Genomic DNA, 144,179 nt, shown 5'->3' on the forward strand with positions numbered 1-144,179 from the left:
GCAAAAGAGGAGCATCTACTGAATTAAATTGAGGAAGAAAAAATAAATTAGATGAATGAATGACAGTTAGAGAGCAAGAGAGAGGGCAAACATAAATGTCACATAAATCTCAAACCTTTTTACAGAATAGGCAGAGGTGGAAGTGTGGAAATGAAAAGAGCCAACACGTTTCACTGAACCCCCTCTGTTAATGTGTCCACCGGGGGATAAAAAGGATGGATTGCCATCACTTTTTTCCTTGCTTCTGTATAATTATTTTTCTTTATTTGGGCTACCCCTCTCAAACACAACCAAACATTATTTTACACTTTTGGTTATTGAGAAACAGCTCCTAAAACATTATTTGACACTTTTGGTTATTATTATTTGTGATTATTATTATTTTGGGAGGCAAATTATTTTGGGAGGCAAATTATTTTGGGAGGAAAATTATTTTGGGAGGCAAATTATTTTGGGAGGAAATTTATTTTGGGAGGCATTTTATTTTGGGAGGCAAATTATTTTGGGAGGCAAATTATTTTGGCAAATTATTTTGGGAGGCAAATTATTTTGGCAAATTATTTTGGGAGGCAAATTATTTTGGCAAATTATTTTGGGAGGCAAATTATTTTGGGAGGCAAATTATTTTGGCAAATTATTTTGGGAGGCAAATTATTTTGGCAAATTATTTTGGGAGGCAAATTATTTTGGCAAATTATTTTGGGAGGCAAATTATTTTGGGAGGCAAATTATTTTGGGAGGCAAATTATTTTGGGAGGCAAATTATTTTGGGAGGCAAATTATTTTGGCAAATTATTTTGGGAGGCAAATTATTTTGGCAAATTATTTTGGGAGGCAAATTATTTTGGGAGGCAAATTATTTTGGCAAATTATTTTGGGAGGCAAATTATTTTGGCAAATTATTTTGGGAGGCAAATTATTTTGGCAAATTATTTTGGGAGGCAAATTATTTTGGGAGGCAAATTATTTTGGCAAATTATTTTGGGAGGCAAATTATTTTGGCAAATTATTTTGGGAGGCAAATTATTTTGGCAAATTATTTTGGGAGGCAAATTATTTTGGCAAATTATTTTGGGAGGCAAATTATTTTGGCAGGCAAATTATTTTGGGAGGCAAATTATTTTGGCAAATTATTTTGGGAGGCAAATTATTTTGGCAAATTATTTTGGGAGGCAAATTATTTTGGGAGGCAAATTATTTTGGCAAATTATTTTGGGAGGCAAATTATTTTGGCAAATTATTTTGGGAGGCAAATTATTTTGGGAGGCAAATTATTTTGGCAAATTATTTTGGGGGGGAAATTATTTTGGCAAATTATTTTGGGAGGCAAATTATTTTGGCAAATTATTTTGGGAGGCAAATTATTTTGGCAAATTATTTTGGGAGGCAAATTATTTTGGCAAATTATTTTGGGAGGCAAATTATTTTGGCAAATTATTTTGGGAGGCAAATTATTTTGGCAAATTATTTTGGGAGGCAAATTATTTTGGGAGGCAAATTATTTTGGCAAATTATTTTGGGAGGCAAATTATTTTGGCAAATTATTTTGGGAGGCAAATTATTTTGGAAAATTATTTTACACTTTTGGTTATTGAGAAACAGCTCATAAAACATTATTTGACACTTTTGGTTGTTGAAAAACAGCTTCTAACCATTATTTGACACTTTGGTTGTTGAGAAACAGCTCCTAAAACATTATTTTACACTTTTGGTTACTGAGAAACAGCTCCTAAAACATTATTTTACACTTTTGGTTGTTGAAAAACAGCTTCTAACCATTATTTGACACTTTGGTTGTTGAGAAACAGCTCCTAAAACATTATTTTACACTTTTGGTTATTGAGAAACAGCTCCTAAAACATTATTTGACACTTTTGGTTGTTGAAAAACAGCTTCTAACCATTATTTGACACTTTGGTTGTTGAGAAACAGCTCCTAAAACATTATTTTACACTTTTGGTTATTGAGAAACAGCTCCTAAAACATTATTTGACACTTTTGGTTGTTGAAAAACAGCTTCTAACCATTATTTGACACTTTGGTTGTTGAGAAACAGCTCCTAAAACATTATTTTACACTTTTGGTTATTGAGAAACAGCTCCTAAAACATTATTTGACACTTTTGGTTGTTGAAAAACAGCTTCTAACCATTATTTGACACTTTGGTTGTTGAGAAACAGCTCCTAAAACATTATTTTACACTTTTGGTTATTGAGAAACAGCTCCTAAAACATTATTTGACACTTTTGGTTGTTGAAAAACAGCTTCTAACCATTATTTGACACTTTGGTTGTTGAGAAACAGCTCCTAAAACATTATTTTACACTTTTGGTTATTGAGAAACAGCTCCTAAAACATTATTTGACACTTTTGGTTGTTGAAAAACAGCTTCTAACCATTATTTGACACTTTGGTTGTTGAGAAACAGCTCCTAAAACATTATTTTACACTTTTGGTTATTGAGAAACAGCTCCTAAAACATTATTTGACACTTTTGGTTGTTGAAAAACAGCTTCTAACCATTATTTGACACTTTGGTTGTTGAGAAACAGCTCCTAAAACATTATTTTACACTTTTGGTTATTGAGAAACAGGTCCTAAAACATTATTTGACACTTTTGGTTGTTGAAAAACAGCTTCTAACCATTATTTGACACTTTTGGTTGTTGAAAAACAGCTTCTAACCATTATTTGACACTTTGGTTGTTGAGAAACAGCTCCTAAAACATTATTTCACACTTTTGGTTATTGAGAAACAGCTCCTAAAACATTATTTGACACTTTTGGTTGTTGAAAAACAGCTTCTAACCATTATTTGACACTTTGGTTGTTGAGAAACAGCTCCTAAAACATTATTTTACGCTTTTGGTTGTTGAGAAACAGCTCCTAAAACATTATTTGACACTTTTTGTTGTTGAAAAACAGCTTCTAACCATTATTTGACACTTTGGTTGTTGAGAAACAGCTCCTAAAACATTATTTTACACTTTTGGTTATTGAGAAACAGCTCCTAAAACATTATTTGACACTTTTGGTTGTTGAAAAACAGCTTCTAACAATTATTTGACACTTTGGTTGTTGAGAAACAGCTCCTAAAACATTATTTTACACTTTTGGTTATTGAGAAACGGCTCCTAAAACATTATTTGACACTTTTGGTTGTTGAAAAACAGCTTCTAACCATTATTTGACACTTTGGTTGTTGAGAAACAGCTCCTAAAACATTATTTTACACTTTTGGTTATTGAGAAACAGCTCCTAAAACATTATTTGACACTTTTGGTTGTTGAAAAACAGCTCCTAAAACATTAGTTTACACTTTTGGTTATTGAGAAACAGCTCCTAAAACATTATTTGACACTTTTGGTTGTTGAAAAACAGCTTCTAACCATTATTTGACACTTTGGTTGTTGAGAAACAGCTCCTAAAACATTATTTTACACTTTTGGTTATTGAGAAACAGCTCATAAAACATTATTTGACACTTTTGGTTGTTGAAAAACAGCTTCTAACCATTATTTGACACTTTGGTTGTTGAGAAACAGCTCCTAAAACATTATTTTACACTTTTGGTTATTGAGAAACAGCTCCTAAAACATTATTTGACACTTTTGGTTGTTGAAAAACAGCTTCTAACCATTATTTGACACTTTTGGTTGTTGAAAAACAGCTTCTAACCATTATTTGACACTTTGGTTGTTGAGAAACAGCTCCTAAAACATTATTTTACACTTTTGGTTATTGAGAAACAGCTCCTAAAACATTATTTGACACTTTTGGTTGTTGAAAAACAGCTTCTAACCATTATTTGACACTTTGGTTGTTGAGAAACAGCTCCTAAAACATTATTTTACACTTTTGGTTATTGAGAAACAGCTCCTAAAACATTATTTGACACTTTTGGTTGTTGAAAAACAGCTCCTAAAACATTAGTTTACACTTTTGGTTATTGAGAAACAGCTCCTAAAACATTATTTGACACTTTTGGTTGTTGAAAAACAGCTTCTAACCATTATTTGACACTTTGGTTGTTGAGAAACAGCTCCTAAAACATTATTTTACACTTTTGGTTATTGAGAAACAGCTCATAAAACATTATTTGACACTTTTGGTTGTTGAAAAACAGCTTCTAACCATTATTTGACACTTTGGTTGTTGAGAAACAGCTCCTAAAACATTATTTTACACTTTTGGTTATTGAGAAACAGCTCCTAAAACATTATTTGACACTTTTGGTTGTTGAAAAACAGCTTCTAACCATTATTTGACACTTTGGTTGTTGAGAAACAGCTCCTAAAACATTATTTTACACTTTTGGTTATTGAGAAACAGCTCCTAAAACATTATTTGACACTTTTGGTTGTTGAAAAACAGCTCCTAAAACATTAGTTTACACTTTTGGTTATTGAGAAACAGCTCCTAAAACATTATTTGACACTTTTGGTTGTTGAAAAACAGCTTCTAACCATTATTTGACACTTTGGTTGTTGAGAAACAGCTCCTAAAACATTATTTTACACTTTTGGTTATTGAGAAACAGCTCATAAAACATTATTTGACACTTTTGGTTGTTGAAAAACAGCTTCTAACCATTATTTGACACTTTGGTTGTTGAGAAACAGCTCCTAAAACATTATTTTACACTTTTGGTTACTGAGAAACAGCTCCTAAAACATTATTTTACACTTTTGGTTGTTGAAAAACAGCTTCTAACCATTATTTGACACTTTGGTTGTTGAGAAACAGCTCCTAAAACATTATTTTACACTTTTGGTTATTGAGAAACAGCTCCTAAAACATTATTTGACACTTTTGGTTGTTGAAAAACAGCTTCTAACCATTATTTGACACTTTGGTTGTTGAGAAACAGCTCCTAAAACATTATTTTACACTTTTGGTTATTGAGAAACAGCTCCTAAAACATTATTTGACACTTTTGGTTGTTGAAAAACAGCTTCTAACCATTATTTGACACTTTGGTTGTTGAGAAACAGCTCCTAAAACATTATTTTACACTTTTGGTTATTGAGAAACAGCTCCTAAAACATTATTTGACACTTTTGGTTGTTGAAAAACAGCTTCTAACCATTATTTGACACTTTGGTTGTTGAGAAACAGCTCCTAAAACATTATTTTACACTTTTGGTTATTGAGAAACAGCTCCTAAAACATTATTTGACACTTTTGGTTGTTGAAAAACAGCTTCTAACCATTATTTGACACTTTGGTTGTTGAGAAACAGCTCCTAAAACATTATTTTACACTTTTGGTTATTGAGAAACAGCTCCTAAAACATTATTTGACACTTTTGGTTGTTGAAAAACAGCTTCTAACCATTATTTGACACTTTGGTTGTTGAGAAACAGCTCCTAAAACATTATTTTACACTTTTGGTTATTGAGAAACAGCTCCTAAAACATTATTTGACACTTTTGGTTGTTGAAAAACAGCTTCTAACCATTATTTGACACTTTGGTTGTTGAGAAACAGCTCCTAAAACATTATTTTACACTTTTGGTTATTGAGAAACAGCTCCTAAAACATTATTTGACACTTTTGGTTGTTGAAAAACAGCTTCTAACCATTATTTGACACTTTTGGTTGTTGAAAAACAGCTTCTAACCATTATTTGACACTTTGGTTGTTGAGAAACAGCTCCTAAAACATTATTTCACACTTTTGGTTATTGAGAAACAGCTCCTAAAACATTATTTGACACTTTTGGTTGTTGAAAAACAGCTTCTAACCATTATTTGACACTTTGGTTGTTGAGAAACAGCTCCTAAAACATTATTTTACGCTTTTGGTTGTTGAGAAACAGCTCCTAAAACATTATTTGACACTTTTTGTTGTTGAAAAACAGCTTCTAACCATTATTTGACACTTTGGTTGTTGAGAAACAGCTCCTAAAACATTATTTTACACTTTTGGTTATTGAGAAACAGCTCCTAAAACATTATTTGACACTTTTGGTTGTTGAAAAACAGCTTCTAACCATTATTTGACACTTTGGTTGTTGAGAAACAGCTCCTAAAACATTATTTTACACTTTTGGTTATTGAGAAACGGCTCCTAAAACATTATTTGACACTTTTGGTTGTTGAAAAACAGCTTCTAACCATTATTTGACACTTTGGTTGTTGAGAAACAGCTCCTAAAACATTATTTTACACTTTTGGTTATTGAGAAACAGCTCCTAAAACATTATTTGACACTTTTGGTTGTTGAAAAACAGCTCCTAAAACATTAGTTTACACTTTTGGTTATTGAGAAACAGCTCCTAAAACATTATTTGACACTTTTGGTTGTTGAAAAACAGCTTCTAACCATTATTTGACACTTTGGTTGTTGAGAAACAGCTCCTAAAACATTATTTTACACTTTTGGTTATTGAGAAACAGCTCATAAAACATTATTTGACACTTTTGGTTGTTGAAAAACAGCTTCTAACCATTATTTGACACTTTGGTTGTTGAGAAACAGCTCCTAAAACATTATTTTACACTTTTGGTTATTGAGAAACAGCTCCTAAAACATTATTTGACACTTTTGGTTGTTGAAAAACAGCTTCTAACCATTATTTGACACTTTTGGTTGTTGAAAAACAGCTTCTAACCATTATTTGACACTTTGGTTGTTGAGAAACAGCTCCTAAAACATTATTTTACACTTTTGGTTATTGAGAAACAGCTCCTAAAACATTATTTGACACTTTTGGTTGTTGAAAAACAGCTTCTAACCATTATTTGACACTTTGGTTGTTGAGAAACAGCTCCTAAAACATTATTTTACAATTTTGGTTATTGAGAAACAGCTCCTAAAACATTATTTGACACTTTTGGTTGTTGAAAAACAGCTCCTAAAACATTAGTTTACACTTTTGGTTATTGAGAAACAGCTCCTAAAACATTATTTGACACTTTTGGTTGTTGAAAAACAGCTTCTAACCATTATTTGACACTTTGGTTGTTGAGAAACAGCTCCTAAAACATTATTTTACACTTTTGGTTATTGAGAAACAGCTCATAAAACATTATTTGACACTTTTGGTTGTTGAAAAACAGCTTCTAACCATTATTTGACACTTTGGTTGTTGAGAAACAGCTCCTAAAACATTATTTTACACTTTTGGTTATTGAGAAACAGCTCCTAAAACATTATTTGACACTTTTGGTTGTTGAAAAACAGCTTCTAACCATTATTTGACACTTTGGTTGTTGAGAAACAGCTCCTAAAACATTATTTTACACTTTTGGTTATTGAGAAACGGCTCCTAAAACATTATTTGACACTTTTGGTTGTTGAAAAACAGCTTCTAACCATTATTTGACACTTTGGTTGTTGAGAAACAGCTCCTAAAACATTATTTTACACTTTTGGTTATTGAGAAACAGCTCCTAAAACATTATTTGACACTTTTGGTTGTTGAAAAACAGCTCCTAAAACATTAGTTTACACTTTTGGTTATTGAGAAACAGCTCCTAAAACATTATTTGACACTTTTGGTTGTTGAAAAACAGCTTCTAACCATTATTTGACACTTTGGTTGTTGAGAAACAGCTCCTAAAACATTATTTTACACTTTTGGTTATTGAGAAACAGCTCATAAAACATTATTTGACACTTTTGGTTGTTGAAAAACAGCTTCTAAACATTATTTGACACTTTGGTTGTTGAGAAACAGCTCCTAAAACATTATTTTACACTTTTGGTTATTGAGAAACAGCTCCTAAAACATTATTTGACACTTTTTGTGATTATTATTATTTTGGGAGGCAAATTATTTTGGGAGGCAAATTATTTTGGGAGGAAAATTATTTTGGGAGGCAAATTATTTTGGGAGGCAAATTATTTTGGCAAATTATTTTGGCAAATTATTTTGGGAGGCAAATTATTTTGGCAAATTATTTTGGGAGGCAAATTATTTTGTGAGGCAAATTATTTTGGCAAATTATTTTGGGAGGCAAATTATTTTGGCAAATTATTTTGGGAGGCAAATTATTTTGGCAAATTATTTTGGGAGGCAAATTATTTTGGGAGGCAAATTATTTTGGCAGGCAAATTATTTTGGGAGGCAAATTATTTTGGCAGGCAAATTATTTTGGGAGGCAAATTATTTTGGCAGGCAAATTATTTTGGGAGGCAAATTATTTTGGCAAATTATTTTGGGAGGCAAATTATTTTGGCAAATTATTTTGGGAGGCAAATTATTTTGGCAAATTATTTTGGGAGGCAAATTATTTTGGCAAATTATTTTGGGAGGCAAATTATTTTGGCAAATTATTTTACACTTTTGGTTATTGAGAAACAGCTCATAAAACATTATTTGACACTTTTGGTTGTTGAAAAACAGCTTCTAACCATTATTTGACACTTTTGGTTGTTGAAAAACAGCTTCTAACCATTATTTGACACTTTGGTTGTTGAGAAACAGCTCCTAAAACATTATTTTACACTTTTGGTTATTGAGAAACAGCTCCTAAAACATTATTTGACACTTTTGGTTGTTGAAAAACAGCTTCTAACCATTATTTGACACTTTGGTTGTTGAGAAACAGCTCCTAAAACATTATTTTACACTTTTGGTTATTGAGAAACAGCTCCTAAAACATTATTTTACACTTTTGGTTGTTGAAAAACAGCTTCTAACCATTATTTGACACTTTGGTTGTTGAGAAACAGCTCCTAAAACATTATTTTACACTTTTGGTTGTTGAGAAACAGCTCCTAAAACATTATTTGACACTTTTGGTTGTTGAAAAACAGCTTCTAAACATTATTTGACACTTTGGTTGTTGAGAAACAGCTCCTAAAACATTATTTTACACTTTTGGTTATTGAGAAACAGCTCCTAAAACATTATTTGACACTTTTGGTTATTATTATTTGTGATTATTATTATTTTGGGAGGCAAATTATTTTGGGAGGCAAATTATTTTGGGAGGAAAATTATTTTGGGAGGCAAATTATTTTGGGAGGAAAATTATTTTGGGAGGCATTTTATTTTGGGAGGCAAATTATTTTGGCAAATTATTTTGGGAGGCAAATTATTTTGGCAAATTATTTTGGGAGGCAAATTATTTTGGCAAATTATTTTGGGAGGCAAATTATTTTGGGAGGCAAATTATTTTGGCAAATTATTTTGGGAGGCAAATTATTTTGGCAAATTATTTTGGGAGGCAAATTATTTTGGCAAATTATTTTGGGAGGCAAATTATTTTGGCAAATTATTTTGGGAGGCAAATTATTTTGGGAGGCAAATTATTTTGGCAAATTATTTTGGGAGGCAAATTATTTTGGGAGGCAAATTATTTTGGCAAATTATTTTGGGAGGCAAATTATTTTGGCAAATTATTTTGGGAGGCAAATTATTTTGGCAGGCAAATTATTTTGGGAGGCAAATTATTTTGGCAAATTATTTTGGGAGGCAAATTATTTTGGCAAATTATTTTGGGAGGCAAATTATTTTGGAGAAATTATTTTGGGAGGCAAACACTTTTGGTTGTTGAAAAACAGCTTCTAACCATTATTTGACACTTTGGTTGTTGAGAAACAGCTCCTAAAACATTATTTTACACTTTTGGTTATTATTATTTGTGATTATTATTATTTTGGGAGGCAAATTATTTTGGGAGGCAAATTATTTTGGGAGGAAAATTATTTTGCGAGGCAAATTATTTTGGGAGGCAAATTATTTTGGGAGGCAAATTATTTTGGCAAATTATTTTGGGAGGCAAATTATTTTGGCAAATTATTTTGGGAGGCAAATTATTTTGGCAAATTATTTTGGGAGGCAAATTATTTTGGCAAATTATTTTGGGAGGCAAATTATTTTGGGAGGCAAATTATTTTGGCAAATTATTTTGGGAGGCAAATTATTTTGGCAAATTATTTTGGGAGGCAAATTATTTTGGCAAATTATTTTGGGAGGCAAATTATTTTGGCAGGCAAATTATTTTGGGAGGCAAATTATTTTGGCAAATTATTTTGGGAGGCAAATTATTTTGGCAAATTATTTTGGGAGGCAAATTATTTTGGAGAAATTATTTTGGGAGGCAAACACTTTTGGTTGTTGAAAAAAAGCTTCTAACCATTATTTGACACTTTGGTTGTTGAGAAACAGCTCCTAAAACATTATTTTACACTTTTGGTTGTTGAGAAACAGCTCCTAAAACATTATTTGACACTTTTGGTTGTTGAAAAACAGCTTCTAACCATTATTTGACACTTTGGTTGTTGAGAAACAGCTCCTAAAACATTATTTTACACTTTTGGTTATTCAGAAACAGCTCCTAAAACATTATTTGACACTTTTGGTTGTTGAAAAACAGCTTCTAACCATTATTTGACACTTTTGGTTGTTGAAAAACAGCTTCTAACCATTATTTGACACTTTGGTTGTTGAGAAACAGCTCCTAAAACATTATTTGACACTTTTGGTTATTGAGAAACAGCTCCTAAAACATTATTTGACACTTTTGGTTGTTGAAAAACAGCTTCTAACCATTATTTGACACTTTGGTTGTTGAGAAACAGCTCCTAAAACATTATTTTACACTTTTGGTTGTTGAGAAACAGCTCCTAAAACATTATTTGACACTTTTGGTTGTTGAAAAACAGCTTCTAACCATTATTTGACACTTTGGTTGTTGAGAAACAGCTCCTAAAACATTATTTTACACTTTTGGTTATTGAGAAACAGCTCCTAAAACATTATTTGACACTTTTGGTTGTTGAAAAACAGCTTCTAACCATTATTTGACACTTTGGTTGTTGAGAAACAGCTCCTAAAACATTATTTTACACTTTTGGTTGTTGAGAAACAGCTCCTAAAACATTATTTGACACTTTTGGTTGTTGAAAAACAGCTTCTAAACATTATTTGACACTTTGGTTGTTGAGAAACAGCTCCTAAAACATTATTTTACACTTTTGGTTATTGAGAAACAGCTCCTAAAACATTATTTGACACTTTTGGTTATTATTATTTGTGATTATTATTATTTTGGGAGGCAAATTATTTTGGGAGGAAAATTATTTTGGGAGGCAAATTATTTTGGGAGGAAAATTATTTTGGGAGGCATTTTATTTTGGGAGGCAAATTATTTTGTGAGGCAAATTATTTTGGCAAATTATTTTGGGAGGCAAATTATTTTGGGAGGCAAATTATTTTGGCAAATTATTTTGGGAGGCAAATTATTTTGGGAGGCAAATTATTTTGGCAAATTATTTTGGGAGGCAAATTATTTTGGCAAATTATTTTGGGAGGCAAATTATTTTGGCAAATTATTTTGGGAGGCAAATTATTTTGGGAGGCAAATTATTTTGGCAAATTATTTTGGGAGGCAAATTATTTTGGGAGGCAAATTATTTTGGCAAATTATTTTGGGAGGCAAATTATTTTGGCAAATTATTTTGGGAGGCAAATTATTTTGGCAAATTATTTTGGGAGGCAAATTATTTTGGCAGGCAAATTATTTTGGGAGGCAAATTATTTTGGCAAATTATTTTGGGAGGCAAATTATTTTGGCAAATTATTTTGGGAGGCAAATTATTTTGGGAGGCAAATTATTTTGGCAAATTATTTTGGGAGGCAAATTATTTTGGCAAATTATTTTGGGAGGCAAATTATTTTGGCAAATTATTTTGGGAGGCAAATTATTTTGGCAAATTATTTTGGGAGGCAAATTATTTTGGCAAATTATTTTGGGGGGGAAATTATTTTGGCAAATTATTTTGGGAGGCAAATTATTTTGGCAAATTATTTTGGGAGGCAAATTATTTTGGCAAATTATTTTGGGAGGCAAATTATTTTGGCAAATTATTTTGGGAGGCAAATTATTTTGGCAAATTATTTTGGGAGGCAAATTATTTTGGCAAATTATTTTGGGAGGCAAATTATTTTGGGAGGCAAATTATTTTGGCAAATTATTTTGGGAGGCAAATTATTTTGGCAAATTATTTTGGGAGGCAAATTATTTTGGAAAATTATTTTACACTTTTGGTTATTGAGAAACAGCTCATAAAACATTATTTGACACTTTTGGTTGTTGAAAAACAGCTTCTAACCATTATTTGACACTTTGGTTGTTGAGAAACAGCTCCTAAAACATTATTTTACACTTTTGGTTACTGAGAAACAGCTCCTAAAACATTATTTTACACTTTTGGTTGTTGAAAAACAGCTTCTAACCATTATTTGACACTTTGGTTGTTGAGAAACAGCTCCTAAAACATTATTTTACACTTTTGGTTATTGAGAAACAGCTCCTAAAACATTATTTGACACTTTTGGTTGTTGAAAAACAGCTTCTAACCATTATTTGACACTTTGGTTGTTGAGAAACAGCTCCTAAAACATTATTTTACACTTTTGGTTATTGAGAAACAGCTCCTAAAACATTATTTGACACTTTTGGTTGTTGAAAAACAGCTTCTAACCATTATTTGACACTTTGGTTGTTGAGAAACAGCTCCTAAAACATTATTTTACACTTTTGGTTATTGAGAAACAGCTCCTAAAACATTATTTGACACTTTTGGTTGTTGAAAAACAGCTTCTAACCATTATTTGACACTTTGGTTGTTGAGAAACAGCTCCTAAAACATTAGTTTACACTTTTGGTTATTGAGAAACAGCTCCTAAAACATTATTTGACACTTTTGGTTGTTGAAAAACAGCTTCTAACCATTATTTGACACTTTGGTTGTTGAGAAACAGCTCCTAAAACATTATTTTACACTTTTGGTTATTGAGAAACAGCTCCTAAAACATTATTTGACACTTTTGGTTGTTGAAAAACAGCTTCTAACCATTATTTGACACTTTGGTTGTTGAGAAACAGCTCCTAAAACATTATTTTACACTTTTGGTTATTGAGAAACAGCTCCTAAAACATTATTTGACACTTTTGGTTGTTGAAAAACAGCTTCTAACCATTATTTGACACTTTGGTTGTTGAGAAACAGCTCCTAAAACATTATTTTACACTTTTGGTTATTGAGAAACAGCTCCTAAAACATTATTTGACACTTTTGGTTGTTGAAAAACAGCTTCTAACCATTATTTGACACTTTGGTTGTTGAGAAACAGCTCCTAAAACATTAGTTTACACTTTTGGTTATTGAGAAACAGCTCCTAAAACATTATTTGACACTTTTGGTTGTTGAAAAACAGCTTCTAACCATTATTTGACACTTTGGTTGTTGAGAAACAGCTCCTAAAACATTATTTTACACTTTTGGTTATTGAGAAACAGCTCCTAAAACATTATTTGACACTTTTGGTTGTTGAAAAACAGCTTCTAACCATTATTTGACACTTTGGTTGTTGAGAAACAGCTCCTAAAACATTATTTGACACTTTTGGTTGTTGAAAAACAGCTTCTAACCATTATTTGACACTTTGGTTGTTGAGAAACAGCTCCTAAAACATTATTTTACACTTTTGGTTATTGAGAAACAGCTCCTAAAACATTATTTGACACTTTTGGTTGTTGAAAAACAGCTTCTAACCATTATTTGACACTTTTGGTTGTTGAAAAACAGCGTCTAACCATTATTTGACACTTTGGTTGTTGAGAAACAGCTCCTAAAACATTATTTTACACTTTTGGTTATTGAGAAACAGCTCCTAAAACATTATTTGACACTTTTGGTTGTTGAAAAACAGCTTCTAACCATTATTTGACACTTTGGTTGTTGAGAAACAGCTCCTAAAACATTATTTTACACTTTTGGTTGTTGAGAAACAGCTCCTAAAACATTATTTGACACTTTTTGTTGTTGAAAAACAGCTTCTAACCATTATTTGACACTTTGGTTGTTGAGAAACAGCTCCTAAAACATTATTTTACACTTTTGGTTATTGAGAAACAGCTCCTAAAACATTATTTGACACTTTTGGTTGTTGAAAAACAGCTTCTAACCATTATTTGACACTTTGGTTGTTGAGAAACAGCTCCTAAAACATTATTTTACACTTTTGGTTATTGAGAAACGGCTCCTAAAACATTATTTGACACTTTTGGTTGTTGAAAAACAGCTTCTAACCATTATTTGACACTTTGGTTGTTGAGAAACAGCTCCTAAAACATTATTTTACACTTTTGGTTATTGAGAAACAGCTCCTAAAACATTATTTGACACTTTTGGTTGTTGAAAAACAGCTCCTAAAACATTAGTTTACACTTTTGGTTATTGAGAAACAGCTCCTAAAACATTATTTGACACTTTTGGTTGTTGAAAAACAGCTTCTAACCATTATTTGACACTTTGGTTGTTGAGAAACAGCTCCTAAAACATTATTTTACACTTTTGGTTATTGAGAAACAGCTCATAAAACATTATTTGACACTTTTGGTTGTTGAAAAACAGCTTCTAACCATTATTTGACACTTTGGTTGTTGAGAAACAGCTCCTAAAACATTATTTTACACTTTTGGTTATTGAGAAACAGCTCCTAAAACATTATTTGACACTTTTGGTTGTTGAAAAACAGCTTCTAACCATTATTTGACACTTTTGGTTGTTGAAAAACAGCTTCTAACCATTATTTGACACTTTGGTTGTTGAGAAACAGCTCCTAAAACATTATTTTACACTTTTGGTTATTGAGAAACAGCTCCTAAAACATTATTTGACACTTTTGGTTGTTGAAAAACAGCTTCTAACCATTATTTGACACTTTGGTTGTTGAGAAACAGCTCCTAAAACATTATTTTACACTTTTGGTTATTGAGAAACAGCTCCTAAAACATTATTTTACACTTTTGGTTGTTGAAAAACAGCTTCTAACCATTATTTGACACTTTGGTTGTTGAGAAACAGCTCCTAAAACATTATTTTACACTTTTGGTTGTTGAGAAACAGCTCCTAAAACATTATTTGACACTTTTGGTTGTTGAAAAACAGCTTCTAAACATTATTTGACACTTTGGTTGTTGAGAAACAGCTCCTAAAACATTATTTTACACTTTTGGTTATTGAGAAACAGCTCCTAAAACATTATTTGACACTTTTTGTGATTATTATTATTTTGGGAGGCAAATTATTTTGGGAGGAAAATTATTTTGGGAGGCAAATTATTTTGGGAGGAAAATTATTTTGGGAGGCATTTTATTTTGGGAGGCAAATTATTTTGGGAGGCAAATTATTTTGGCAAATTATTTTGGGAGGCAAATTATTTTGGCAAATTATTTTGGGAGGCAAATTATTTTGGGAGGCAAATTATTTTGGGAGGCAAATTATTTTGGCAAATTATTTTGGGAGGCAAATTATTTTGGCAAATTATTTTGGGAGGCAAATTATTTTGGCAAATTATTTTGGGAGGCAAATTATTTTGGGAGGCAAATTATTTTGGCAAATTATTTTGGGAGGCAAATTATTTTGGGAGGCAAATTATTTTGGCAAATTATTTTGGGAGGCAAATTATTTTGGCAAATTATTTTGGGAGGCAAATTATTTTGGCAAATTATTTTGGGAGGCAAATTATTTTGGCAGGCAAATTATTTTGGGAGGCAAATTATTTTGGCAAATTATTTTGGGAGGCAAATTATTTTGGCAAATTATTTTGGGAGGCAAATTATTTTGGAGAAATTATTTTGGGAGGCAAACACTTTTGGTTGTTGAAAAAAAGCTTCTAACCATTATTTGACACTTTGGTTGTTGAGAAACAGCTCCTAAAACATTATTTTACACTTTTGGTTGTTGAGAAACAGCTCCTAAAACATTATTTGACACTTTTGGTTGTTGAAAAACAGCTTCTAACCATTATTTGACACTTTGGTTGTTGAGAAACAGCTCCTAAAACATTATTTTACACTTTTGGTTATTGAGAAACAGCTCCTAAAACATTATTTGACACTTTTGGTTGTTGAAAAACAGCTTCTAACCATTATTTGACACTTTTGGTTGTTGAAAAACAGCTTCTAACCATTATTTGACACTTTGGTTGTTGAGAAACAGCTCCTAAAACATTATTTGACACTTTTGGTTATTGAGAAACAGCTCCTAAAACATTATTTGACACTTTTGGTTGTTGAAAAACAGCTTCTAACCATTATTTGACACTTTGGTTGTTGAGAAACAGCTCCTAAAACATTATTTTACACTTTTGGTTGTTGAGAAACAGCTCCTAAAACATTATTTGACACTTTTGGTTGTTGAAAAACAGCTTCTAACCATTATTTGACACTTTGGTTGTGGAGAAACAGCTCCTAAAACATTATTTTACACTTTTGGTTATTGAGAAACAGCTCCTAAAACATTATTTGACACTTTTGGTTGTTGAAAAACAGCTTCTAACCATTATTTGACACTTTGGTTGTTGAGAAACAGCTCCTAAAACATTATTTTACACTTTTGGTTGTTGAGAAACAGCTCCTAAAACATTATTTGACACTTTTGGTTGTTGAAAAACAGCTTCTAAACATTATTTGACACTTTGGTTGTTGAGAAACAGCTCCTAAAACATTATTTTACACTTTTGGTTATTGAGAAACAGCTCCTAAAACATTATTTGACACTTTTGGTTATTATTATTTGTGATTATTATTATTTTGGGAGGCAAATTATTTTGGGAGGCAAATTATTTTGGGAGGAAAATTATTTTGGGAGGCAAATTATTTTGGGAGGAAAATTATTTTGGGAGGCATTTTATTTTGGGAGGCAAATTATTTTGGGAGGCAAATTATTTTGGCAAATTATTTTGGGAGGCAAATTATTTTGGCAAATTATTTTGGGAGGCAAATTATTTTGGCAAATTATTTTGGGAGGCAAATTATTTTGGGAGGCAAATTATTTTGGGAGGCAAATTATTTTGGCAAATTATTTTGGGAGGCAAATTATTTTGGCAAATTATTTTGGGAGGCAAATTATTTTGGGAGGCAAATTATTTTGGCAAATTATTTTGGGAGGCAAATTATTTTGGGAGGCAAATTATTTTGGCAAATTATTTTGGGAGGCAAATTATTTTGGCAAATTATTTTGGGAGGCAAATTATTTTGGCAAATTATTTTGGGAGGCAAATTATTTTGGCAGGCAAATTATTTTGGGAGGCAAATTATTTTGGCAGGCAAATTATTTTGGCAAATTATTTTGGGAGGCAAATTATTTTGGGAGGCAAATTATTTTGGCAAATTATTTTGGGAGGCAAATTATTTTGGCAAATTATTTTGGGAGGCAAATTATTTTGGAAAATTATTTTACACTTTTGGTTATTGAGAAACAGCTCATAAAACATTATTTGACACTTTTGGTTGTTGAAAAACAGCTTCTAACCATTATTTGACACTTTGGTTGTTGAGAAACAGCTCCTAAAACATTATTTTACACTTTTGGTTACTGAGAAACAGCTCCTAAAACATTATTTTACACTTTTGGTTGTTGAAAAACAGCTTCTAACCATTATTTGACACTTTGGTTGTTGAGAAACAGCTCCTAAAACATTATTTTACACTTTTGGTTATTGAGAAACAGCTCCTAAAACATTATTTGACACTTTTGGTTGTTGAAAAACAGCTTCTAACCATTATTTGACACTTTGGTTGTTGAGAAACAGCTCCTAAAACATTATTTTACACTTTTGGTTATTGAGAAACAGCTCCTAAAACATTATTTGACACTTTTGGTTGTTGAAAAACAGCTTCTAACCATTATTTGACACTTTGGTTGTTGAGAAACAGCTCCTAAAACATTATTTTACACTTTTGGTTATTGAGAAACAGCTCCTAAAACATTATTTGACACTTTTGGTTGTTGAAAAACAGCTTCTAACCATTATTTGACACTTTGGTTGTTGAGAAACAGCTCCTAAAACATTAGTTTACACTTTTGGTTATTGAGAAACAGCTCCTAAAACATTATTTGACACTTTTGGTTGTTGAAAAACAGCTTCTAACCATTATTTGACACTTTGGTTGTTGAGAAACAGCTCCTAAAACATTATTTTACACTTTTGGTTATTGAGAAACAGCTCCTAAAACATTATTTGACACTTTTGGTTGTTGAAAAACAGCTTCTAACCATTATTTGACACTTTGGTTGTTGAGAAACAGCTCCTAAAACATTATTTGACACTTTTGGTTGTTGAAAAACAGCTTCTAACCATTATTTGACACTTTGGTTGTTGAGAAACAGCTCCTAAAACATTATTTTACACTTTTGGTTATTGAGAAACAGCTCCTAAAACATTATTTGACACTTTTGGTTGTTGAAAAACAGCTTCTAACCATTATTTGACACTTTTGGTTGTTGAAAAACAGCGTCTAACCATTATTTGACACTTTGGTTGTTGAGAAACAGCTCCTAAAACATTATTTTACACTTTTGGTTATTGAGAAACAGCTCCTAAAACATTATTTGACACTTTTGGTTGTTGAAAAACAGCTTCTAACCATTATTTGACACTTTGGTTGTTGAGAAACAGCTCCTAAAACATTATTTTACACTTTTGGTTGTTGAGAAACAGCTCCTAAAACATTATTTGACACTTTTTGTTGTTGAAAAACAGCTTCTAACCATTATTTGACACTTTGGTTGTTGAGAAACAGCTCCTAAAACATTATTTTACACTTTTGGTTATTGAGAAACAGCTCCTAAAACATTATTTGACACTTTTGGTTGTTGAAAAACAGCTTCTAACCATTATTTGACACTTTGGTTGTTGAGAAACAGCTCCTAAAACATTATTTTACACTTTTGGTTATTGAGAAACGGCTCCTAAAACATTATTTGACACTTTTGGTTGTTGAAAAACAGCTTCTAACCATTATTTGACACTTTGGTTGTTGAGAAACAGCTCCTAAAACATTATTTTACACTTTTGGTTATTGAGAAACAGCTCCTAAAACATTATTTGACACTTTTGGTTGTTGAAAAACAGCTCCTAAAACATTAGTTTACACTTTTGGTTATTGAGAAACAGCTCCTAAAACATTATTTGACACTTTTGGTTGTTGAAAAACAGCTTCTAACCATTATTTGACACTTTGGTTGTTGAGAAACAGCTCCTAAAACATTATTTTACACTTTTGGTTATTGAGAAACAGCTCATAAAACATTATTTGACACTTTTGGTTGTTGAAAAACAGCTTCTAACCATTATTTGACACTTTGGTTGTTGAGAAACAGCTCCTAAAACATTATTTTACACTTTTGGTTATTGAGAAACAGCTCCTAAAACATTATTTGACACTTTTGGTTGTTGAAAAACAGCTTCTAACCATTATTTGACACTTTTGGTTGTTGAAAAACAGCTTCTAACCATTATTTGACACTTTGGTTGTTGAGAAACAGCTCCTAAAACATTATTTTACACTTTTGGTTATTGAGAAACAGCTCCTAAAACATTATTTGACACTTTTGGTTGTTGAAAAACAGCTTCTAACCATTATTTGACACTTTGGTTGTTGAGAAACAGCTCCTAAAACATTATTTTACACTTTTGGTTATTGAGAAACAGCTCCTAAAACATTATTTTACACTTTTGGTTGTTGAAAAACAGCTTCTAACCATTATTTGACACTTTGGTTGTTGAGAAACAGCTCCTAAAACATTATTTTACACTTTTGGTTGTTGAGAAACAGCTCCTAAAACATTATTTGACACTTTTGGTTGTTGAAAAACAGCTTCTAAACATTATTTGACACTTTGGTTGTTGAGAAACAGCTCCTAAAACATTATTTTACACTTTTGGTTATTGAGAAACAGCTCCTAAAACATTATTTGACACTTTTTGTGATTATTATTATTTTGGGAGGCAAATTATTTTGGGAGGCAAATTATTTTGGGAGGAAAATTATTTTGGGAGGCAAATTATTTTGGGAGGCAAATTATTTTGGCAAATTATTTTGGGAGGCAAATTATTTTGGCAAATTATTTTGGGAGGCAAATTATTTTGGCAAATTATTTTGGGAGGCAAATTATTTTGGCAAATTATTTTGGGAGGCAAATTATTTTGGCAAATTATTTTGGGAGGCAAATTATTTTGGCAAATTATTTTGGGAGGCAAATTATTTTGGGAGGCAAATTATTTTGGCAGGCAAATTATTTTGGGAGGCAAATTATTTTGGCAGGCAAATTATTTTGGGAGGCAAATTATTTTGGCAAATTATTTTGGGAGGCAAATTATTTTGGCAAATTATTTTGGGAGGCAAATTATTTTGGCAAATTATTTTGGGAGGCAAATTATTTTGGCAAATTATTTTGGGAGGCAAATTATTTTGGCAAATTATTTTACACTTTTGGTTATTGAGAAACAGCTCATAAAACATTATTTGACACTTTTGGTTGTTGAAAAACAGCTTCTAACCATTATTTGACACTTTTGGTTGTTGAAAAACAGCTTCTAACCATTATTTGACACTTTGGTTGTTGAGAAACAGCTCCTAAAACATTATTTTACACTTTTGGTTATTGAGAAACAGCTCCTAAAACATTATTTGACACTTTTGGTTGTTGAAAAACAGCTTCTAACCATTATTTGACACTTTGGTTGTTGAGAAACAGCTCCTAAAACATTATTTTACACTTTTGGTTATTGAGAAACAGCTCCTAAAACATTATTTTACACTTTTGGTTGTTGAAAAACAGCTTCTAACCATTATTTGACACTTTGGTTGTTGAGAAACAGCTCCTAAAACATTATTTTACACTTTTGGTTGTTGAGAAACAGCTCCTAAAACATTATTTGACACTTTTGGTTGTTGAAAAACAGCTTCTAAACATTATTTGACACTTTGGTTGTTGAGAAACAGCTCCTAAAACATTATTTTACACTTTTGGTTATTGAGAAACAGCTCCTAAAACATTATTTGACACTTTTTGTGATTATTATTATTTTGGGAGGCAAATTATTTTGGGAGGCAAATTATTTTGGGAGGCAAATTATTTTGGGAGGAAAATTATTTTGGGAGGCAAATTATTTTGGGAGGCAAATTATTTTGGCAAATTATTTTGGGAGGCAAATTATTTTGGCAAATTATTTTGCGAGGCAAATTATTTTGGCAAATTATTTTGGGAGGCAAATTATTTTGGGAGGCAAATTATTTTGGCAAATTATTTTGGGAGGCAAATTATTTTGGCAAATTATTTTGGGAGGCAAATTATTTTGGCAAATTATTTTGGGAGGCAAATTATTTTGGGAGGCAAATTATTTTGGCAGGCAAATTATTTTGGGAGGCAAATTATTTTGGCAGGCAAATTATTTTGGCAAATTATTTTGGGAGGCAAATTATTTTGGCAAATTATTTTGGGAGGCAAATTATTTTGGCAAATTATTTTGGGAGGCAAATTATTTTGGCAAATTATTTTGGGAGGCAAATTATTTTACACTTTTGGTTATTGAGAAACAGCTCCTAAAACATTATTTGACACTTTTGGTTGTTGAAAAACAGCTTCTAACCATTATTTGACACTTTGGTTGTTGAGAAACAGCTCCTAAAACATTATTTTACACTTTTGGTTGTTGAGAAACAGCTCCTAAAACATTATTTGACACTTTTGGTTGTTGAAAAACAGCTTCTAACCATTATTTGACACTTTGGTTGTTGAGAAACAGCTCCTAAAACATTATTTTACACTTTTGGTTATTGAGAAACAGCTCCTAAAACATTATTTGACACTTTTGGTTGTTGAAAAACAGCTTCTAACCATTATTTGACACTTTGGTTGTGGAGAAACAGCTCCTAAAACATTATTTTACACTTTTGGTTATTGAGAAACAGCTCCTAAAACATTATTTGACACTTTTGGTTGTTGAAAAACAGCTTCTAACCATTATTTGACACTTTGGTTGTTGAGAAACAGCTCCTAAAACATTATTTTACACTTTTGGTTGTTGAGAAACAGCTCCTAAAACATTATTTGACACTTTTGGTTGTTGAAAAACAGCTTCTAAACATTATTTGACACTTTGGTTGTTGAGAAACAGCTCCTAAAACATTATTTTACACTTTTGGTTATTGAGAAACAGCTCCTAAAACATTATTTGACACTTTTGGTTATTATTATTTGTGATTATTATTATTTTGGGAGGCAAATTATTTTGGGAGGCAAATTATTTTGGGAGGAAAATTATTTTGGGAGGCAAATTATTTTGGGAGGAAAATTATTTTGGGAGGCATTTTATTTTGGGAGGCAAATTATTTTGGGAGGCAAATTATTTTGGCAAATTATTTTGGGAGGCAAATTATTTTGGCAAATTATTTTGGGAGGCAAATTATTTTGGCAAATTATTTTGGGAGGCAAATTATTTTGGGAGGCAAATTATTTTGGCAAATTATTTTGGGAGGCAAATTATTTTGGCAAATTATTTTGGGAGGCAAATTATTTTGGCAAATTATTTTGGGAGGCAAATTATTTTGGGAGGCAAATTATTTTGGCAAATTATTTTGGGAGGCAAATTATTTTGGGAGGCAAATTATTTTGGCAAATTATTTTGGGAGGCAAATTATTTTGGCAAATTATTTTGGGAGGCAAATTATTTTGGCAAATTATTTTGGGAGGCAAATTATTTTGGCAGGCAAATTATTTTGGGAGGCAAATTATTTTGGCAGGCAAATTATTTTGGCAAATTATTTTGGGAGGCAAATTATTTTGGGAGGCAAATTATTTTGGCAAATTATTTTGGGAGGCAAATTATTTTGGCAAATTATTTTGGGAGGCAAATTATTTTGGAAAATTATTTTACACTTTTGGTTATTGAGAAACAGCTCATAAAACATTATTTGACACTTTTGGTTGTTGAAAAACAGCTTCTAACCATTATTTGACACTTTGGTTGTTGAGAAACAGCTCCTAAAACATTATTTTACACTTTTGGTTACTGAGAAACAGCTCCTAAAACATTATTTTACACTTTTGGTTGTTGAAAAACAGCTTCTAACCATTATTTGACACTTTGGTTGTTGAGAAACAGCTCCTAAAACATTATTTTACACTTTTGGTTATTGAGAAACAGCTCCTAAAACATTATTTGACACTTTTGGTTGTTGAAAAACAGCTTCTAACCATTATTTGACACTTTGGTTGTTGAGAAACAGCTCCTAAAACATTATTTTACACTTTTGGTTATTGAGAAACAGCTCCTAAAACATTATTTGACACTTTTGGTTGTTGAAAAACAGCTTCTAACCATTATTTGACACTTTGGTTGTTGAGAAACAGCTCCTAAAACATTATTTTACACTTTTGGTTATTGAGAAACAGCTCCTAAAACATTATTTGACACTTTTGGTTGTTGAAAAACAGCTTCTAACCATTATTTGACACTTTGGTTGTTGAGAAACAGCTCCTAAAACATTAGTTTACACTTTTGGTTATTGAGAAACAGCTCCTAAAACATTATTTGACACTTTTGGTTGTTGAAAAACAGCTTCTAACCATTATTTGACACTTTGGTTGTTGAGAAACAGCTCCTAAAACATTATTTTACACTTTTGGTTATTGAGAAACAGCTCCTAAAACATTATTTGACACTTTTGGTTGTTGAAAAACAGCTTCTAACCATTATTTGACACTTTGGTTGTTGAGAAACAGCTCCTAAAACATTATTTGACACTTTTGGTTGTTGAAAAACAGCTTCTAACCATTATTTGACACTTTGGTTGTTGAGAAACAGCTCCTAAAACATTATTTTACACTTTTGGTTATTGAGAAACAGCTCCTAAAACATTATTTGACACTTTTGGTTGTTGAAAAACAGCTTCTAACCATTATTTGACACTTTTGGTTGTTGAAAAACAGCGTCTAACCATTATTTGACACTTTGGTTGTTGAGAAACAGCTCCTAAAACATTATTTTACACTTTTGGTTATTGAGAAACAGCTCCTAAAACATTATTTGACACTTTTGGTTGTTGAAAAACAGCTTCTAACCATTATTTGACACTTTGGTTGTTGAGAAACAGCTCCTAAAACATTATTTTACACTTTTGGTTGTTGAGAAACAGCTCCTAAAACATTATTTGACACTTTTTGTTGTTGAAAAACAGCTTCTAACCATTATTTGACACTTTGGTTGTTGAGAAACAGCTCCTAAAACATTATTTTACACTTTTGGTTATTGAGAAACAGCTCCTAAAACATTATTTGACACTTTTGGTTGTTGAAAAACAGCTTCTAACCATTATTTGACACTTTGGTTGTTGAGAAACAGCTCCTAAAACATTATTTTACACTTTTGGTTATTGAGAAACGGCTCCTAAAACATTATTTGACACTTTTGGTTGTTGAAAAACAGCTTCTAACCATTATTTGACACTTTGGTTGTTGAGAAACAGCTCCTAAAACATTATTTTACACTTTTGGTTATTGAGAAACAGCTCCTAAAACATTATTTGACACTTTTGGTTGTTGAAAAACAGCTCCTAAAACATTAGTTTACACTTTTGGTTATTGAGAAACAGCTCCTAAAACATTATTTGACACTTTTGGTTGTTGAAAAACAGCTTCTAACCATTATTTGACACTTTGGTTGTTGAGAAACAGCTCCTAAAACATTATTTTACACTTTTGGTTATTGAGAAACAGCTCATAAAACATTATTTGACACTTTTGGTTGTTGAAAAACAGCTTCTAACCATTATTTGACACTTTGGTTGTTGAGAAACAGCTCCTAAAACATTATTTTACACTTTTGGTTATTGAGAAACAGCTCCTAAAACATTATTTGACACTTTTGGTTGTTGAAAAACAGCTTCTAACCATTATTTGACACTTTTGGTTGTTGAAAAACAGCTTCTAACCATTATTTGACACTTTGGTTGTTGAGAAACAGCTCCTAAAACATTATTTTACACTTTTGGTTATTGAGAAACAGCTCCTAAAACATTATTTGACACTTTTGGTTGTTGAAAAACAGCTTCTAACCATTATTTGACACTTTGGTTGTTGAGAAACAGCTCCTAAAACATTATTTTACACTTTTGGTTATTGAGAAACAGCTCCTAAAACATTATTTTACACTTTTGGTTGTTGAAAAACAGCTTCTAACCATTATTTGACACTTTGGTTGTTGAGAAACAGCTCCTAAAACATTATTTTACACTTTTGGTTGTTGAGAAACAGCTCCTAAAACATTATTTGACACTTTTGGTTGTTGAAAAACAGCTTCTAAACATTATTTGACACTTTGGTTGTTGAGAAACAGCTCCTAAAACATTATTTTACACTTTTGGTTATTGAGAAACAGCTCCTAAAACATTATTTGACACTTTTTGTGATTATTATTATTTTGGGAGGCAAATTATTTTGGGAGGCAAATTATTTTGGGAGGAAAATTATTTTGGGAGGCAAATTATTTTGGGAGGCAAATTATTTTGGCAAATTATTTTGGGAGGCAAATTATTTTGGCAAATTATTTTGGGAGGCAAATTATTTTGGCAAATTATTTTGGCAAATTATTTTGGGAGGCAAATTATTTTGGCAAATTATTTTGGGAGGCAAATTATTTTGGCAAATTATTTTGGGAGGCAAATTATTTTGGCAAATTATTTTGGGAGGCAAATTATTTTGGGAGGCAAATTATTTTGGCAGGCAAATTATTTTGGGAGGCAAATTATTTTGGCAGGCAAATTATTTTGGGAGGCAAATTATTTTGGCAAATTATTTTGGGAGGCAAATTATTTTGGCAAATTATTTTGGGAGGCAAATTATTTTGGCAAATTATTTTGGGAGGCAAATTATTTTGGCAAATTATTTTACACTTTTGGTTATTGAGAAACAGCTCATAAAACATTATTTGACACTTTTGGTTGTTGAAAAACAGCTTCTAACCATTATTTGACACTTTTGGTTGTTGAAAAACAGCTTCTAACCATTATTTGACACTTTGGTTGTTGAGAAACAGCTCCTAAAACATTATTTTACACTTTTGGTTATTGAGAAACAGCTCCTAAAACATTATTTGACACTTTTGGTTGTTGAAAAACAGCTTCTAACCATTATTTGACACTTTGGTTGTTGAGAAACAGCTCCTAAAACATTATTTTACACTTTTGGTTATTGAGAAACAGCTCCTAAAACATTATTTTACACTTTTGGTTGTTGAAAAACAGCTTCTAACCATTATTTGACACTTTGGTTGTTGAGAAACAGCTCCTAAAACATTATTTTACACTTTTGGTTGTTGAGAAACAGCTCCTAAAACATTATTTGACACTTTTGGTTGTTGAAAAACAGCTTCTAAACATTATTTGACACTTTGGTTGTTGAGAAACAGCTCCTAAAACATTATTTTACACTTTTGGTTATTGAGAAACAGCTCCTAAAACATTATTTGACACTTTTTGTGATTATTATTATTTTGGGAGGCAAATTATTTTGGGAGGCAAATTATTTTGGGAGGCAAATTATTTTGGGAGGAAAATTATTTTGGGAGGCAAATTATTTTGGGAGGCAAATTATTTTGGCAAATTATTTTGGGAGGCAAATTATTTTGGCAAATTATTTTGCGAGGCAAATTATTTTGGCAAATTATTTTGGGAGGCAAATTATTTTGGGAGGCAAATTATTTTGGCAAATTATTTTGGGAGGCAAATTATTTTGGCAAATTATTTTGGGAGGCAAATTATTTTGGCAAATTATTTTGGGAGGCAAATTATTTTGGGAGGCAAATTATTTTGGCAGGCAAATTATTTTGGGAGGCAAATTATTTTGGCAGGCAAATTATTTTGGCAAATTATTTTGGGAGGCAAATTATTTTGGCAAATTATTTTGGGAGGCAAATTATTTTGGCAAATTATTTTGGGAGGCAAATTATTTTGGCAAATTATTTTGGGAGGCAAATTATTTTACACTTTTGGTTATTGAGAAACAGCTCCTAAAACATTATTTGACACTTTTGGTTGTTGAAAAACAGCTTCTAACCATTATTTGACACTTTGGTTGTTGAGAAACAGCTCCTAAAACATTATTTTACACTTTTGGTTGTTGAGAAACAGCTCCTAAAACATTATTTGACACTTTTGGTTGTTGAAAAACAGCTTCTAACCATTATTTGACACTTTGGTTGTTGAGAAACAGCTCCTAAAACATTATTTTACACTTTTGGTTATTGAGAAACAGCTCCTAAAACATTATTTGACACTTTTGGTTGTTGAAAAACAGCTTCTAACCATTATTTGACACTTTGGTTGTTGAGAAACAGCTCCTAAAACATTATTTTACACTTTTGGTTGTTGAGAAACAGCTCCTAAAACATTATTTGACACTTTTGGTTGTTGAAAAACAGCTTCTAAACATTATTTGACACTTTGGTTGTTGAGAAACAGCTCCTAAAACATTATTTTACACTTTTGGTTATTGAGAAACAGCTCCTAAAACATTATTTGACACTTTTGGTTATTATTATTTGTGATTATTATTATTTTGGGAGGCAAATTATTTTGGGAGGCAAATTATTTTGGGAGGAAAATTATTTTGGGAGGCAAATTATTTTGGGAGGAAAATTATTTTGGGAGGCATTTTATTTTGGGAGGCAAATTATTTTGGGAGGCAAATTATTTTGGCAAATTATTTTGGGAGGCAAATTATTTTGGCAAATTATTTTGGGAGGCAAATTATTTTGGCAAATTATTTTGGGAGGCAAATTATTTTGGCAAATTATTTTGGGAGGCAAATTATTTTGGCAAATTATTTTGGGAGGCAAATTATTTTGGGAGGCAAATTATTTTGGGAGGCAAATTATTTTGGCAAATTATTTTGGGAGGCAAATTATTTTGGGAGGCAAATTATTTTGGCAAATTATTTTGGGAGGCAAATTATTTTGGCAAATTATTTTGGGAGGCAAATTATTTTGGCAAATTATTTTGGGAGGCAAATTATTTTGGCAGGCAAATTATTTTGGGAGGCAAATTATTTTGGCAAATTATTTTGGGAGGCAAATTATTTTGGCAAATTATTTTGGGAGGCAAATTATTTTGGAGAAATTATTTTGGGAGGCAAACACTTTTGGTTGTTGAAAAACAGCTTCTAACCATTATTTGACACTTTGGTTGTTGAGAAACAGCTCCTAAAACATTATTTTACACTTTTGGTTGTTGAGAAACAGCTCCTAAAACATTATTTGACACTTTTGGTTGTTGAAAAACAGCTTCTAACCATTATTTGACACTTTGGTTGTTGAGAAACAGCTCCTAAAACATTATTTTACACTTTTGGTTATTGAGAAACAGCTCCTAAAACATTATTTGACACTTTTGGTTGTTGAAAAACAGCTTCTAACCATTATTTGACACTTTTGGTTGTTGAAAAACAGCTTCTAACCATTATTTGACACTTTGGTTGTTGAGAAACAGCTCCTAAAACATTATTTGACACTTTTGGTTATTGAGAAACAGCTCCTAAAACATTATTTGACACTTTTGGTTGTTGAAAAACAGCTTCTAACCATTATTTGACACTTTGGTTGTTGAGAAACAGCTCCTAAAACATTATTTTACACTTTTGGTTGTTGAGAAACAGCTCCTAAAACATTATTTGACACTTTTGGTTGTTGAAAAACAGCTTCTAACCATTATTTGACACTTTGGTTGTTGAGAAACAGCTCCTAAAACATTATTTTACACTTTTGGTTGTTGAGAAACAGCTCCTAAAACATTATTTGACACTTTTGGTTGTTGAAAAACAGCTTCTAAACATTATTTGACACTTTGGTTGTTGAGAAACAGCTCCTAAAACATTATTTTACACTTTTGGTTATTGAGAAACAGCTCCTAAAACATTATTTGACACTTTTGGTTATTATTATTTGTGATTATTATTATTTTGGGAGGCAAATTATTTTGGGAGGCAAATTATTTTGGGAGGAAAATTATTTTGGGAGGCAAATTATTTTGGGAGGAAAATTATTTTGGGAGGCATTTTATTTTGGGAGGCAAATTATTTTGGGAGGCAAATTATTTTGGCAAATTATTTTGGGAGGCAAATTATTTTGGCAAATTATTTTGGGAGGCAAATTATTTTGGCAAATTATTTTGGGAGGCAAATTATTTTGGGAGGCAAATTATTTTGGCAAATTATTTTGGGAGGCAAATTATTTTGGCAAATTATTTTGGGAGGCAAATTATTTTGGCAAATTATTTTGGGAGGCAAATTATTTTGGGAGGCAAATTATTTTGGCAAATTATTTTGGCAAATTATTTTGGGAGGCAAATTATTTTGGCAAATTATTTTGGGAGGCAAATTATTTTGGCAGGCAAATTATTTTGGGAGGCAAATTATTTTGGCAAATTATTTTGGGAGGCAAATTATTTTGGCAAATTATTTTGGGAGGCAAATTATTTTGGGAGGCAAATTATTTTGGCAAATTATTTTGGGAGGCAAATTATTTTGGCAAATTATTTTGGGAGGCAAATTATTTTGGCAAATTATTTTGGGAGGCAAATTATTTTGGCAAATTATTTTGGGAGGCAAATTATTTTGGCAAATTATTTTGGGGGGGAAATTATTTTGGCAAATTATTTTGGGAGGCAAATTATTTTGGCAAATTATTTTGGGAGGCAAATTATTTTGGCAAATTATTTTGGGAGGCAAATTATTTTGGGAGGCAAATTATTTTGGCAAATTATTTTGGGAGGCAAATTATTTTGGCAAATTATTTTGGGAGGCAAATTATTTTGGAAAATTATTTTACACTTTTGGTTATTGAGAAACAGCTCATAAAACATTATTTGACACTTTTGGTTGTTGAAAAACAGCTTCTAACCATTATTTGACACTTTGGTTGTTGAGAAACAGCTCCTAAAACATTATTTTACACTTTTGGTTACTGAGAAACAGCTCCTAAAACATTATTTTACACTTTTGGTTGTTGAAAAACAGCTTCTAACCATTATTTGACACTTTGGTTGTTGAGAAACAGCTCCTAAAATATTATTTTACACTTTTGGTTATTGAGAAACAGCTCCTAAAACATTATTTGACACTTTTGGTTGTTGAAAAACAGCTTCTAACCATTATTTGACACTTTGGTTGTTGAGAAACAGCTCCTAAAACATTATTTTACACTTTTGGTTATTGAGAAACAGCTCCTAAAACATTATTTGACACTTTTGGTTGTTGAAAAACAGCTTCTAACCATTATTTGACACTTTGGTTGTTGAGAAACAGCTCCTAAAACATTATTTTACACTTTTGGTTATTGAGAAACAGCTCCTAAAACATTATTTGACACTTTTGGTTGTTGAAAAACAGCTTCTAACCATTATTTGACACTTTGGTTGTTGAGAAACAGCTCCTAAAACATTAGTTTACACTTTAGGTTATTGAGAAACAGCTCCTAAAACATTATTTGACACTTTTGGTTGTTGAAAAACAGCTTCTAACCATTATTTGACACTTTGGTTGTTGAGAAACAGCTCCTAAAACATTATTTTACACTTTTGGTTATTGAGAAACAGCTCCTAAAACATTATTTGACACTTTTGGTTGTTGAAAAACAGCTTCTAACCATTATTTGACACTTTGGTTGTTGAGAAACAGCTCCTAAAACATTATTTTACACTTTTGGTTATTGAGAAACAGCTCCTAAAACATTATTTGACACTTTTGGTTGTTGAAAAACAGCTTCTAACCATTATTTGACACTTTGGTTGTTGAGAAACAGCTCCTAAAACATTATTTTACACTTTTGGTTATTGAGAAACAGCTCCTAAAACATTATTTGACACTTTTGGTTGTTGAAAAACAGCTTCTAACCATTATTTGACACTTTTGGTTGTTGAAAAACAGCTTCTAACCATTATTTGACACTTTGGTTGTTGAGAAACAGCTCCTAAAACATTATTTTACACTTTTGGTTATTGAGAAACAGCTCCTAAAACATTATTTGACACTTTTGGTTGTTGAAAAACAGCTTCTAACCATTATTTGACACTTTGGTTGTTGAGAAACAGCTCCTAAAACATTATTTTACACTTTTGGTTGTTGAGAAACAGCTCCTAAAACATTATTTGACACTTTTTGTTGTTGAAAAACAGCTTCTAACCATTATTTGACACTTTGGTTGTTGAGAAACAGCTCCTAAAACATTATTTTACACTTTTGGTTATTGAGAAACAGCTCCTAAAACATTATTTGACACTTTTGGTTGTTGAAAAACAGCTTCTAACCATTATTTGACACTTTGGTTGTTGAGAAACAGCTCCTAAAACATTATTTTACACTTTTGGTTATTGAGAAACGGCTCCTAAAACATTATTTGACACTTTTGGTTGTTGAAAAACAGCTTCTAACCATTATTTGACACTTTGGTTGTTGAGAAACAGCTCCTAAAACATTATTTTACACTTTTGGTTATTGAGAAACAGCTCCTAAAACATTATTTGACACTTTTGGTTGTTGAAAAACAGCTCCTAAAACATTAGTTTACACTTTTGGTTATTGAGAAACAGCTCCTAAAACATTATTTGACACTTTTGGTTGTTGAAAAACAGCTTCTAACCATTATTTGACACTTTGGTTGTTGAGAAACAGCTCCTAAAACATTATTTTACACTTTTGGTTATTGAGAAACAGCTCCTAAAACATTATTTTACACTTTTGGTTATTGAGAAACAGCTCCTAAAACATTATTTGACACTTTTGGTTGTTGAAAAACAGCTTCTAACCATTATTTGACACTTTGGTTGTTGAGAAACAGCTCCTAAAACATTATTTTACACTTTTGGTTATTGAGAAACAGCTCCTAAAACATTATTTGACACTTTTGGTTGTTGAAAAACAGCTTCTAACCATTATTTGACACTTTTGGTTGTTGAAAAACAGCTTCTAACCATTATTTGACACTTTGGTTGTTGAGAAACAGCTCCTAAAACATTATTTTACACTTTTGGTTATTGAGAAACAGCTCCTAAAACATTATTTGACACTTTTGGTTGTTGAAAAACAGCTTCTAACCATTATTTGACACTTTGGTTGTTGAGAAACAGCTCCTAAAACATTATTTTACACTTTTGGTTATTGAGAAACAGCTCCTAAAACATTATTTGACACTTTTGGTTGTTGAAAAACAGCTTCTAACCATTATTTGACACTTTGGTTGTTGAGAAACAGCTCCTAAAACATTATTTTACACTTTTGGTTATTGAGAAACAGCTCCTAAAACATTATTTGACACTTTTGGTTGTTGAAAAACAGCTTCTAACCATTATTTGACACTTTGGTTGTTGAGAAACAGCTCCTAAAACATTATTTTACACTTTTGGTTATTGAGAAACAGCTCCTAAAACATTATTTGACACTTTTGGTTGTTGAAAAACAGCTTCTAACCATTATTTGACACTTTGGTTGTTGAGAAACAGCTCCTAAAACATTAGTTTACACTTTAGGTTATTGAGAAACAGCTCCTAAAACATTATTTGACACTTTTGGTTGTTGAAAAACAGCTTCTAACCATTATTTGACACTTTGGTTGTTGAGAAACAGCTCCTAAAACATTATTTTACACTTTTGGTTATTGAGAAACAGCTCCTAAAACATTATTTGACACTTTTGGTTGTTGAAAAACAGCTTCTAACCATTATTTGACACTTTGGTTGTTGAGAAACAGCTCCTAAAACATTATTTTACACTTTTGGTTATTGAGAAACAGCTCCTAAAACATTATTTGACACTTTTGGTTGTTGAAAAACAGCTTCTAACCATTATTTGACACTTTGGTTGTTGAGAAACAGCTCCTAAAACATTATTTTACACTTTTGGTTATTGAGAAACAGCTCCTAAAACATTATTTGACACTTTTGGTTGTTGAAAAACAGCTTCTAACCATTATTTGACACTTTGGTTGTTGAGAAACAGCTCCTAAAACATTAGTTTACACTTTAGGTTATTGAGAAACAGCTCCTAAAACATTATTTGACACTTTTGGTTGTTGAAAAACAGCTTCTAACCATTATTTGACACTTTGGTTGTTGAGAAACAGCTCCTAAAACATTATTTTACACTTTTGGTTATTGAGAAACAGCTCCTAAAACATTATTTGACACTTTTGGTTGTTGAAAAACAGCTTCTAACCATTATTTGACACTTTTGGTTGTTGAAAAACAGCTTCTAACCATTATTTGACACTTTTGGTTGTTGAAAAACAGCTTCTAACCATTATTTGACACTTTGGTTGTTGAGAAACAGCTCCTAAAACATTATTTTACACTTTTGGTTATTGAGAAACAGCTCCTAAAACATTATTTGACACTTTTGGTTGTTGAAAAACAGCTTCTAACCATTATTTGACACTTTGGTTGTTGAGAAACAGCTCCTAAAACATTATTTTACACTTTTGGTTGTTGAGAAACAGCTCCTAAAACATTATTTGACACTTTTTGTTGTTGAAAAACAGCTTCTAACCATTATTTGACACTTTGGTTGTTGAGAAACAGCTCCTAAAACATTATTTTACACTTTTGGTTATTGAGAAACAGCTCCTAAAACATTATTTGACACTTTTGGTTGTTGAAAAACAGCTTCTAACCATTATTTGACACTTTTGTTGTTGAGAAACAGCTCCTAAAACATTATTTTACACTTTTGGTTATTGAGAAACGGCTCCTAAAACATTATTTGACACTTTTGGTTGTTGAAAAACAGCTTCTAACCATTATTTGACACTTTGGTTGTTGAGAAACAGCTCCTAAAACATTATTTTACACTTTTGGTTATTGAGAAACAGCTCCTAAAACATTATTTGACACTTTTGGTTGTTGAAAAACAGCTCCTAAAACATTAGTTTACACTTTTGGTTATTGAGAAACAGCTCCTAAAACATTATTTGACACTTTTGGTTGTTGAAAAACAGCTTCTAACCATTATTTGACACTTTGGTTGTTGAGAAACAGCTCCTAAAACATTATTTTACACTTTTGGTTATTGAGAAACAGCTCATAAAACATTATTTGACACTTTTGGTTGTTGAAAAACAGCTTCTAACCATTATTTGACACTTTGGTTGTTGAGAAACAGCTCCTAAAACATTATTTTACACTTTTGGTTATTGAGAAACGGCTCCTAAAACATTATTTGACACTTTTGGTTGTTGAAAAACAGCTTCTAACCATTATTTGACACTTTGGTTGTTGAGAAACAGCTCCTAAAACATTATTTTACACTTTTGGTTATTGAGAAACAGCTCCTAAAACATTATTTGACACTTTTGGTTGTTGAAAAACAGCTCCTAAAACATTAGTTTACACTTTTGGTTATTGAGAAACAGCTCCTAAAACATTATTTGACACTTTTGGTTGTTGAAAAACAGCTTCTAACCATTATTTGACACTTTGGTTGTTGAGAAACAGCTCCTAAAACATTATTTTACACTTTTGGTTATTGAGAAACAGCTCATAAAACATTATTTGACACTTTTGGTTGTTGAAAAACAGCTTCTAACCATTATTTGACACTTTGGTTGTTGAGAAACAGCTCCTAAAACATTATTTTACACTTTTGGTTATTGAGAAACAGCTCCTAAAACATTATTTGACACTTTTGGTTGTTGAAAAACAGCTTCTAACCATTATTTGACACTTTTGGTTGTTGAAAAACAGCTTCTAACCATTATTTGACACTTTGGTTGTTGAGAAACAGCTCCTAAAACATTATTTTACACTTTTGGTTATTGAGAAACAGCTCCTAAAACATTATTTGACACTTTTGGTTGTTGAAAAACAGCTTCTAACCATTATTTGACACTTTGGTTGTTGAGAAACAGCTCCTAAAACATTATTTTACACTTTTGGTTATTGAGAAACAGCTCCTAAAACATTATTTTACACTTTTGGTTGTTGAAAAACAGCTTCTAACCATTATTTGACACTTTGGTTGTTGAGAAACAGCTCCTAAAACATTATTTTACACTTTTGGTTGTTGAGAAACAGCTCCTAAAACATTATTTGACACTTTTGGTTGTTGAAAAACAGCTTCTAAACATTATTTGACACTTTGGTTGTTGAGAAACAGCTCCTAAAACATTATTTTACACTTTTGGTTATTGAGAAACAGCTCCTAAAACATTATTTGACACTTTTTGTGATTATTATTATTTTGGGAGGCAAATTATTTTGGGAGGCAAATTATTTTGGGAGGAAAATTATTTTGGGAGGCAAATTATTTTGGGAGGAAAATTATTTTGGGAGGCATTTTATTTTGGGAGGCAAATTATTTTGGGAGGCAAATTATTTTGGCAAATTATTTTGGGAGGCAAATTATTTTGGCAAATTATTTTGGGAGGCAAATTATTTTGGCAAATTATTTTGGGAGGCAAATTATTTTGGGAGGCAAATTATTTTGGCAAATTATTTTGGGAGGCAAATTATTTTGGCAAATTATTTTGGGAGGCAAATTATTTTGGCAAATTATTTTGGGAGGCAAATTATTTTGGGAGGCAAATTATTTTGGCAAATTATTTTGGGAGGCAAATTATTTTGGGAGGCAAATTATTTTGGCAAATTATTTTGGGAGGCAAATTATTTTGGCAAATTATTTTGGGAGGCAAATTATTTTGGCAGGCAAATTATTTTGGGAGGCAAATTATTTTGGCAAATTATTTTGGGAGGCAAATTATTTTGGCAAATTATTTTGGGAGGCAAATTATTTTGGCAAATTATTTTGGGAGGCAAATTATTTTGGCAAATTATTTTACACTTTTGGTTATTGAGAAACAGCTCATAAAACATTATTTTACACTTTTGGTTGTTGAAAAACAGCTTCTAACCATTATTTGACACTTTTGGTTGTTGAAAAACAGCTTCTAACCATTATTTGACACTTTGGTTGTTGAGAAACAGCTCCTAAAACATTATTTTACACTTTTGGTTATTGAGAAACAGCTCCTAAAACATTATTTGACACTTTTGGTTGTTGAAAAACAGCTTCTAACCATTATTTGACACTTTGGTTGTTGAGAAACAGCTCCTAAAACATTATTTTACACTTTTGGTTATTGAGAAACAGCTCCTAAAACATTATTTTACACTTTTGGTTGTTGAAAAACAGCTTCTAACCATTATTTGACACTTTGGTTGTTGAGAAACAGCTCCTAAAACATTATTTTACACTTTTGGTTATTGAGAAACAGCTCATAAAACATTATTTGACACTTTTGGTTGTTGAAAAACAGCTTCTAACCATTATTTGACACTTTGGTTGTTGAGAAACAGCTCCTAAAACATTATTTTACACTTTTGGTTATTGAGAAACAGCTCCTAAAACATTATTTGACACTTTTGGTTGTTGAAAAACAGCTTCTAACCATTATTTGACACTTTTGGTTGTTGAAAAACAGCTTCTAACCATTATTTGACACTTTGGTTGTTGAGAAACAGCTCCTAAAACATTATTTTACACTTTTGGTTATTGAGAAACAGCTCCTAAAACATTATTTGACACTTTTGGTTGTTGAAAAACAGCTTCTAACCATTATTTGACACTTTGGTTGTTGAGAAACAGCTCCTAAAACATTATTTTACACTTTTGGTTATTGAGAAACAGCTCCTAAAACATTATTTGACACTTTTGGTTGTTGAAAAACAGCTTCTAACCATTATTTGACACTTTGGTTGTTGAGAAACAGCTCCTAAAACATTAGTTTACACTTTAGGTTATTGAGAAACAGCTCCTAAAACATTATTTGACACTTTTGGTTGTTGAAAAACAGCTTCTAACCATTATTTGACACTTTGGTTGTTGAGAAACAGCTCCTAAAACATTATTTTACACTTTTGGTTATTGAGAAACAGCTCCTAAAACATTATTTGACACTTTTGGTTGTTGAAAAACAGCTTCTAACCATTATTTGACACTTTTGGTTGTTGAAAAACAGCTTCTAACCATTATTTGACACTTTTGGTTGTTGAAAAACAGCTTCTAACCATTATTTGACACTTTGGTTGTTGAGAAACAGCTCCTAAAACATTATTTTACACTTTTGGTTATTGAGAAACAGCTCCTAAAACATTATTTGACACTTTTGGTTGTTGAAAAACAGCTTCTAACCATTATTTGACACTTTGGTTGTTGAGAAACAGCTCCTAAAACATTATTTTACACTTTTGGTTGTTGAGAAACAGCTCCTAAAACATTATTTGACACTTTTTGTTGTTGAAAAACAGCTTCTAACCATTATTTGACACTTTGGTTGTTGAGAAACAGCTCCTAAAACATTATTTTACACTTTTGGTTATTGAGAAACAGCTCCTAAAACATTATTTGACACTTTTGGTTGTTGAAAAACAGCTTCTAACCATTATTTGACACTTTTGTTGTTGAGAAACAGCTCCTAAAACATTATTTTACACTTTTGGTTATTGAGAAACGGCTCCTAAAACATTATTTGACACTTTTGGTTGTTGAAAAACAGCTTCTAACCATTATTTGACACTTTGGTTGTTGAGAAACAGCTCCTAAAACATTATTTTACACTTTTGGTTATTGAGAAACAGCTCCTAAAACATTATTTGACACTTTTGGTTGTTGAAAAACAGCTCCTAAAACATTAGTTTACACTTTTGGTTATTGAGAAACAGCTCCTAAAACATTATTTGACACTTTTGGTTGTTGAAAAACAGCTTCTAACCATTATTTGACACTTTGGTTGTTGAGAAACAGCTCCTAAAACATTATTTTACACTTTTGGTTATTGAGAAACAGCTCATAAAACATTATTTGACACTTTTGGTTGTTGAAAAACAGCTTCTAACCATTATTTGACACTTTGGTTGTTGAGAAACAGCTCCTAAAACATTATTTTACACTTTTGGTTATTGAGAAACGGCTCCTAAAACATTATTTGACACTTTTGGTTGTTGAAAAACAGCTTCTAACCATTATTTGACACTTTGGTTGTTGAGAAACAGCTCCTAAAACATTATTTTACACTTTTGGTTATTGAGAAACAGCTCCTAAAACATTATTTGACACTTTTGGTTGTTGAAAAACAGCTCCTAAAACATTAGTTTACACTTTTGGTTATTGAGAAACAGCTCCTAAAACATTATTTGACACTTTTGGTTGTTGAAAAACAGCTTCTAACCATTATTTGACACTTTGGTTGTTGAGAAACAGCTCCTAAAACATTATTTTACACTTTTGGTTATTGAGAAACAGCTCATAAAACATTATTTGACACTTTTGGTTGTTGAAAAACAGCTTCTAACCATTATTTGACACTTTGGTTGTTGAGAAACAGCTCCTAAAACATTATTTTACACTTTTGGTTATTGAGAAACAGCTCCTAAAACATTATTTGACACTTTTGGTTGTTGAAAAACAGCTTCTAACCATTATTTGACACTTTTGGTTGTTGAAAAACAGCTTCTAACCATTATTTGACACTTTGGTTGTTGAGAAACAGCTCCTAAAACATTATTTTACACTTTTGGTTATTGAGAAACAGCTCCTAAAACATTATTTGACACTTTTGGTTGTTGAAAAACAGCTTCTAACCATTATTTGACACTTTGGTTGTTGAGAAACAGCTCCTAAAACATTATTTTACACTTTTGGTTATTGAGAAACAGCTCCTAAAACATTATTTTACACTTTTGGTTGTTGAAAAACAGCTTCTAACCATTATTTGACACTTTGGTTGTTGAGAAACAGCTCCTAAAACATTATTTTACACTTTTGGTTGTTGAGAAACAGCTCCTAAAACATTATTTGACACTTTTGGTTGTTGAAAAACAGCTTCTAAACATTATTTGACACTTTGGTTGTTGAGAAACAGCTCCTAAAACATTATTTTACACTTTTGGTTATTGAGAAACAGCTCCTAAAACATTATTTGACACTTTTTGTGATTATTATTATTTTGGGAGGCAAATTATTTTGGGAGGCAAATTATTTTGGGAGGAAAATTATTTTGGGAGGCAAATTATTTTGGGAGGAAAATTATTTTGGGAGGCATTTTATTTTGGGAGGCAAATTATTTTGGGAGGCAAATTATTTTGGCAAATTATTTTGGGAGGCAAATTATTTTGGCAAATTATTTTGGGAGGCAAATTATTTTGGCAAATTATTTTGGGAGGCAAATTATTTTGGGAGGCAAATTATTTTGGCAAATTATTTTGGGAGGCAAATTATTTTGGCAAATTATTTTGGGAGGCAAATTATTTTGGCAAATTATTTTGGGAGGCAAATTATTTTGGGAGGCAAATTATTTTGGCAAATTATTTTGGGAGGCAAATTATTTTGGGAGGCAAATTATTTTGGCAAATTATTTTGGGAGGCAAATTATTTTGGCAAATTATTTTGGGAGGCAAATTATTTTGGCAGGCAAATTATTTTGGGAGGCAAATTATTTTGGCAAATTATTTTGGGAGGCAAATTATTTTGGCAAATTATTTTGGGAGGCAAATTATTTTGGCAAATTATTTTGGGAGGCAAATTATTTTGGCAAATTATTTTGGGAGGCAAATTATTTTGGCAAATTATTTTGGGAGGCAAATTATTTTGGCAAATTATTTTGGGAGGCAAATTATTTTGGCAAATTATTTTGGGGGGGAAATTATTTTGGCAAATTATTTTGGGAGGCAAATTATTTTGGCAAATTATTTTGGGAGGCAAATTATTTTGGCAAATTATTTTGGGAGGCAAATTATTTTGGCAAATTATTTTGGGAGGCAAATTATTTTGGCAAATTATTTTGGGAGGCAAATTATTTTGGGAGGCAAATTATTTTGGCAAATTATTTTGGGAGGCAAATTATTTTGGCAAATTATTTTGGGAGGCAAATTATTTTGGAAAATTATTTTACACTTTTGGTTATTGAGAAACAGCTCATAAAACATTATTTGACACTTTTGGTTGTTGAAAAACAGCTTCTAACCATTATTTGACACTTTGGTTGTTGAGAAACAGCTCCTAAAACATTATTTTACACTTTTGGTTACTGAGAAACAGCTCCTAAAACATTATTTTACACTTTTGGTTGTTGAAAAACAGCTTCTAACCATTATTTGACACTTTGGTTGTTGAGAAACAGCTCCTAAAACATTATTTTACACTTTTGGTTATTGAGAAACAGCTCCTAAAACATTATTTGACACTTTTGGTTGTTGAAAAACAGCTTCTAACCATTATTTGACACTTTGGTTGTTGAGAAACAGCTCCTAAAACATTATTTTACACTTTTGGTTATTGAGAAACAGCTCCTAAAACATTATTTGACACTTTTGGTTGTTGAAAAACAGCTTCTAACCATTATTTGACACTTTGGTTGTTGAGAAACAGCTCCTAAAACATTATTTTACACTTTTGGTTATTGAGAAACAGCTCCTAAAACATTATTTGACACTTTTGGTTGTTGAAAAACAGCTTCTAACCATTATTTGACACTTTGGTTGTTGAGAAACAGCTCCTAAAACATTAGTTTACACTTTAGGTTATTGAGAAACAGCTCCTAAAACATTATTTGACACTTTTGGTTGTTGAAAAACAGCTTCTAACCATTATTTGACACTTTGGTTGTTGAGAAACAGCTCCTAAAACATTATTTTACACTTTTGGTTATTGAGAAACAGCTCCTAAAACATTATTTGACACTTTTGGTTGTTGAAAAACAGCTTCTAACCATTATTTGACACTTTGGTTGTTGAGAAACAGCTCCTAAAACATTATTTTACACTTTTGGTTATTGAGAAACAGCTCCTAAAACATTATTTGACACTTTTGGTTGTTGAAAAACAGCTTCTAACCATTATTTGACACTTTGGTTGTTGAGAAACAGCTCCTAAAACATTATTTTACACTTTTGGTTATTGAGAAACAGCTCCTAAAACATTATTTGACACTTTTGGTTGTTGAAAAACAGCTTCTAACCATTATTTGACACTTTTGGTTGTTGAAAAACAGCTTCTAACCATTATTTGACACTTTGGTTGTTGAGAAACAGCTCCTAAAACATTATTTTACACTTTTGGTTATTGAGAAACAGCTCCTAAAACATTATTTGACACTTTTGGTTGTTGAAAAACAGCTTCTAACCATTATTTGACACTTTGGTTGTTGAGAAACAGCTCCTAAAACATTATTTTACACTTTTGGTTGTTGAGAAACAGCTCCTAAAACATTATTTGACACTTTTTGTTGTTGAAAAACAGCTTCTAACCATTATTTGACACTTTGGTTGTTGAGAAACAGCTCCTAAAACATTATTTTACACTTTTGGTTATTGAGAAACAGCTCCTAAAACATTATTTGACACTTTTGGTTGTTGAAAAACAGCTTCTAACCATTATTTGACACTTTGGTTGTTGAGAAACAGCTCCTAAAACATTATTTTACACTTTTGGTTATTGAGAAACGGCTCCTAAAACATTATTTGACACTTTTGGTTGTTGAAAAACAGCTTCTAACCATTATTTGACACTTTGGTTGTTGAGAAACAGCTCCTAAAACATTATTTTACACTTTTGGTTATTGAGAAACAGCTCCTAAAACATTATTTGACACTTTTGGTTGTTGAAAAACAGCTCCTAAAACATTAGTTTACACTTTTGGTTATTGAGAAACAGCTCCTAAAACATTATTTGACACTTTTGGTTGTTGAAAAACAGCTTCTAACCATTATTTGACACTTTGGTTGTTGAGAAACAGCTCCTAAAACATTATTTTACACTTTTGGTTATTGAGAAACAGCTCATAAAACATTATTTGACACTTTTGGTTGTTGAAAAACAGCTTCTAACCATTATTTGACACTTTGGTTGTTGAGAAACAGCTCCTAAAACATTATTTTACACTTTTGGTTATTGAGAAACAGCTCCTAAAACATTATTTGACACTTTTGGTTGTTGAAAAACAGCTTCTAACCATTATTTGACACTTTTGGTTGTTGAAAAACAGCTTCTAACCATTATTTGACACTTTGGTTGTTGAGAAACAGCTCCTAAAACATTATTTTACACTTTTGGTTATTGAGAAACAGCTCCTAAAACATTATTTGACACTTTTGGTTGTTGAAAAACTGCTTCTAACCATTATTTGACACTTTGGTTGTTGAGAAACAGCTCCTAAAACATTATTTTACACTTTTGGTTATTGAGAAACAGCTCCTAAAACATTATTTTACACTTTTGGTTGTTGAAAAACAGCTTCTAACCATTATTTGACACTTTGGTTGTTGAGAAACAGCTCCTAAAACATTATTTTACACTTTTGGTTGTTGAGAAACAGCTCCTAAAACATTATTTGACACTTTTGGTTGTTGAAAAACAGCTTCTAAACATTATTTGACACTTTGGTTGTTGAGAAACAGCTCCTAAAACATTATTTTACACTTTTGGTTATTGAGAAACAGCTCCTAAAACATTATTTGACACTTTTGGTTGTTGAAAAACAGCTTCTAACCATTATTTGACACTTTGGTTGTTGAGAAACAGCTCCTAAAACATTATTTTACACTTTTGGTTATTGAGAAACAGCTCCTAAAACATTATTTGACACTTTTGGTTGTTGAAAAACAGCTTCTAACCATTATTTGACACTTTGGTTGTTGAGAAACAGCTCCTAAAACATTATTTTACACTTTTGGTTATTGAGAAACAGCTCCTAAAACATTATTTGACACTTTTGGTTGTTGAAAAACAGCTTCTAACCATTATTTGACACTTTTGGTTGTTGAAAAACAGCTTCTAACCATTATTTGACACTTTGGTTGTTGAGAAACAGCTCCTAAAACATTATTTTACACTTTTGGTTATTGAGAAACAGCTCCTAAAACATTATTTGACACTTTTGGTTGTTGAAAAACAGCTTCTAACCATTATTTGACACTTTGGTTGTTGAGAAACAGCTCCTAAAACATTATTTTACACTTTTGGTTGTTGAGAAACAGCTCCTAAAACATTATTTGACACTTTTTGTTGTTGAAAAACAGCTTCTAACCATTATTTGACACTTTGGTTGTTGAGAAACAGCTCCTAAAACATTATTTTACACTTTTGGTTATTGAGAAACAGCTCCTAAAACATTATTTGACACTTTTGGTTGTTGAAAAACAGCTTCTAACCATTATTTGACACTTTGGTTGTTGAGAAACAGCTCCTAAAACATTATTTTACACTTTTGGTTATTGAGAAACGGCTCCTAAAACATTATTTGACACTTTTGGTTGTTGAAAAACAGCTTCTAACCATTATTTGACACTTTGGTTGTTGAGAAACAGCTCCTAAAACATTATTTTACACTTTTGGTTATTGAGAAACAGCTCCTAAAACATTATTTGACACTTTTGGTTGTTGAAAAACAGCTCCTAAAACATTAGTTTACACTTTTGGTTATTGAGAAACAGCTCCTAAAACATTATTTGACACTTTTGGTTGTTGAAAAACAGCTTCTAACCATTATTTGACACTTTGGTTGTTGAGAAACAGCTCCTAAAACATTATTTTACACTTTTGGTTATTGAGAAACAGCTCATAAAACATTATTTGACACTTTTGGTTGTTGAAAAACAGCTTCTAACCATTATTTGACACTTTGGTTGTTGAGAAACAGCTCCTAAAACATTATTTTACACTTTTGGTTATTGAGAAACAGCTCCTAAAACATTATTTGACACTTTTGGTTGTTGAAAAACAGCTTCTAACCATTATTTGACACTTTTGGTTGTTGAAAAACAGCTTCTAACCATTATTTGACACTTTGGTTGTTGAGAAACAGCTCCTAAAACATTATTTTACACTTTTGGTTATTGAGAAACAGCTCCTAAAACATTATTTGACACTTTTGGTTGTTGAAAAACAGCTTCTAACCATTATTTGACACTTTGGTTGTTGAGAAACAGCTCCTAAAACATTATTTTACACTTTTGGTTATTGAGAAACAGCTCCTAAAACATTATTTTACACTTTTGGTTGTTGAAAAACAGCTTCTAACCATTATTTGACACTTTGGTTGTTGAGAAACAGCTCCTAAAACATTATTTTACACTTTTGGTTGTTGAGAAACAGCTCCTAAAACATTATTTGACACTTTTGGTTGTTGAAAAACAGCTTCTAAACATTATTTGACACTTTGGTTGTTGAGAAACAGCTCCTAAAACATTATTTTACACTTTTGGTTATTGAGAAACAGCTCCTAAAACATTATTTGACACTTTTTGTGATTATTATTATTTTGGGAGGCAAATTATTTTGGGAGGCAAATTATTTTGGGAGGAAAATTATTTTGGGAGGCAAATTATTTTGGGAGGCAAATTATTTTGGCAAATTATTTTGGGAGGCAAATTATTTTGGCAAATTATTTTGGGAGGCAAATTATTTTGGCAAATTATTTTGGGAGGCAAATTATTTTGGGAGGCAAATTATTTTGGCAAATTATTTTGGGAGGCAAATTATTTTGGCAAATTATTTTGGGAGGCAAATTATTTTGGCAAATTATTTTGGGAGGCAAATTATTTTGGGAGGCAAATTATTTTGGCAGGCAAATTATTTTGGGAGGCAAATTATTTTGGCAGGCAAATTATTTTGGGAGGCAAATTATTTTGGCAAATTATTTTGGGAGGCAAATTATTTTGGCAAATTATTTTGGGAGGCAATTATTTTGGGAGGCAAATTATTTTGGCAAATTATTTTGGGAGGCAAATTATTTTGGCAAATTATTTTACACTTTTGGTTATTGAGAAACAGCTCATAAAACATTATTTGACACTTTTGGTTGTTGAAAAACAGCTTCTAACCATTATTTGACACTTTTGGTTGTTGAAAAACAGCTTCTAACCATTATTTGACACTTTGGTTGTTGAGAAACAGCTCCTAAAACATTATTTTACACTTTTGGTTATTGAGAAACAGCTCCTAAAACATTATTTGACACTTTTGGTTGTTGAAAAACAGCTTCTAACCATTATTTGACACTTTGGTTGTTGAGAAACAGCTCCTAAAACATTATTTTACACTTTTGGTTATTGAGAAACAGCTCCTAAAACATTATTTTACACTTTTGGTTGTTGAAAAACAGCTTCTAACCATTATTTGACACTTTGGTTGTTGAGAAACAGCTCCTAAAACATTATTTTACACTTTTGGTTGTTGAGAAACAGCTCCTAAAACATTATTTGACACTTTTGGTTGTTGAAAAACAGCTTCTAAACATTATTTGACACTTTGGTTGTTGAGAAACAGCTCCTAAAACATTATTTTACACTTTTGGTTATTGAGAAACAGCTCCTAAAACATTATTTGACACTTTTTGTGATTATTATTATTTTGGGAGGCAAATTATTTTGGGAGGAAAATTATTTTGGGAGGCAAATTATTTTGGGAGGCAAATTATTTTGGCAAATTATTTTGGGAGGCAAATTATTTTGGGAGGCAAATTATTTTGGGAGGCAAATTATTTTGGGAGGCAAATTATTTTGGCAAATTATTTTGGGAGGCAAATTATTTTGGCAAATTATTTTGGGAGGCAAATTATTTTGGCAAATTATTTTGGGAGGCAAATTATTTTGGCAGGCAAATTATTTTGGGAGGCAAATTATTTTGGCAGGCAAATTATTTTGGGAGGCAAATTATTTTGGCAAATTATTTTGGGAGGCAAATTATTTTGGCAAATTATTTTGGGAGGCAAATTATTTTGGCAAATTATTTTGGGAGGCAAATTATTTTGGCAAATTATTTTGGGAGGCAAATTATTTTGGCAAATTATTTTACACTTTTGGTTATTGAGAAACAGCTCCTAAAACATTATTTGACACTTTTGGTTGTTGAAAAACAGCTTCTAACCATTATTTGACACTTTGGTTGTTGAGAAACAGCTCCTAAAACATTATTTTACACTTTTGGTTGTTGAGAAACAGCTCCTAAAACATTATTTGACACTTTTGGTTGTTGAAAAACAGCTTCTAACCATTATTTGACACTTTGGTTGTTGAGAAACAGCTCCTAAAACATTATTTTACACTTTTGGTTATTGAGAAACAGCTCCTAAAACATTATTTGACACTTTTGGTTGTTGAAAAACAGCTTCTAACCATTATTTGACACTTTGGTTGTTGAGAAACAGCTCCTAAAACATTATTTTACACTTTTGGTTGTTGAAAAACAGCTTCTAAACATTATTTGACACTTTGGTTGTTGAGAAACAGCTCCTAAAACATTATTTTACACTTTTGGTTATTGAGAAACAGCTCCTAAAACATTATTTGACACTTTTTGTGATTATTATTATTTTGGGAGGCAAATTATTTTGGGAGGAAAATTATTTTGGGAGGCAAATTATTTTGGGAGGCAAATTATTTTGGCAAATTATTTTGGGAGGCAAATTATTTTGGCAAATTATTTTGGGAGGCAAATTATTTTGGGAGGCAAATTATTTTGGGAGGCAAATTATTTTGGCAAATTATTTTGGGAGGCAAATTATTTTGGCAAATTATTTTGGGAGGCAAATTATTTTGGCAAATTATTTTACACTTTTGGTTATTGAGAAACAGCTCATAAAACATTATTTGACACTTTTGGTTGTTGAAAAACAGCTTCTAACCATTATTTGACACTTTTGGTTGTTGAAAAACAGCTTCTAACCATTATTTGACACTTTGGTTGTTGAGAAACAGCTCCTAAAACATTATTTTACACTTTTGGTTATTGAGAAACAGCTCCTAAAACATTATTTGACACTTTTGGTTGTTGAAAAACAGCTTCTAACCATTATTTGACACTTTGGTTGTTGAGAAACAGCTCCTAAAACATTATTTTACACTTTTGGTTATTGAGAAACAGCTCCTAAAACATTATTTTACACTTTTGGTTGTTGAAAAACAGCTTCTAACCATTATTTGACACTTTGGTTGTTGAGAAACAGCTCCTAAAACATTATTTTACACTTTTGGTTGTTGAGAAACAGCTCCTAAAACATTATTTGACACTTTTGGTTGTTGAAAAACAGCTTCTAAACATTATTTGACACTTTGGTTGTTGAGAAACAGCTCCTAAAACATTATTTTACACTTTTGGTTATTGAGAAACAGCTCCTAAAACATTATTTGACACTTTTTGTGATTATTATTATTTTGGGAGGCAAATTATTTTGGGAGGAAAATTATTTTGGGAGGCAAATTATTTTGGGAGGCAAATTATTTTGGCAAATTATTTTGGGAGGCAAATTATTTTGGCAAATTATTTTGGGAGGCAAATTATTTTGGGAGGCAAATTATTTTGGGAGGCAAATTATTTTGGGAGGCAAATTATTTTGGCAAATTATTTTGGGAGGCAAATTATTTTGGCAAATTATTTTGGGAGGCAAATTATTTTGGCAAATTATTTTGGGAGGCAAATTATTTTGGCAGGCAAATTATTTTGGGAGGCAAATTATTTTGGCAGGCAAATTATTTTGGGAGGCAAATTATTTTGGCAAATTATTTTGGGAGGCAAATTATTTTGGCAAATTATTTTGGGAGGCAAATTATTTTGGCAAATTATTTTGGGAGGCAAATTATTTTGGCAAATTATTTTGGGAGGCAAATTATTTTGGCAAATTATTTTACACTTTTGGTTATTGAGAAACAGCTCCTAAAACATTATTTGACACTTTTGGTTGTTGAAAAACAGCTTCTAACCATTATTTGACACTTTGGTTGTTGAGAAACAGCTCCTAAAACATTATTTTACACTTTTGGTTGTTGAGAAACAGCTCCTAAAACATTATTTGACACTTTTGGTTGTTGAAAAACAGCTTCTAACCATTATTTGACACTTTGGTTGTTGAGAAACAGCTCCTAAAACATTATTTTACACTTTTGGTTATTGAGAAACAGCTCCTAAAACATTATTTGACACTTTTGGTTGTTGAAAAACAGCTTCTAACCATTATTTGACACTTTGGTTGTTGAGAAACAGCTCCTAAAACATTATTTTACACTTTTGGTTGTTGAAAAACAGCTTCTAAACATTATTTGACACTTTGGTTGTTGAGAAACAGCTCCTAAAACATTATTTTACACTTTTGGTTATTGAGAAACAGCTCCTAAAACATTATTTGACACTTTTTGTGATTATTATTATTTTGGGAGGCAAATTATTTTGGGAGGAAAATTATTTTGGGAGGCAAATTATTTTGGGAGGCAAATTATTTTGGCAAATTATTTTGGGAGGCAAATTATTTTGGCAAATTATTTTGGGAGGCAAATTATTTTGGGAGGCAAATTATTTTGGGAGGCAAATTATTTTGGCAAATTATTTTGGGAGGCAAATTATTTTGGCAAATTATTTTGGGAGGCAAATTATTTTGGCAAATTATTTTACACTTTTGGTTATTGAGAAACAGCTCATAAAACATTATTTGACACTTTTGGTTGTTGAAAAACAGCTTCTAACCATTATTTGACACTTTTGGTTGTTGAAAAACAGCTTCTAACCATTATTTGACACTTTGGTTGTTGAGAAACAGCTCCTAAAACATTATTTTACACTTTTGGTTATTGAGAAACAGCTCCTAAAACATTATTTGACACTTTTGGTTGTTGAAAAACAGCTTCTAACCATTATTTGACACTTTGGTTGTTGAGAAACAGCTCCTAAAACATTATTTTACACTTTTGGTTATTGAGAAACAGCTCCTAAAACATTATTTTACACTTTTGGTTGTTGAAAAACAGCTTCTAACCATTATTTGACACTTTGGTTGTTGAGAAACAGCTCCTAAAACATTATTTTACACTTTTGGTTGTTGAGAAACAGCTCCTAAAACATTATTTGACACTTTTGGTTGTTGAAAAACAGCTTCTAAACATTATTTGACACTTTGGTTGTTGAGAAACAGCTCCTAAAACATTATTTTACACTTTTGGTTATTGAGAAACAGCTCCTAAAACATTATTTGACACTTTTTGTGATTATTATTATTTTGGGAGGCAAATTATTTTGGGAGGAAAATTATTTTGGGAGGCAAATTATTTTGGGAGGCAAATTATTTTGGGAGGCAAATTATTTTGGCAAATTATTTTGGGAGGCAAATTATTTTGGCAAATTATTTTGGGAGGCAAATTATTTTGGGAGGCAAATTATTTTGGGAGGCAAATTATTTTGGCAAATTATTTTGGGAGGCAAATTATTTTGGCAAATTATTTTGGGAGGCAAATTATTTTGGCAAATTATTTTGGGAGGCAAATTATTTTGGCAAATTATTTTACACTTTTGGTTATTGAGAAACAGCTCATAAAACATTATTTGACACTTTTGGTTGTTGAAAAACAGCTTCTAACCATTATTTGACACTTTTGGTTGTTGAAAAACAGCTTCTAACCATTATTTGACACTTTGGTTGTTGAGAAACAGCTCCTAAAACATTATTTTACACTTTTGGTTATTGAGAAACAGCTCCTAAAACATTATTTGACACTTTTGGTTGTTGAAAAACAGCTTCTAACCATTATTTGACACTTTGGTTGTTGAGAAACAGCTCCTAAAACATTATTTTACACTTTTGGTTATTGAGAAACAGCTCCTAAAACATTATTTTACACTTTTGGTTGTTGAAAAACAGCTTCTAACCATTATTTGACACTTTGGTTGTTGAGAAACAGCTCCTAAAACATTATTTTACACTTTTGGTTGTTGAGAAACAGCTCCTAAAACATTATTTGACACTTTTGGTTGCTGAAAAACAGCTTCTAAACATTATTTGACACTTTGGTTGTTGAGAAACAGCTCCTAAAACATTATTTTACACTTTTGGATATTGAGAAACAGCTCCTAAAACATTATTTGACACTTTTTGTGATTATTATTATTTTGGGAGGCAAATTATTTTGGGAGGAAAATTATTTTGGGAGGCAAATTATTTTGGGAGGCAAATTATTTTGGCAAATTATTTTGGGAGGCAAATTATTTTGGCAAATTATTTTGGGAGGCAAATTATTTTGGCAAATTATTTTGGGAGGCAAATTATTTTGGCAAATTATTTTGGGAGGCAAATTATTTTGGCAAATTATTTTGGGAGGCAAATTATTTTGGGAGGCAAATTATTTTGGCAGGCAAATTATTTTGGGAGGCAAATTATTTTGGCAGGCAAATTATTTTGGGAGGCAAATTATTTTGGCAAATTATTTTGGGAGGCAAATTATTTTGGGAGGCAAATTATTTTGGCAAATTATTTTGGGAGGCAAATTATTTTGGCAAATTATTTTGGGAGGCAAATTATTTTGGCAAATTATTTTACACTTTTGGTTATTGAGAAACAGCTCCTAAAACATTATTTGACACTTTTGGTTGTTGAAAAACAGCTTCTAACCATTATTTGACACTTTGGTTGTTGAGAAACAGCTCCTAAAACATTATTTTACACTTTTGGTTGTTGAGAAACAGCTCCTAAAACATTATTTGACACTTTTGGTTGTTGAAAAACAGCTTCTAACCATTATTTGACACTTTGGTTGTTGAGAAACAGCTCCTAAAACATTATTTTACACTTTTGGTTATTGAGAAACAGCTCCTAAAACATTATTTGACACTTTTGGTTGTTGAAAAACAGCTTCTAACCATTATTTGACACTTTGGTTGTTGAGAAACAGCTCCTAAAACATTATTTTACACTTTTGGTTGTTGAGAAACAGCTCCTAAAACATTATTTGACACTTTTGGTTGTTGAAAAACAGCTTCTAAACATTATTTGACACTTTGGTTGTTGAGAAACAGCTCCTAAAACATTATTTTACACTTTTGGTTATTGAGAAACAGCTCCTAAAACATTATTTGACACTTTTGGTTATTATTATTTGTGATTATTATTATTTTGGGAGGCAAATTATTTTGGGAGGCAAATTATTTTGGGAGGAAAATTATTTTGGGAGGCAAATTATTTTGGGAGGAAAATTATTTTGGGAGGCATTTTATTTTGGGAGGCAAATTATTTTGGGAGGCAAATTATTTTGGCAAATTATTTTGGGAGGCAAATTATTTTGGCAAATTATTTTGGGAGGCAAATTATTTTGGGAGGCAAATTATTTTGGCAAATTATTTTGGGAGGCAAATTATTTTGGGAGGCAAATTATTTTGGCAAATTATTTTGGGAGGCAAATTATTTTGGGAGGCAAATTATTTTGGCAAATTATTTTGGGAGGCAAATTATTTTGGGAGGCAAATTATTTTGGCAAATTATTTTGGGAGGCAAATTATTTTGGCAAATTATTTTGGGAGGCAAATTATTTTGGCAGGCAAATTATTTTGGGAGGCAAATTATTTTGGCAAATTATTTTGGGAGGCAAATTATTTTGGCAAATTATTTTGGGAGGCAAATTATTTTGGAGAAATTATTTTGGGAGGCAAACACTTTTGGTTGTTGAAAAACAGCTTCTAACCATTATTTGACACTTTGGTTGTTGAGAAACAGCTCCTAAAACATTATTTTACACTTTTGGTTATTATTATTTGTGATTATTATTATTTTGGGAGGCAAATTATTTTGGGAGGCAAATTATTTTGGGAGGAAAATTATTTTGGGAGGCAAATTATTTTGGGAGGAAAATTATTTTGGGAGGCATTTTATTTTGGGAGGCAAATTATTTTGGGAGGCAAATTATTTTGGCAAATTATTTTGGGAGGCAAATTATTTTGGCAAATTATTTTGGGAGGCAAATTATTTTGGGAGGCAAATTATTTTGGCAAATTATTTTGGGAGGCAAATTATTTTGGCAAATTATTTTGGGAGGCAAATTATTTTGGCAAATTATTTTGGGAGGCAAATTATTTTGGGAGGCAAATTATTTTGGGAGGCAAATTATTTTGGCAAATTATTTTGGGAGGCAAATTATTTTGGGAGGCAAATTATTTTGGCAAATTATTTTGGGAGGCAAATTATTTTGGCAAATTATTTTGGGAGGCAAATTATTTTGGCAGGCAAATTATTTTGGGAGGCAAATTATTTTGGCAAATTATTTTGGGAGGCAAATTATTTTGGCAAATTATTTTGGGAGGCAAATTATTTTGGGAGGCAAATTATTTTGGCAAATTATTTTGGGAGGCAAATTATTTTGGCAAATTATTTTGGGGGGGAAATTATTTTGGCAAATTATTTTGGGAGGTAAATTATTTTGGCAAATTATTTTGGGAGGCAAATTATTTTGGCAAATTATTTTGGGAGGCAAATTATTTTGGCAAATTATTTTGGGAGGCAAATTATTTTGGCAAATTATTTTGGGAGGCAAATTATTTTGGCAAATTATTTTGGGAGGCAAATTATTTTGGGAGGCAAATTATTTTGGCAAATTATTTTGGGAGGCAAATTATTTTGGCAAATTATTTTGGAAAATTATTTTACACTTTTGGTTATTGAGAAACAGCTCATAAAACATTATTTGACACTTTTGGTTGTTGAAAAACAGCTTCTAACCATTATTTGACACTTTTGGTTGTTGAAAAACAGCTTCTAACCATTATTTGACACTTTGGTTGTTGAGAAACAGCTCCTAAAACATTATTTTACACTTTTGGTTATTGAGAAACAGCTCCTAAAACATTATTTGACACTTTTGGTTGTTGAAAAACAGCTTCTAACCATTATTTGACACTTTGGTTGTTGAGAAACAGCTCCTAAAACATTATTTTACACTTTTGGTTGTTGAGAAACAGCTCCTAAAACATTATTTGACACTTTTTGTTGTTGAAAAACAGCTTCTAACCATTATTTGACACTTTGGTTGTTGAGAAACAGCTCCTAAAACATTATTTTACACTTTTGGTTATTGAGAAACAGCTCCTAAAACATTATTTGACACTTTTGGTTGTTGAAAAACAGCTTCTAACCATTATTTGACACTTTGGTTGTTGAGAAACAGCTCCTAAAACATTATTTTACACTTTTGGTTATTGAGAAACGGCTCCTAAAACATTATTTGACACTTTTGGTTGTTGAAAAACAGCTTCTAACCATTATTTGACACTTTGGTTGTTGAGAAACAGCTCCTAAAACATTATTTTACACTTTTGGTTATTGAGAAACAGCTCCTAAAACATTATTTGACACTTTTGGTTGTTGAAAAACAGCTCCTAAAACATTAGTTTACACTTTTGGTTATTGAGAAACAGCTCCTAAAACATTATTTGACACTTTTGGTTGTTGAAAAACAGCTTCTAACCATTATTTGACACTTTGGTTGTTGAGAAACAGCTCCTAAAACATTATTTTACACTTTTGGTTATTGAGAAACAGCTCATAAAACATTATTTGACACTTTTGGTTGTTGAAAAACAGCTTCTAACCATTATTTGACACTTTGGTTGTTGAGAAACAGCTCCTAAAACATTATTTTACACTTTTGGTTATTGAGAAACAGCTCCTAAAACATTATTTGACACTTTTGGTTGTTGAAAAACAGCTTCTAACCATTATTTGACACTTTTGGTTGTTGAAAAACAGCTTCTAACCATTATTTGACACTTTGGTTGTTGAGAAACAGCTCCTAAAACATTATTTTACACTTTTGGTTATTATTATTTGTGATTATTATTATTTTGGGAGGCAAATTATTTTGGGAGGCAAATTATTTTGGGAGGAAAATTATTTTGGGAGGCAAATTATTTTGGGAGGAAAATTATTTTGGGAGGCATTTTATTTTGGGAGGCAAATTATTTTGGGAGGCAAATTATTTTGGCAAATTATTTTGGGAGGCAAATTATTTTGGCAAATTATTTTGGGAGGCAAATTATTTTGGGAGGCAAATTATTTTGGCAAATTATTTTGGGAGGCAAATTATTTTGGCAAATTATTTTGGGAGGCAAATTATTTTGGCAAATTATTTTGGGAGGCAAATTATTTTGGGAGGCAAATTATTTTGGGAGGCAAATTATTTTGGCAAATTATTTTGGGAGGCAAATTATTTTGGGAGGCAAATTATTTTGGCAAATTATTTTGGGAGGCAAATTATTTTGGCAAATTATTTTGGGAGGCAAATTATTTTGGCAGGCAAATTATTTTGGGAGGCAAATTATTTTGGCAAATTATTTTGGGAGGCAAATTATTTTGGCAAATTATTTTGGGAGGCAAATTATTTTGGGAGGCAAATTATTTTGGCAAATTATTTTGGGAGGCAAATTATTTTGGCAAATTATTTTGGGGGGGAAATTATTTTGGCAAATTATTTTGGGAGGTAAATTATTTTGGCAAATTATTTTGGGAGGCAAATTATTTTGGCAAATTATTTTGGGAGGCAAATTATTTTGGCAAATTATTTTGGGAGGCAAATTATTTTGGCAAATTATTTTGGGAGGCAAATTATTTTGGCAAATTATTTTGGGAGGCAAATTATTTTGGGAGGCAAATTATTTTGGCAAATTATTTTGGGAGGCAAATTATTTTGGCAAATTATTTTGGAAAATTATTTTACACTTTTGGTTATTGAGAAACAGCTCATAAAACATTATTTGACACTTTTGGTTGTTGAAAAACAGCTTCTAACCATTATTTGACACTTTTGGTTGTTGAAAAACAGCTTCTAACCATTATTTGACACTTTGGTTGTTGAGAAACAGCTCCTAAAACATTATTTTACACTTTTGGTTATTGAGAAACAGCTCCTAAAACATTATTTGACACTTTTGGTTGTTGAAAAACAGCTTCTAACCATTATTTGACACTTTGGTTGTTGAGAAACAGCTCCTAAAACATTATTTTACACTTTTGGTTGTTGAGAAACAGCTCCTAAAACATTATTTGACACTTTTTGTTGTTGAAAAACAGCTTCTAACCATTATTTGACACTTTGGTTGTTGAGAAACAGCTCCTAAAACATTATTTTACACTTTTGGTTATTGAGAAACAGCTCCTAAAACATTATTTGACACTTTTGGTTGTTGAAAAACAGCTTCTAACCATTATTTGACACTTTGGTTGTTGAGAAACAGCTCCTAAAACATTATTTTACACTTTTGGTTATTGAGAAACGGCTCCTAAAACATTATTTGACACTTTTGGTTGTTGAAAAACAGCTTCTAACCATTATTTGACACTTTGGTTGTTGAGAAACAGCTCCTAAAACATTATTTTACACTTTTGGTTATTGAGAAACAGCTCCTAAAACATTATTTGACACTTTTGGTTGTTGAAAAACAGCTCCTAAAACATTAGTTTACACTTTTGGTTATTGAGAAACAGCTCCTAAAACATTATTTGACACTTTTGGTTGTTGAAAAACAGCTTCTAACCATTATTTGACACTTTGGTTGTTGAGAAACAGCTCCTAAAACATTATTTTACACTTTTGGTTATTGAGAAACAGCTCATAAAACATTATTTGACACTTTTGGTTGTTGAAAAACAGCTTCTAACCATTATTTGACACTTTGGTTGTTGAGAAACAGCTCCTAAAACATTATTTTACACTTTTGGTTATTGAGAAACAGCTCCTAAAACATTATTTGACACTTTTGGTTGTTGAAAAACAGCTTCTAACCATTATTTGACACTTTTGGTTGTTGAAAAACAGCTTCTAACCATTATTTGACACTTTGGTTGTTGAGAAACAGCTCCTAAAACATTATTTTACACTTTTGGTTATTGAGAAACAGCTCCTAAAACATTATTTGACACTTTTGGTTGTTGAAAAACAGCTTCTAACCATTATTTGACACTTTGGTTGTTGAGAAACAGCTCCTAAAACATTATTTTACACTTTTGGTTATTGAGAAACAGCTCCTAAAACATTATTTTACACTTTTGGTTGTTGAAAAACAGCTTCTAACCATTATTTGACACTTTGGTTGTTGAGAAACAGCTCCTAAAACATTATTTTACACTTTTGGTTGTTGAGAAACAGCTCCTAAAACATTATTTGACACTTTTGGTTGTTGAAAAACAGCTTCTAAACATTATTTGACACTTTGGTTGTTGAGAAACAGCTCCTAAAACATTATTTTACACTTTTGGTTATTGAGAAACAGCTCCTAAAACATTATTTGACACTTTTTGTGATTATTATTATTTTGGGAGGCAAATTATTTTGGGAGGCAAATTATTTTGGGAGGAAAATTATTTTGGGAGGCAAATTATTTTGGGAGGCAAATTATTTTGGCAAATTATTTTGGGAGGCAAATTATTTTGGCAAATTATTTTGGGAGGCAAATTATTTTGGCAAATTATTTTGGGAGGCAAATTATTTTGGGAGGCAAATTATTTTGGCAAATTATTTTGGGAGGCAAATTATTTTGGCAAATTATTTTGGGAGGCAAATTATTTTGGCAAATTATTTTGGGAGGCAAATTATTTTGGGAGGCAAATTATTTTGGCAGGCAAATTATTTTGGGAGGCAAATTATTTTGGCAGGCAAATTATTTTGGGAGGCAAATTATTTTGGCAAATTATTTTGGGAGGCAAATTATTTTGGCAAATTATTTTGGGAGGCAATTATTTTGGGAGGCAAATTATTTTGGCAAATTATTTTGGGAGGCAAATTATTTTGGCAAATTATTTTACACTTTTGGTTATTGAGAAACAGCTCATAAAACATTATTTGACACTTTTGGTTGTTGAAAAACAGCTTCTAACCATTATTTGACACTTTTGGTTGTTGAAAAACAGCTTCTAACCATTATTTGACACTTTGGTTGTTGAGAAACAGCTCCTAAAACATTATTTTACACTTTTGGTTATTGAGAAACAGCTCCTAAAACATTATTTGACACTTTTGGTTGTTGAAAAACAGCTTCTAACCATTATTTGACACTTTGGTTGTTGAGAAACAGCTCCTAAAACATTATTTTACACTTTTGGTTATTGAGAAACAGCTCCTAAAACATTATTTTACACTTTTGGTTGTTGAAAAACAGCTTCTAACCATTATTTGACACTTTGGTTGTTGAGAAACAGCTCCTAAAACATTATTTTACACTTTTGGTTGTTGAGAAACAGCTCCTAAAACATTATTTGACACTTTTGGTTGTTGAAAAACAGCTTCTAAACATTATTTGACACTTTGGTTGTTGAGAAACAGCTCCTAAAACATTATTTTACACTTTTGGTTATTGAGAAACAGCTCCTAAAACATTATTTGACACTTTTTGTGATTATTATTATTTTGGGAGGCAAATTATTTTGGGAGGAAAATTATTTTGGGAGGCAAATTATTTTGGGAGGCAAATTATTTTGGCAAATTATTTTGGGAGGCAAATTATTTTGGCAAATTATTTTGGGAGGCAAATTATTTTGGGAGGCAAATTATTTTGGGAGGCAAATTATTTTGGCAAATTATTTTGGGAGGCAAATTATTTTGGCAAATTATTTTGGGAGGCAAATTATTTTGGCAAATTATTTTGGGAGGCAAATTATTTTGGGAGGCAAATTATTTTGGCAGGCAAATTATTTTGGGAGGCAAATTATTTTGGCAGGCAAATTATTTTGGGAGGCAAATTATTTTGGCAAATTATTTTGGGAGGCAAATTATTTTGGCAAATTATTTTGGGAGGCAAATTATTTTGGCAAATTATTTTGGGAGGCAAATTATTTTGGCAAATTATTTTGGGAGGCAAATTATTTTGGCAAATTATTTTACACTTTTGGTTATTGAGAAACAGCTCCTAAAACATTATTTGACACTTTTGGTTGTTGAAAAACAGCTTCTAACCATTATTTGACACTTTGGTTGTTGAGAAACAGCTCCTAAAACATTATTTTACACTTTTGGTTGTTGAGAAACAGCTCCTAAAACATTATTTGACACTTTTGGTTGTTGAAAAACAGCTTCTAACCATTATTTGACACTTTGGTTGTTGAGAAACAGCTCCTAAAACATTATTTTACACTTTTGGTTATTGAGAAACAGCTCCTAAAACATTATTTGACACTTTTGGTTGTTGAAAAACAGCTTCTAACCATTATTTGACACTTTGGTTGTTGAGAAACAGCTCCTAAAACATTATTTTACACTTTTGGTTGTTGAAAAACAGCTTCTAAACATTATTTGACACTTTGGTTGTTGAGAAACAGCTCCTAAAACATTATTTTACACTTTTGGTTATTGAGAAACAGCTCCTAAAACATTATTTGACACTTTTTGTGATTATTATTATTTTGGGAGGCAAATTATTTTGGGAGGAAAATTATTTTGGGAGGCAAATTATTTTGGGAGGCAAATTATTTTGGCAAATTATTTTGGGAGGCAAATTATTTTGGCAAATTATTTTGGGAGGCAAATTATTTTGGGAGGCAAATTATTTTGGCAAATTATTTTGGGAGGCAAATTATTTTGGCAAATTATTTTGGGAGGCAAATTATTTTGGCAAATTATTTTACACTTTTGGTTATTGAGAAACAGCTCATAAAACATTATTTGACACTTTTGGTTGTTGAAAAACAGCTTCTAACCATTATTTGACACTTTTGGTTGTTGAAAAACAGCTTCTAACCATTATTTGACACTTTGGTTGTTGAGAAACAGCTCCTAAAACATTATTTTACACTTTTGGTTATTGAGAAACAGCTCCTAAAACATTATTTTACACTTTTGGTTGTTGAAAAACAGCTTCTAACCATTATTTGACACTTTGGTTGTTGAGAAACAGCTCCTAAAACATTATTTTACACTTTTGGTTGTTGAGAAACAGCTCCTAAAACATTATTTGACACTTTTGGTTGTTGAAAAACAGCTTCTAAACATTATTTGACACTTTGGTTGTTGAGAAACAGCTCCTAAAACATTATTTTACACTTTTGGTTATTGAGAAACAGCTCCTAAAACATTATTTGACACTTTTTGTGATTATTATTATTTTGGGAGGCAAATTATTTTGGGAGGAAAATTATTTTGGGAGGCAAATTATTTTGGGAGGCAAATTATTTTGGCAAATTATTTTGGGAGGCAAATTATTTTGGCAAATTATTTTGGGAGGCAAATTATTTTGGGAGGCAAATTATTTTGGGAGGCAAATTATTTTGGCAAATTATTTTGGGAGGCAAATTATTTTGGCAAATTATTTTGGGAGGCAAATTATTTTGGCAAATTATTTTGGGAGGCAAATTATTTTGGCAAATTATTTTACACTTTTGGTTATTGAGAAACAGCTCATAAAACATTATTTGACACTTTTGGTTGTTGAAAAACAGCTTCTAACCATTATTTGACACTTTTGGTTGTTGAAAAACAGCTTCTAACCATTATTTGACACTTTGGTTGTTGAGAAACAGCTCCTAAAACATTATTTTACACTTTTGGTTATTGAGAAACAGCTCCTAAAACATTATTTGACACTTTTGGTTGTTGAAAAACAGCTTCTAACCATTATTTGACACTTTGGTTGTTGAGAAACAGCTCCTAAAACATTATTTTACACTTTTGGTTATTGAGAAACAGCTCCTAAAACATTATTTTACACTTTTGGTTGTTGAAAAACAGCTTCTAACCATTATTTGACACTTTGGTTGTTGAGAAACAGCTCCTAAAACATTATTTTACACTTTTGGTTGTTGAGAAACAGCTCCTAAAACATTATTTGACACTTTTGGTTGTTGAAAAACAGCTTCTAAACATTATTTGACACTTTGGTTGTTGAGAAACAGCTCCTAAAACATTATTTTACACTTTTGGTTATTGAGAAACAGCTCCTAAAACATTATTTGACACTTTTTGTGATTATTATTATTTTGGGAGGCAAATTATTTTGGGAGGAAAATTATTTTGGGAGGCAAATTATTTTGGGAGGCAAATTATTTTGGCAAATTATTTTGGGAGGCAAATTATTTTGGCAAATTATTTTGGGAGGCAAATTATTTTGGCAAATTATTTTGGGAGGCAAATTATTTTGGCAAATTATTTTGGGAGGCAAATTATTTTGGCAAATTATTTTGGGAGGCAAATTATTTTGGGAGGCAAATTATTTTGGCAGGCAAATTATTTTGGGAGGCAAATTATTTTGGCAGGCAAATTATTTTGGGAGGCAAATTATTTTGGCAAATTATTTTGGGAGGCAAATTATTTTGGGAGGCAAATTATTTTGGCAAATTATTTTGGGAGGCAAATTATTTTGGCAAATTATTTTACACTTTTGGTTATTGAGAAACAGCTCCTAAAACATTATTTGACACTTTTGGTTGTTGAAAAACAGCTTCTAACCATTATTTGACACTTTGGTTGTTGAGAAACAGCTCCTAAAACATTATTTTACACTTTTGGTTGTTGAGAAACAGCTCCTAAAACATTATTTGACACTTTTGGTTGTTGAAAAACAGCTTCTAACCATTATTTGACACTTTGGTTGTTGAGAAACAGCTCCTAAAACATTATTTTACACTTTTGGTTATTGAGAAACAGCTCCTAAAACATTATTTGACACTTTTGGTTGTTGAAAAACAGCTTCTAACCATTATTTGACACTTTGGTTGTTGAGAAACAGCTCCTAAAACATTATTTTACACTTTTGGTTGTTGAGAAACAGCTCCTAAAACATTATTTGACACTTTTGGTTGTTGAAAAACAGCTTCTAAACATTATTTGACACTTTGGTTGTTGAGAAACAGCTCCTAAAACATTATTTTACACTTTTGGTTATTGAGAAACAGCTCCTAAAACATTATTTGACACTTTTGGTTATTATTATTTGTGATTATTATTATTTTGGGAGGCAAATTATTTTGGGAGGCAAATTATTTTGGGAGGAAAATTATTTTGGGAGGCAAATTATTTTGGGAGGAAAATTATTTTGGGAGGCATTTTATTTTGGGAGGCAAATTATTTTGGGAGGCAAATTATTTTGGCAAATTATTTTGGGAGGCAAATTATTTTGGCAAATTATTTTGGGAGGCAAATTATTTTGGGAGGCAAATTATTTTGGCAAATTATTTTGGGAGGCAAATTATTTTGGCAAATTATTTTGGGAGGCAAATTATTTTGGCAAATTATTTTGGGAGGCAAATTATTTTGGGAGGCAAATTATTTTGGCAAATTATTTTGGGAGGCAAATTATTTTGGGAGGCAAATTATTTTGGCAAATTATTTTGGGAGGCAAATTATTTTGGCAAATTATTTTGGGAGGCAAATTATTTTGGCAAATTATTTTGGGAGGCAAATTATTTTGGCAGGCAAATTATTTTGGGAGGCAAATTATTTTGGCAAATTATTTTGGGAGGCAAATTATTTTGGCAAATTATTTTGGGAGGCAAATTATTTTGGAGAAATTATTTTGGGAGGCAAACACTTTTGGTTGTTGAAAAACAGCTTCTAACCATTATTTGACACTTTGGTTGTTGAGAAACAGCTCCTAAAACATTATTTTACACTTTTGGTTATTATTATTTGTGATTATTATTATTTTGGGAGGCAAATTATTTTGGGAGGCAAATTATTTTGGGAGGAAAATTATTTTGGGAGGCAAATTATTTTGGGAGGAAAATTATTTTGGGAGGCATTTTATTTTGGGAGGCAAATTATTTTGGGAGGCAAATTATTTTGGCAAATTATTTTGGGAGGCAAATTATTTTGGCAAATTATTTTGGGAGGCAAATTATTTTGGGAGGCAAATTATTTTGGCAAATTATTTTGGGAGGCAAATTATTTTGGCAAATTATTTTGGGAGGCAAATTATTTTGGCAAATTATTTTGGGAGGCAAATTATTTTGGGAGGCAAATTATTTTGGGAGGCAAATTATTTTGGCAAATTATTTTGGGAGGCAAATTATTTTGGGAGGCAAATTATTTTGGGAGGCAAATTATTTTGGCAAATTATTTTGGGAGGCAAATTATTTTGGCAAATTATTTTGGGAGGCAAATTATTTTGGCAAATTATTTTGGGAGGCAAATTATTTTGGCAGGCAAATTATTTTGGGAGGCAAATTATTTTGGCAAATTATTTTGGGAGGCAAATTATTTTGGCAAATTATTTTGGGAGGCAAATTATTTTGGAGAAATTATTTTGGGAGGCAAACACTTTTGGTTGTTGAAAAAAAGCTTCTAACCATTATTTGACACTTTGGTTGTTGAGAAACAGCTCCTAAAACATTATTTTACACTTTTGGTTGTTGAGAAACAGCTCCTAAAACATTATTTGACACTTTTGGTTGTTGAAAAACAGCTTCTAACCATTATTTGACACTTTGGTTGTTGAGAAACAGCTCCTAAAACATTATTTTACACTTTTGGTTATTGAGAAACAGCTCCTAAAACATTATTTGACACTTTTGGTTGTTGAAAAACAGCTTCTAACCATTATTTGACACTTTTGGTTGTTGAAAAACAGCTTCTAACCATTATTTGACACTTTGGTTGTTGAGAAACAGCTCCTAAAACATTATTTGACACTTTTGGTTATTGAGAAACAGCTCCTAAAACATTATTTGACACTTTTGGTTGTTGAAAAACAGCTTCTAACCATTATTTGACACTTTGGTTGTTGAGAAACAGCTCCTAAAACATTATTTTACACTTTTGGTTGTTGAGAAACAGCTCCTAAAACATTATTTGACACTTTTGGTTGTTGAAAAACAGCTTCTAACCATTATTTGACACTTTGGTTGTTGAGAAACAGCTCCTAAAACATTATTTTACACTTTTGGTTATTGAGAAACAGCTCCTAAAACATTATTTGACACTTTTGGTTGTTGAAAAACAGCTTCTAACCATTATTTGACACTTTGGTTGTTGAGAAACAGCTCCTAAAACATTATTTTACACTTTTGGTTGTTGAGAAACAGCTCCTAAAACATTATTTGACACTTTTGGTTGTTGAAAAACAGCTTCTAAACATTATTTGACACTTTGGTTGTTGAGAAACAGCTCCTAAAACATTATTTTACACTTTTGGTTATTGAGAAACAGCTCCTAAAACATTATTTGACACTTTTGGTTATTATTATTTGTGATTATTATTATTTTGGGAGGCAAATTATTTTGGGAGGCAAATTATTTTGGGAGGAAAATTATTTTGGGAGGCAAATTATTTTGGGAGGAAAATTATTTTGGGAGGCATTTTATTTTGGGAGGCAAATTATTTTGGGAGGCAAATTATTTTGGCAAATTATTTTGGGAGGCAAATTATTTTGGCAAATTATTTTGGGAGGCAAATTATTTTGGCAAATTATTTTGGGAGGCAAATTATTTTGGGAGGCAAATTATTTTGGCAAATTATTTTGGGAGGCAAATTATTTTGGCAAATTATTTTGGGAGGCAAATTATTTTGGCAAATTATTTTGGGAGGCAAATTATTTTGGCAAATTATTTTGGGAGGCAAATTATTTTGGGAGGCAAATTATTTTGGCAAATTATTTTGGCAAATTATTTTGGGAGGCAAATTATTTTGGCAAATTATTTTGGGAGGCAAATTATTTTGGCAAATTATTTTGGGAGGCAAATTATTTTGGCAAATTATTTTGGGAGGCAAATTATTTTGGCAGGCAAATTATTTTGGGAGGCAAATTATTTTGGCAAATTATTTTGGGAGGCAAATTATTTTGGCAAATTATTTTGGGAGGCAAATTATTTTGGGAGGCAAATTATTTTGGCAAATTATTTTGGGAGGCAAATTATTTTGGGAGGCAAATTATTTTGGGAGGCAAATTATTTTGGGAGGCAAATTATTTTGGCAAATTATTTTGGGAGGCAAATTATTTTGGCAAATTATTTTGGGGGGGAAATTATTTTGGCAAATTATTTTGGGAGGCAAATTATTTTGGCAAATTATTTTGGCAAATTATTTTGGGAGGCAAATTATTTTGGCAAATTATTTTGGGAGGCAAATTATTTTGGCAAATTATTTTGGGAGGCAAATTATTTTGGCAAATTATTTTGGGAGGCAAATTATTTTGGGAGGCAAATTATTTTGGCAAATTATTTTGGGAGGCAAATTATTTTGGAAAATTATTTTGGAAAATTATTTTACACTTTTGGTTATTGAGAAACAGCTCATAAAACATTATTTGACACTTTTGGTTGTTGAAAAACAGCTTCTAACCATTATTTGACACTTTGGTTGTTGAGAAACAGCTCCTAAAACATTATTTTACACTTTTGGTTAATGAGAAACAGCTCCTAAAACATTATTTTACACTTTTGGTTGTTGAAAAACAGCTTCTAACCATTATTTGACACTTTGGTTGTTGAGAAACAGCTCCTAAAACATTATTTTACACTTTTGGTTATTGAGAAACAGCTCCTAAAACATTATTTGACACTTTTGGTTGTTGAAAAACAGCTTCTAACCATTATTTGACACTTTGGTTGTTGAGAAACAGCTCCTAAAACATTATTTTACACTTTTGGTTATTGAGAAACAGCTCCTAAAACATTATTTGACACTTTTGGTTGTTGAAAAACAGCTTCTAACCATTATTTGACACTTTGGTTGTTGAGAAACAGCTCCTAAAACATTATTTTACACTTTTGGTTATTGAGAAACAGCTCCTAAAACATTATTTGACACTTTTGGTTGTTGAAAAACAGCTTCTAACCATTATTTGACACTTTGGTTGTTGAGAAACAGCTCCTAAAACATTAGTTTACACTTTTGGTTATTGAGAAACAGCTCCTAAAACATTATTTGACACTTTTGGTTGTTGAAAAACAGCTTCTAACCATTATTTGACACTTTGGTTGTTGAGAAACAGCTCCTAAAACATTATTTTACACTTTTGGTTATTGAGAAACAGCTCCTAAAACATTATTTGACACTTTTGGTTGTTGAAAAACAGCTTCTAACCATTATTTGACACTTTGGTTGTTGAGAAACAGCTCCTAAAACATTATTTGACACTTTTGGTTGTTGAAAAACAGCTTCTAACCATTATTTGACACTTTGGTTGTTGAGAAACAGCTCCTAAAACATTATTTTACACTTTTGGTTATTGAGAAACAGCTCCTAAAACATTATTTGACACTTTTGGTTGTTGAAAAACAGCTTCTAACCATTATTTGACACTTTTGGTTGTTGAAAAACAGCGTCTAACCATTATTTGACACTTTGGTTGTTGAGAAACAGCTCCTAAAACATTATTTGACACTTTTGGTTATTGAGAAACAGCTCCTAAAACATTATTTGACACTTTTGGTTGTTGAAAAACAGCTTCTAACCATTATTTGACACTTTGGTTGTTGAGAAACAGCTCCTAAAACATTATTTTACACTTTTGGTTATTGAGAAACAGCTCCTAAAACATTATTTGACACTTTTGGTTGTTGAAAAACAGCTTCTAACCATTATTTGACACTTTTGGTTGTTGAAAAACAGCGTCTAACCATTATTTGACACTTTGGTTGTTGAGAAACAGCTCCTAAAACATTATTTGACACTTTTGGTTATTGAGAAACAGCTCCTAAAACATTATTTGACACTTTTGGTTGTTGAAAAACAGCTTCTAACCATTATTTGACACTTTGGTTGTTGAGAAACAGCTCCTAAAACATTATTTTACACTTTTGGTTGTTGAGAAACAGCTCATAAAACATTATTTGACACTTTTGGTTGTTGAAAAACAGCTTCTAACCATTATTTGACACTTTGGTTGTTGAGAAACAGCTCCTAAAACATTATTTTACACTTTTGGTTAATGAGAAACAGCTCCTAAAACATTATTTTACACTTTTGGTTGTTGAAAAACAGCTTCTAACCATTATTTGACACTTTGGTTGTTGAGAAACAGCTCCTAAAACATTATTTTACACTTTTGGTTATTGAGAAACAGCTCCTAAAACATTATTTGACACTTTTGGTTGTTGAAAAACAGCTTCTAACCATTATTTGACACTTTGGTTGTTGAGAAACAGCTCCTAAAACATTATTTTACACTTTTGGTTATTGAGAAACAGCTCCTAAAACATTATTTGACACTTTTGGTTGTTGAAAAACAGCTTCTAACCATTATTTGACACTTTGGTTGTTGAGAAACAGCTCCTAAAACATTATTTTACACTTTTGGTTATTGAGAAACAGCTCCTAAAACATTATTTGACACTTTTGGTTGTTGAAAAACAGCTTCTAACCATTATTTGACACTTTGGTTGTTGAGAAACAGCTCCTAAAACATTAGTTTACACTTTTGGTTATTGAGAAACAGCTCCTAAAACATTATTTGACACTTTTGGTTGTTGAAAAACAGCTTCTAACCATTATTTGACACTTTGGTTGTTGAGAAACAGCTCCTAAAACATTATTTTACACTTTTGGTTATTGAGAAACAGCTCCTAAAACATTATTTGACACTTTTGGTTGTTGAAAAACAGCTTCTAACCATTATTTGACACTTTGGTTGTTGAGAAACAGCTCCTAAAACATTATTTGACACTTTTGGTTGTTGAAAAACAGCTTCTAACCATTATTTGACACTTTGGTTGTTGAGAAACAGCTCCTAAAACATTATTTTACACTTTTGGTTATTGAGAAACAGCTCCTAAAACATTATTTGACACTTTTGGTTGTTGAAAAACAGCTTCTAACCATTATTTGACACTTTTGGTTGTTGAAAAACAGCGTCTAACCATTATTTGACACTTTGGTTGTTGAGAAACAGCTCCTAAAACATTATTTGACACTTTTGGTTATTGAGAAACAGCTCCTAAAACATTATTTGACACTTTTGGTTGTTGAAAAACAGCTTCTAACCATTATTTGACACTTTGGTTGTTGAGAAACAGCTCCTAAAACATTATTTTACACTTTTGGTTGTTGAGAAACAGCTCCTAAAACATTATTTGACACTTTTTGTTGTTGAAAAACAGCTTCTAACCATTATTTGACACTTTGGTTGTTGAGAAACAGCTCCTAAAACATTATTTTACACTTTTGGTTATTGAGAAACAGCTCCTAAAACATTATTTGACACTTTTGGTTGTTGAAAAACAGCTTCTAACCATTATTTGACACTTTGGTTGTTGAGAAACAGCTCCTAAAACATTATTTTACACTTTTGGTTATTGAGAAACGGCTCCTAAAACATTATTTGACACTTTTGGTTGTTGAAAAACAGCTTCTAACCATTATTTGACACTTTGGTTGTTGAGAAACAGCTCCTAAAACATTATTTTACACTTTTGGTTATTGAGAAACAGCTCCTAAAACATTATTTGACACTTTTGGTTGTTGAAAAACAGCTCCTAAAACATTAGTTTACACTTTTGGTTATTGAGAAACAGCTCCTAAAACATTATTTGACACTTTTGGTTGTTGAAAAACAGCTTCTAACCATTATTTGACACTTTGGTTGTTGAGAAACAGCTCCTAAAACATTATTTTACACTTTTGGTTATTGAGAAACAGCTCATAAAACATTATTTGACACTTTTGGTTGTTGAAAAACAGCTTCTAACCATTATTTGACACTTTGGTTGTTGAGAAACAGCTCCTAAAACATTATTTTACACTTTTGGTTATTGAGAAACAGCTCCTAAAACATTATTTGACACTTTTGGTTGTTGAAAAACAGCTTCTAACCATTATTTGACACTTTTGGTTGTTGAAAAACAGCTTCTAACCATTATTTGACACTTTGGTTGTTGAGAAACAGCTCCTAAAACATTATTTTACACTTTTGGTTATTGAGAAACAGCTCCTAAAACATTATTTGACACTTTTGGTTGTTGAAAAACAGCTTCTAACCATTATTTGACACTTTGGTTGTTGAGAAACAGCTCCTAAAACATTATTTTACACTTTTGGTTATTGAGAAACAGCTCCTAAAACATTATTTTACACTTTTGGTTGTTGAAAAACAGCTTCTAACCATTATTTGACACTTTGGTTGTTGAGAAACAGCTCCTAAAACATTATTTTACACTTTTGGTTGTTGAGAAACAGCTCCTAAAACATTATTTGACACTTTTGGTTGTTGAAAAACAGCTTCTAAACATTATTTGACACTTTGGTTGTTGAGAAACAGCTCCTAAAACATTATTTTACACTTTTGGTTATTGAGAAACAGCTCCTAAAACATTATTTGACACTTTTTGTGATTATTATTATTTTGGGAGGCAAATTATTTTGGGAGGCAAATTATTTTGGGAGGAAAATTATTTTGGGAGGCAAATTATTTTGGGAGGCAAATTATTTTGGCAAATTATTTTGGCAGGCAAATTATTTTGGCAAATTATTTTGGGAGGCAAATTATTTTGGCAAATTATTTTGGGAGGCAAATTATTTTGGGAGGCAAATTATTTTGGGAGGCAAATTATTTTGGCAAATTATTTTGGGAGGCAAATTATTTTGGCAAATTATTTTGGGAGGCAAATTATTTTGGCAAATTATTTTGGGAGGCAAATTATTTTGGGAGGCAAATTATTTTGGCAGGCAAATTATTTTGGGAGGCAAATTATTTTGGCAGGCAAATTATTTTGGGAGGCAAATTATTTTGGCAAATTATTTTGGGAGGCAAATTATTTTGGCAAATTATTTTGGGAGGCAAATTATTTTGGCAAATTATTTTGGGAGGCAAATTATTTTGGCAAATTATTTTGGGAGGCAAATTATTTTGGCAAATTATTTTACACTTTTGGTTATTGAGAAACAGCTCATAAAACATTATTTGACACTTTTGGTTGTTGAAAAACAGCTTCTAACCATTATTTGACACTTTTGGTTGTTGAAAAACAGCTTCTAACCATTATTTTACACTTTTGGTTATTGAGAAACAGCTCCTAAAACATTATTTTACACTTTTGGTTATTGAGAAACAGCTCCTAAAACATTATTTGACACTTTTGGTTGTTGAAAAACAGCTTCTAACCATTATTTGACACTTTGGTTGTTGAGAAACAGCTCCTAAAACATTATTTTACACTTTTGGTTATTGAGAAACAGCTCCTAAAACATTATTTGACACTTTTGGTTGTTGAAAAACAGCTTCTAACCATTATTTGACACTTTGGTTGTTGAGAAACAGCTCCTAAAACATTATTTTACACTTTTGGTTATTGAGAAACAGCTCCTAAAACATTATTTGACACTTTTGGTTGTTGAAAAACAGCTTCTAACCATTATTTGACACTTTGGTTGTTGAGAAACAGCTCCTAAAACATTAGTTTACACTTTTGGTTATTGAGAAACAGCTCCTAAAACATTATTTGACACTTTTGGTTGTTGAAAAACAGCTTCTAACCATTATTTGACACTTTGGTTGTTGAGAAACAGCTCCTAAAACATTATTTTACACTTTTGGTTATTGAGAAACAGCTCCTAAAACATTATTTGACACTTTTGGTTGTTGAAAAACAGCTTCTAACCATTATTTGACACTTTGGTTGTTGAGAAACAGCTCCTAAAACATTATTTGACACTTTTGGTTGTTGAAAAACAGCTTCTAACCATTATTTGACACTTTGGTTGTTGAGAAACAGCTCCTAAAACATTATTTTACACTTTTGGTTATTGAGAAACAGCTCCTAAAACATTATTTGACACTTTTGGTTGTTGAAAAACAGCTTCTAACCATTATTTGACACTTTTGGTTGTTGAAAAACAGCGTCTAACCATTATTTGACACTTTGGTTGTTGAGAAACAGCTCCTAAAACATTATTTGACACTTTTGGTTATTGAGAAACAGCTCCTAAAACATTATTTGACACTTTTTGTTGTTGAAAAACAGCTTCTAACCATTATTTGACACTTTGGTTGTTGAGAAACAGCTCCTAAAACATTATTTTACACTTTTGGTTATTGAGAAACAGCTCCTAAAACATTATTTGACACTTTTGGTTGTTGAAAAACAGCTTCTAACCATTATTTGACACTTTGGTTGTTGAGAAACAGCTCCTAAAACATTATTTTACACTTTTGGTTATTGAGAAACGGCTCCTAAAACATTATTTGACACTTTTGGTTGTTGAAAAACAGCTTCTAACCATTATTTGACACTTTGGTTGTTGAGAAACAGCTCCTAAAACATTATTTTACACTTTTGGTTATTGAGAAACAGCTCCTAAAACATTATTTGACACTTTTGGTTGTTGAAAAACAGCTCCTAAAACATTAGTTTACACTTTTGGTTATTGAGAAACAGCTCCTAAAACATTATTTGACACTTTTGGTTGTTGAAAAACAGCTTCTAACCATTATTTGACACTTTGGTTGTTGAGAAACAGCTCCTAAAACATTATTTTACACTTTTGGTTATTGAGAAACAGCTCATAAAACATTATTTGACACTTTTGGTTGTTGAAAAACAGCTTCTAACCATTATTTGACACTTTGGTTGTTGAGAAACAGCTCCTAAAACATTATTTTACACTTTTGGTTATTGAGAAACAGCTCCTAAAACATTATTTGACACTTTTGGTTGTTGAAAAACAGCTTCTAACCATTATTTGACACTTTTGGTTGTTGAAAAACAGCTTCTAACCATTATTTGACACTTTGGTTGTTGAGAAACAGCTCCTAAAACATTATTTTACACTTTTGGTTATTGAGAAACAGCTCCTAAAACATTATTTGACACTTTTGGTTGTTGAAAAACAGCTTCTAACCATTATTTGACACTTTGGTTGTTGAGAAACAGCTCCTAAAACATTATTTTACACTTTTGGTTATTGAGAAACAGCTCCTAAAACATTATTTGACACTTTTGGTTGTTGAAAAACAGCTTCTAACCATTATTTGACACTTTGGTTGTTGAGAAACAGCTCCTAAAACATTAGTTTACACTTTTGGTTATTGAGAAACAGCTCCTAAAACATTATTTGACACTTTTGGTTGTTGAAAAACAGCTTCTAACCATTATTTGACACTTTGGTTGTTGAGAAACAGCTCCTAAAACATTATTTTACACTTTTGGTTATTGAGAAACAGCTCCTAAAACATTATTTGACACTTTTGGTTGTTGAAAAACAGCTTCTAACCATTATTTGACACTTTGGTTGTTGAGAAACAGCTCCTAAAACATTATTTGACACTTTTGGTTGTTGAAAAACAGCTTCTAACCATTATTTGACACTTTGGTTGTTGAGAAACAGCTCCTAAAACATTATTTTACACTTTTGGTTATTGAGAAACAGCTCCTAAAACATTATTTGACACTTTTGGTTGTTGAAAAACAGCTTCTAACCATTATTTGACACTTTTGGTTGTTGAAAAACAGCGTCTAACCATTATTTGACACTTTGGTTGTTGAGAAACAGCTCCTAAAACATTATTTGACACTTTTGGTTATTGAGAAACAGCTCCTAAAACATTATTTGACACTTTTGGTTGTTGAAAAACAGCTTCTAACCATTATTTGACACTTTGGTTGTTGAGAAACAGCTCCTAAAACATTATTTTACACTTTTGGTTGTTGAGAAACAGCTCCTAAAACATTATTTGACACTTTTTGTTGTTGAAAAACAGCTTCTAACCATTATTTGACACTTTGGTTGTTGAGAAACAGCTCCTAAAACATTATTTTACACTTTTGGTTATTGAGAAACAGCTCCTAAAACATTATTTGACACTTTTGGTTGTTGAAAAACAGCTTCTAACCATTATTTGACACTTTGGTTGTTGAGAAACAGCTCCTAAAACATTATTTTACACTTTTGGTTATTGAGAAACGGCTCCTAAAACATTATTTGACACTTTTGGTTGTTGAAAAACAGCTTCTAACCATTATTTGACACTTTGGTTGTTGAGAAACAGCTCCTAAAACATTATTTTACACTTTTGGTTATTGAGAAACAGCTCCTAAAACATTATTTGACACTTTTGGTTGTTGAAAAACAGCTCCTAAAACATTAGTTTACACTTTTGGTTATTGAGAAACAGCTCCTAAAACATTATTTGACACTTTTGGTTGTTGAAAAACAGCTTCTAACCATTATTTGACACTTTGGTTGTTGAGAAACAGCTCCTAAAACATTATTTTACACTTTTGGTTATTGAGAAACAGCTCATAAAACATTATTTGACACTTTTGGTTGTTGAAAAACAGCTTCTAACCATTATTTGACACTTTGGTTGTTGAGAAACAGCTCCTAAAACATTATTTTACACTTTTGGTTATTGAGAAACAGCTCCTAAAACATTATTTGACACTTTTGGTTGTTGAAAAACAGCTTCTAACCATTATTTGACACTTTTGGTTGTTGAAAAACAGCTTCTAACCATTATTTGACACTTTGGTTGTTGAGAAACAGCTCCTAAAACATTATTTTACACTTTTGGTTATTGAGAAACAGCTCCTAAAACATTATTTGACACTTTTGGTTGTTGAAAAACAGCTTCTAACCATTATTTGACACTTTGGTTGTTGAGAAACAGCTCCTAAAACATTATTTTACACTTTTGGTTATTGAGAAACAGCTCCTAAAACATTATTTTACACTTTTGGTTGTTGAAAAACAGCTTCTAACCATTATTTGACACTTTGGTTGTTGAGAAACAGCTCCTAAAACATTATTTTACACTTTTGGTTATTGAGAAACAGCTCCTAAAACATTATTTGACACTTTTGGTTGTTGAAAAACAGCTTCTAACCATTATTTGACACTTTGGTTGTTGAGAAACAGCTCCTAAAACATTATTTTACACTTTTGGTTATTGAGAAACAGCTCCTAAAACATTATTTGACACTTTTGGTTGTTGAAAAACAGCTTCTAACCATTATTTGACACTTTGGTTGTTGAGAAACAGCTCCTAAAACATTAGTTTACACTTTTGGTTATTGAGAAACAGCTCCTAAAACATTATTTGACACTTTTGGTTGTTGAAAAACAGCTTCTAACCATTATTTGACACTTTGGTTGTTGAGAAACAGCTCCTAAAACATTATTTTACACTTTTGGTTATTGAGAAACAGCTCCTAAAACATTATTTGACACTTTTGGTTGTTGAAAAACAGCTTCTAACCATTATTTGACACTTTGGTTGTTGAGAAACAGCTCCTAAAACATTATTTGACACTTTTGGTTGTTGAAAAACAGCTTCTAACCATTATTTGACACTTTGGTTGTTGAGAAACAGCTCCTAAAACATTATTTTACACTTTTGGTTATTGAGAAACAGCTCCTAAAACATTATTTGACACTTTTGGTTGTTGAAAAACAGCTTCTAACCATTATTTGACACTTTTGGTTGTTGAAAAACAGCGTCTAACCATTATTTGACACTTTGGTTGTTGAGAAACAGCTCCTAAAACATTATTTGACACTTTTGGTTATTGAGAAACAGCTCCTAAAACATTATTTGACACTTTTGGTTGTTGAAAAACAGCTTCTAACCATTATTTGACACTTTGGTTGTTGAGAAACAGCTCCTAAAACATTATTTTACACTTTTGGTTGTTGAGAAACAGCTCCTAAAACATTATTTGACACTTTTTGTTGTTGAAAAACAGCTTCTAACCATTATTTGACACTTTGGTTGTTGAGAAACAGCTCCTAAAACATTATTTTACACTTTTGGTTATTGAGAAACAGCTCCTAAAACATTATTTGACACTTTTGGTTGTTGAAAAACAGCTTCTAACCATTATTTGACACTTTGGTTGTTGAGAAACAGCTCCTAAAACATTATTTTACACTTTTGGTTATTGAGAAACGGCTCCTAAAACATTATTTGACACTTTTGGTTGTTGAAAAACAGCTTCTAACCATTATTTGACACTTTGGTTGTTGAGAAACAGCTCCTAAAACATTATTTTACACTTTTGGTTATTGAGAAACAGCTCCTAAAACATTATTTGACACTTTTGGTTGTTGAAAAACAGCTCCTAAAACATTAGTTTACACTTTTGGTTATTGAGAAACAGCTCCTAAAACATTATTTGACACTTTTGGTTGTTGAAAAACAGCTTCTAACCATTATTTGACACTTTGGTTGTTGAGAAACAGCTCCTAAAACATTATTTTACACTTTTGGTTATTGAGAAACAGCTCATAAAACATTATTTGACACTTTTGGTTGTTGAAAAACAGCTTCTAACCATTATTTGACACTTTGGTTGTTGAGAAACAGCTCCTAAAACATTATTTTACACTTTTGGTTATTGAGAAACAGCTCCTAAAACATTATTTGACACTTTTGGTTGTTGAAAAACAGCTTCTAACCATTATTTGACACTTTTGGTTGTTGAAAAACAGCTTCTAACCATTATTTGACACTTTGGTTGTTGAGAAACAGCTCCTAAAACATTATTTTACACTTTTGGTTATTGAGAAACAGCTCCTAAAACATTATTTGACACTTTTGGTTGTTGAAAAACAGCTTCTAACCATTATTTGACACTTTGGTTGTTGAGAAACAGCTCCTAAAACATTATTTTACACTTTTGGTTATTGAGAAACAGCTCCTAAAACATTATTTTACACTTTTGGTTGTTGAAAAACAGCTTCTAACCATTATTTGACACTTTGGTTGTTGAGAAACAGCTCCTAAAACATTATTTTACACTTTTGGTTGTTGAGAAACAGCTCCTAAAACATTATTTGACACTTTTGGTTGTTGAAAAACAGCTTCTAAACATTATTTGACACTTTGGTTGTTGAGAAACAGCTCCTAAAACATTATTTTACACTTTTGGTTATTGAGAAACAGCTCCTAAAACATTATTTGACACTTTTTGTGATTATTATTATTTTGGGAGGCAAATTATTTTGGGAGGCAAATTATTTTGGGAGGAAAATTATTTTGGGAGGCAAATTATTTTGGGAGGCAAATTATTTTGGCAAATTATTTTGGCAGGCAAATTATTTTGGCAAATTATTTTGGGAGGCAAATTATTTTGGCAAATTATTTTGGGAGGCAAATTATTTTGGGAGGCAAATTATTTTGGGAGGCAAATTATTTTGGCAAATTATTTTGGGAGGCAAATTATTTTGGCAAATTATTTTGGGAGGCAAATTATTTTGGCAAATTATTTTGGGAGGCAAATTATTTTGGGAGGCAAATTATTTTGGCAGGCAAATTATTTTGGGAGGCAAATTATTTTGGCAGGCAAATTATTTTGGGAGGCAAATTATTTTGGCAAATTATTTTGGGAGGCAAATTATTTTGGCAAATTATTTTGGGAGGCAAATTATTTTGGCAAATTATTTTGGGAGGCAAATTATTTTGGCAAATTATTTTGGGAGGCAAATTATTTTGGCAAATTATTTTACACTTTTGGTTATTGAGAAACAGCTCATAAAACATTATTTGACACTTTTGGTTGTTGAAAAACAGCTTCTAACCATTATTTGACACTTTTGGTTGTTGAAAAACAGCTTCTAACCATTATTTTACACTTTTGGTTATTGAGAAACAGCTCCTAAAACATTATTTTACACTTTTGGTTATTGAGAAACAGCTCCTAAAACATTATTTGACACTTTTGGTTGTTGAAAAACAGCTTCTAACCATTATTTGACACTTTGGTTGTTGAGAAACAGCTCCTAAAACATTATTTTACACTTTTGGTTATTGAGAAACAGCTCCTAAAACATTATTTGACACTTTTGGTTGTTGAAAAACAGCTTCTAACCATTATTTGACACTTTGGTTGTTGAGAAACAGCTCCTAAAACATTATTTTACACTTTTGGTTATTGAGAAACAGCTCCTAAAACATTATTTGACACTTTTGGTTGTTGAAAAACAGCTTCTAACCATTATTTGACACTTTGGTTGTTGAGAAACAGCTCCTAAAACATTAGTTTACACTTTTGGTTATTGAGAAACAGCTCCTAAAACATTATTTGACACTTTTGGTTGTTGAAAAACAGCTTCTAACCATTATTTGACACTTTGGTTGTTGAGAAACAGCTCCTAAAACATTATTTTACACTTTTGGTTATTGAGAAACAGCTCCTAAAACATTATTTGACACTTTTGGTTGTTGAAAAACAGCTTCTAACCATTATTTGACACTTTGGTTGTTGAGAAACAGCTCCTAAAACATTATTTGACACTTTTGGTTGTTGAAAAACAGCTTCTAACCATTATTTGACACTTTGGTTGTTGAGAAACAGCTCCTAAAACATTATTTTACACTTTTGGTTATTGAGAAACAGCTCCTAAAACATTATTTGACACTTTTGGTTGTTGAAAAACAGCTTCTAACCATTATTTGACACTTTTGGTTGTTGAAAAACAGCGTCTAACCATTATTTGACACTTTGGTTGTTGAGAAACAGCTCCTAAAACATTATTTGACACTTTTGGTTATTGAGAAACAGCTCCTAAAACATTATTTGACACTTTTTGTTGTTGAAAAACAGCTTCTAACCATTATTTGACACTTTGGTTGTTGAGAAACAGCTCCTAAAACATTATTTTACACTTTTGGTTATTGAGAAACAGCTCCTAAAACATTATTTGACACTTTTGGTTGTTGAAAAACAGCTTCTAACCATTATTTGACACTTTGGTTGTTGAGAAACAGCTCCTAAAACATTATTTTACACTTTTGGTTATTGAGAAACGGCTCCTAAAACATTATTTGACACTTTTGGTTGTTGAAAAACAGCTTCTAACCATTATTTGACACTTTGGTTGTTGAGAAACAGCTCCTAAAACATTATTTTACACTTTTGGTTATTGAGAAACAGCTCCTAAAACATTATTTGACACTTTTGGTTGTTGAAAAACAGCTCCTAAAACATTAGTTTACACTTTTGGTTATTGAGAAACAGCTCCTAAAACATTATTTGACACTTTTGGTTGTTGAAAAACAGCTTCTAACCATTATTTGACACTTTGGTTGTTGAGAAACAGCTCCTAAAACATTATTTTACACTTTTGGTTATTGAGAAACAGCTCATAAAACATTATTTGACACTTTTGGTTGTTGAAAAACAGCTTCTAACCATTATTTGACACTTTGGTTGTTGAGAAACAGCTCCTAAAACATTATTTTACACTTTTGGTTATTGAGAAACAGCTCCTAAAACATTATTTGACACTTTTGGTTGTTGAAAAACAGCTTCTAACCATTATTTGACACTTTTGGTTGTTGAAAAACAGCTTCTAACCATTATTTGACACTTTGGTTGTTGAGAAACAGCTCCTAAAACATTATTTTACACTTTTGGTTATTGAGAAACAGCTCCTAAAACATTATTTGACACTTTTGGTTGTTGAAAAACAGCTTCTAACCATTATTTGACACTTTGGTTGTTGAGAAACAGCTCCTAAAACATTATTTTACACTTTTGGTTATTGAGAAACAGCTCCTAAAACATTATTTTACACTTTTGGTTGTTGAAAAACAGCTTCTAACCATTATTTGACACTTTGGTTGTTGAGAAACAGCTCCTAAAACATTATTTTACACTTTTGGTTGTTGAGAAACAGCTCCTAAAACATTATTTGACACTTTTGGTTGTTGAAAAACAGCTTCTAAACATTATTTGACACTTTGGTTGTTGAGAAACAGCTCCTAAAACATTATTTTACACTTTTGGTTATTGAGAAACAGCTCCTAAAACATTATTTGACACTTTTTGTGATTATTATTATTTTGGGAGGCAAATTATTTTGGGAGGCAAATTATTTTGGGAGGAAAATTATTTTGGGAGGCAAATTATTTTGGGAGGCAAATTATTTTGGCAAATTATTTTGGCAGGCAAATTATTTTGGCAAATTATTTTGGGAGGCAAATTATTTTGGCAAATTATTTTGGGAGGCAAATTATTTTGGGAGGCAAATTATTTTGGGAGGCAAATTATTTTGGCAAATTATTTTGGCAAATTATTTTGGGAGGCAAATTATTTTGGCAAATTATTTTGGGAGGCAAATTATTTTGGGAGGCAAATTATTTTGGCAGGCAAATTATTTTGGGAGGCAAATTATTTTGGCAGGCAAATTATTTTGGGAGGCAAATTATTTTGGCAAATTATTTTGGGAGGCAAATTATTTTGGCAAATTATTTTGGGAGGCAAATTATTTTGGCAAATTATTTTGGGAGGCAAATTATTTTGGCAAATTATTTTGGGAGGCAAATTATTTTGGCAAATTATTTTACACTTTTGGTTATTGAGAAACAGCTCATAAAACATTATTTGACACTTTTGGTTGTTGAAAAACAGCTTCTAACCATTATTTGACACTTTTGGTTGTTGAAAAACAGCTTCTAACCATTATTTTACACTTTTGGTTATTGAGAAACAGCTCCTAAAACATTATTTGACACTTTTGGTTGTTGAAAAACAGCTTCTAACCATTATTTGACACTTTGGTTGTTGAGAAACAGCTCCTAAAACATTATTTTACACTTTTGGTTATTGAGAAACAGCTCCTAAAACATTATTTTACACTTTTGGTTGTTGAAAAACAGCTTCTAACCATTATTTGACACTTTGGTTGTTGAGAAACAGCTCCTAAAACATTATTTTACACTTTTGGTTGTTGAGAAACAGCTCCTAAAACATTATTTGACACTTTTGGTTGTTGAAAAACAGCTTCTAAACATTATTTGACACTTTGGTTGTTGAGAAACAGCTCCTAAAACATTATTTTACACTTTTGGTTATTGAGAAACAGCTCCTAAAACATTATTTGACACTTTTTGTGATTATTATTATTTTGGGAGGCAAATTATTTTGGGAGGCAAATTATTTTGGGAGGCAAATTATTTTGGCAAATTATTTTGGGAGGCAAATTATTTTGGCAAATTATTTTGGGAGGCAAATTATTTTGGCAAATTATTTTGGGAGGCAAATTATTTTGGGAGGCAAATTATTTTGGCAAATTATTTTGGGAGGCAAATTATTTTGGCAAATTATTTTGGGAGGCAAATTATTTTGGCAAATTATTTTGGGAGGCAAATTATTTTGGGAGGCAAATTATTTTGGCAGGCAAATTATTTTGGGAGGCAAATTATTTTGGCAGGCAAATTATTTTGGGAGGCAAATTATTTTGGCAAATTATTTTGGGAGGCAAATTATTTTGGCAAATTATTTTGGGAGGCAAATTATTTTGGCAAATTATTTTGGGAGGCAAATTATTTTGGCAAATTATTTTGGGAGGCAAATTATTTTGGCAAATTATTTTACACTTTTGGTTATTGAGAAACAGCTCCTAAAACATTATTTGACACTTTTGGTTGTTGAAAAACAGCTTCTAACCATTATTTGACACTTTGGTTGTTGAGAAACAGCTCCTAAAACATTATTTTACACTTTTGGTTGTTGAGAAACAGCTCCTAAAACATTATTTGACACTTTTGGTTGTTGAAAAACAGCTTCTAACCATTATTTGACACTTTGGTTGTTGAGAAACAGCTCCTAAAACATTATTTTACACTTTTGGTTATTGAGAAACAGCTCCTAAAACATTATTTGACACTTTTGGTTGTTGAAAAACAGCTTCTAACCATTATTTGACACTTTGGTTGTTGAGAAACAGCTCCTAAAACATTATTTTACACTTTTGGTTGTTGAGAAACAGCTCCTAAAACATTATTTGACACTTTTGGTTGTTGAAAAACAGCTTCTAAACATTATTTGACACTTTGGTTGTTGAGAAACAGCTCCTAAAACATTATTTTACACTTTTGGTTGTTGAAAAACAGCTTCTAACCATTATTTGACACTTTGGTTGTTGAGAAACAGCTCCTAAAACATTATTTTACACTTTTGGTTATTGAGAAACAGCTCCTAAAACATTATTTGACACTTTTGGTTGTTGAAAAACAGCTTCTAACCATTATTTGACACTTTTGGTTGTTGAAAAACAGCTTCTAACCATTATTTGACACTTTGGTTGTTGAGAAACAGCTCCTAAAACATTATTTTACACTTTTGGTTATTGAGAAACAGCTCCTAAAACATTATTTGACACTTTTGGTTGTTGAAAAACAGCTTCTAACCATTATTTGACACTTTGGTTGTTGAGAAACAGCTCCTAAAACATTATTTTACACTTTTGGTTATTGAGAAACAGCTCCTAAAACATTATTTTACACTTTTGGTTGTTGAAAAACAGCTTCTAACCATTATTTGACACTTTGGTTGTTGAGAAACAGCTCCTAAAACATTATTTTACACTTTTGGTTGTTGAGAAACAGCTCCTAAAACATTATTTGACACTTTTGGTTGTTGAAAAACAGCTTCTAAACATTATTTGACACTTTGGTTGTTGAGAAACAGCTCCTAAAACATTATTTTACACTTTTGGTTATTGAGAAACAGCTCCTAAAACATTATTTGACACTTTTTGTGATTATTATTATTTTGGGAGGCAAATTATTTTGGGAGGCAAATTATTTTGGGAGGAAAATTATTTTGGGAGGCAAATTATTTTGGGAGGCAAATTATTTTGGCAAATTATTTTGGCAGGCAAATTATTTTGGCAAATTATTTTGGGAGGCAAATTATTTTGGCAAATTATTTTGGGAGGCAAATTATTTTGGGAGGCAAATTATTTTGGCAAATTATTTTGGGAGGCAAATTATTTTGGGAGGCAAATTATTTTGGCAGGCAAATTATTTTGGGAGGCAAATTATTTTGGCAGGCAAATTATTTTGGGAGGCAAATTATTTTGGCAAATTATTTTGGGAGGCAAATTATTTTGGCAAATTATTTTGGGAGGCAAATTATTTTGGCAAATTATTTTGGGAGGCAAACATTATTTGAACATTATTTGACAAAAAAAAGTGTAAAACATTATTTTACACTTTTGGTTGTTGAGAAACAGCTCCTAAAACATTATTTGACACTTTTGGTTGTTGAAAAACAGCTTCTAAACATTATTTGACACTTTGGTTGTTGAGAAACAGCTCCTAAAACATTATTTTACACTTTTGGTTATTGAGAAACAGCTCCTAAAACATTATTTGACACTTTTGGTTATTATTATTTGTGATTATTATTATTTTGGGAGGCAAATTATTTTGGGAGGCAAATTATTTTGGGAGGAAAATTATTTTGGGAGGCAAATTATTTTGGGAGGAAAATTATTTTGGGAGGCATTTTATTTTGGGAGGCAAATTATTTTGGGAGGCAAATTATTTTGGCAAATTATTTTGGGAGGCAAATTATTTTGGCAAATTATTTTGGGAGGCAAATTATTTTGGGAGGCAAATTATTTTGGCAAATTATTTTGGGAGGCAAATTATTTTGGCAAATTATTTTGGGAGGCAAATTATTTTGGCAAATTATTTTGGGAGGCAAATTATTTTGGGAGGCAAATTATTTTGGGAGGCAAATTATTTTGGCAAATTATTTTGGCAAATTATTTTGGGAGGCAAATTATTTTGGCAAATTATTTTGGGAGGCAAATTATTTTGGCAGGCAAATTATTTTGGGAGGCAAATTATTTTGGCAAATTATTTTGGGAGGCAAATTATTTTGGCAAATTATTTTGGGAGGCAAATTATTTTGGGAGGCAAATTATTTTGGCAAATTATTTTGGGAGGCAAATTATTTTGGCAAATTATTTTGGGAGGCAAATTATTTTGGCAAATTATTTTGGGAGGCAAATTATTTTGGCAAATTATTTTGGGAGGCAAATTATTTTGGCAAATTATTTTGGGGGGGAAATTATTTTGGCAAATTATTTTGGGAGGCAAATTATTTTGGCAAATTATTTTGGGAGGCAAATTATTTTGGCAAATTATTTTGGGAGGCAAATTATTTTGGGAGGCAAATTATTTTGGCAAATTATTTTGGGAGGCAAATTATTTTGGCAAATTATTTTGGGAGGCAAATTATTTTGGAAAATTATTTTACACTTTTGGTTATTGAGAAACAGCTCATAAAACATTATTTGACACTTTTGGTTGTTGAAAAACAGCTTCTAACCATTATTTGACACTTTTGGTTGTTGAAAAACAGCTTCTAACCATTATTTGACACTTTGGTTGTTGAGAAACAGCTCCTAAAACATTATTTTACACTTTTGGTTATTGAGAAACAGCTCCTAAAACATTATTTGACACTTTTGGTTGTTGAAAAACAGCTTCTAACCATTATTTGACACTTTGGTTGTTGAGAAACAGCTCCTAAAACATTATTTTACACTTTTGGTTATTGAGAAACAGCTCCTAAAACATTATTTTACACTTTTGGTTGTTGAAAAACAGCTTCTAACCATTATTTGACACTTTGGTTGTTGAGAAACAGCTCCTAAAACATTATTTTACACTTTTGGTTGTTGAGAAACAGCTCCTAAAACATTATTTGACACTTTTGGTTGTTGAAAAACAGCTTCTAAACATTATTTGACACTTTGGTTGTTGAGAAACAGCTCCTAAAACATTATTTTACACTTTTGGTTATTGAGAAACAGCTCCTAAAACATTATTTGACACTTTTTGTGATTATTATTATTTTGGGAGGCAAATTATTTTGGGAGGCAAATTATTTTGGGAGGCAAATTATTTTGGGAGGCAAATTATTTTGGCAAATTATTTTGGGAGGCAAATTATTTTGGCAAATTATTTTGGGAGGCAAATTATTTTGGCAAATTATTTTGGGAGGCAAATTATTTTGGGAGGCAAATTATTTTGGCAAATTATTTTGGGAGGCAAATTATTTTGGCAAATTATTTTGGGAGGCAAATTATTTTGGCAAATTATTTTGGGAGGCAAATTATTTTGGGAGGCAAATTATTTTGGCAGGCAAATTATTTTGGGAGGCAAATTATTTTGGCAGGCAAATTATTTTGGGAGGCAAATTATTTTGGCAAATTATTTTGGGAGGCAAATTATTTTGGCAAATTATTTTGGGAGGCAAATTATTTTGGGAGGCAAATTATTTTGGGAGGCAAATTATTTTGGCAAATTATTTTGGGAGGCAAATTATTTTGGGAGGCAAATTATTTTGGCAGGCAAATTATTTTGGGAGGCAAATTATTTTGGCAAATTATTTTGGGAGGCAAATTATTTTGGCAAATTATTTTGGGAGGCAAATTATTTTGGAGAAATTATTTTGGGAGGCAAACACTTTTGGTTGTTGAAAAACAGCTTCTAACCATTATTTGACACTTTGGTTGTTGAGAAACAGCTCCTAAAACATTATTTTACACTTTTGGTTGTTGAGAAACAGCTCCTAAAACATTATTTGACACTTTTGGTTGTTGAAAAACAGCTTCTAACCATTATTTGACACTTTGGTTGTTGAGAAACAGCTCCTAAAACATTATTTTACACTTTTGGTTATTGAGAAACAGCTCCTAAAACATTATTTGACACTTTTGGTTGTTGAAAAACAGCTTCTAACCATTATTTGACACTTTTGGTTGTTGAAAAACAGCTTCAAACCATTATTTGACACTTTGGTTGTTGAGAAACAGCTCCTAAAACATTATTTGACACTTTTGGTTATTGAGAAACAGCTCCTAAAACATTATTTGACACTTTTGGTTGTTGAAAAACAGCTTCTAACCATTATTTGACACTTTGGTTGTTGAGAAACAGCTCCTAAAACATTATTTTACACTTTTGGTTGTTGAGAAACAGCTCCTAAAACATTATTTGACACTTTTGGTTGTTGAAAAACAGCTTCTAACCATTATTTGACACTTTGGTTGTTGAGAAACAGCTCCTAAAACATTATTTTACACTTTTGGTTGTTGAGAAACAGCTCCTAAAACATTATTTGACACTTTTGGTTGTTGAAAAACAGCTTCTAAACATTATTTGACACTTTGGTTGTTGAGAAACAGCTCCTAAAACATTATTTTACACTTTTGGTTATTGAGAAACAGCTCCTAAAACATTATTTGACACTTTTGGTTATTATTATTTGTGATTATTATTATTTTGGGAGGCAAATTATTTTGGGAGGCAAATTATTTTGGGAGGAAAATTATTTTGGGAGGCAAATTATTTTGGGAGGAAAATTATTTTGGGAGGCATTTTATTTTGGGAGGCAAATTATTTTGGGAGGCAAATTATTTTGGCAAATTATTTTGGGAGGCAAATTATTTTGGCAAATTATTTTGGGAGGCAAATTATTTTGGGAGGCAAATTATTTTGGCAAATTATTTTGGGAGGCAAATTATTTTGGCAAATTATTTTGGGAGGCAAATTATTTTGGCAAATTATTTTGGGAGGCAAATTATTTTGGCAAATTATTTTGGGAGGCAAATTATTTTGGAAAATTATTTTACACTTTTGGTTATTGAGAAACAGCTCATAAAACATTATTTGACACTTTTGGTTGTTGAAAAACAGCTTCTAACCATTATTTGACACTTTGGTTGTTGAGAAACAGCTCCTAAAACATTATTTTACACTTTTGGTTATTGAGAAACAGCTCCTAAAACATTATTTGACACTTTTGGTTGTTGAAAAACAGCTTCTAACCATTATTTGACACTTTGGTTGTTGAGAAACAGCTCCTAAAACATTAGTTTACACTTTTGGTTATTGAGAAACAGCTCCTAAAACATTATTTGACACTTTTGGTTGTTGAAAAACAGCTTCTAACCATTATTTGACACTTTGGTTGTTGAGAAACAGCTCCTAAAACATTATTTTACACTTTTGGTTGTTGAGAAACAGCTCCTAAAACATTATTTGACACTTTTGGTTGTTGAAAAACAGCTTCTAAACATTATTTGACACTTTGGTTGTTGAGAAACAGCTCCTAAAACATTATTTTACACTTTTGGTTATTGAGAAACAGCTCCTAAAACATTATTTGACACTTTTTGTGATTATTATTATTTTGGGAGGCAAATTATTTTGGGAGGAAAATTATTTTGGGAGGCAAATTATTTTGGGAGGCAAATTATTTTGGCAAATTATTTTGGGAGGCAAATTATTTTGGCAAATTATTTTGGGAGGCAAATTATTTTGGGAGGCAAATTATTTTGGGAGGCAAATTATTTTGGCAAATTATTTTGGGAGGCAAATTATTTTGGCAAATTATTTTGGGAGGCAAATTATTTTGGCAAATTATTTTGGGAGGCAAATTATTTTGGCAAATTATTTTACACTTTTGGTTATTGAGAAACAGCTCATAAAACATTATTTGACACTTTTGGTTGTTGAAAAACAGCTTCTAACCATTATTTGACACTTTTGGTTGTTGAAAAACAGCTTCTAACCATTATTTGACACTTTGGTTGTTGAGAAACAGCTCCTAAAACATTATTTTACACTTTTGGTTATTGAGAAACAGCTCCTAAAACATTATTTGACACTTTTGGTTGTTGAAAAACAGCTTCTAACCATTATTTGACACTTTGGTTGTTGAGAAACAGCTCCTAAAACATTATTTTACACTTTTGGTTATTGAGAAACAGCTCCTAAAACATTATTTTACACTTTTGGTTGTTGAAAAACAGCTTCTAACCATTATTTGACACTTTGGTTGTTGAGAAACAGCTCCTAAAACATTATTTTACACTTTTGGTTGTTGAGAAACAGCTCCTAAAACATTATTTGACACTTTTGGTTGTTGAAAAACAGCTTCTAAACATTATTTGACACTTTGGTTGTTGAGAAACAGCTCCTAAAACATTATTTTACACTTTTGGTTATTGAGAAACAGCTCCTAAAACATTATTTGACACTTTTTGTGATTATTATTATTTTGGGAGGCAAATTATTTTGGGAGGCAAATTATTTTGGGAGGCAAATTATTTTGGCAAATTATTTTGGGAGGCAAATTATTTTGGCAAATTATTTTGGGAGGCAAATTATTTTGGCAAATTATTTTGGGAGGCAAATTATTTTGGGAGGCAAATTATTTTGGCAAATTATTTTGGGAGGCAAATTATTTTGGCAAATTATTTTGGGAGGCAAATTATTTTGGCAAATTATTTTGGGAGGCAAATTATTTTGGGAGGCAAATTATTTTGGCAGGCAAATTATTTTGGGAGGCAAATTATTTTGGCAGGCAAATTATTTTGGGAGGCAAATTATTTTGGCAAATTATTTTGGGAGGCAAATTATTTTGGCAAATTATTTTGGGGGGGAAATTATTTTGGCAAATTATTTTGGGAGGCAAATTATTTTGGGAGGCAAATTATTTTGGCAAATTATTTTGGGAGGCAAATTATTTTGGCAAATTATTTTGGGGGGGAAATTATTTTGGCAAATTATTTTGGGAGGCAAATTATTTTGGCAAATTATTTTGGGAGGCAAATTATTTTGGCAAATTATTTTGGGAGGCAAATTATTTTGGGAGGCAAATTATTTTGGCAAATTATTTTGGGAGGCAAATTATTTTGGCAAATTATTTTGGGAGGCAAATTATTTTGGAAAATTATTTTACACTTTTGGTTATTGAGAAACAGCTCATAAAACATTATTTGACACTTTTGGTTGTTGAAAAACAGCTTCTAACCATTATTTGACACTTTGGTTGTTGAGAAACAGCTCCTAAAACATTATTTTACACTTTTGGTTATTGAGAAACAGCTCCTAAAACATTATTTGACACTTTTGGTTGTTGAAAAACAGCTTCTAACCATTATTTGACACTTTGGTTGTTGAGAAACAGCTCCTAAAACATTAGTTTACACTTTTGGTTATTGAGAAACAGCTCCTAAAACATTATTTGACACTTTTGGTTGTTGAAAAACAGCTTCTAACCATTATTTGACACTTTGGTTGTTGAGAAACAGCTCCTAAAACATTATTTTACACTTTTGGTTATTGAGAAACAGCTCCTAAAACATTATTTTACACTTTTGGTTGTTGAAAAACAGCTTCTAACCATTATTTGACACTTTGGTTGTTGAGAAACAGCTCCTAAAACATTATTTTACACTTTTGGTTGTTGAGAAACAGCTCCTAAAACATTATTTGACACTTTTGGTTGTTGAAAAACAGCTTCTAAACATTATTTGACACTTTGGTTGTTGAGAAACAGCTCCTAAAACATTATTTTACACTTTTGGTTATTGAGAAACAGCTCCTAAAACATTATTTGACACTTTTTGTGATTATTATTATTTTGGGAGGCAAATTATTTTGGGAGGAAAATTATTTTGGGAGGCAAATTATTTTGGGAGGCAAATTATTTTGGCAAATTATTTTGGGAGGCAAATTATTTTGGCAAATTATTTTGGGAGGCAAATTATTTTGGGAGGCAAATTATTTTGGGAGGCAAATTATTTTGGGAGGCAAATTATTTTGGCAAATTATTTTGGGAGGCAAATTATTTTGGCAAATTATTTTGGGAGGCAAATTATTTTGGCAAATTATTTTACACTTTTGGTTATTGAGAAACAGCTCATAAAACATTATTTGACACTTTTGGTTGTTGAAAAACAGCTTCTAACCATTATTTGACACTTTTGGTTGTTGAAAAACAGCTTCTAACCATTATTTGACACTTTGGTTGTTGAGAAACAGCTCCTAAAACATTATTTTACACTTTTGGTTATTGAGAAACAGCTCCTAAAACATTATTTGACACTTTTGGTTGTTGAAAAACAGCTTCTAACCATTATTTGACACTTTGGTTGTTGAGAAACAGCTCCTAAAACATTATTTTACACTTTTGGTTATTGAGAAACAGCTCCTAAAACATTATTTTACACTTTTGGTTGTTGAAAAACAGCTTCTAACCATTATTTGACACTTTGGTTGTTGAGAAACAGCTCCTAAAACATTATTTTACACTTTTGGTTGTTGAGAAACAGCTCCTAAAACATTATTTGACACTTTTGGTTGTTGAAAAACAGCTTCTAAACATTATTTGACACTTTGGTTGTTGAGAAACAGCTCCTAAAACATTATTTGACACTTTTGGTTATTGAGAAACAGCTCCTAAAACATTATTTGACACTTTTTGTGATTATTATTATTTTGGGAGGCAAATTATTTTGGGAGGAAAATTATTTTGGGAGGCAAATTATTTTGGGAGGCAAATTATTTTGGCAAATTATTTTGGGAGGCAAATTATTTTGGCAAATTATTTTGGGAGGCAAATTATTTTGGCAAATTATTTTGGGAGGCAAATTATTTTGGCAAATTATTTTGGGAGGCAAATTATTTTGGCAAATTATTTTGGGAGGCAAATTATTTTGGGAGGCAAATTATTTTGGCAGGCAAATTATTTTGGGAGGCAAATTATTTTGGCAGGCAAATTATTTTGGGAGGCAAATTATTTTGGCAAATTATTTTGGGAGGCAAATTATTTTGGGAGGCAAATTATTTTGGGAGGCAAATTATTTTGGCAAATTATTTTGGGAGGCAAATTATTTTGGCAAATTATTTTGGGAGGCAAATTATTTTGGCAAATTATTTTACACTTTTGGTTATTGAGAAACAGCTCCTAAAACATTATTTGACACTTTTGGTTGTTGAAAAACAGCTTCTAACCATTATTTGACACTTTGGTTGTTGAGAAACAGCTCCTAAAACATTATTTTACACTTTTGGTTGTTGAGAAACAGCTCCTAAAACATTATTTGACACTTTTGGTTGTTGAAAAACAGCTTCTAACCATTATTTGACACTTTGGTTGTTGAGAAACAGCTCCTAAAACATTATTTTACACTTTTGGTTATTGAGAAACAGCTCCTAAAACATTATTTGACACTTTTGGTTGTTGAAAAACAGCTTCTAACCATTATTTGACACTTTGGTTGTTGAGAAACAGCTCCTAAAACATTATTTTACACTTTTGGTTGTTGAGAAACAGCTCCTAAAACATTATTTGACACTTTTGGTTGTTGAAAAACAGCTTCTAAACATTATTTGACACTTTGGTTGTTGAGAAACAGCTCCTAAAACATTATTTTACACTTTTGGTTATTGAGAAACAGCTCCTAAAACATTATTTGACACTTTTGGTTATTATTATTTGTGATTATTATTATTTTGGGAGGCAAATTATTTTGGGAGGCAAATTATTTTGGGAGGAAAATTATTTTGGGAGGCAAATTATTTTGGGAGGAAAATTATTTTGGGAGGCATTTTATTTTGGGAGGCAAATTATTTTGGGAGGCAAATTATTTTGGCAAATTATTTTGGGAGGCAAATTATTTTGGCAAATTATTTTGGGAGGCAAATTATTTTGGGAGGCAAATTATTTTGGCAAATTATTTTGGGAGGCAAATTATTTTGGCAAATTATTTTGGGAGGCAAATTATTTTGGCAAATTATTTTGGGAGGCAAATTATTTTGGGAGGCAAATTATTTTGGCAAATTATTTTGGGAGGCAAATTATTTTGGGAGGCAAATTATTTTGGCAAATTATTTTGGGAGGCAAATTATTTTGGCAAATTATTTTGGGAGGCAAATTATTTTGGCAAATTATTTTGGGAGGCAAATTATTTTGGCAGGCAAATTATTTTGGGAGGCAAATTATTTTGGCAAATTATTTTGGGAGGCAAATTATTTTGGCAAATTATTTTGGGAGGCAAATTATTTTGGAGAAATTATTTTGGGAGGCAAACACTTTTGGTTGTTGAAAAACAGCTTCTAACCATTATTTGACACTTTGGTTGTTGAGAAACAGCTCCTAAAACATTATTTTACACTTTTGGTTATTATTATTTGTGATTATTATTATTTTGGGAGGCAAATTATTTTGGGAGGCAAATTATTTTGGGAGGAAAATTATTTTGGGAGGCAAATTATTTTGGGAGGAAAATTATTTTGGGAGGCATTTTATTTTGGGAGGCAAATTATTTTGGGAGGCAAATTATTTTGGCAAATTATTTTGGGAGGCAAATTATTTTGGCAAATTATTTTGGGAGGCAAATTATTTTGGGAGGCAAATTATTTTGGCAAATTATTTTGGGAGGCAAATTATTTTGGCAAATTATTTTGGGAGGCAAATTATTTTGGCAAATTATTTTGGGAGGCAAATTATTTTGGGAGGCAAATTATTTTGGGAGGCAAATTATTTTGGCAAATTATTTTGGGAGGCAAATTATTTTGGGAGGCAAATTATTTTGGCAAATTATTTTGGGAGGCAAATTATTTTGGCAAATTATTTTGGGAGGCAAATTATTTTGGCAAATTATTTTGGGAGGCAAATTATTTTGGCAGGCAAATTATTTTGGGAGGCAAATTATTTTGGCAAATTATTTTGGGAGGCAAATTATTTTGGCAAATTATTTTGGGAGGCAAATTATTTTGGAGAAATTATTTTGGGAGGCAAACACTTTTGGTTGTTGAAAAAAAGCTTCTAACCATTATTTGACACTTTGGTTGTTGAGAAACAGCTCCTAAAACATTATTTTACACTTTTGGTTGTTGAGAAACAGCTCCTAAAACATTATTTGACACTTTTGGTTGTTGAAAAACAGCTTCTAACCATTATTTGACACTTTGGTTGTTGAGAAACAGCTCCTAAAACATTATTTTACACTTTTGGTTATTGAGAAACAGCTCCTAAAACATTATTTGACACTTTTGGTTGTTGAAAAACAGCTTCTAACCATTATTTGACACTTTTGGTTGTTGAAAAACAGCTTCTAACCATTATTTGACACTTTGGTTGTTGAGAAACAGCTCCTAAAACATTATTTGACACTTTTGGTTATTGAGAAACAGCTCCTAAAACATTATTTGACACTTTTGGTTGTTGAAAAACAGCTTCTAACCATTATTTGACACTTTGGTTGTTGAGAAACAGCTCCTAAAACATTATTTTACACTTTTGGTTGTTGAGAAACAGCTCCTAAAACATTATTTGACACTTTTGGTTGTTGAAAAACAGCTTCTAACCATTATTTGACACTTTGGTTGTTGAGAAACAGCTCCTAAAACATTATTTTACACTTTTGGTTATTGAGAAACAGCTCCTAAAACATTATTTGACACTTTTGGTTGTTGAAAAACAGCTTCTAACCATTATTTGACACTTTGGTTGTTGAGAAACAGCTCCTAAAACATTATTTTACACTTTTGGTTGTTGAGAAACAGCTCCTAAAACATTATTTGACACTTTTGGTTGTTGAAAAACAGCTTCTAAACATTATTTGACACTTTGGTTGTTGAGAAACAGCTCCTAAAACATTATTTTACACTTTTGGTTATTGAGAAACAGCTCCTAAAACATTATTTGACACTTTTGGTTATTATTATTTGTGATTATTATTATTTTGGGAGGCAAATTATTTTGGGAGGCAAATTATTTTGGGAGGAAAATTATTTTGGGAGGCAAATTATTTTGGGAGGAAAATTATTTTGGGAGGCATTTTATTTTGGGAGGCAAATTATTTTGGGAGGCAAATTATTTTGGCAAATTATTTTGGGAGGCAAATTATTTTGGCAAATTATTTTGGGAGGCAAATTATTTTGGCAAATTATTTTGGGAGGCAAATTATTTTGGGAGGCAAATTATTTTGGCAAATTATTTTGGGAGGCAAATTATTTTGGCAAATTATTTTGGGAGGCAAATTATTTTGGCAAATTATTTTGGGAGGCAAATTATTTTGGAAAATTATTTTGGGAGGCAAATTATTTTGGGAGGCAAATTATTTTGGCAAATTATTTTGGCAAATTATTTTGGGAGGCAAATTATTTTGGCAAATTATTTTGGGAGGCAAATTATTTTGGCAAATTATTTTGGGAGGCAAATTATTTTGGCAAATTATTTTGGGAGGCAAATTATTTTGGCAGGCAAATTATTTTGGGAGGCAAATTATTTTGGCAAATTATTTTGGGAGGCAAATTATTTTGGGAGGCAAATTATTTTGGGAGGCAAATTATTTTGGCAAATTATTTTGGGAGGCAAATTATTTTGGCAAATTATTTTGGGAGGCAAATTATTTTGGGAGGCAAATTATTTTGGCAAATTATTTTGGGAGGCAAATTATTTTGGCAAATTATTTTGGGGGGGAAATTATTTTGGCAAATTATTTTGGGAGGCAAATTATTTTGGCAAATTATTTTGGGAGGCAAATTATTTTGGCAAATTATTTTGGGAGGCAAATTATTTTGGCAAATTATTTTGGGAGGCAAATTATTTTGGCAAATTATTTTGGGAGGCAAATTATTTTGGCAAATTATTTTGGGAGGCAAATTATTTTGGGAGGCAAATTATTTTGGCAAATTATTTTGGGAGGCAAATTATTTTGGCAAATTATTTTGGAAAATTATTTTACACTTTTGGTTATTGAGAAACAGCTCATAAAACATTATTTGACACTTTTGGTTGTTGAAAAACAGCTTCTAACCATTATTTGACACTTTGGTTGTTGAGAAACAGCTCCTAAAACATTATTTTACACTTTTGGTTAATGAGAAACAGCTCCTAAAACATTATTTTACACTTTTGGTTGTTGAAAAACAGCTTCTAACCATTATTTGACACTTTGGTTGTTGAGAAACAGCTCCTAAAACATTATTTTACACTTTTGGTTATTGAGAAACAGCTCCTAAAACATTATTTGACACTTTTGGTTGTTGAAAAACAGCTTCTAACCATTATTTGACACTTTGGTTGTTGAGAAACAGCTCCTAAAACATTATTTTACACTTTTGGTTATTGAGAAACAGCTCCTAAAACATTATTTGACACTTTTGGTTGTTGAAAAACAGCTTCTAACCATTATTTGACACTTTGGTTGTTGAGAAACAGCTCCTAAAACATTATTTTACACTTTTGGTTATTGAGAAACAGCTCCTAAAACATTATTTGACACTTTTGGTTGTTGAAAAACAGCTTCTAACCATTATTTGACACTTTGGTTGTTGAGAAACAGCTCCTAAAACATTAGTTTACACTTTTGGTTATTGAGAAACAGCTCCTAAAACATTATTTGACACTTTTGGTTGTTGAAAAACAGCTTCTAACCATTATTTGACACTTTGGTTGTTGAGAAACAGCTCCTAAAACATTATTTTACACTTTTGGTTATTGAGAAACAGCTCCTAAAACATTATTTGACACTTTTGGTTGTTGAAAAACAGCTTCTAACCATTATTTGACACTTTGGTTGTTGAGAAACAGCTCCTAAAACATTATTTGACACTTTTGGTTGTTGAAAAACAGCTTCTAACCATTATTTGACACTTTGGTTGTTGAGAAACAGCTCCTAAAACATTATTTTACACTTTTGGTTATTGAGAAACAGCTCCTAAAACATTATTTGACACTTTTGGTTGTTGAAAAACAGCTTCTAACCATTATTTGACACTTTTGGTTGTTGAAAAACAGCGTCTAACCATTATTTGACACTTTGGTTGTTGAGAAACAGCTCCTAAAACATTATTTGACACTTTTGGTTATTGAGAAACAGCTCCTAAAACATTATTTGACACTTTTGGTTGTTGAAAAACAGCTTCTAACCATTATTTGACACTTTGGTTGTTGAGAAACAGCTCCTAAAACATTATTTTACACTTTTGGTTGTTGAGAAACAGCTCCTAAAACATTATTTGACACTTTTTGTTGTTGAAAAACAGCTTCTAACCATTATTTGACACTTTGGTTGTTGAGAAACAGCTCCTAAAACATTATTTTACACTTTTGGTTATTGAGAAACAGCTCCTAAAACATTATTTGACACTTTTGGTTGTTGAAAAACAGCTTCTAACCATTATTTGACACTTTGGTTGTTGAGAAACAGCTCCTAAAACATTATTTTACACTTTTGGTTATTGAGAAACGGCTCCTAAAACATTATTTGACACTTTTGGTTGTTGAAAAACAGCTTCTAACCATTATTTGACACTTTGGTTGTTGAGAAACAGCTCCTAAAACATTATTTTACACTTTTGGTTATTGAGAAACAGCTCCTAAAACATTATTTGACACTTTTGGTTGTTGAAAAACAGCTCCTAAAACATTAGTTTACACTTTTGGTTATTGAGAAACACCTCCTAAAACATTATTTGACACTTTTGGTTGTTGAAAAACAGCTTCTAACCATTATTTGACACTTTGGTTGTTGAGAAACAGCTCCTAAAACATTATTTTACACTTTTGGTTATTGAGAAACAGCTCATAAAACATTATTTGACACTTTTGGTTGTTGAAAAACAGCTTCTAACCATTATTTGACACTTTGGTTGTTGAGAAACAGCTCCTAAAACATTATTTTACACTTTTGGTTATTGAGAAACAGCTCCTAAAACATTATTTGACACTTTTGGTTGTTGAAAAACAGCTTCTAACCATTATTTGACACTTTTGGTTGTTGAAAAACAGCTTCTAACCATTATTTGACACTTTGGTTGTTGAGAAACAGCTCCTAAAACATTATTTTACACTTTTGGTTATTGAGAAACAGCTCCTAAAACATTATTTGACACTTTTGGTTGTTGAAAAACAGCTTCTAACCATTATTTGACACTTTGGTTGTTGAGAAACAGCTCCTAAAACATTATTTTACACTTTTGGTTATTGAGAAACAGCTCCTAAAACATTATTTTACACTTTTGGTTGTTGAAAAACAGCTTCTAACCATTATTTGACACTTTGGTTGTTGAGAAACAGCTCCTAAAACATTATTTTACACTTTTGGTTGTTGAGAAACAGCTCCTAAAACATTATTTGACACTTTTGGTTGTTGAAAAACAGCTTCTAAACATTATTTGACACTTTGGTTGTTGAGAAACAGCTCCTAAAACATTATTTTACACTTTTGGTTATTGAGAAACAGCTCCTAAAACATTATTTGACACTTTTTGTGATTATTATTATTTTGGGAGGCAAATTATTTTGGGAGGCAAATTATTTTGGGAGGAAAATTATTTTGGGAGGCAAATTATTTTGGGAGGCAAATTATTTTGGCAAATTATTTTGGCAGGCAAATTATTTTGGCAAATTATTTTGGGAGGCAAATTATTTTGGCAAATTATTTTGGGAGGCAAATTATTTTGGGAGGCAAATTATTTTGGGAGGCAAATTATTTTGGCAAATTATTTTGGGAGGCAAATTATTTTGGCAAATTATTTTGGGAGGCAAATTATTTTGGCAAATTATTTTGGGAGGCAAATTATTTTGGGAGGCAAATTATTTTGGCAGGCAAATTATTTTGGGAGGCAAATTATTTTGGCAGGCAAATTATTTTGGGAGGCAAATTATTTTGGCAAATTATTTTGGGAGGCAAATTATTTTGGCAAATTATTTTGGGAGGCAAATTATTTTGGCAAATTATTTTGGGAGGCAAATTATTTTGGCAAATTATTTTGGGAGGCAAATTATTTTGGCAAATTATTTTACACTTTTGGTTATTGAGAAACAGCTCATAAAACATTATTTGACACTTTTGGTTGTTGAAAAACAGCTTCTAACCATTATTTGACACTTTTGGTTGTTGAAAAACAGCTTCTAACCATTATTTTACACTTTTGGTTATTGAGAAACAGCTCCTAAAACATTATTTTACACTTTTGGTTATTGAGAAACAGCTCCTAAAACATTATTTGACACTTTTGGTTGTTGAAAAACAGCTTCTAACCATTATTTGACACTTTGGTTGTTGAGAAACAGCTCCTAAAACATTATTTTACACTTTTGGTTATTGAGAAACAGCTCCTAAAACATTATTTGACACTTTTGGTTGTTGAAAAACAGCTTCTAACCATTATTTGACACTTTGGTTGTTGAGAAACAGCTCCTAAAACATTATTTTACACTTTTGGTTATTGAGAAACAGCTCCTAAAACATTATTTGACACTTTTGGTTGTTGAAAAACAGCTTCTAACCATTATTTGACACTTTGGTTGTTGAGAAACAGCTCCTAAAACATTAGTTTACACTTTTGGTTATTGAGAAACAGCTCCTAAAACATTATTTGACACTTTTGGTTGTTGAAAAACAGCTTCTAACCATTATTTGACACTTTGGTTGTTGAGAAACAGCTCCTAAAACATTATTTTACACTTTTGGTTATTGAGAAACAGCTCCTAAAACATTATTTGACACTTTTGGTTGTTGAAAAACAGCTTCTAACCATTATTTGACACTTTGGTTGTTGAGAAACAGCTCCTAAAACATTATTTGACACTTTTGGTTGTTGAAAAACAGCTTCTAACCATTATTTGACACTTTGGTTGTTGAGAAACAGCTCCTAAAACATTATTTTACACTTTTGGTTATTGAGAAACAGCTCCTAAAACATTATTTGACACTTTTGGTTGTTGAAAAACAGCTTCTAACCATTATTTGACACTTTTGGTTGTTGAAAAACAGCGTCTAACCATTATTTGACACTTTGGTTGTTGAGAAACAGCTCCTAAAACATTATTTGACACTTTTGGTTATTGAGAAACAGCTCCTAAAACATTATTTGACACTTTTGGTTGTTGAAAAACAGCTTCTAACCATTATTTGACACTTTGGTTGTTGAGAAACAGCTCCTAAAACATTATTTTACACTTTTGGTTGTTGAGAAACAGCTCCTAAAACATTATTTGACACTTTTTGTTGTTGAAAAACAGCTTCTAACCATTATTTGACACTTTGGTTGTTGAGAAACAGCTCCTAAAACATTATTTTACACTTTTGGTTATTGAGAAACAGCTCCTAAAACATTATTTGACACTTTTGGTTGTTGAAAAACAGCTTCTAACCATTATTTGACACTTTGGTTGTTGAGAAACAGCTCCTAAAACATTATTTTACACTTTTGGTTATTGAGAAACGGCTCCTAAAACATTATTTGACACTTTTGGTTGTTGAAAAACAGCTTCTAACCATTATTTGACACTTTGGTTGTTGAGAAACAGCTCCTAAAACATTATTTTACACTTTTGGTTATTGAGAAACAGCTCCTAAAACATTATTTGACACTTTTGGTTGTTGAAAAACAGCTCCTAAAACATTAGTTTACACTTTTGGTTATTGAGAAACAGCTCCTAAAACATTATTTGACACTTTTGGTTGTTGAAAAACAGCTTCTAACCATTATTTGACACTTTGGTTGTTGAGAAACAGCTCCTAAAACATTATTTTACACTTTTGGTTATTGAGAAACAGCTCATAAAACATTATTTGACACTTTTGGTTGTTGAAAAACAGCTTCTAACCATTATTTGACACTTTGGTTGTTGAGAAACAGCTCCTAAAACATTATTTTACACTTTTGGTTATTGAGAAACAGCTCCTAAAACATTATTTGACACTTTTGGTTGTTGAAAAACAGCTTCTAACCATTATTTGACACTTTTGGTTGTTGAAAAACAGCTTCTAACCATTATTTGACACTTTGGTTGTTGAGAAACAGCTCCTAAAACATTATTTTACACTTTTGGTTATTGAGAAACAGCTCCTAAAACATTATTTGACACTTTTGGTTGTTGAAAAACAGCTTCTAACCATTATTTGACACTTTGGTTGTTGAGAAACAGCTCCTAAAACATTATTTTACACTTTTGGTTATTGAGAAACAGCTCCTAAAACATTATTTTACACTTTTGGTTGTTGAAAAACAGCTTCTAACCATTATTTGACACTTTGGTTGTTGAGAAACAGCTCCTAAAACATTATTTTACACTTTTGGTTGTTGAGAAACAGCTCCTAAAACATTATTTGACACTTTTGGTTGTTGAAAAACAGCTTCTAAACATTATTTGACACTTTGGTTGTTGAGAAACAGCTCCTAAAACATTATTTTACACTTTTGGTTATTGAGAAACAGCTCCTAAAACATTATTTGACACTTTTTGTGATTATTATTATTTTGGGAGGCAAATTATTTTGGGAGGCAAATTATTTTGGGAGGAAAATTATTTTGGGAGGCAAATTATTTTGGGAGGCAAATTATTTTGGCAAATTATTTTGGCAGGCAAATTATTTTGGCAAATTATTTTGGGAGGCAAATTATTTTGGCAAATTATTTTGGGAGGCAAATTATTTTGGGAGGCAAATTATTTTGGGAGGCAAATTATTTTGGCAAATTATTTTGGGAGGCAAATTATTTTGGCAAATTATTTTGGGAGGCAAATTATTTTGGCAAATTATTTTGGGAGGCAAATTATTTTGGGAGGCAAATTATTTTGGCAGGCAAATTATTTTGGGAGGCAAATTATTTTGGCAGGCAAATTATTTTGGGAGGCAAATTATTTTGGCAAATTATTTTGGGAGGCAAATTATTTTGGCAAATTATTTTGGGAGGCAAATTATTTTGGCAAATTATTTTGGGAGGCAAATTATTTTGGCAAATTATTTTGGGAGGCAAATTATTTTGGCAAATTATTTTACACTTTTGGTTATTGAGAAACAGCTCATAAAACATTATTTGACACTTTTGGTTGTTAAAAAACAGCTTCTAACCATTATTTGACACTTTTGGTTGTTGAAAAACAGCTTCTAACCATTATTTTACACTTTTGGTTATTGAGAAACAGCTCCTAAAACATTATTTGACACTTTTGGTTGTTGAAAAACAGCTTCTAACCATTATTTGACACTTTGGTTGTTGAGAAACAGCTCCTAAAACATTATTTTACACTTTTGGTTATTGAGAAACAGCTCCTAAAACATTATTTTACACTTTTGGTTGTTGAAAAACAGCTTCTAACCATTATTTGACACTTTGGTTGTTGAGAAACAGCTCCTAAAACATTATTTTACACTTTTGGTTGTTGAGAAACAGCTCCTAAAACATTATTTGACACTTTTGGTTGTTGAAAAACAGCTTCTAAACATTATTTGACACTTTGGTTGTTGAGAAACAGCTCCTAAAACATTATTTTACACTTTTGGTTATTGAGAAACAGCTCCTAAAACATTATTTGACACTTTTTGTGATTATTATTATTTTGGGAGGCAAATTATTTTGGGAGGCAAATTATTTTGGGAGGCAAATTATTTTGGCAAATTATTTTGGGAGGCAAATTATTTTGGCAAATTATTTTGGGAGGCAAATTATTTTGGCAAATTATTTTGGGAGGCAAATTATTTTGGGAGGCAAATTATTTTGGCAAATTATTTTGGGAGGCAAATTATTTTGGCAAATTATTTTGGGAGGCAAATTATTTTGGCAAATTATTTTGGGAGGCAAATTATTTTGGGAGGCAAATTATTTTGGCAGGCAAATTATTTTGGGAGGCAAATTATTTTGGCAGGCAAATTATTTTGGGAGGCAAATTATTTTGGCAAATTATTTTGGGAGGCAAATTATTTTGGCAAATTATTTTGGGAGGCAAATTATTTTGGCAAATTATTTTGGGAGGCAAATTATTTTGGCAAATTATTTTGGGAGGCAAATTATTTTGGCAAATTATTTTACACTTTTGGTTATTGAGAAACAGCTCCTAAAACATTATTTGACACTTTTGGTTGTTGAAAAACAGCTTCTAACCATTATTTGACACTTTGGTTGTTGAGAAACAGCTCCTAAAACATTATTTTACACTTTTGGTTGTTGAGAAACAGCTCCTAAAACATTATTTGACACTTTTGGTTGTTGAAAAACAGCTTCTAACCATTATTTGACACTTTGGTTGTTGAGAAACAGCTCCTAAAACATTATTTTACACTTTTGGTTATTGAGAAACAGCTCCTAAAACATTATTTGACACTTTTGGTTGTTGAAAAACAGCTTCTAACCATTATTTGACACTTTGGTTGTTGAGAAACAGCTCCTAAAACATTATTTTACACTTTTGGTTGTTGAGAAACAGCTCCTAAAACATTATTTGACACTTTTGGTTGTTGAAAAACAGCTTCTAAACATTATTTGACACTTTGGTTGTTGAGAAACAGCTCCTAAAACATTATTTTACACTTTTGGTTGTTGAAAAACAGCTTCTAACCATTATTTGACACTTTGGTTGTTGAGAAACAGCTCCTAAAACATTATTTTACACTTTTGGTTATTGAGAAACAGCTCCTAAAACATTATTTGACACTTTTGGTTGTTGAAAAACAGCTTCTAACCATTATTTGACACTTTTGGTTGTTGAAAAACAGCTTCTAACCATTATTTGACACTTTGGTTGTTGAGAAACAGCTCCTAAAACATTATTTTACACTTTTGGTTATTGAGAAACAGCTCCTAAAACATTATTTGACACTTTTGGTTGTTGAAAAACAGCTTCTAACCATTATTTGACACTTTGGTTGTTGAGAAACAGCTCCTAAAACATTATTTTACACTTTTGGTTATTGAGAAACAGCTCCTAAAACATTATTTTACACTTTTGGTTGTTGAAAAACAGCTTCTAACCATTATTTGACACTTTGGTTGTTGAGAAACAGCTCCTAAAACATTATTTTACACTTTTGGTTGTTGAGAAACAGCTCCTAAAACATTATTTGACACTTTTGGTTGTTGAAAAACAGCTTCTAAACATTATTTGACACTTTGGTTGTTGAGAAACAGCTCCTAAAACATTATTTTACACTTTTGGTTATTGAGAAACAGCTCCTAAAACATTATTTGACACTTTTTGTGATTATTATTATTTTGGGAGGCAAATTATTTTGGGAGGCAAATTATTTTGGGAGGAAAATTATTTTGGGAGGCAAATTATTTTGGGAGGCAAATTATTTTGGCAAATTATTTTGGCAGGCAAATTATTTTGGCAAATTATTTTGGGAGGCAAATTATTTTGGCAAATTATTTTGGGAGGCAAATTATTTTGGGAGGCAAATTATTTTGGGAGGCAAATTATTTTGGCAAATTATTTTGGGAGGCAAATTATTTTGGCAAATTATTTTGGGAGGCAAATTATTTTGGGAGGCAAATTATTTTGGCAGGCAAATTATTTTGGGAGGCAAATTATTTTGGCAGGCAAATTATTTTGGGAGGCAAATTATTTTGGCAAATTATTTTGGGAGGCAAATTATTTTGGCAAATTATTTTGGCAAATTATTTTGGGAGGCAAATTATTTTGGCAAATTATTTTGGGAGGCAAATTATTTTGGCAAATTATTTTACACTTTTGGTTATTGAGAAACAGCTCATAAAACATTATTTTACACTTTTGGTTGTTGAAAAACAGCTTCTAACCATTATTTGACACTTTTGGTTGTTGAAAAACAGCTTCTAACCATTATTTGACACTTTGGTTGTTGAGAAACAGCTCCTAAAACATTATTTTACACTTTTGGTTATTGAGAAACAGCTCCTAAAACATTATTTGACACTTTTGGTTGTTGAAAAACAGCTTCTAACCATTATTTGACACTTTGGTTGTTGAGAAACAGCTCCTAAAACATTATTTTACACTTTTGGTTATTGAGAAACAGCTCCTAAAACATTATTTTACACTTTTGGTTGTTGAAAAACAGCTTCTAACCATTATTTGACACTTTGGTTGTTGAGAAACAGCTCCTAAAACATTATTTTACACTTTTGGTTGTTGAGAAACAGCTCCTAAAACATTATTTGACACTTTTGGTTGTTGAAAAACAGCTTCTAAACATTATTTGACACTTTGGTTGTTGAGAAACAGCTCCTAAAACATTATTTTACACTTTTGGTTATTGAGAAACAGCTCCTAAAACATTATTTGACACTTTTTGTGATTATTATTATTTTGGGAGGCAAATTATTTTGGGAGGCAAATTATTTTGGGAGGCAAATTATTTTGGGAGGCAAATTATTTTGGGAGGCAAATTATTTTGGCAAATTATTTTGGGAGGCAAATTATTTTGGCAAATTATTTTGGGAGGCAAATTATTTTGGCAAATTATTTTGGGAGGCAAATTATTTTGGGAGGCAAATTATTTTGGCAAATTATTTTGGGAGGCAAATTATTTTGGCAAATTATTTTGGGAGGCAAATTATTTTGGCAAATTATTTTGGGAGGCAAATTATTTTGGGAGGCAAATTATTTTGGCAGGCAAATTATTTTGGGAGGCAAATTATTTTGGCAGGCAAATTATTTTGGGAGGCAAATTATTTTGGCAAATTATTTTGGGAGGCAAATTATTTTGGGAGGCAAATTATTTTGGCAAATTATTTTGGGAGGCAAATTATTTTGGCAAATTATTTTGGGAGGCAAATTATTTTGGCAAATTATTTTACACTTTTGGTTATTGAGAAACAGCTCCTAAAACATTATTTGACACTTTTGGTTGTTGAAAAACAGCTTCTAACCATTATTTGACACTTTGGTTGTTGAGAAACAGCTCCTAAAACATTATTTTACACTTTTGGTTGTTGAGAAACAGCTCCTAAAACATTATTTGACACTTTTGGTTGTTGAAAAACAGCTTCTAACCATTATTTGACACTTTGGTTGTTGAGAAACAGCTCCTAAAACATTATTTTACACTTTTGGTTATTGAGAAACAGCTCCTAAAACATTATTTGACACTTTTGGTTGTTGAAAAACAGCTTCTAACCATTATTTGACACTTTGGTTGTTGAGAAACAGCTCCTAAAACATTATTTTACACTTTTGGTTGTTGAGAAACAGCTCCTAAAACATTATTTGACACTTTTGGTTGTTGAAAAACAGCTTCTAAACATTATTTGACACTTTGGTTGTTGAGAAACAGCTCCTAAAACATTATTTTACACTTTTGGTTATTGAGAAACAGCTCCTAAAACATTATTTGACACTTTTGGTTATTATTATTTGTGATTATTATTATTTTGGGAGGCAAATTATTTTGGGAGGCAAATTATTTTGGGAGGAAAATTATTTTGGGAGGCAAATTATTTTGGGAGGAAAATTATTTTGGGAGGCATTTTATTTTGGGAGGCAAATTATTTTGGGAGGCAAATTATTTTGGCAAATTATTTTGGGAGGCAAATTATTTTGGGAGGCAAATTATTTTGGCAAATTATTTTGGGAGGCAAATTATTTTGGCAAATTATTTTGGGAGGCAAATTATTTTGGGAGGCAAATTATTTTGGGAGGCAAATTATTTTGGCAAATTATTTTGGGAGGCAAATTATTTTGGCAAATTATTTTGGGAGGCAAATTATTTTGGGAGGCAAATTATTTTGGCAAATTATTTTGGGAGGCAAATTATTTTGGGAGGCAAATTATTTTGGCAAATTATTTTGGGAGGCAAATTATTTTGGCAAATTATTTTGGGAGGCAAATTATTTTGGCAAATTATTTTGGGAGGCAAATTATTTTGGCAGGCAAATTATTTTGGGAGGCAAATTATTTTGGCAAATTATTTTGGGAGGCAAATTATTTTGGCAAATTATTTTGGGAGGCAAATTATTTTGGAGAAATTATTTTGGGAGGCAAACACTTTTGGTTGTTGAAAAACAGCTTCTAACCATTATTTGACACTTTGGTTGTTGAGAAACAGCTCCTAAAACATTATTTTACACTTTTGGTTGTTGAGAAACAGCTCCTAAAACATTATTTGACACTTTTGGTTGTTGAAAAACAGCTTCTAACCATTATTTGACACTTTGGTTGTTGAGAAACAGCTCCTAAAACATTATTTTACACTTTTGGTTATTGAGAAACAGCTCCTAAAACATTATTTGACACTTTTGGTTGTTGAAAAACAGCTTCTAACCATTATTTGACACTTTTGGTTGTTGAAAAACAGCTTCTAACCATTATTTGACACTTTGGTTGTTGAGAAACAGCTCCTAAAACATTATTTGACACTTTTGGTTATTGAGAAACAGCTCCTAAAACATTATTTGACACTTTTGGTTGTTGAAAAATAGCTTCTAACCATTATTTGACACTTTGGTTGTTGAGAAACAGCTCCTAAAACATTATTTTACACTTTTGGTTGTTGAGAAACAGCTCCTAAAACATTATTTGACACTTTTGGTTGTTGAAAAACAGCTTCTAACCATTATTTGACACTTTGGTTGTTGAGAAACAGCTCCTAAAACATTATTTTACACTTTTGGTTATTGAGAAACAGCTCCTAAAACATTATTTGACACTTTTGGTTGTTGAAAAACAGCTTCTAACCATTATTTGACACTTTGGTTGTTGAGAAACAGCTCCTAAAACATTATTTTACACTTTTGGTTGTTGAGAAACAGCTCCTAAAACATTATTTGACACTTTTGGTTGTTGAAAAACAGCTTCTAAACATTATTTGACACTTTGGTTGTTGAGAAACAGCTCCTAAAACATTATTTTACACTTTTGGTTGTTGAAAAACAGCTTCTAACCATTATTTGACACTTTGGTTGTTGAGAAACAGCTCCTAAAACATTATTTTACACTTTTGGTTATTGAGAAACAGCTCCTAAAACATTATTTGACACTTTTGGTTGTTGAAAAACAGCTTCTAACCATTATTTGACACTTTTGGTTGTTGAAAAACAGCTTCTAACCATTATTTGACACTTTGGTTGTTGAGAAACAGCTCCTAAAACATTATTTTACACTTTTGGTTATTGAGAAACAGCTCCTAAAACATTATTTGACACTTTTGGTTGTTGAAAAACAGCTTCTAACCATTATTTGACACTTTGGTTGTTGAGAAACAGCTCCTAAAACATTATTTTACACTTTTGGTTATTGAGAAACAGCTCCTAAAACATTATTTTACACTTTTGGTTGTTGAAAAACAGCTTCTAACCATTATTTGACACTTTGGTTGTTGAGAAACAGCTCCTAAAACATTATTTTACACTTTTGGTTGTTGAGAAACAGCTCCTAAAACATTATTTGACACTTTTGGTTGTTGAAAAACAGCTTCTAAACATTATTTGACACTTTGGTTGTTGAGAAACAGCTCCTAAAACATTATTTTACACTTTTGGTTATTGAGAAACAGCTCCTAAAACATTATTTGACACTTTTTGTGATTATTATTATTTTGGGAGGCAAATTATTTTGGGAGGCAAATTATTTTGGGAGGAAAATTATTTTGGGAGGCAAATTATTTTGGGAGGCAAATTATTTTGGCAAATTATTTTGGCAGGCAAATTATTTTGGCAAATTATTTTGGGAGGCAAATTATTTTGGCAAATTATTTTGGGAGGCAAATTATTTTGGGAGGCAAATTATTTTGGCAAATTATTTTGGGAGGCAAATTATTTTGGCAAATTATTTTGGGAGGCAAATTATTTTGGCAAATTATTTTGGGAGGCAAATTATTTTGGGAGGCAAATTATTTTGGCAGGCAAATTATTTTGGGAGGCAAATTATTTTGGCAGGCAAATTATTTTGGGAGGCAAATTATTTTGGCAAATTATTTTGGGAGGCAAATTATTTTGGCAAATTATTTTGGGAGGCAAATTATTTTGGCAAATTATTTTGGGAGGCAAATTATTTTGGCAAATTATTTTGGGAGGCAAATTATTTTGGCAAATTATTTTACACTTTTGGTTATTGAGAAACAGCTCATAAAACATTATTTTACACTTTTGGTTGTTGAAAAACAGCTTCTAACCATTATTTGACACTTTTGGTTGTTGAAAAACAGCTTCTAACCATTATTTGACACTTTGGTTGTTGAGAAACAGCTCCTAAAACATTATTTTACACTTTTGGTTATTGAGAAACAGCTCCTAAAACATTATTTGACACTTTTGGTTGTTGAAAAACAGCTTCTAACCATTATTTGACACTTTGGTTGTTGAGAAACAGCTCCTAAAACATTATTTTACACTTTTGGTTATTGAGAAACAGCTCCTAAAACATTATTTTACACTTTTGGTTGTTGAAAAACAGCTTCTAACCATTATTTGACACTTTGGTTGTTGAGAAACAGCTCCTAAAACATTATTTTACACTTTTGGTTGTTGAGAAACAGCTCCTAAAACATTATTTGACACTTTTGGTTGTTGAAAAACAGCTTCTAAACATTATTTGACACTTTGGTTGTTGAGAAACAGCTCCTAAAACATTATTTTACACTTTTGGTTATTGAGAAACAGCTCCTAAAACATTATTTGACACTTTTTGTGATTATTATTATTTTGGGAGGCAAATTATTTTGGGAGGCAAATTATTTTGGGAGGCAAATTATTTTGGGAGGCAAATTATTTTGGGAGGCAAATTATTTTGGCAAATTATTTTGGGAGGCAAATTATTTTGGCAAATTATTTTGGGAGGCAAATTATTTTGGCAAATTATTTTGGGAGGCAAATTATTTTGGGAGGCAAATTATTTTGGCAAATTATTTTGGGAGGCAAATTATTTTGGCAAATTATTTTGGGAGGCAAATTATTTTGGCAAATTATTTTGGGAGGCAAATTATTTTGGGAGGCAAATTATTTTGGCAGGCAAATTATTTTGGGAGGCAAATTATTTTGGCAGGCAAATTATTTTGGGAGGCAAATTATTTTGGCAAATTATTTTGGGAGGCAAATTATTTTGGCAAATTATTTTGGGAGGCAAATTATTTTGGCAAATTATTTTGGGAGGCAAATTATTTTGGCAAATTATTTTGGGAGGCAAATTATTTTGGCAAATTATTTTACACTTTTGGTTATTGAGAAACAGCTCCTAAAACATTATTTGACACTTTTGGTTGTTGAAAAACAGCTTCTAACCATTATTTGACACTTTGGTTGTTGAGAAACAGCTCCTAAAACATTATTTTACACTTTTGGTTGTTGAGAAACAGCTCCTAAAACATTATTTGACACTTTTGGTTGTTGAAAAACAGCTTCTAACCATTATTTGACACTTTGGTTGTTGAGAAACAGCTCCTAAAACATTATTTTACACTTTTGGTTATTGAGAAACAGCTCCTAAAACATTATTTGACACTTTTGGTTGTTGAAAAACAGCTTCTAACCATTATTTGACACTTTGGTTGTTGAGAAACAGCTCCTAAAACATTATTTTACACTTTTGGTTGTTGAGAAACAGCTCCTAAAACATTATTTGACACTTTTGGTTGTTGAAAAACAGCTTCTAAACATTATTTGACACTTTGGTTGTTGAGAAACAGCTCCTAAAACATTATTTTACACTTTTGGTTATTGAGAAACAGCTCCTAAAACATTATTTGACACTTTTGGTTATTATTATTTGTGATTATTATTATTTTGGGAGGCAAATTATTTTGGGAGGCAAATTATTTTGGGAGGAAAATTATTTTGGGAGGCAAATTATTTTGGGAGGAAAATTATTTTGGGAGGCATTTTATTTTGGGAGGCAAATTATTTTGGGAGGCAAATTATTTTGGCAAATTATTTTGGGAGGCAAATTATTTTGGGAGGCAAATTATTTTGGCAAATTATTTTGGGAGGCAAATTATTTTGGGAGGCAAATTATTTTGGGAGGCAAATTATTTTGGCAAATTATTTTGGGAGGCAAATTATTTTGGCAAATTATTTTGGGAGGCAAATTATTTTGGGAGGCAAATTATTTTGGCAAATTATTTTGGGAGGCAAATTATTTTGGGAGGCAAATTATTTTGGCAAATTATTTTGGGAGGCAAATTATTTTGGCAAATTATTTTGGGAGGCAAATTATTTTGGCAAATTATTTTGGGAGGCAAATTATTTTGGCAGGCAAATTATTTTGGGAGGCAAATTATTTTGGCAAATTATTTTGGGAGGCAAATTATTTTGGCAAATTATTTTGGGAGGCAAATTATTTTGGAGAAATTATTTTGGGAGGCAAACACTTTTGGTTGTTGAAAAACAGCTTCTAACCATTATTTGACACTTTGGTTGTTGAGAAACAGCTCCTAAAACATTATTTTACACTTTTGGTTGTTGAGAAACAGCTCCTAAAACATTATTTGACACTTTTGGTTGTTGAAAAACAGCTTCTAACCATTATTTGACACTTTGGTTGTTGAGAAACAGCTCCTAAAACATTATTTTACACTTTTGGTTATTGAGAAACAGCTCCTAAAACATTATTTGACACTTTTGGTTGTTGAAAAACAGCTTCTAACCATTATTTGACACTTTTGGTTGTTGAAAAACAGCTTCTAACCATTATTTGACACTTTGGTTGTTGAGAAACAGCTCCTAAAACATTATTTGACACTTTTGGTTATTGAGAAACAGCTCCTAAAACATTATTTGACACTTTTGGTTGTTGAAAAATAGCTTCTAACCATTATTTGACACTTTGGTTGTTGAGAAACAGCTCCTAAAACATTATTTTACACTTTTGGTTGTTGAGAAACAGCTCCTAAAACATTATTTGACACTTTTGGTTGTTGAAAAACAGCTTCTAACCATTATTTGACACTTTGGTTGTTGAGAAACAGCTCCTAAAACATTATTTTACACTTTTGGTTATTGAGAAACAGCTCCTAAAACATTATTTGACACTTTTGGTTGTTGAAAAACAGCTTCTAACCATTATTTGACACTTTGGTTGTTGAGAAACAGCTCCTAAAACATTATTTTACACTTTTGGTTGTTGAGAAACAGCTCCTAAAACATTATTTGACACTTTTGGTTGTTGAAAAACAGCTTCTAAACATTATTTGACACTTTGGTTGTTGAGAAACAGCTCCTAAAACATTATTTTACACTTTTGGTTATTGAGAAACAGCTCCTAAAACATTATTTGACACTTTTGGTTATTATTATTTGTGATTATTATTATTTTGGGAGGCAAATTATTTTGGGAGGCAAATTATTTTGGGAGGAAAATTATTTTGGGAGGCAAATTATTTTGGGAGGAAATTTATTTTGGGAGGCATTTTATTTTGGGAGGCAAATTATTTTGGCAAATTATTTTGGGAGGCAAATTATTTTGGCAAATTATTTTGGGAGGCAAATTATTTTGGGAGGCAAATTATTTTGGCAAATTATTTTGGGAGGCAAATTATTTTGGCAAATTATTTTGGGAGGCAAATTATTTTGGCAAATTATTTTGGGAGGCAAATTATTTTGGGAGGCAAATTATTTTGGCAAATTATTTTGGGAGGCAAATTATTTTGGGAGGCAAATTATTTTGGCAAATTATTTTGGGAGGCAAATTATTTTGGCAAATTATTTTGGGAGGCAAATTATTTTGGCAAATTATTTTGGGAGGCAAATTATTTTGGCAAATTATTTTGGGAGGCAAATTATTTTGGCAAATTATTTTGGGAGGCAAATTATTTTGGCAGATTATTTTGGGAGGCAAATTATTTTGGGAGGCAAATTATTTTGGCAAATTATTTTGGGAGGCAAATTATTTTGGCAAATTATTTTGGGAGGCAAATTATTTTGGCAAATTATTTTGGGAGGCAAATTATTTTGGCAAATTATTTTGGCAAATTATTTTGGGAGGCAAATTATTTTGGCAAATTATTTTGGGGGGGAAATTATTTTGGCAAATTATTTTGGGAGGCAAATTATTTTGGGAGGCAAATTATTTTGGCAAATTATTTTGGGAGGCAAATTATTTTGGCAAATTATTTTGGGAGGCAAATTATTTTGGCAAATTATTTTGGGAGGCAAATTATTTTGGCAAATTATTTTGGGAGGCAAATTATTTTGGGAGGCAAATTATTTTGGGAGGCAAATTATTTTGGGAGGCAAATTATTTTGGAAAATTATTTTACACTTTTGGTTATTGAGAAACAGCTCATAAAACATTATTTGACACTTTTGGTTGTTGAAAAACAGCTTCTAACCATTATTTGACACTTTGGTTGTTGAGAAACAGCTCCTAAAACATTATTTTACACTTTTGGTTACTGAGAAACAGCTCCTAAAACATTATTTTACACTTTTGGTTGTTGAAAAACAGCTTCTAACCATTATTTGACACTTTGGTTGTTGAGAAACAGCTCCTAAAACATTATTTTACACTTTTGGTTATTGAGAAACAGCTCCTAAAACATTATTTGACACTTTTGGTTGTTGAAAAACAGCTTCTAACCATTATTTGACACTTTGGTTGTTGAGAAACAGCTCCTAAAACATTATTTTACACTTTTGGTTATTGAGAAACAGCTCCTAAAACATTATTTGACACTTTTGGTTGTTGAAAAACAGCTTCTAACCATTATTTGACACTTTGGTTGTTGAGAAACAGCTCCTAAAACATTATTTTACACTTTTGGTTATTGAGAAACAGCTCCTAAAACATTATTTGACACTTTTGGTTGTTGAAAAACAGCTTCTAACCATTATTTGACACTTTGGTTGTTGAGAAACAGCTCCTAAAACATTATTTTACACTTTTGGTTATTGAGAAACAGCTCCTAAAACATTATTTGACACTTTTGGTTGTTGAAAAACAGCTTCTAACCATTATTTGACACTTTGGTTGTTGAGAAACAGCTCCTAAAACATTATTTTACACTTTTGGTTATTGAGAAACAGCTCCTAAAACATTATTTGACACTTTTGGTTGTTGAAAAACAGCTTCTAACCATTATTTGACACTTTTGGTTGTTGAAAAACAGCTTCTAACCATTATTTGACACTTTGGTTGTTGAGAAACAGCTCCTAAAACATTATTTTACACTTTTGGTTATTGAGAAACAGCTCCTAAAACATTATTTGACACTTTTGGTTGTTGAAAAACAGCTTCTAACCATTATTTGACACTTTGGTTGTTGAGAAACAGCTCCTAAAACATTATTTTACACTTTTGGTTGTTGAGAAACAGCTCCTAAAACATTATTTGACACTTTTTGTTGTTGAAAAACAGCTTCTAACCATTATTTGACACTTTGGTTGTTGAGAAACAGCTCCTAAAACATTATTTTACACTTTTGGTTATTGAGAAACAGCTCCTAAAACATTATTTGACACTTTTGGTTGTTGAAAAACAGCTTCTAACCATTATTTGACACTTTGGTTGTTGAGAAACAGCTCCTAAAACATTATTTTACACTTTTGGTTATTGAGAAACGGCTCCTAAAACATTATTTGACACTTTTGGTTGTTGAAAAACAGCTTCTAACCATTATTTGACACTTTGGTTGTTGAGAAACAGCTCCTAAAACATTATTTTACACTTTTGGTTATTGAGAAACAGCTCCTAAAACATTATTTGACACTTTTGGTTGTTGAAAAACAGCTCCTAAAACATTAGTTTACACTTTTGGTTATTGAGAAACAGCTCCTAAAACATTATTTGACACTTTTGGTTGTTGAAAAACAGCTTCTAACCATTATTTGACACTTTGGTTGTTGAGAAACAGCTCCTAAAACATTATTTTACACTTTTGGTTATTGAGAAACAGCTCATAAAACATTATTTGACACTTTTGGTTGTTGAAAAACAGCTTCTAACCATTATTTGACACTTTGGTTGTTGAGAAACAGCTCCTAAAACATTATTTTACACTTTTGGTTATTGAGAAACAGCTCCTAAAACATTATTTGACACTTTTGGTTGTTGAAAAACAGCTTCTAACCATTATTTGACACTTTTGGTTGTTGAAAAACAGCTTCTAACCATTATTTGACACTTTGGTTGTTGAGAAACAGCTCCTAAAACATTATTTTACACTTTTGGTTATTGAGAAACAGCTCCTAAAACATTATTTGACACTTTTGGTTGTTGAAAAACAGCTTCTAACCATTATTTGACACTTTGGTTGTTGAGAAACAGCTCCTAAAACATTATTTTACACTTTTGGTTATTGAGAAACAGCTCCTAAAACATTATTTTACACTTTTGGTTGTTGAAAAACAGCTTCTAACCATTATTTGACACTTTGGTTGTTGAGAAACAGCTCCTAAAACATTATTTTACACTTTTGGTTGTTGAGAAACAGCTCCTAAAACATTATTTGACACTTTTGGTTGTTGAAAAACAGCTTCTAACCATTATTTGACACTTTGGTTGTTGAGAAACAGCTCCTAAAACATTATTTTACACTTTTGGTTATTGAGAAACAGCTCCTAAAACATTATTTGACACTTTTGGTTGTTGAAAAACAGCTTCTAACCATTATTTGACACTTTGGTTGTTGAGAAACAGCTCCTAAAACATTATTTTACACTTTTGGTTATTGAGAAACAGCTCCTAAAACATTATTTTACACTTTTGGTTGTTGAAAAACAGCTTCTAACCATTATTTGACACTTTGGTTGTTGAGAAACAGCTCCTAAAACATTATTTTACACTTTTGGTTATTGAGAAACAGCTCCTAAAACATTATTTGACACTTTTGGTTGTTGAAAAACAGCTTCTAACCATTATTTGACACTTTGGTTGTTGAGAAACAGCTCCTAAAACATTATTTTACACTTTTGGTTATTGAGAAACAGCTCCTAAAACATTATTTGACACTTTTGGTTGTTGAAAAACAGCTTCTAACCATTATTTGACACTTTGGTTGTTGAGAAACAGCTCCTAAAACATTATTTTACACTTTTGGTTATTGAGAAACAGCTCCTAAAACATTATTTGACACTTTTGGTTGTTGAAAAACAGCTTCTAACCATTATTTGACACTTTGGTTGTTGAGAAACAGCTCCTAAAACATTAGTTTACACTTTTGGTTATTGAGAAACAGCTCCTAAAACATTATTTGACACTTTTGGTTGTTGAAAAACAGCTTCTAACCATTATTTGACACTTTGGTTGTTGAGAAACAGCTCCTAAAACATTATTTTACACTTTTGGTTATTGAGAAACAGCTCCTAAAACATTATTTGACACTTTTGGTTGTTGAAAAACAGCTTCTAACCATTATTTGACACTTTGGTTGTTGAGAAACAGCTCCTAAAACATTATTTTACACTTTTGGTTATTGAGAAACAGCTCCTAAAACATTATTTGACACTTTTGGTTGTTGAAAAACAGCTTCTAACCATTATTTGACACTTTGGTTGTTGAGAAACAGCTCCTAAAACATTATTTTACACTTTTGGTTATTGAGAAACCGCTCCTAAAACAATATCTGACACTTTTGGTTGTTGAAAAACAGCTTCTAACCATTATTTGACACTTTTGGTTGTTGAAAAACAGCTTCTAACCATTATTTGACACTTTGGTTGTTGAGAAACAGCTCCTAAAACATTATTTTACACTTTTGGTTATTGAGAAACAGCTCCTAAAACATTATTTGACACTTTTGGTTGTTGAAAAACAGCTTCTAACCATTATTTGACACTTTGGTTGTTGAGAAACAGCTCCTAAAACATTATTTTACACTTTTGGTTGTTGAGAAACAGCTCCTAAAACATTATTTGACACTTTTTGTTGTTGAAAAACAGCTTCTAACCATTATTTGACACTTTGGTTGTTGAGAAACAGCTCCTAAAACATTATTTTACACTTTTGGTTATTGAGAAACAGCTCCTAAAACATTATTTGACACTTTTGGTTGTTGAAAAACAGCTTCTAACCATTATTTGACACTTTGGTTGTTGAGAAACAGCTCCTAAAACATTATTTTACACTTTTGGTTATTGAGAAACGGCTCCTAAAACATTATTTGACACTTTTGGTTGTTGAAAAACAGCTTCTAACCATTATTTGACACTTTGGTTGTTGAGAAACAGCTCCTAAAACATTATTTTACACTTTTGGTTATTGAGAAACAGCTCCTAAAACATTATTTGACACTTTTGGTTGTTGAAAAACAGCTTCTAACCATTATTTGACACTTTGGTTGTTGAGAAACAGCTCCTAAAACATTAGTTTACACTTTTGGTTATTGAGAAACAGCTCCTAAAACATTATTTGACACTTTTGGTTGTTGAAAAACAGCTTCTAACCATTATTTGACACTTTGGTTGTTGAGAAACAGCTCCTAAAACATTATTTGACACTTTTGGTTGTTGAAAAACAGCTTCTAACCATTATTTGACACTTTGGTTGTTGAGAAACAGCTCCTAAAACATTATTTTACACTTTTGGTTATTGAGAAACAGCTCCTAAAACATTATTTGACACTTTTGGTTGTTGAAAAACAGCTTCTAACCATTATTTGACACTTTGGTTGTTGAGAAACAGCTCCTAAAACATTATTTTACACTTTTGGTTATTGAGAAACAGCTCCTAAAACATTATTTGACACTTTTGGTTGTTGAAAAACAGCTTCTAACCATTATTTGACACTTTTGGTTGTTGAAAAACAGCTTCTAACCATTATTTGACACTTTGGTTGTTGAGAAACAGCTCCTAAAACATTATTTTACACTTTTGGTTATTGAGAAACAGCTCCTAAAACATTATTTGACACTTTTGGTTGTTGAAAAACAGCTTCTAACCATTAGTTGACACTTTGGTTGTTGAGAAACAGCTCCTAAAACATTATTTTACACTTTTGGTTGTTGAGAAACAGCTCCTAAAACATTATTTGACACTTTTGGTTGTTGAAAAACAGCTTCTAAAAATTATTTGACACTTTGGTTGTTGAGAAACAGCTCCTAAAACATTATTTTACACTTTTGGTTGTTGAAAAACAGCTTCTAACCATTATTTGACACTTTGGTTGTTGAGAAACAGCTCCTAAAACATTATTTTACACTTTTGGTTGTTGAGAAACAGCTCCTAAAACATTATTTGACACTTTTGGTTGTTGAAAAACAGCTTCTAAACATTATTTGACACTTTGGTTGTTGAGAAACAGCTCCTAAAACATTATTTTACACTTTTGGTTATTGAGAAACAGCTCCTAAAACATTATTTGACACTTTTGGTTATTATTATTTGTGATTATTATTATTTTGGGAGGCAAATTATTTTGGCAAATTATTTTGGGAGGCAAATTATTTTGGGAGGCAAATTATTTTGGCAAATTATTTTGGGAGGCAAATTATTTTGGCAAATTATTTTGGGAGGCAAATTATTTTGGCAAATTATTTTGGCAAATTATTTTGGGAGGCAAATTATTTTGGGAGGCAAATTATTTTGGCAAAAACATTATTTGACACTTTTGGTTGTTGAAAAACAGCTTCTAACCATTATTTGACACTTTGGTTGTTGAGAAACAGCTCCTAAAACATTATTTTACACTTTTGGTTATTGAGAAACAGCTCCTAAAACATTATTTGACACTTTTGGTTGTTGAAAAACAGCTTCTAACCATTATTTGACACTTTTGGTTGTTGAAAAACAGCTTCTAACCATTATTTGACACTTTGGTTGTTGAGAAACAGCTCCTAAAACATTATTTTACACTTTTGGTTATTGAGAAACAGCTCCTAAAACATTATTTGACACTTTTGGTTGTTGAAAAACAGCTTCTAACCATTATTTGACACTTTGGTTGTTGAGAAACAGCTCCTAAAACATTATTTTACACTTTTGGTTGTTGAGAAACAGCTTCTAACCATTATTTGACACTTTGGTTGTTGAGAAACAGCTCCTAAAACATTATTTGACACTTTTGGTTGTTGAAAAACAGCTTCTAACCATTATTTGACACTTTGGTTGTTGAGAAACAGCTCCTAAAACATTATTTTACACTTTTGGTTGTTGAGAAACAGCTCCTAAAACATTATTTGACACTTTTGGTTGTTGAAAAACAGCTTCTAAACATTATTTGACACTTTGGTTGTTGAGAAACGGCTCCTAAAACATTATTTTACACTTTTGGTTATTGAGAAACAGCTCCTAAAACATTATTTGACACTTTTGGTTATTATTATTTGTGATTATTATTATTTTGGGAGGCAAATTATTTTGGGAGGCAAATTATTTTGGGAGGCAAATTATTTTGGGAGGCAAATTATTTTGGGAGGCAAATTATTTTGGGAGGCAAATTATTTTGGGAGGCAAATTATTTTGGCAAATTATTTTGGGAGGCAAATTGGGAGGCAAATTATTTTGGCAAATTATTTTGGGAGGCAAATTATTTTGGCAAATTATTTTGGGAGGCAAATTATTTTGGCAAATTATTTTACACTTTTGGTTATTGAGAAACAGCTCCTAAAACATTATTTGACACTTTTGGTTGTTGAAAAACAGCTTCTAACCATTATTTGACACTTTGGTTGTTGAGAAACAGCTCCTAAAACATTATTTTACACTTTTGGTTATTGAGAAACAGCTCCTAAAACATTATTTGACACTTTTGGTTGTTGAAAAACAGCTTCTAACCATTATTTGACACTTTGGTTGTTGAGAAACAGCTCCTAAAACATTATTTTACACTTTTGGTTATTGAGAAACAGCTCCTAAAACATAATGACACTTTTGGTTGTTGAAAAACAGCTTCTAACCATTATTTGACACTTTGGTTGTTGAGAAACAGCTCGTAAAACATTATTTGACACTTTTGGTTGTTGAAAAACAGCTTCTAACCATTATTTGACACTTTGGTTGTTGAGAAACAGCTCCTAAAACATTATTTTACACTTTTGGTTATTGAGAAACAGGTCCTAAAACATTTTTGTACACTTTTGGTTATTGAGAAACAGGTCCTAAAACATTTTTTTACACTTTTGGTTGTTAAAAAACAGCTTCTAACCATTATTTGACCCTTTGTTGTTGAGAAACAGCTCCTAAAACATTATTTGACACTTTTGGTTGTTGAGAAACAGCTCCTAAAACATTATTTGACACTTTTTTGAGATTTGTTCGATTTGAGATTTTGTTCGATTTGAGATTTGTTCGATTCGATTTGAGATTTTGTTCGATTTGAGATTTGTTCGATTCGATTTGTTCGATTTGAGTTTTGTTCGATTTGAGATTTGTTCGATTCGATTTGTTCGATTTGAGATTTGTCCGATTTGAGATTTTGTTCGATTTGAGATTTGTGAGATTTGAATTTGTGAGATTTGTCACACCCATTACCGCTATATGAGAAATAATAAGAAATGAGAAATAATAAAAAATGAGAAATAATAAGAAATGAGAAATAATAAGAAATGAGAAATGAGAAATATTAAGAAATTATTTCTTATTTTTTTTCCTATTTTTTTCTTATTTCTTATCCTATTTTTTCCCACTGAGGATCGTCGCTCCATCTCCCAGACGCTAAACAGGTCACCGTGCGGTGGCGTTCCCTACCTGACATGCACTGAGGAACGTCGCTCCATCTCCCAGACGCTAAACAGGTCACCGTGCGGTGGCGTTCCCTACCTGACATGCACTGAGGAACGTCGCTCCATCTCCCAGACGCTAAACAGGTCACCGTGCGATAGCGTTCCCTACCTGACATGCACTGAGGAACGTCGCTCCATCTCCCAGACGCTATACAGGTCACCGTGCGGTGGCGTTCCCTACCTGACATGCACTGAGGAACGTCGCTCCATCTCCCAGACGCTAAACAGGTCACCGTGCGGTGTCCCTGGAGATGATGCCCAGCATGGCACGTCACCGTGACGACGGTGTTCACCCTCATACGTCCGTCGTTAAGCCTTCCATTCGTTACACTGAACCTGGGACACTTGATAACTACAAAAGGAAAAAGTACAAAAAAAGACTTAACCCATTCTGACCTGAGATCAGATTCATACGAGGTTTCCACTGGACACACACTGGTCTGATGAACCCATTCTGACCTGAGATCAGATTCTAAAAATGTCAGTCGTTCTTCGATTTTTCAAAAATAGCAGACCTACAAGCTCGTAGCGCGCCACTCGGTGGCGCGCTATGAGCTTGTAGATCTGCTATTTTTCAATAGCTAAAGCATAACATGATGCCAACACCGAAATGGGTTCCCGGTCAGAATGGGTTAATGCAAGACGGGTTTGCTTTTTTTTTTACGTTGTAAAAAGGTTTGCTTTACAGCTTACCGTCTGAAGAAATCAAAGTAACTACATTGTCAAAGTGACTGATACCAGATGCTGAACATAAAAGCTTGCATGAAATAAGACTGTGTCCTTTTTGTGTTTCATTTTCAAGCAAGAATTTAATAAATAATTAGTGGTGAAATAGTCATATTGCCCAGTGCCCACTTTTTGTTTACATTGTAATTTGTTTGCAATACTGGGTGTATATAAAAAGAAAAACAACAAACAATAGAGTACCGAAGTCTGATGTATTTTATTTTACACATCCTACCTGGGTTGTGTTTGTTTTGACCCATTCTAAATTCCCATGGATTTTTTCATAATCATATCACGTCAAATATGAACGGTGTTCCAAAAATTAACAAATGATCACGGTGGTTTGACTCGTATGGATATGATGAAGAATTAACTGACAGCGAGAAAACGCTAAATGTTACCGCCACAGAATTAGTTAAATTTTCACCAGAAACTGACTGTATCAAATATGAGTGACTGACAACCTCCCTGACAATAATCTCTGAGACTGTGTTTATTTTTGGACCACAATGCTCATATGTGACGATTTTAAGATGACCTGATGTTATTCCCCTTCTCCATGGAGGAAAAGACCCGGAAAAGAAATCCCCGTTCATTTTCCTCATAGACTTTTCAGAAAGTATTTATTTAAAGACGTTTACGCCGCGGACAAAGCCAACTTGTCGTGACCAATCATGAGAACAAACACAATTTTTCGGGCCAAACAAAGAATTAGAAAGTAGAAAAAAACAGCAGGCGATCGAGGAAGCGCAAGTTTTTCTCGCACTATCGAGAAAGCGCGAGTTTTTCTCGCACTATCGAGAAAGCGCGAGTTTTTCTCGCACTATAGAGAAACTCGCACTATCGATAAAGCATGAGTTTTTCATCGCACTATCGTGAAAGCGCGAGTTTTTCTCGCAAATTGTTGTTCTTCTTCTTTGTAATTATTTGTTTGGTCCAAAATATTGTGTGTTCTCATGATTTGTCACGACAAGAGTTGGCTTCGTACGACGCTTAAAAAGGTCTTTAAATAAAACACGTTTTGAAATATCTATGGGAAAAAATGCATTGGGATTAATTCCCTGGGCCTCATGAAAGGGGGCGGGACTGCGACGCTCTATTGCAAGAAGATGCAATATGTGTACTGCAACATGATCCAAACATTTTTCAGAGAAAAGTATCAATATTCGTAATCCCCTTCTCTCTACCGCACGACTTTCCCTTTCCTCTCCCTTTCCTCTCTTTCCATCACTACATTTTTACATCTCCTGAGGGCCCCTCCATGGCCCTTGTCCTCCATAGCGGCAGGTCTGAGCAGGCCCGCCACTATTCCAGGCCCAGATCCAAATAAGATTAATATATCGGATTCCAGATACCTGAGGTGTGTTTGATTTATTCTAGCTGCAACATCATTGTTACAATAAAAATGCTGCAGGCAATGATTATAAAAATGCAGGGCCAATTTATATCTGACTGGTACAGCAGATGAATGCAGTTAACTACCTGATGGAATAGAGACACCTAGTCCTAGGGTTTCAAAAACTAAAGCTCACACAGTCACAGCAGAAAGTACCATTCTGAGAGGTTTGAGGAAGGGTCAGATAAGTCCACGAATTATTTTATGAAAGGCCAAGTGGAAACCAAAGATGTTTTGTCCCTTTTGTGCTCAGACACACAGAAAGCAAGCATCGCCTTGCATAACTACGGTGGCACGCAAATGAAATCAACAAAAGACCAAGTCCATAAACACACACATGGTTGCACACACACACACACACACACACACACACACACACACACACACACACACACACACACACACACACACACACACACACACACACACACACACACACACACACACACACACACACACACACACACACACACACACACACACACACACACACAGCTGTGTTATTCAACAACATTGTGCCCCATAGCTTCTCAGAAAGCACTTCCTTTAGAAAACAGCTGTTTTTGTCTGGACCTTTCAGCATCATAATGCAACTCTCTGTGAGGAACATCTGTCACTTCTAATAGAGCCGTGAGCAAATGAATAACTCAACTGGCATGCACTGTCATTCACGTGTGTACTTTGAGGAGGATTTCATTTAACGGAAGTTTTAATACTTGAGTGCAGAAGGGTTGGATATTACTTAAACGTCATTCTTTGAAGCACAAATACTGCCCCTAAACATATATTTAACCTTCTATTCTTAATCGTATGACAAATAGCAAAAATACAAGCTCACAACACATCATATTGTGAGCTTGTAGATCTAATTCAAACAGTAACAATTTTATACAGTATATCGTATGTATACATTATGCACACGCACGCACACACAAATACCAAATATTATATTCTGTCTTTTAGTCCGACGTCATTTTGTAGTCCTACTGTACGTTTGGTCCGTTCCGACGGAGGGACACAGTAAAACTCTATGTTGACACAAAAGCGACACAAACAGTATAGGACCCGGGCCGGAAGTATCTCTGGAGGGGGCGCTTACGTCACAGCTAGAATACTGAAACTGAATAGAGCCCTGGGGTACTCCGGTGTACTAAGCATAGGGTTCAGTAGTGCACTTTTTGGCCAATAATGAAAAAGTTTACCGCTTCACTATGCACCCCCAGCTACCATAATTGAAATGTGTTTTATTTCTCGCAAAGCATTGTCTTCCTAGGCATTAGTATGTTAACTCTATAATGTTGCTTTATTGTGAATGAAATGCAACGTAACCTTCCAGAAGACTGTCATCATACTAGTTGACATGCCCTCAAACAGACTTTGTCAATATGGGACAATGGCCTCCTAGATAGGGTTGGTCTTGCCACTTTCACAAACTGCACACAATATAACATAGTGACCCATTCCCTCCGTATGTAAACAATGGACTGAGAGGCCAAGCTGTTATTATAGAAAAAACAGTCTAATTCTTATGACAAACCTGCACTTGTCAAAGTCATCGGTTGTTGTATATATATAAGACTTATATTAAATCCCAATTTTCATTAGCTCTCGTCTTGTTTTCATTAGCTACTCAAAATATTATTTTTCTTTATTGTGATGTTATAATTTATATACTGTACAATTCCTGTCTATAAACGTGACATGAGCAGAGTGAAGGGCTTATATTGGCAAATAGCCTTTCCTCAGTGCTCAGTCAGTGTTTCCATTATGTTCATAAACACCTCCTAATTCTAATGACACATTCAAATATTATTTCTTTCAATATTATTGGTCTAACACTTGGCACATGGCGTTTCCACCAAGTGATATTTCACTTCAGCAGTTTCAATATTTCACTAGAAGAACATTTACATCTTCTCAGAACACATACTGTACCACACATGCCTTTATAAACATTTCCAAGAACTGCCACCGGTCTGAAGGCTTTCTTTGCCTGTTGTTTATAACAAATTATGACACAGAACAGAAAACATGGTCTGGGTGACCGGGCATAAGCAACAATGGCATCACGTTTGAGTCAAAAATAGCAGGTCTACAGAGTCACGACACATCACAGTGCGACGTGTTCAGACCTTGTAGATTGATTTTTTTAAAACAATGTTTATGGTTAACCCATTTTAGACCTGGGAACGATTCTACAAATGTCTTCAAAATCCTGACAGTTTTCTGAAAATCCTATGTTTCTATGTCAGTGGTTCTCAAACATTTTCATGTCAAGGTTCCCCAAGATTATCTGTAATTGGCTGCCGACCCCCATCTGAAAATAGGTTGTTCCAGTGAGTGACACCCCAGAAGCAAAGAATTGAGTTAAAAATGCTCTGAAAGTATATTCAAAGATTTGCGCCAAATTTTGTAGAAGTTAACATGATGCTTAAAACACCAAAAGGGGTTCCCGCCCAAAATGTGTTAAGGATGCAACAGATTTTTGAGTTGCTCATCTTTGTACACAGTACACAGTAAAATACTCACGGTCCATTCACATAAGAGTCGTGTGTTCGACCTTTTTGCGCATGCTGTCAAACACTGCACAGATATATTATGGAAACAGTACCACATTTTGTTATAGTTGTAGGTGTGAACATCAAGACTATAATCGAGGTCAATCGAATATATATATTTTTTTACAGTCAAGCTGTCAAATATGCATAGTGTGTGTTTGACAGCTCTGTTGTCCGGGACGACCGAAGAAGAGCTCCCACTAGGCAAGACATTAGCCTTGATGCAATAGTTATGATCAATGACATCCTACATCGGGAGGTAATACAAAGCTATTTTGTTTGCAGGCACAGAAAAATAGTTATGTGCAAAGGCCAGAGGCTCCTCCAGCATTAATCTACCATGTGTTACTTTATCTCTGGGAGTGGGGGCACAGTGGTGCAGTCGGTAGCACTGTGTCGCCTCACAGCTAGAAGGTCCTGGGTTGGCGAAAGGGCCTTCGTGTCCCCTAGGGTAGGCACGCTCACAAAAAGAAACATGCAGTAATCCCGGTCTTTAAACTGTCTGATGGAGGGGAAAGAAACTGGTTGGAATAACGTGTTCCTTCCACACGCTATGTCCAGCCGTTCCCCCCCTTGTCAGGTGAAAAAAGCGGCCTGGACGCACATGCATTGAAGGAAGCATGAGGTCAGTCCGTTGCTCTCCCCAGGTTGGAGGAGAGAGTGTAGAGCCCTGGGTGAAAAAAAATGGGTTACAAATTTCATTTCTTTTCGCCATCAACCATGTCAGATCACTGTGTTGTGGAAGTCCCACTGGCTATAAAGTGTCAGTGACAGGAGGATAGATTGGAGTGAAATGGATACTCAAGATTTTACGGTGTATTTGTACTGCCTTAGACCATATTGGACTAACCTATGACTTGTTGAAATGAGTGGTATTCCCCTTTAAGCCATCATTTATTGCTGAGTGACGGAAGCAGAGGGGTATGTGGGAATGGCCCACAGAGGAATTAATGCCAGAGGGGAATTCCCATTTGCATTTTTTTGGGTCATTTGGCTCAGTGTTCTTCTGATTCTGAGGGTGTAAAAATGGACCCACCTTGGAAAGGTAATGAGGGAACAGTGTCTTACTCAAGGCCATATTTTACAGTAGGCAGCTTCATGCATCACCCAAACCGCTGAGCCAAACTGTACAACTCAGTGAAAGCATTTTAAATACTTTTCGCTGCATACAAAAAATGAAATGAACAACATTTTGATCCTTTCGCATCTTCCGTTTTGAACCCCAGCATCCTGCAGGGGGACATTAGCCAAAGATAACAGTATGATCCTGTACAGAGATCCTGTACACCCCTTTTGGTGTTTTAAGCATTACGTTATACTTTAGCTATTGAAAAATAGCATATCTACAAGCTCATAATGCGGCATAGAGTGCCGCGCTACGGGCTTGTAGGTCTGCTATTTTTTGAAAAATCGTGAAAATGTAGTGCAAATCTTTGAATATATATTCTTTCAGAGCCAACGTTTTTAACTCAAATCTTTGCTTCTGGGTGGTCCCTGGAACAACATATTTTCAGATGGGGGTCGGCGGCCAAATACGTATATTTTTGGGGGTCCTTGACATGAAAATGTTTGAAAACCACCGACATAGAAACATAGGGTTTTCAGAAATCTCTCAGGATTTAGCAGGCATTTTGTAGAATCGTCCTGCAGGTCTAAAATGGGCTAGAGGAGAAGTTTAATAAAGTTTTGCACGGAGCGGAAAAAAGTGGATTCCGAGCATTTCTTCCTGTAACCTTCACCACACCCATATGGAAGAAAGGCAGCGTGGCCAGACAAGCAGGCCGGCGGGCAGACGTTGAGGCATTACGGATGGATGCTGTTTTGTAAGCAGTAAATCTGGTCACGGCTCAGCGCCCGCTGACAGAGGAAGGAAAGGTGTGATGGATAACGCAAAGAGGAAAAGAGGGAGGTGCCGGACACCATGACACGATACAGTAGTGGAGGAGAAGGTTGTGCATGTCCAGTGGTGGAAAGTAACTAAGTACTTTTACTTGTGCATTACACTGTGCATTTCACAACCATTTCAGAGGACAAACACATGCAGCATGACTTTGGGACAGAAAATAAATACATCAACAACTCATTGGAATTTAGGAATTTAGGCTGTTTTGATGCAAAAGGTATAGTTTGTTGGGGAATGTGATTTTGTAACCGTCTCAATGTGTTGGGAGTATCGCAACACAGCAAGGAAGAAATGCAGGTCAATGCAAGGATTATGGAATATTCAGTTCTGTGGAAAGGTCAACATTTGAAAGGCCTTACGCCTCTCATGGCTTTTGCAGCTGCAGAAGAACTTCTAGTGATTAAAAAAGGCATTTTGAAAGATTACTACTAAATGTGTAAATAATATATTATACGACACGTATACACACACATGTGGAGAAGAATAGAAGAGAACAGGAGAGAAAAGGAGAAGGCCATAAAGAGAGGAAAACATTTAACAAGGAATATTCCGTTTGTGTCGTATAGAAACGGAATGTTGGAAGTAAGACGTCCAACCATCCAAGTGTGGGGCTGAGCATTGTGATAACGACCCCCTCCGCCAGGGCCAGGTCATCAAAAATGGTCTGTGGAAAAATCCTCAAAACCTTCAGGCTGTCGTTGTTGTTACAGCCATTTTCAATACTGGAACTTGCCATTATAAACAGGCGTGTCAGAAAATACAGAAGAACAAAATACATTTTGTTCTTAACTTCTTTAGAATCAATAATTTGATAAGGGCATGACCATTATGTACTGCCAAATGGGGAAGTGGACAGGAAAGGAGATGAGATGGAAATGGAATGGAATGGCATGATATAGATGAAGATATAATAGAGAACCCTTTGTGTCCAACCCTGAGAGTTATTTCCTGTATCTATGGTATTGAGGAAAGGAAAGGAAAGGTACTATGTTTACCCAGGATAACTGGACTAAGCTCAATAACTTTACAGCCAGGCCCTGCTCATAGAACATTTCATGGTAGGGGTTCAATGCCTTGTCACAAGGGCACTTCAGCGGTAGTAATTTTAACGTGCTGGTCCGGGGATACGAACTATCGACCTTCCGATATCAAGACCGCTCCGCAAACCGTTCGGCCACTGCTGCCTGAACAGGCTGACCAGCCATGATCATTATCTATGGTATTGATGGTATTGAGCTGAACAGGCTGAACAGCCATGATCATTTATCTATATGTTATTGATGGTATTGAGCTGAACAGCCATGATCATTATTCTATGTTATTGAGCTGAACAGGCTGACCAGACATGATCATTATCTATGTTATTGAGCTGAACAGGCTGAACAGCCATGATCATTATCTATATGTTATTGATGGTATTGAGCTGAACAGCCATGATCATTATTCTATGTTATTGAGCTGAACAGGCTGACCAGACATGATCATTATCTATGTTATTGAGCTGAACAGGCTGACCAGACATGATCATTATCTATGTTATTGAGCTGAACAGGCTGACCAGACATGATCATTATCTATGTTATTGAGCTGAACAGGCTGACCAGACATGATCATTATCTATGTTATTTAGCTGAACAGGCTGACCAGACATGATCATTATCTATGGTATTGATGGTATTGAGCTGAACCAGCCATGATCATTGCTGGAGTGACAAAAAGCTTTCACATGCATATACAGTACAAAGTAAAACCTTCCCATATAGAGTGACCCCGCCCCCTACCCAATACAAATTGGCCGCTACAATAACCTTCATATTAGAGAAAATACATCATAAATAAATACTGAAACCAGATATAATCTTAATCTATCTTTTTTTAATATAATTTGGTGACCCCTCCATTTTGGCCCGTAGCATGCACTAGCCGTAGCACTTGAACTAGCCTCAACGACCTTACAGGTGTATGCAAAAACTAAACGTATGTAATTTTGATTTGTAATTTAGCATTTTTATTAGATTTATAAGTTAGATGTCGTCCATGGTGACACATTAGAGCTCCAAACTAGTGTGCGGAAGTTTCATCCTTCTCTTTGATTCTCACCTTGATGCCTTGATGTCCGGCACCGAGCACCTAAGATGTGCACACAATCCTTTCTATTATAACAAGCATTAGTGATCTCCAATTATATGAAGATAGGTTGAAAATGGATAGAATAGAATATGCTTTATTTGCCATTTGCACAAGTGCATAGGACATCTTGGAGCACAGCTCCCAGGGTCAGTATTCAAAAAGGGAGGGACAGGTGAGAAAAGAAACATAGAACATACAATCCTAGAATACATAAGTTCTTCATAGTCTACCTAAAAACATATTCAATTTGTCTATCAAATAAAGTGCTTGATAACCTGCCTAAAAACAGTGCATAATTCAATTCATCTTTCATGATTCAGTTCATCTATCATATTGATTTCCGTCCCTGATTTCCGGATGAAGTGGTGCTTTTTACTTACTTTCTGGGCACCAGCGTCAAATAACACAACGGTGTAAAAGTAAAAGTATTCAATTAGGGACCACTGTCAGCAAGAGGAGGAAAGAGGCCACTGCCTTTGCAAGTCACTGAGCCAAGTGAAAAGTGTTCACCAAAGAGCTGTATACGGAGGAGAGAGGACAAATGTGCCCTTTAGCCTAGCAATTACGTTAGACTAGTGCCATCACTCAGTGTAGGCGCCCGGAGCTCAGAGTGATGTTAGCCATGCATGGTAGAGAAACACCACGTTCCACATTTTCCATGTTTTTGGAGCCTGCTCGTTGAAAGGGTGTCATCAGCAGCACTAAACAGGAAAGCCATAAAAACAGTAATCGCCAGAGTGTACGGCGCACAGGACTGACAGCCCAGAGACACCCTGAAGCAACACATGCAGCTAGGAATTGTACATACTGTTATAATCATGATCGCCCATGTCTGTGTACTTGAACGTGAGACACAGTGTACTTGATGTGTATTGTGTACTGCCTGAACTGTAGCATACTATATAGTTAGGCTACGAGAGACATCTCAGTGACAGCAAGGTCAGCCTTGCTGCAGTAGGCACGTTATTATGTCTGATATCACGTCATTATGATCCAGCACTATATATGTTCCTGTTTGTGTAACAAACTTTATGAACCTTTAGCGCGATACTGCAGCGTGTCACTTTATTGTTCTCCCGGGCCCTACCGCCGCAGTCGCCGTACCGAAGGAATCCTTCAACCGGATTATCACACACCACCTAGCCTGCCTGTCAAACCAGACGAGGGTCCAGTACTTGGATTTTTACTATTGTAGTTGCCTAGTTTAATGGTCGACCTATTATGTAAAAAAGACATTTTAAGACATTCTATAAGACAAGCATAGGTACAAGCTAGCTACAGTATTCAACTTGCTGTTGAGTTGCAGAGGAAGAAGAGACAGGGTTAAGAAGTTATTCTAACTATTGAGCAGAATGAGACTATAGAGCAAATGACTCATTTTGGCAAGAAAGAATACTGGAAAAATACCCCTTTCTTTTCATATCGAAGGCAAATTACGAATTAGGCCTATACATGCAAGGATGACAAAGGAAAACAATGAAAAGGAGAAAGACTGACAATGTCCTATTAGAATATATCATGTTCTGAGTGATTTAAAATCTGTGTTTCTCATTAAAGCTGAACCTGGAGAGGCGCTGCCAGGTGGAACCTGGAGACCTCTTGAAGGAGAGAAATGGTTCAATTGTCCCGTCCATATGGGACTGAAATAATTGACAAATGGGGACCAGATGGTCTCTGGACTCCGTTTTCTTTAACCTTCACTCACTCAATGCTGGGCTCACATGGGGTATAACTATAGGGTGTAGATATTCACCAGTAGTACACCATTAACCAAAACATTATGGTCATAGTGACACATATTCCTAGTACAGTCTCCTATATGGGATTGGTTTTCAAAGTGGGGTCCAGGGGGTCCTCAGCAAGAGTAGTTAATGTAGTATTATCACAATCATTTAAACTAACCTTAATGTATACGTCGTCTATTAAAAAAAAATATTTAAAAAACGTATCTTCTGGTGGTCTCTTGCACAAAATATTTTCAGATGGGGGTCCGTGGTCAAATATATAAAAATGTGGGGGTCATTGACAAGAAAGGTTTGAGAACCATTGTCCAAATGGCCACTGAGAAACCCAGCTTGAACAGTTTAAGGTGAAGCAACTTGCTCAAGGGCAGTGGTGCACTACCCTTATTCAGATCCCTTATGTGGAGACAATAACAAGCAGCCGTTCCAAACAAAGTTTATGACTAGTAGACATAGCTATACATAAAAACGTTATAATATGACTGCCTCAGTATACGTTTGTTGAAATTGAAATGAACTCCAATATTCAGTATTCATGAGTTTCAAATGTAGTCCTAACACCTGCCATGTTGGGGACCAACCCACGCAGGTGTATGAGGTGTTTCAATTGATCTGAGCATAGAACTAATGTTCTACTACACCAATCAGTGTAACAATGGGAAGGGTAGACACACACACACACACACACACTTATGGTTGTCCAACGAATCTGATGAGGACGTCCACTTATGTCCTTAACGGTGAGTTATTTGGACACACACACACACACACACACACGATGATGAATCATGGCCTCCCAATTCCAGCTGGCAGGGGCCCACGTGACCTCTATAGGGCATCATGGGATATGCATTTTAGAACCCCAGGTTCTGTTCAACTTCACACAGAATCTCACCTGTCACTCACTCGCGCGCGCGCGCGCGCGCACACACACACACACACACACACACACACACACACACACACACACACACACACACACACACACACACACACACACACACACACACACACACACACACACACACACACACACACACACACACACACACACACACACACACACACACACACACACACACACACACACACACACACACACACACACACACACACACACACACACACACACACACACACACACACACACACACACACACACACACAATCCTATTGCCAAGTGCTCGTGGCTGTGTGAACCCTAAAGGTGCTTGGCAGAGAGGAAGCAGATGTGATATAAAAAGCTGCTGACTCAGAGGGCACTGAGCTGTACTACTTAGGACAAAATATACTGCCCTGAACTCTCCTCTTTCAGCCTGAAACATCAGTCCTGTCAATGGGAGCTTCAAAGAGGTGTGAGGGAACATGTCACATTAGACACTAATTCTGTGGAAGTACCAACCATGTGCTGCAGTGCACACACCTAATGGTTTCCCTCCATTATGGGGGGGGTGATATTTCTGTCGCAAAATTATCCTCGCTTACTCAGATCAGCCAACATACTAGGAGTGATGTTCAAGCTTAGCCTTCCTAAAAATCCACACGTTTAGGGCCCTATCTTGCGCCACCCCTTACCCCTTATCCCTCAACTTATTTGCCATTTTTTACTATTTCGAAAAATATTTTAAAATAGCTCAACCAGCTTGTAGATCAGCTATTTTCAGGGCGCAACCCTGCAGCACTCTTTAGCTAGTGGAGATGCGGTGTAACGACATGGATTTAGAAACAAATGTGTTCAACGCAAAATACTGCGTTCAAGTTCAGGAGACTTCGGGAAAAAAGCAATTCTCATGAATGCTGCCTTCCGGCATGGAATGGAAGGTTAAGGAGTGGCATTTGCGTTTCGAAATTCTTTGATGTCTACAGTATGTGTGCACGTCCCTGACTGATTGAGTCAGAAGGCTTTTCTGTGGATAGCCTGGTTTCTAGTCTCTGTTCAGCAGTGGAGGAAAAAGTACTCGCATGTTTCACTTAAGAAAAGGTATCAATACTGCAAACTTAAAAAATGACTTGAGTAAAAGTACAAAAGTATTGATATCAATCGATTTCCAATAAATATTCAATCAGACAATCAGACAATGACTAATTTGCCCAAAATGGATATGCTGCAGTTTTGAAGTATATAGATGTACCTCATTACTCATTTGTTCCATGATGAATTTAACTGACTTCCTGAACTCCAGCACTCAAGGGTTTATGGTGTCCTTTGGCTTTTGGTGTTCTCCTTCCTATTTGGCAGTACAAGTAGTATGAGGGAAATAATATGTCATTCAGGAGTGTGTATAAGTAGCATAGTCAAATAAACAGCGAGGCGAGTACAGTATGTGTTTTTAGTACTCCTGGCCTAAAGCAGCAGCCGGGCAGAGGCTTGTGAAAACCGGAGATTTGACCACAAGGTTGTGGATTTTTAACACTTTCAGGGCTTTAAATTGTTTGATCCAACATTGATTGATTGTTGTTTGATTAGGCTCTGCTTAATACACTAAACCCGCTATTTGTTTAGTTTTTTTCAACCAAGGTTCATGTTTTAGGTTGTTATTAGAGAAAGTAAAAGATGAGGGGGCGGGGGCATTCGAGCATGGGGCTAAATATGTATTTTTTTTACAAAATGTTATAGCGATTTATTTTTGTATTATTTACTATAGTCCTACTAGACGCCAATAAATTACATCTGGCCACAAAAGATCACAGGATCTACTGAATGTGAAGGTAGCCTACTGGGGGGAAGCCACACTGTGTGTCATAGGCTCAATATGTCAGTTTGAACTGGGCTTATAGGGCTTCTGGGAAAATTAGCTCAATGCAAGTGGACTACAACATGCTGTTGCCGTATTCGCATTGTAATGGCGACTGGTTTTTCTCATCATCATCAACAACTATTTTTTGCCGGATTTTCGTCGAACAAAGCTGCAAATACTTTGGCGTATGCTCCAAAGGTAATAAGGAAAATCTAGGCAGCGTAGAATATTGGATTAAATAGCGGGGAACACAGGTTATGCAGTAGACCTGTTAATCCAAACACAATTCACTCATGAGCACACCAGCGCACGTTAAAACCAGACCTCTGCACGCATGCACATACTGTACGTGAGTCGTAGGTGTGTGTGTATACAGTATGTATGCATACAAAATGGTAACACAAACTACATATGCTCATTTCCCCCAAATCAATGTTGTGTGATACATTTTGCCCTACTTGTGTACAATTGGAGTTGTCAATGATGCATGCCTAAACAGAGACACACACATTTCATTTAATGTATTCCCTCTCACCCTCTATCAACCATAAACACATGCACACACTCGTTCAACTGCGAATAAATAACACATTAAGTGTGTACTGTGCACTCGTGCGCACAGTGCGCTGCACGCACGCACGCATGGTAAATGGTGCATTTATACAGCGCCTTTATCCAAGGCGCTTAGATTGTACATTACCTTCACACACATTCATACACCGATGACAGGTGAAACCATGCAAGGCACCAACCTGCACATCAGGAGCAATTTGGGGTTCAGTGTCTTGCTCAAAGACACTTCAACACTAACTCTGGGGGAGCCGGGGTTGAACTGGTTACCATCCGGCCACTGTACCCCTGAGCCGCCGCCGCCACACACAGGAGACCTCAATCAGTAAAGCTAATTCACTTTTGGGGCCTCATCGTCAAAACTACGGTATCCATCACATGCTGCTGCTGACTGCCTTACATCTTGGACACACACACACACACACACACACACACACACACACACAGTCAGTCAGTCAGTGACACACACACACACACACACACACACACACACACACACACACACACACACAGCTCTTGCTGTCACTATACTCTTTGGTCAAGGCCATCCTGCTGACTAGACAGCCATCAATCCCACTACCACCAAAAAAGGTCAATTCAAACACAAGACACTCTTCTCTCAGCCAGGTGACTCGGAGGTGGTTTTCTCACCCCTTTTCTGTTTTCCTCCCGGAATTTTCCCCAGTGAGGGGTGGCAGAGGCTGGACGGTAGACAGCTGGACTTTGAATATCTCTAACTATAAACTTTCACGACAGCAGACAGCCTATAAGTACAAATATAATTTATGAAAAGGCTACTACATTAAAGTCGGTTCACGGAAGTTGTAGGCTAAGGCTATGTGGGGAATCCAGGCCATTAGCTGGACAAACTCACCCGAGCCGTTTCACTCAACTAGACCTAAACTAGGAGTGCAGGTGGTGTCCTCGGAGTGCAGATCTCCGCCAGGCCGGGTTGCTTCGCCAGGGCTCTGTCAGTCATGGAGTGCAGCCATCAGGACACAAGGAAGCTGAGAAGGATATGAAAAGTGACCCGTTATAGCACTACCATGTGCAGCTTGCCCTAATGCTTAACCACACAAAATAAATGTCACTGGCAGGACCTGTAACCAACAGATCTTCAAATGGAGATCCTGGATCTGTTGTGGGTTCCTGGGAGGTTTTTGGCCTCCCTTGTACAGAATCAAAGGTATTCCCATAGATCTGCAAAGCTCATCAACAACATGGCAGCAAAAATGTTTTATGCATTCAAATTATCAACACGGCAGCAAAGAAGATGTCTTTATGCATTCAGCACATCACTGGCCAAGAGAAGAGAAGAGAAGAGAAGAGAAGAGGAGCATTTGCTGGATGAGGGAAAATGATGATGTTGCTTACTGTAGAGAGCTTACTGCAGCTATACGTGAGTTTAAGTGCACAGCACAGTGCACACACACACATCCTCACTTTGCCTTTTTCTCACACAGAAACACCAGCTCAATCTAGCCGCGCGCACACACACACACACACACACACACACACACACACACACACACACACACACACACACACACACACACACACACACACACACACACACACACACACACACACACACACACACACACACACACACACACACTCAATAGGGAGACAAAATACTACCACCCCAATTCTATAAGTTATATCGTATTAACATACTCTACCATACGGATTTTATTCATGAAAATAAAGTTACATAGTGGCGCTTTAAACTACATTCGTATCGTATGTTAGTCATTTACCTGAGATGTACTATAGCTTTAGTATATCCAAATTTCACATACGTAAGTTATTTCAAAAGCCAACACCATGACATGGTTAGCCTTCATGGTGGGTGCAGAGCAAACCTTTAGCATGCAGGTTTTGATCACTAAACACAACATGTAAAAGTTTAAAAGTATGAACACAGAGAGAAGAACAGGAACGATGTCCACCTCCTGTTGGCAATGCAGATACGGAGAGGTCCGGCTAAGGGATTTAGTGTTGTTTAAATGCATTCAGTACTCTGCTCAGTGCTGTGTGTGCATGTGTGCGTGTGTGTGTGTGTGTGTGTGTGTGTGTGTGTGTGTGCATGTGTGTGTGTGTGTGTGTGTGCTGCTCCGTGAGTTTGCTCTAAAATAAGGTGAATATATATCTTTGCTTCGTCAGTACTTTTGAGTGTGTGTATACAGTGTGCGCACGTGTGCGTTTGCTCTAAATTAAGGTATGTGTTTGCTTGTTCATTACTTTGAGAGTGTACATTGTATGTGTGCATGTAGGTGTGTGTGCGTGCGCACACATGTGAACGTGTGTGTGCGCACGCGTGTGTGTGTGTGTGTGTGTGTGTGTGACTGTATTTCTCCTTACATTGTCCATGATTCAGCTATTTTCAGTGATGTGCAGATCAAAGTGGAGAGCAGTATGAACGCTGCGGTGAGGTTTCAACAGCTCATCAGTAAACATGAGATGGGGCAGTGCACTTTATACCAGCGTACACATGACCTTAAGATATGTGGAGAATATAGCAGTGGCCTCGCTGCTGAATCTTAACGCTTTTACTGCTCCTGGCGGAACGTTCCGTCATAAGGATTCCAACCAGCAACTGCTTCTGGCGTAATGTTCCGTCTGATAAGCTTTATTATTGATATCAAACCGGACCGCTGATTTTTATTTATTTATTTATTGTTTGGCTTGGCCTTTCCTTCTTTAGCGATCCTAGAGTGGATTGCGCAACCGCGCTGCCGTCCACGTCCCATTTCACAGGCTGACTAAAAAGCTGAATAACTCGAAATATACAGAGCTCTCCATGGTTTGGATAAAATGTGTGATGTTCAGAGGTCTTTGCTGATTATCTGGTGGTCTAGATGGAAACATTGGCGCTTTCTAGAGCAAGGATGGCTTCATTTTAGCTCGCTAGCATTGACGCTATTTATTCAGCATTAAAAATGGACACTCCAGACAGGATGTCAGTCCAGCGTGTGCTACATTGAAATCGGCTCGGCAGTCTGCGGTTGGCTCTGCGTCCAGCAGGAGGCAGTATATGGGTTGAACAGGTACAGAAAGGTGAAAATACGCACACACGCACACTTAGACCAAGAAACCTATACAGATAGAAACACATGCACATTGATTTTGTGCAAATTCATAGTTACTGTAAACACAGTTGCACTTACATGGCATGCACACACACACACACTAGCAAATAGCCGAAGATGATTTAGCACCCCCCCCCCCCCCCACGCACACACACACAGCTGCAGAGCGTGTGTTTTCTTCATTAAGTAGGGCTCAGCTCCTGCCTGTTTGTCTTTGTGCTGAGAGGGGCACAAGGGTAATCCTGCATTTATGAAACACACACACACACACACACACACACACACACACACACACACACACACACACACACACACACACACACACACACACACACACACACACACACACACACACACACACACACACACACACACACACACACACACACACACACACACACACACACACACACACACACACACACACACACACACTCCCTGACTGAAATCCACCCAAAGCACACACCCTCAACCTCTCTGATACCAATACTGGACATACATGCTGTGCATACACACATACTACTATATAGATCAGGTGTGCCCACACGTTTTGGAATTGAGAACCACTTTCAAAATGACACAAGCTCAAATAGATCTATACCCACCAAAACAATTATAATCCCATGCTGACATTTGTTTAAAAATGGACCTGAGGAGGGGGTTTTAGAAACTTTTAGAATATTAGTTTGTAGTTGTACACACAGGCCATAAAGAACTTGCACGCACACACACACGCGTGCGCGCACGCACCCTTTAACACCCATACACCAGTGTCCCTGCTCACCCGGAGACTGAAGCTCTTGGCAAACACACAGCTGATGGATAAGGTGTTATTATGGACTTCCCTCAGCCAATAGCAGGTTAATCTGCAGCCAGACTTAACAATAGAGCCATTATAGACGAGAGAGCAGGAGGAAGGGACGGAGGAGGTGGGGGGGGGGCAGTGTTGTTTTTGGCAGCAAATTTTGATTTTAGTTTTAGTCGTCTCTTGAATAGTATTTATTTAGCTTGAGTCACATTTTTGTCACCCGGAATGTTTTTGTGTTAGTCTAGTTTTAGTCGACTAAATATCATAAGATTTTAGTCGACTAAATCTACAGTTGATTTAGTCGACTAAAATGTGTTTTGGCGGGCCTTGATGCCGTTCATAATGACTGAATTTACACTTGCTGAAAATAGCCGATCTACAAGCTCACAATGCGTTGCAGCGCGACGCGTTGTGAAACCAAGTGTAAAATGACTACTGGATCTGTTGTACACTAGTCCCTAACATTTTAATCTAGTTTTTTATTTGTTGACGAAATTGTCAACATGTTTAGTTTTAGCCATCATAGCTTAGTTTTCATTTAGTTTCCATTTAGTTTTCGTCAGTGAAAAAGGTTAATCGACGAACATTTTTCGTCTTGGTGAGACTGGAGAGAAAAGCGATATAGAAGAGGCAAGAGACAAAGAAGAGGGAAGAGACAAATAGACAGCAGGCCAACGGGAAGGAGAGGGAAGGTGAAGACCAAAGGGGAAAAGTGAGAGGGAGGGAGGCAGAAAAAGGATGGAGTGGGGAAAGTGAAACAATGAGATCAGACGAGAAGGTAAGAGAGATACAGCATAGTGGATGATCAGACCAGAAGGTAAGAGAGATACAGCATAGTGGGAGATCAGACCAGAAGGTAAGAGAGATACAGCATAGTGGGAGATCAGACCAGAAGGTAAGAGAGATACAGCATAGTGGGAGATCAGACCAGAAGGTAAGAGAGATACAGCATAGTGGGAGATCAGACCAGAAGGTAAGAGAGATACAGCATAGTGGGAGATCAGACCAGAAGGTAAGAGAGATACAGCATAGTGGGAGATCAGACCAGAAGGTAAGAGAGATACAGCATAGTGGGAGATCAGACCAGAAGGTAAGAGAGATACAGCATAGTGGGTGATCAGACCAGAAGGTAAGAGAGATACAGGGAGAATGGATGCAGGAACGGAGTGTAATAAACTTGCTTAATTAATTCAGCATGCTGCTTTTCATTGGATTCTTTTTGAGCGGTGCACACCGTTCCAATGACTGGCTGTGTGTGTCCCAATGTCCCTAATCTCCCTATGTATGTTTGGAGTATGAACTGCTGCAATACCCCTTAATGAATCATGCACTAGTTATTAATGCCTGCGCACGCACGCACGTGCACACACGCACACACACAATTTACAGCACGACACTGACCTCATCACGACATATACAATATGGGCATTCCCAGACGATGCCCTAATACAATCCCAAAAGACAAACAGATATGTCTAGGCTACTATGCAGACACTTGGTCACTTTCTCTACCACAATGTGATTTGCAGTTAGACAGATGCTAGGTTCATTGTTTACCTGGCCGGTATCCTAGTTTCTTTGAGGCATTACGTTGTTCTCTCTGCACTCCAATTTACCTTTATTGTTTATTGACTAGGGTTCATGCTTATCATGCTTATCTCACACTTGTAAGTAGCTCTGAATAAAAGCCTCAGCTAAAATGCCTAAATTGTACTTGTAATCCTAATCTCCCTCACACACAATCTTTCATTCTCTCGCATGCAATCAGTAGACATCAAATCTCTCTTAATGAGACCATAGGTCCATTATATGAAGCTGACTATCATCACCTGGATCTCCATATATGAAGATCACGACAGTGACCTCATCAAACCCTGGATAGCCATACATGGAGAAGACTGGATCATCACCTAGATCTGCATACAGTATATGGAGCCGGCCAGCAACTCTACATCTGACCTTACCGACACCAGATTAATAGTTTAACTCCTGATTGGGCAGTCATTTGCCCAATCACTGCTGATCCGACAACTGGAGAGTGTAGTGGTTGAGGGTTGACCACCTGACCACCTTCCAGGCCAAGGCTTCATCCATTAGAAATGGATTATATGTATTTACAAACTGAACAGAGGAAATGTATTCTTAGGACCTATTTATGCAGTTTTTTTTTTTTTACTACATTCACCAATGCTTTCTTCATCAATGATTTGTTCTTTGGTAAGAACAGAATCTACACACAGTCGCACACTCAAGAGCAATCTTAGGCACATTTGAGTGCTGATATATTTTCTGTTCTGTTTTCTTCAATTCTGCAATTGTACAATATCGGATTTAAATTACAATAATATTTGTATCATATCTTTAGAGTAGTGGTTCTTAAAGTGTGATCTGGGGACCCACAGGGGTCCACGAGGGAGGTAGCAAAACAAGGAACAGTTTAACCACTTAAACCCTATTTTATACATTTTGGAGGATAGCTAATCTACAAGATCACAGCACATCCAATTACTGCCCGTTTTGAGCTTGCAGATCGGCTTTGTCAAAACAATATTGTGAAAAATGCACAAATCTTCTTATGCAAGTCCTTGGCAGAAAGGATTTCCAGATGGGGGTCTGCAGCCAAATACATTTCAATGTGTGGGGTCCTTGACATGAAAATGTTTGAGAACCACTGCTTTAGAGTTTAACGGGCCTAACAGACCTGGTTGAGCCCAAGCCCCATATCCACGCCTTAAACATCCACCCTATATATTTGTCGCTCAACAAGAATAAATGTGATTTGATGCACTGCATCCATACTTTGTCCCCAATGAATACAACAGTAAGTCAAGCTTTAACAGTGGTAGCCTGGTCAAGATGTGATAAAGAACACAGTAGGGTCAGAAGAACTGATGTTGAGATGAGATGATGATTTCCTACTAGGCTGAGGAAAGAACATAGCAAATGTATGGCACGAAAGATTACGGCAATGGACAGACATACAGTATATAAGTGATATAATGTAAATGTACAGGAGGTCTGTGGTTACAAGTGTAGAGTACCTTAACAAAGGGGTTCTCAACCCGTGGATTGAGAATTATTCTGAGGGTGTCACCCAATTTGTTTGGGCATGTTGAAGTCAGAAATGAAGACATAAGTATATCCATCTGGTCAAAACCACGGAGAGCTCCTTAGATTACGCGTGGCGAGCCTTTCTTTCTGATCGCTAAACAGGGAAGTGAACGAGAACGCACATGCGTGGACAGCAAGGAGTACATTGCAGAAGGGTAGGCCAACCCCCAAAAAAGAGAAGGAAAAAAATCGGAATATATTTTTTTAATTTCAATCAAATCAATGAAAAAGCGCTAGGACGAGTACACACGTCGTCGCAATCAGTCGGTTGGATTAGTTATGACGTTTCCACATGTCGTACGGTCTGAATGTGTTAATGATTATATCTGGTTTCAGTATTTATCCTATTTTGGGCGGGAACCCATTTTGGTGCATCATGTCGTGCTTTAGCTATTGAAAAATAGCAGATCTACAAGCTCGTAGCACGCCACTCGGTGGCACGCTACGAGCTTGTAGATCTGCTATTTTTGAAAAATCAAAGAGCGACTGACATAGAAGACATTTTTAGAATCTGATCTCAGGTCAGAATGAAAACTGTCAGGATGTAGAAGACAATCTGATCTCAGGTCAGAATGGGTTATTTATGATGTATTTTCGCTTATTATTAAGGTTATTGTAGCGGTCGATTTGTATTGGGGGTGGGGAGGGTAGGCGGGGCGGGGGTCACCAGACACGGCCAAAGCATTTCTGGGGGTCCCCATGCCAAAAACGTTGAGAACCGCTGCCTTAAGAGCTTCATTCCAAAACTAGGTATAGGCTGGTGCATTTAAACCTCAGACAACATGGGGTTCCCAACGCTGGGAAACACTGGGTTAGAAGAGGACACATTTTCAACACAAGCAGGGTTAGGACATATCCGCATAGAGGAGGTTGACTCGGGTATAATGTGTGCTGAAAAAAAGGTTCACGTATGTTTTGGAGTTAAAGTTGGAATAAAGTGAAGGTTATCCATTTATAGAAGAAGGGTTCAACAGGATAGAAATATTGCAACAGGGGCAAGGACAGACCTTCCCCTGGAGGGGGAGAGATGAGAACATGTATACAGTTTCCATGCATGTGGCTTAGCTTACATGAACTTGAAGCTTTTAAATGAGGACATATTAATACATGTGCGCAAAAGTCCTGGGACCCCATATTGGTGCTCAAACAATCTCATGAGAGGGCCAAATTCCTAAAGAATTTGAGGTGAAGGATAGAGAACAATTCATACTCCAAAGTCAGCTTCTTTTCAGCCATCTAATGTCTTAAGCAATGGTCTGGCATTGAAACTAAGCCTTTGATGGTAATATGATTAGTGCATTCATCTATTCAGTTCAATGTGAGCTTTGGATAATGAACTGGCTTCATGGCCTTACGGGAAAATGGACTAGGCAAACGTGGTCCATGTTCAGCAATGATAAGATCAAAAGGTTGATTTATGCTTGTGTACAAGTTTTGTATCTGCTTTATAGTGAGAGAGATACAGAAACAGATAAATACACAAGTGAGAAAAACTAAAATATAAATCCTAGAGCAACAAACTATTCACCAACATCCTACTTGATCAAGAAAAGTAACATAACAAGGTATACATCTCTTCTTATTCTCAATTAGCTTAGGGTGGACTACGTTCTGCAAGAGAGTCTGTGTTTGCAGCTAACATAATGCTGACAGACATGGCCATTATCAAGAGTTATCATCACAGTTAAGATGTTAAAGAGATGACACTGAACCAGAACAGAGGCATAGGTGTCATCAGTGGAGGATTATTTGAGTGTTAAAGTGAGCTGTTGTATGCAAAACATAGTGTGTTTTTACGAAGACATTTCAGTACTACAAACAAACTTTCCAAGTTACATCTTAGTCAAATTAACAGAGAGGTTTTTCAGTGCAGTACTGAAGGTCCAGACACAGTAGATGCATGTACATGTACAATCATCAAACCAAGGAGCATATAATAAATACTCACACTACACTAGTGGTATCTGGAATGTTTGTCTAATCAAACTGTGTGTCATGGTCTTGTCATTCATGGTAACTATAACGGCAAACATAAAGCAACAATGAAACATCCACAGGCCGAAACATCATCAAAGCAAGTTTGTTCGCAGCTGTCGTGCCTTGCATAGGCCTATAGGTTAGCTGTTCTGGATAACAGCATCAGCTAAATGAATTGTTCTGGTAGTGGGGAGCCAAGAAATGCCCTCCATTCAACATTATCCCACATGGCACTATTACAGATTACAGAAGCATCTTAGCATACAGCATGGGAATAGAAAGATAGATGCATGTGACAAAAGCAAGATGGAGATGAGCCAAGTTGATGATGGAGGGGTGGGTGGGTGGTGGGGTGGACTGGATAGAGGAGTAGGGGAAAGATAAAAGAGGTTTTGCGTGTGCCAGAATTCAGAATGGTGTTTGTGGCTAAAGGAGGGGCAGAGGAGATCAGTCCCATGATATGGAGGATTCTCTGAACTATTTGAGATCTGAACGAGCATATGTGGGATCACACAGACGTGCACGTCCACACTCTCTCAGTTACATGATAGGTTATGTGTTGACACGGGGCACTCATCCCACCTTAAATCAGACCCTTCTCTAACGCACACGCACACACACTTTCGTATAAGACACTCCGAAAATAGGGACGCCAGGAAAGTGGTTCAAAATTGGGACATATTGGCAGCACAATCAGCATTACCGATGTTGCAACCTTGTCGCACAAAGTCAAATAATGGCTGATATATTGGTCTGGCTGGCCCTACTTTAGTTTGAACTCACAGTCAAGTCCAAAAGAAAGCCATCCCCACAGGGGGCTGATTTATGAAACCCACAGAAATCCTTAAAACAAACACTCTTCAGCCCTGTCACATCCATCAGCGGACAAAGCAAACCAACGTTTTACACTGGCACCCACATTTTACACTCTCCATCAAAGTTTGAACCCAGTAACACAATGTTCACTTATTTACGGTAGCTTAGTCGCCACCCTCATACAAAAGAGGTACAGAACAACTAACCTAGAAACTACATGGATGAGAGATAGAGAGAGAGAAAGAATGCATTCTGACTGGAATGACAAAATAAAAGAATGGAGAGAAAAGAAGGGATTTAAAGGTCACACCACACGTAACAGCTGACATAACAGAAGGTCGCCCCGTCATTCCATGAGGCAGCGAGGCCCTTGTTGTTAAAACAAACTAACAGTAAAAAGAGCCAATCAAAAGAACGGCTCTAAAAATGGAAGCTCTCGAGCCAACCTGCCCCGCGTCAGAGACCGTGTTAAGGCCTCTCGGATGCTGCCATGCACCCACGCACGCACGCACGCACACACACACAGAGACAAAGACATTAAAGAGCGATAGAATTGGGGGCCAAAAACAGAGTGCTGGGGGCATAACAAGCAGGAGGCTGACGTTTAAGCCAACATGGGTTGGTGAAACCCTGAGCCTCCCTATAGGCACGCGCATGCGCACATGCACACGCACATGCACACGCACACGCACACGCACACACCACCCTATCCCATTCCTCACATTGAATTTACCATATTTGAAAGAAGCGTTTGGCATCCTGCCTGTCTGCCCAATTTACCTCGGCGTTTTTACTTCACATGCACACACGCATTCACACACCCCTTCTCAATTCCCTCCTTAAGTTCCCATTCAACATCTTTGAGTATACCTGGCACTCAACCACAGTGCCCATGGGTGGAGAATCAGATCAGAGGGGGTTTGAATGTGAAGCGGGGGGGGGGGGGGGGTGTAAAGCGTGGCAGCTGCTAGGGACTTTCTAGTAGGTTGCTTGGCTTATTGCTGAATGCTGCCATCAGATGACCTTCTAACTGCTGTTTTTATCCTTTCCTTTTATTCCACTTCAATTGGAGGTTGACACAACCTTCCTCCTTAGAACCCATTCCAACGACAATAAAAACGTTCTCAGCCGCACCATGAGGTCAAGAGGTGAACTGAAATAAATGGGAGCGAGAACGATTCAGCAATCTGATTTGGGGAACATTTTGGAAAGCCTCAAAAACAATGGCTGCCTATGGCTGGTAATGACTCAATGTTACTTACCCCTCTAAACCACACGTGCCCGCATTTTGCATATGATATGAACGACATAGATCCTTCCTCCTGCACTGCATCTCCAATACGGCATCCTCCTGTACCTCTCCCAGTCACCTTTCTGTACCGTTTAAAATTAAAAAACAAAACATACAAACAACAAAAAGTAAGGACCATACAACCTAAAGAAAGAGGGAGAACACTGCCTTTCTGTATGAAAGCACAGCATTTCATTCTATAAATCACAGACATAGGGAAATCTCCCCCAAGGGCCCTGCATGTAGAAAGACAGCACACAGAGGAAGATGCATAAGAGCCAAGTTCACCCAGGGATAGAAGCCTAGCTAGACTCATGCTCTTTACCACTAAAATTATCCTGGTTTGCACCTAACACAGAACGTCATGGGCTACTGATTAACTATTTCCCCTCTATCAACTAATCTTATTTTCAGCAAGAGGGAAATTGAATTTCCACACAAGCATCACCTTTCCTTGACACAATAAAATATCCCGAGCTATTGCATGCAACAAGAAAAGCTATTATTAATATTATTATTATTATTTTCCCCCTTTTTTGTATTACATCTATATTTATTCAACTTTTCATATATGGCTGTCAAACATAAAAAATGAAATCAGATTAATCACAGCTTAATCATAATTAATACATTCCATACAGAGAGAAAAGAATATACATAGTCCATACAAAGTCCTGCAGAAATGAATTGTCATTTGTGTTTATTCATATTTAAATAAACAAGCAGTTTTCTTGTGTCAAAACATTTTGACTTCACAAAAACATGCTTGGTAAATCCCTGGCTTGAAAAACATACTATGGCTCGGTTTAGGTTTATATGTGTCTGCGTACATTCGCCTAGGGTAATAAAATTGGACTTGAAGTTCAGCCCAGCAGAACGAACCCAACCCAGCTTAGCCTGGACTGATCCAGTCAATGCTGGCGTGTCTCTTGTATTGTCACTTGTCAGGCCATCATCTTCTCTGTTCAGTTGCTTCCTGCTCTATTGTGCTCTGCTCTGTCATGTTGTATTCTGCTTTTCTCGATTTTGTTGTTGTACTGCAATCCTGTTGTGTTCTGTGAGTGTGACGCCAGTGAGACAGGGGGAAGTACCAGAACAAACCAACCCCAAAAGGGTCTTTGTGCTCCGGCGTTAGAAAGCGCACTCGTCTCTCCTCTCTTTGTCCGCCTACCTCCTACATGCTCCCAGCATTACCATGAGTCTTTCCCCTCATGTCTCCCACATTACAACAATACCTCAACTCTGTCCCGCGGCCCACACACTAGAATGCCACTGAGGGGCGCCATCAACTCCTCTCTTTTTGTATCAGCCTCATTCATTGTCTCGAACACCCAGCTGGTTTGTCTCATTTCTGTCTCATTTCCTCTCAAATACAAACACACAATCTCAACCTCTGTCTCTCTGTCTCTCAGTCCCTCTCTCTCTCTCTCTGTCTGTCTAGCTCTCCTCTTTTTCTATTCCTATCTCTCCCCACCATCCTTCTCTCCCTCTCTCTCTCTTGGTGACCTCACCCAACACCCACATCACAGTGACTTCACCAGCCAGCAGCTGCAATCAAGGCCAGAGAACAGGGTGTTGGTGGAGGGGACAATTAACATTGCCACAGAGTCTGGGACACTGGGGTGAAACTGCAGACCGCAGCCCAGGGCAATGGATCAAAAAGGAGTTCTGCCAGCAGACTTAAAGATGAAGATATCAAATAAAATTCTCATACCCTGTGTCCAACCTTGCAATTTATAAACAAGCTACTGGTTATATAGCTTTGAAGCTCAATTTGTCAAGTGCTGCCCAGTGCCCACATATATTGTCTGGGATTTGAACGATTGAACCTATCAGTTCAAGTCCACCATTGAGTTACATTAAACGCTAGATAATGCCCCACTTATCTCCACTTTATGTAATAAAATGAACATTGTAGCAGGTGGTCAAGTGTTTCTCTGTGGGTGGGAGCCCTGGAGGACTGATGTAACTAGAGTACACAACACAGTCACAGCATCCAGGGTTTGAATCTCTCTCATGCAGACGTAGGCCTACAAGCGATTCTCTCCATCACTTTTTTGGACACTTGGACAAAGCTGCAGTAGCATCATGTAAAGCATTGGCAATTAACATATAGTATGTAGATAATCTGTAATGTCTACATGGGCTTGGACAACTAGGAGTGGAAGAAGCTCATGTCAACGTGAGAAAGCATGGAAATGGGAGAAAGTAAGCGAGAAAGAGCATGAAAAAGAAAAAATGTCAGAATGAGACCAAGAACAGAAGTAGGCTAAATGGCCAACTTTGAGTATTTTTGTGGAATGCTGTTAAATACGAAGCTATTGGGTTTGGCCTATAGTGTCACTGTTATACTTATATTCGGCCCGTGTATACCTCAAATGTGAGTATATATTAGTGTTTTAATGCTGACTGGGCCAAACCGAACCAGTGCAACACACACACAGACGGTCAGGACTAGTCAAATGTGTCAGAAAACATTGAACCAGTAGCAAATTGACAGCCAGGTCTGGTCAAAGACACTCGTGTGTGTCTTTGGCTAAAAGTTAGGCTAAGTTTGTTTCTTCTAACAAGGTGAGCTCGGTTTTCTCATAAACTGAAAATATAAAACACTTGTAACTTACCAAAATGAGACTGCCCATACTGTCGCCGCTCGTCTCCCCAAATTGTCCTCGTTAACTTGGAAATATAACCCACGTTGGTTATTCATTTGCCGTTTGTAGGGCCTACTATTATTATTTTGATTTCCCATAAACATAATCTCATTGCATGTTTTTGATAGGTGACATTTAAAGTCAGGAATTCATATAGGGTATATGCATAAAAGGGGGGGTATATCTACAGACTTTCCACAGTATTTACACTTCTTGACAAGTCTTTGGAAACAAACAAAAAACAAAATGAAGTGTGTTTAACAAGTG

This window comes from Protomyctophum bolini, assembly GCF_963924005.1.
Source record: "Protomyctophum bolini genome assembly, chromosome: 5".
NCBI classification, from domain to species: Eukaryota; Metazoa; Chordata; class Actinopteri; order Myctophiformes; family Myctophidae; genus Protomyctophum; species Protomyctophum bolini.